Below are 144179 nucleotides of genomic sequence, written 5' to 3'. Positions count from 1 at the left end.
AGGAGAACAAAGATACAACATACCAGAATCTCTGGGACACATTTAAAGCAGTGTGTAGAGGGAAATTTATAGCACTAAATGCCCACAAGAGAAAGCAGGTAAGATCTAAAATTGACACTCTAACATCGCAATTAAAAGAACTAGAGAAGCAAGAGCAAACGCATTCAAAAGCTAGCAGAAGGCAAGAAATCACTTAGATCAGAGCAGAAATGAAGGAGATAGAGACACAAAAAACCCTCCAAAAAATCAATGAATCCAGGAGTTGGTTTTTTGAAAAGATCAACGAAATTGACAGACCACTAGCAAGACTAATAAAGAAGAAAAGAGAGAAGAATCAAATAGACGCAATAAAAAATGATAAAGGGGATATCACCACCGACCCCACAGAAATACAAACTACCATCAGAGAATACTATAAACACCTCTATGCAAATAAATTGGAAAATGTAGAAGAAATGGATAATTTCCTGGACACTTACACTCTTCCAAGACTAAACCAGGAAGAAGTTGAATCCCTGAATAGACCAATAGCAGGCTCTGAAATTGAGGCAATAATTAATAGCCTACCAACCAAAAAAAGTCCAGGACCAGATGGATTCACAGCTGAATTCTACCAGAGGTACAAGGAGGAGCTGGTACCATTCCTTCTGAAACTATTCCAATCAATAGAAAAAGAGGGAATCCTCCCTAACTCATTTTATGAAGCCCACATCATCCTGATACCAAAGCCTGGCAGAGGCACAACAAAAAAAGAGAATTTTAGACCAATATCCCTGATGAACATCGATGCAAAAATCCTCAATAAAATACTGGCAAACCGGATTCAGCAACACATCAAAAAGCTTATCCACCATGATCAAGTGAGCTTCATCCCTGGGATGCAAGGCTGGTTCAACATTCGCAAATCAATAAACATAATCCAGCATATAAACAGAACCAAAGACAAGAACCACATGATTATCTCAATAGATGCAGAAAAGGCTTTTGACAAAACTCAACAGCCCTTCATTCTAAAAACGCTCAATAAATTCGGTATTGATGGAACGTACCTCAAAATAATAAGAGCTATTTATGACAAACCCACAGCCAATATCATACTGAATGGGCAAAAACTGGAAAAATTCCCTTTGAAAACTGGCACAAGACAGGGATGCCCTCTGTCACCACTCCTATTCAACATAGTGTTGGAAGTTCTGGCTAGGGCAATCAGGCAAGAGAAAGAAATCAAGGGTATTCAGTTAGGAAAAGAAGAAGTCTAATTGTACCTGTTTGCAGATGACATGATTGTATATTTAGAAAACCCCATTGTCTCAGCCCAAAATCTCCTTAAGCTGATAAGAAACTTCAGCAAAGTCTCAGGATACAAAATTAATGTGCAAAAATCACAAGCATTCTTATACACCAGTAACAGACAAACAGAGAGCCAAATCAGGAATGAACTTCCATTCAAAATTGCTTCAAAGAGAATAAAATACCTAGGAATCCAACTTACAAGGGATGTAAAGGACCTCTTCAAGGAGAATTACAAACCACTGCTCAGTGAAATAAAAGAGGACACAAACAAATGGAAGAACATACCATGCTCATGGATAGGAAGAATCAATATTGTGAAAATGGCCATACTGCCCAAGGTAATTTATAGATTCAATGCCATACCCATCAAGCTACCAATGACTTTCTTCACAGAATTGGAAAAAACTGCTTTAAAGTTCATATGGAACCAAAAAAGAGCCCGCATCTCCAAGACAATCCTAAGTCAAAAGAACAAAGCTGGAGGCATCACGCTACCTGACTTCAAACTATACTACAAGGCTACAGTAACCAAAACAGCATGGTACTGGTACCAAAACAGAGATATAGACCAATGGAACAGAACAGAGTCCTCAGAAATGATACCACACATCTACAGCCATCTGATCTTTGACAAACCTGAGAGAAACAAGAAATGGGGAAAAGATTCCTTATTTAATAAATGGTGCTGGGAAAATTGGCTAGCCATAAGTAGAAAGCTGAAACTGGATCCTTTCCTTACTCCTTATACGAAAATTAATTCAAGATGGATTAGGGACTTAAATGTTAGACCTAATACCATAAAAATTCTAGAGGAAAACCTAGGTAGTACCATTCAGGACATAGGCATGGGCAAGGACTTCATGTCTAAAACACCAAAAGCAACGGCAGCAAAAGCCAAAATTGACAAATGGGATCTCATTAAACTAAAGAGCTTCTGCACAGCAAAAGAAACTACCATCAGAGTGAACAGGCAACCTACAGAATGGGAGAAAATTTTTGCAGTCTACTCATCTGGCAAAGGGCTAATATCCAGAACCTACAAAGAACTCAAACAAATTTACAAGAAAAAAACAAACAACCCCATCAAAATGTGGGCAAAGGATATGAACAGACATTTCTCAAAAGAAGACATTCATACAGCCAACAGGCACATGAAAAAATGCTCATCATCACTGGCCATCAGAGAAATGCAAATCAAAACCACAATGAGATACCATCTCACACCAGTTAGAATGGCGATCATTAAAAAGTCAGGAAACAATAGGTGCTGGAGAGGATGTGGAGAAATAGGAACATTTTTACACTGTTGGTGGGATTGTAAACTAGTTCAACCATTATGGAAAACAGTATGGCGATTCCTCAAGGATCTAGAACTAGATGTACAACATGACCCAGCCATGCCATTACTGGGTATATTCCCAAAGGATTATAAATCATGCTGCTGTAAAGACACATGCACACGTATGTTTATTGCAGCACTATTCACAATAGCAAAGACTTGGAATCAACCCAAATGTCCATCAGTGACAGACTGGATTAAGAAAATGTGGCACATATACACCATGAAATACTCATGCAGCCATCAAAAAGGATGAGTTTGTGTCCTTTGTAGGGACATGGATGCAGCTGGAAACCATCATTCTTAGCAAACTATCACAAGAACAGAAAACCAAACACTGCATGTTCTCACTCATAGGTGGGAACTGAACAATGAGATCACTTGGACTCGGGAAGGGGAACATCACACACCGGGGCCTATCATGGGGAGGGGGGAGGTGGGAGGGATTGCATTGGGAGTTATACCTGATGTAAATGACGAGTTGATGGGTGCTGATGAGTTGATGGTTGCAGCACAGCAACATGGCACAAGTATACATATGTAACAAACCTGCACGTTATGCACATGTACCCTAGAACTCAAAGTATAATAATAAAAAAAAAAAAGGAAAAAAAAATTCAGGCTCCCTCTTATTGTATAGTCACGAAGAAATAGAGACTGTTAGGAAGCAGCATGGTCTACCTACTCTCTATAAAACCCTCATAATCATTAATACAAAGGATTGAATTTCCTTTCTATCCACATGACCAACTTGTTACAGGTTATCATCCCCACACTACTCTGGCCAGATCTTCCCTTTCTTATTAATAGCTTTAAATGTGCTTATATGTCATCACACTTGGAGTTACATATGAAAAATACACAATCCAGTTTCCTGGTAACACAATCTTGATGACAGAAGCCTGTTTATCAAAGGAGCCATGCCCTTTTCTCCTTTTCTAAACATTTCTCAAAAAAATCTGTGCTGCTTTTGTGCTTCTTCTCTCTCGACGAGTACAGTACCATAAAGAGGTATAATAATGCGAATCTTCTGACTTACGTTGACCCCACTGTCCACTACTGGGATTCAGATAGTTAGGATAAAGGCCTTGTGGTTTTTCCAGTTTGTTCAGTACTGTTCGAATATTCATTACCTATAACAGAAAATAAAATGTTACTGTGAAAATCTGAAAAACAAAAACAAAAACAAAAACAAAAACAAAAAACAAAAAACAAAAAACAAACAAACAAACAAAAAAGAAATGCAGAAATCACCCACCTTTTGTGTTGGTCTCGCTGCGAGCTGCGCAACCCAGCTGTTCCTATTCAGCTGTCTTGGCCCCCAAGTCTCCGCTCTAATTTTATTTTATTTTATTTTTCTATCTTTGCATTTAGTTTGTTCCTTTTCTATCTCCTTGAGCTATAAGTTAGGCTTTTTATTTAATTTTTTTCTTAAAATGCGGGTGTTTGTTGCTATAAACTTTTACTAGTGCTTTTGCTGCATCCCATAAATGTTGGTATTATATGCTTTTATTTTAATTTGTCTTAAGCTATTTTCTCTTTCCAGAGGGGATTTCTTTCTTTGTCTAATGGTCGTTGGATGTGTATTGTTTAATTTCCATGTATTTGTAAATTTTCTAATTTTTTGTATTGTTATTTATTTCTAGTTTTATTTCATTGCGATTACAAAAAGTTTCTTGCAATAATTTCAATCTTTTCAAATTTAAGATATATTTTGTGATCTGATATGTAATCTATCATGGGAAATGGTCTGTGTATGCTTGAAAAGAATGTGTGTTCTGTTGCTATTGGGTGGAATGTTCTGCATATGTCTATCAGGTCCATTTGGTCTACAATGTTGTTAAAGCATGGTGTTAGGTTATTCACTTTCTGTCTGGATAATATGTTCATTGTTGAAAGTGGGGTATTAAAGTCTCCTATTATTATTTTATTGCCTATTTCTTCTTATGGACATGTCAATCTTTGCTTTATATAGCTAGGCACTTTGCTATTGGATGCATATATATTTATAATTTTTATATCACCTTGCTGAACTAATCCTATTTTCATTATGTAATGTCCTTCTTTCTCCCTTGTGAGTTTATGGCTTGAAGTCTATTATGTCTGACATACGTAGAGCCACCCCTGCTCTCTTTTAATTACCATTTGCAATCATACTTTATTCTACCTTTTCACTTTCAGCATACATGTGTCCTTAAATCAAAAATGAGTCTCTGGTAGACAGCATATAGCTTGATCTTGCTTTTTAATCTATTCACTTTATATAAACATTCTTCATTTTTATTTAAAGTAATTATTAAAATGTAAGAACTTCTTATTGCCATTTTACTAATTATTTTCTGTCTCTTTTGTAGTTCTTCTGTTTCTATCTTCCTCTCTTGCTATCTGCATTTGTGATTTTATTATTTTTGTAGTGATACACTTTGATTCTTTTCTTTTTATCTTTTTTGTATCTATTGTAGATTTTTCTTTGTAGTTACCATGAGGCTTGCATAAAACTTTTTATAGTTGTAAGAGTCTATTTTAAGCTGATAACAACTTAATTTCAATTGCATAAAAAACTCTGCAAATTTGCCTGCCACACACATTTTATGTTACTGATATCAAAATTAACTTTTTAAATCTTGTGTATCCATTAACAAATTTTTGTGATTATGTTTATTATTCATACTTGTGCCCTTTACTTCTATACATAGGTTTAAATTTATTTATACAGCATCAATACACTATTACTTTATTCTGTATATTGATTTATATCTTTATATCTTTTCTTTTTGTTGCTTAGTATCCTTTCATTTCTATTTGAAAAAAATTCCATGAGCAGTTCCTGTAATACACGTCTAGTGGTGATAAACTTTCTCATTTTTTGTTTTTCTTGGAAAGTCTTTATGTCTCCTTTATTTTGAAAGGATAGTTTTGTTGGGGATAGTATTGATTTGCCAGTTTTTGTTTTTTTTTTTCTGTAAGCACTTTTAATATTATATCTCAATCTCTTATTGTTGGGAATAGTATTGATTTGCCAGTTTTTTTTTTTTTTTTCTGTAAGCACTTTTAATATTATATCCCAATCTCTCCTTGCCTGGAATGTTTCTGCTAAGTACACTGATAGTCTGATAGGAGTCTCCTTTTATGTGATGGGTCAATTTCAGCTTGTTGTTTTCAAAATTATTTTTGTATTTGACTCTTGACAATTTAATTATACTGTGTCTTGTTGTAGGTATCTGTTCATTCCACCTATTTGGCTCCTTTGGGGTTAAGAAATCTTGATGTGCATTTACCTTTCCTGACTTGGGAATTTTTTTCTTTAAATAACATTTTTGTGCCTTACACTTTTTCCTCTTCTGGAATTCCCATTATATATGTATTGGCTTGTTTGATGGTCTCTTGCAATTTCTGTAGTCTTTCTTTAATCTTTTTAATTATTATTTTTTCTTCCTCTGACTAGATAATTTTAAATTACTTGTATTCTAGTTAACTGATTATTTGGCTTGATTGAGTCTGCTGCTGAAGATCTCTATTGAGTTTGTTCAGTTCAATTATTGTTTTCTTCAGTTCAAGAATTTTATGGTTTCTACATCTTTGTTGAACTTCTAATTTTATACATGTATTGTTTTACTGATTTTGTTTTGTTTCCTACCTGTGTTCTTTTGATCAACAGTTTTTTTTGGAATAGTTGCTAAAATATCTTTTGTTATTTTGATGATGTAATATTTCCTAGATCATTTGTGATCCTCTAGCCTTGTGTTAAGGTCTGCACATTTGAGGAAACAGTCATCTCTTTTATACTTTACAGGTTGTCTTCAGTTAGCCTGGCCAGAGATTCTGGGTAGTCCTTGTGCCAGAGTTTATAGGAAAGTGGGCCTGTTGTGGGTCATGTGCAAGCAGGCCTTATACCAGAGTCGGGAGGCAAATGGTCCTGAACTTAGAGTTTGCAGGCAGGCGCAGTGGCAGAGTCCACTGGCAGATAAAATGACAAGACCTGCTGCCAGGGTCTGTGAGTAAGTGATAATGGTATTGGGGTGCATGGGCAAGTGATCCTGATGCTGGGATTCATGGATGAGAAGGTATGGCTCTGGGTTGCACAGGTGAGTTAGTCTGGTTTCAGGATCTGAGTGTGAGGGGACCGAGTACTGAGTTCCTGTGCAGGCAGGCCTGGTGTCAGGGCCTGTGGATAAGTGGGCCTGGTGCGTGTGTTTGCTACAACTTTGTATGCTCACTTTGTTTCCTCTTTCCTCCCATGAGAAAATTCACAGGCCAAAGGGATCTCTTTTGGTGTTGCTTTGTGTGGTTTTGAGGGCAAAATAATGCAGGTAAAATAGAACCAATCTTTTTACCCTTTTCAATGCATCTTTTTTTTTTTTTTTTCATTTCTGTGCTCTATCTAAGTGTTGTAATCTCTTACTTGGACTGTGGAACCATTAAAAACTTATTTTGTTTTATGGATGGTTGTAAAAATCAGTGTTTCAGTGGTGAGATGACAGTAACCTTCAATTCTGCCATCTTGATGATGTCACTCTCCAGGGTTTTGTGTTTTTTTACTACCATGTTTTCCTTTAGATTCTACATAAGTAAAATGTGTGGTTTGAAAATATCTTCTCCCATCCTCTTTGCGCAGGCGCGGCCATTCCTGTGGGCAGAAGCCTCCTGGCGCTTGGCCCTCAGCCCCTACCCCGGCGCGCGGCCCCGCCCAGGACGAGGGGCGGCGGGCGCGCTGCACTGGGTCCAGTGGTGGGGAGAAGGCTAGGATTACTCCCTGGAGGCCTTGTCTGCGACTCAGCGGAGGCTCCAATGTCCAGCGGCCCTGTCGGGAAAGATCAGAGCCTCCTAAGAAATACCCAGAAGTCAAGCCATGGATCCACATGCATGTAAAGAAAAAACCAAAGTTAAAGAACCTGTCAGCGCAGATGAGAAGGGCAAACAGAAGTCAGTCCAGCAGGAGCTGAAGCAGAGACAAAGAGCAGAGGTCCCCAGATGATGTGACTGCATTGTGCTTTGGTGAACAATATAAGGGTTGCTATAAGAAACAGCCCTGAAGCAGGAGAACAGAAGCTACAGATAAGAAAACCATTGATCATTTCTGAGGACTCTGTTCTGTTCCATTGGTCTATACCACACATCTACAGCCATCTGATCTTTGACAAACCTGAGAGAAACAAGAAATGGGGAAAGGATTCCCTATTTAATAAATGGTGCTGGGAAAATTGGCTAGCCATAAGTAGAAAGCTGAAACTGGATCCTTTCCTTACTCCTTATATGAAAATTAATTCAAGATGGATTAGAGACTTAAATGTTAGACCTAATACCATAAAAATCCTAGAAGAAAACCTAGGTAATACCATTCAGGACATAGGCATGGGCAAAGACTTCATGTCTAAAACACCAAAAGCAACGGCAGCAAAAGCCAAAATTGACAAATGGGATCTCATTAAACTAAAGAACTTCTGCACAGCAAAAGAAACTACCATCAGAGTGAACAGGCAACCTACAGAATGGGAGAACATTTTTGCAATCTACTCATCTGACAAAGGACTAATATCCAGAACCTACAAAGAACTCAAACAAATTTATAAGAAAAAAACAAACAACCCCATCAAAAAGTGGGCAAAGGATATGAACAGACATTTCTCAAAAGAAGACATTCATACAGCCAACAGACACATGAAAAAATGCTCATCATCACTGGCCATCAGAGAAATGCAAATCAAAATCACAATGAGATACCATCTCACACCAGTTAGAATGGCGATCATTAAAAAGTCAGGAAACAACAGGTGCTGGAGAGGATGTGGAGAAATAGGAACACTTTTACACTGTTGGTGGGATTGTTAACTAGTTCAACCATTATGGAAAACAGTATGACGATTCCTCAAAGATCTAGAACTGGATGTACCATATGACCCAGCCATCCCATTACTGGGTATATACCCAAAGGATTATAAATCATGCTGCTATAAAGACACATGTACACGTAGGTTTATTGCAGCACTATTCCCAATAGCAAAGACTTGGAATCAACCCAAATGTCCATCAGTGACAGACTGGATTAAGAAAATGTGGCACATATACACCATGGAATACTATGCAGCCATCAAAAAGGATGAGTTTGTGTCCTTTGTAGGGACATGGATGCAGCTGGAAACCATCATTCTTAGCAAACTATCACAAGAACAGAAAACCAAACACTGCATGTTCTCACTCATAGGTGGGAACTGAACAATGAGATCACTTGGACTCGGGAAGGGGAACATCACACACCGGGGCCTATCATGGGGAGGGGGGAGGTGGGAGGGATTGCACTGGGAGTTATACCTGATGTAAATGACGGGTTGATGGGTGCTGACGAGTTGATGGTTGCAGCACAGCAACATGGCACAAGTATACATATGTAACAAACCTGCACGTTATGCACATGTACCCTAGAACTTAAAGTATAATAAAAAAAAAAAAAAAAGAAAAGAAAACCATTGATCGGAGAAACGGCGATATAGCCAAGGGAGCTCTCACTGGAGGAACAGAGCTATCTATACTTCTGTGTATGACAAATGCTCTGGGAAATGGAGACCCAGTTGCCAGCCCATATGTGGTTACCTCACACCAATCAAAAGTGACTGTGGAGAGCACCCCAATTTGGAAAACCAAATGAAAATGGAGTATCTGTTCAGAATGAAAATTTTGAAGAAATTATAAATTTACCCATTGGATTGAAACCATCCAGATTAGATGTCACCAACAGTAAGAACCCAGAAATTCCGTTGAATCCAATTTTGGCCTTTGATGATGAAAGGATGCTTGGGCTCCTGTATCAGGTAGATGGTGTTCAAACACAACAGACTGCAGAAGTTATATGAGTGTTTCTTCTGAAGAACCAAAGCCAAAATTTAATGAGGATTTCTGAAATTAATGGAATTCCTTTCATGCTATAAAACAGCATCCCCTCTTCTAGTTTTCTAAAGATTTCATGACCATCATTTTCAAAAGATTTATTAAAACTAGCTAAAGACAACAGACAAGATAGCTTTTCTAATAATTTTCTTCAGTAGAAAGAAAAATACTCCTCATTCTTCATTACTTTAAAATGACTTTTTCCAGTGTGCTCCTTCTTAGCAAATTAGTATTTTCTGCATTCTTTAAAAGACAAGAGCATTTGGTTATAAAATGATTGAGTAGGATTGACTAGGCATGATTTTTTTTTTTCACATAAATGGTTTGGTCTTAAAGCTTAACAGCTTAAAATTGACAAAAAAAAAATTTACCTTTTACCATGTAATACTTGAAAAGTAAGTACCTCCTTGATACAAGTAGAATGAATAGGGGAAAAGTTTAAGCCTGTTTTTTTGTTTTTTTTTTAAATATTGTTGTAAAGAGCTCTATTTGTAGAGGCAAATTATAGACAGATTACCAGGTTCTTATAAATACAAACTTGTGCATGGACATTCTGCAAACCCAGCTGTCACATTCTTGCAACTCCTTTTGCAAAAGCATACTAAAATGTTTTAAAATGTGAAGAAACATTATTTTTTCAGAGCAAGAAAATAATTTACTGTTGTCTTAAATAATGTATAAAGTTTTTCCAGATAAACTAATCAAATAAATTAGAACAATGTGACAACATTGAAAAATAAATAAATAAAAAGAAAATATCTTCTCCCAAGCCATAACATGAATTCTTATCCTCTCAACAGCATTTTCTACAGTGCAAAACTTTATTTTGATGACATCCAATTTATCACTGTTCTAAAGATAGCGGTTTTGGTATCATGTTTAAAATCTCCAGAGATATATATTGATCCCAGAGATTTTCTCTTATATTTTATTCTAAAATTTTATAGTTTTCCATTACATATTTAAATCCATGATCCATTTTGGACTTTTTTCTGTACAAGGTATAAGCTATCTTTTGTGATTCTTCTGTTTTTGCAAATGAATGTCCAATTTTCCAATTACATTTGTTGAACAGACTATTCTTCTTCCATTAAATTGCTTTTGCCACTTTGGTAGTAAATCAAGTGACTCTTTTTTAACGCTGGTCATTTATTTTGTTCTCTATTATGTTCCATTGATCTATGTATGTATTTCTCCCCTTATGTCACATTACTGAAGTGTTTTAGGTGCTAACATTGGGTGAAGTAATTCCTCTCAATTTGTTCTTTTTCAAATTTATTTGGGGTGCCCTATCCTGTTTTTCTATATAATTTTGAAATAAGTTTGTATAAATTTACAAACTAATCCTGCTGGGATTTTAACAGATTGGTTTAAATCTATTTGAGGAGCTGTGACGTCTTTACTATGTTGAGTACTTCAAGCAATTATCATGGTGTTTTTTCTTCATTGATTGAGGCCATTTATTCATTGACATTTTCATCAGTCTTTTGTTGGTTAATGCACAGTTTCTGTGCATGCTTCTTAAGATTTTTACCTGAATTTTTTTTAATTTCCAGATTGATTGAAAGTGGTATTGCTGTTTTATTCTAGTTTCAAAATATTTATTGGAAGTACATAGAAATACATTAATTTTTTGTCATCAATTTTGTATTTTACAACTTTTCTTAATTAATTCACTTATAAGTAATAGAAATGTTTGTTTTGATTCCTTAGGTTTCCTAGGTAAACAACCATGTCATTTGCAAAGAAAGACAGTTTTGCTTTTTTGTTTCAATACGCTTGCATTTTATTTTATTTTATTGCCTTATTGAGCTGACTAGAATTTACAGTACTATAATGAATAGCTGTAGTAAGAATAGACATTATGTTCTGTTCCCAGTATTACAGGAAAAGCATTCAACTTTTCACCATTAAGTATGATGTTGTATATAGGATGCTATAGATGCTTTTTACTGGGTTGAAAACATCTTTCTATTCATAATATACTGAGAATTTTAACCATAAAAGAATTTTTAATTCTGTTAGTTTTTTAATTAATTGGTAGTGTTGTGTAATATTTTTTGTTTATCCTGTTGATAAAGTAGGTTGCATTGCTGAGTTTTTAAATATTGAAACAACTTGCCTTCCTGAAATGCACTCTGCATTGTTTTGGTCTATAATTATTTTTATGTATTGATGAATTCAATTTACTGGAATTTTTTTGAAGCTATTCGATCTAAGTTCATGACAGTTGCTCTGTAGTTGTTTGTTTGTTTGTTGTTTACATTGGCTTTGCCGTGTTTTGATATTGGTAAATACTTTCTTCATAAACTAATCCTTCTATTTTTTTGGAATAGTTGGTATTGAATTAGCATTAATTCTTTTTTTTTTTTAGGTGGAGTCTCACTCTGTCACCCAGGCTGGAGTGCAGTGGTGCAATCCTGGCTCACTGCAACTTTCACCTCCCGGGTTCAAGCGATTCTCCTGCCTCAGCCTCCTGAATAGCTGGGATTACAGGCATGCACCACCACGCCTGGCTAATTTTTGTACTTTTAGTAGAGTAGGGGTTTCACCATGTTGGTCAGGCTTGTTTCGAACCCCTGAGCTTGTGATCTGCCCACCTCAACCTCCCAAAGTGCTGAAACTACAGGTGTGAGCCACCACACCCTGTCCAATAATTCATTTTTTAGTTCAGGGGTACATGTACAGGTTTCTTATGTAGGTAAACTTGTGTCATGGTGGTTTGCTGCATAGATTATTTCATCACCCAGCTATTAAGCCTAGTACCAATTAGTTATTTTTGCTGACCCACTCCCTCATCCCACCCTCCACCCTGCAATGGACCCAGTGTGTGTTGTTTCCCTCTATGTGTCCATGTGTTCTTATCATTTAGCCCCCACTTATCAGTGAAAATGTGGTATTTGGTTTTCCGATCCTGCATTCATTTGATAAGGATAATGGCCTCCAGCTCTATCCATGTTCCTGCAAAGAACATAACCTCATTCTTTTTTTATGACTGCATAGTATTCCATGGTGCATATGTACCATATTTTCTTTATCCAGTCTACCAATGATGGGCATTTATGTTCCTTTCATGTCTTTGTTATTGTGAATAGTGCTGGAAAGAACATATGTATGTATGTATCTTTATAATAGAATGATTTATATACCTTTGGATATATACCCAGTAATAAGATTGCTGGACTAAGTGGTATTTTTGCCTTTAGGTCTTTGAGGAATCACCATGCTGTTTTCCACAATGGTTGAACTAATTTACACTCCTACCAACAGTGTATAAGCATTCTTTTCTCTGCAACCTCTGCAGCATCTTTAATTTTTTGACTTTTTAATAATAGCCATTCTGACTGGTATAAGATGGTATCTCATTGTGGTTTTCATTTGCATTTCTCTAATAATCAGTGATGTTGGGATTTTTTCTATATGATCATTGGCCACATGCATGTCTTCTTTTGAAAAGTGTCGCTTCATGATTTTTGCCTATTTCAATGGAGTTGTTTGGCTCTGTTTTTTATTAAATTTGTTTAAGTTCCTGATAGATGCTGGATATTAGACCTTTGTCAAATACATAGTTTGCAAAAATTTTCTTCCATTCTATAAGTTGTCTGTTTACTCTGTTAATAATTTCCTTTCCTGCACAGAAGCTCTTTAGTTTAATTAAATCTCATTTGTGAATTTTTGCTTTTGTTGCAATGGCTTTTTGGTGCCTTCATAATGAAATCCTTGTTTGTTCCAATGTGCAGAATGGCACTGTGTAGGTTACCTTCCAGGGTTTTTATAGTTTTGGGTTTTACACCAGTTAGAATGGTGATCATTAAAAAGTCAGGAAACAACAGGTGCTGGAGAGGATGTGGAGAAATATGAACACTTTTACACTCTTGGTGGGATTGCAAACTAGTTCAACCATTATGGAAAACAGTATGGCGATTCCTCAAGGATCTAGAACTAGATGTACCATATGACCCAGCCATCCCATTACTGGATATATACCCAAAGGATTATAAATCATGCTGCTATAAAGACACATGCACACGTATGTTTATTGCAGCACTATTCACAATAGCAAAGACTTGGAATCAACCCAAATGTCCATCAGTGACAGACTGGATTAAGAAAATGTGGCACATATACACCATGGAATACTATGCAGCCATCAAAAAGGATGAGTTTGTGTCCTTTGTAGGGACATGGATGCAGCTGGAAACCATCATTCTTAGCAAACTATCACAAGAACAGAAAACCAAACACCGCATGTTCTCACTCATAGGTGGGAACTGAACAATGAGATCACTTGGACTCGGGAAGGGGAACATCACACACCGGGGCCTATCATTGCGAGGGAGGAGGGGGGAAGGGGGAGGGATTGCATTGGGAGTTATACCTGATGTAAATGACGAGTTGATGGGTGCTGACGAGTTGATGGTTGCAGCACAGCAACATGGCACAAGTATACATATGTAACAAACCTGCACATTATGCACATGTACCCTAGAACTCAAAGTATAATAATAAAAAAATAAAAAATAAAAATAAAAATAAAAGTTTTTATCCATGTTGAGTCAATTTTTGTATATGGTGTGAGGAAGGGCTCAGATTTAATCTTCTGCATATAGCTAGCCAGCTATCCCAGCACTATTTATTGAATAGGGGCTTCTTTTCCTATTCCTTGTTTTTGTCAAGATTGTTGAAGATCAAATAGTTGTAGGTGTGTGACCTTATTTCTGGGTATTGTATTTTTTCCATTTGTCTATGTGTCTGCTTTTGCATCAATACCATGTTTTGATTACTGTAGCCATATCATATGATTTCTTTTCTTTCTTTCTTTTTTTTTTGTTTTTTGTTTGTTTGTTTGTTTTAGACGGAGTCTCATTCTGTCGCCCAGGCTAGAGTGCAGTCATGTAATATAGTTTTAAATTGGGAAGCATGATGCTTTCAGCTTTTTTTCCTTTTGCTTAGGATTCCTTGGCTATTTAGGCTCTTTTTCAGTTCCATATGAATTTTAAAATAGTTTTTTCTAGTTCTGTGAAGAATGTGAATGTTAGTTTAATAGGAATAGCATTGAATCTGTAAATTGCTTTGGGCAGTATGGCCATTTTAACAATATTGATTCTTCCTCTCCATGAGCATGGATTTTTTTTCATTTATTTGTGTTATCTCTGATTTCTTTGAGCAGTGGTTTGTAGTTCTCCTTGTAGAGATCTTTAAGCTCCCTGGATAGCTGTATTTCTAGGTATTTTATTTTTTGTGGCAATTGTGAATCGAATTGCCTTTCTGATTTGACTCTCAATGAACTGTTGTTGGTGTATAAAAATATAAGTGATTTTGCACATTGATTTTATATTCTGAGCCTTTGCTTAAGTTGTTTATCAGCTTAAGAAGTGTTTGGGCTGAGACTATGGGGGTTTTCTGAATACAGGATCATGTTGTCTGTACACAGGGATAGTTTGACTTCTTCTCTTCTTATTTGAATATGTTTATTTTTTTCTCTTGCTTCATTGCCCTGGTCAGGACTTCCAATACTATGGTGAATAGGAGTGGTGAGAGAGGGCATCTTTGTCTTGTGATGATGTTGAAGGGGAGTGTTTTCAGCTTTTGCCCATTCAATATGACGCTGGCTGTGAGTTTGTCATAGGTAGATGGCTCTTATTATTTTGAAGTATGTTCCTTCAAAACCTACTACATTGAGAGATTTTAACATGCAGTAGTGTTGCTTTTTATTGAAAGTCTTTTCTGCATCTATTGAGATGATCTTTTGTCTTTAGTTCTGTTTATGTAATAAATTACATTTATTGATTTGTGTATGTTGAACAACCTTGCATCCCAGGGATAAAGCCTACTTGATCATGGTGGGTCAGGTTTTTTATGTGCTGCTGAATTCTGTTTGCAAGTATGTTGTTGAGAATTTTTGCTTCGATGTTCATGAAGGATATTTGCATGAAGTTTTTTATTTTTATTGTGTTTCTGACAGGTTTTGGTATCAGGGTGATGCTGATAGAAAGAGTTACTGAGGAGACTCTCTTCCTCAATTTTTTGGTATAGTTTCAACAGGAATGGTACCAGCTCTTCTTTGTACATCTAGTAGAATTCAGCTGTGAATCCAACTGGTTCTGGGGTTTATTTTGTTGGTAGGCTATTTATTACTGACCCAATGTCAGAGTTTGTTATTGGTCTGTTCAGGGATTCAAATTCTTTCTAGTTCATTCTTTGGAGGGTGTATGTGTCCAGGAATTTATCTGTTTTGTTTGTTTGTTTGTTTGTTTTATTTTATTTTATTTTATTTTATTTTATTTTATTTTTTAGATTTTCCAGTCTATGTGCACAGAGGTGTTCATAATGTTTGTAATGTTCTCTGATGTTTATTTGTATTTCTGTTGGGTCAATGGTAATATACCCCTTGTTTTTTCTGATTGTGCTTATTTTAATCTTCTCTCATTTCTTCTTTATTCTTCTAGCTAGTGTTCTACCTATTTTATAAGTTTTTTCAAAAAAAAAAAAAACAGCTCCTGGATTCATTGATGTTTTGAAAGGTTTTTATGTGTCTCTCTCTCCTTTAGTTCAGCTCTGATTTTGGTTATTTCTTGTCTTTTGCTAGCTTTGGGGTTGTTTTTCTTTTTGTTTTCTAGTTTTTTGGTTGTGGATGTTAGGTTGGTAACTTGAGATTTTTCTAACTTTTTGCTGTGTGCATGTAGTGCTATAAATTTCCCTTTTACCACTGCCATTGCTGTGTCCCAGAGATTCTGGTATGTTATATATTTGTTCTCTTTATTTTCTTTATTAGTCTCTTCTCATGCTGCTAATAAAGACATACCTGAGACTAGGTAATTTATAAAGAAAAGAGGTTTAATTGACTCACAGTTTCACATGGCTGGGAATGCTTCACAATCATGACAGAAGGCAAATGAGGATCAAAGTTACATCTTACATGGCATCAGGCAAGAGGGAACATGTGTAGGGGAACTTCCCTTTATAAAACCATCAGATCTCATAAGACTTATTCACTATCATGAGAACATCATGGGAGAGACCCACCCTCATGATTCAATTACCTCCCACCAGGTACCTCCCACAACATGGGGGAATTATGAGAACTACAATTTGAGATTTGGGTGGGGACATGGCCAAACCAGTCTCAAAGAACTTCTTAATTTTTGTCTTCATTTCTTTATTTACCCCAAAGTCATTCAGGAACAGGTTATTTAATTTCCATGTAATTGTATGGTTTTGAGTGAATTTCTTAGTCTTGATTTTGTGGTCTGAGAGACTGTTATCATTTCAGCTCTTTTGCATTTGCTGATGAGTGTTTTACTTCCAATTCTGTGGTCACTTTTAAAGTATGTTCCATATGACCATGAGAAAAAAATGTATATTTTGTCATTTTGCAGTGGAGAGTTCTGTAGATGTCTATCACGTCCATTTGATCCAGTGCAGAGTTCAGCTCCTGAATAGCTTTGTTAATTTTCTGTCTTGGTGATATGTTTAATATTGTCAGAGAGGTATTAAAATTTCCCACTTTTATTGCATGGGAGTCCAAGTCTCTTTGAAGGTCCTAAGAACTTGCTTCATGAATTTGGGTGCTCCTGTGTTGGGTGCATATATATTTATGATAGTTAGCTCTTCTTGTTAAATTGAAATCTTTACCATTATGAAATGCCCTTGTTTGTCTTTTCTGATCTTTTTTGATTTAAAATCTGTTTTGTCAGAATTTAGGATCACAACCCCTGCTTTTTTCTGTTTTCCATTTGCTTGATATATTTTTCTCCATTCCTTTATTTTGAGCATATGTGCATCATTGCATGTGAGATGAGTCTCTTGAAGACAGCATACCAATGGATCTTGGTTCTTTATTCAGCTTTCCAGTCTGTGTCTTTTAATTGGGGCATTTAGCCCACTTACATTCAAGGTTAGTATTGATATTTGTGATGATGTTTGCACATCACATTCTTTTTTTTTTTGAAACAGGGTATTGCTCTATCACCCTATTTGGAGTGCAGTAGTATGAGCTGAGTTCACTGCTGTCTCTGTCTCCCAGCTTCAAGTGATTCTCGTGCCTCAGCCTCCTGAGTAGCTGGGACCACAGGCATGTGCCAACACACCCAGCTAAGTTTTGTATTTTTAGTAGAATGGGGTTTCACCATGTTGCCCATGCCCTAGTATTGATATTTGTAAATTTGATCCTGTCATTATGTTAGCTGGTTATTTTGCAGACTTGTTGATGTGGTTGCTTTATAGTGTCTCTGGTCTCTGTGCTTCACTGTGTTTTTGTAGTAGCTGATAATGGACTTTCCTTGCTATATTTAGGGCTTTATAAGGCAGGTCTAATGGTGATGAATTCCCTCAGCATTTGCTCATCTGAAAAGGATTTAATTCTCCTTTGTTTGTGAAGCTTCTTTGGACTGAATAGGAAATTTTGGGTCGGAATTTCTTTTTCTTTAAGAATGTTGAATATTGGCCCTCAATCTGTTCTGGCTTTTAGAGTTTCTGCTTAGACGTCTGCTATTAGTCTGATGAGTTTCCCTTTGTAGGTGACCTTGGTTTTGTCTGTAGCTGCCTTTAACATTTTTTTCTTTAATTTCAACCTTGGAGAATCTGATAACTGTGCCTCATGGGTAATCTTGTGAAGTATCTTCCTGGGGTTCTCCACATTTCCTGAATTGGAATGTTGGCCTTTCTAGCTAGGCTGGGAAAGTACTCATGCATGATGTCCTGAAATGGATTTTCCAAGTTGGTTCCATTTTCCCTATGTCTTTTAGGGACACCACTGAGTCATAGATTCAGTCTTATTACAAAAATCCTATATTTCTCAGAGGTTTTGTTTGTTCCTTTTTATTCTTTTCTTCTCTATTCTTGGCTGTCTTGTTTCAGAAAGCAAGTCTTCAAGCTCTGTGATTCTTTTCTCTGCTTGGTGTATTCTGCTATTAATACTTGTGGTTGCATTATGCAATTTTTGTAGGGTGTTCTTCAACCCTATCAGGTTGGTTACATTCTTTTCTATACTGGCTATTTTGTCTGTTATTTTCTGCATTGTTTCATCATGATTTTTAGCTTCCTTGGATTGAGTTTTAATGTACCTCTGTAACTCAATGATCTTAACACCTATCTGCATTCTAAATTATATTTCTGTCATTTTAGCTTTCTCAGCCAGTTCAGAACCCTTGCTGGATAGGTGATGTGGCTGTTTGAAAAAAATAAGGCATTCTGGATTTTTTAGTTGTCTGGGTCCTTACACTTATTCTTTCTCTTCTTTGTGGGTTTAGTTTTCTTTAACCTTCGAAATTCCTTACCTTTGAATGGAATATTTTTCCTTTTTAAAAATTGTTATTATATTTTATTTCCATAGGTTTTGGGAGAACAGGTGATATTTGATTACATGAATAAGTTTTTTAGTGGTGATTTCTGAGATTTTTGTGCACCCATCACCCAAGCATATACACTATGCCCAATGAGTAATCTTTTTATCTTTCACTCTCATCCCATTCTCCTCTCTGGGTCCCCAAAGTCTATTGTACTATTCTTATGCCTTTGTATCCTCATAACTTAGCTCCTACTTTTAAGTGAAAGCATACCATGTTTGGTTTTCCATTCCTGAGTTACTTCCCTTAGAGTAGTGGTCTCCAATTCCATCCAGGTTGCTGCAAATGCCATTATTTAGTGCCTTTTAATGGCTGAGTAGCATTCCATAGTATATATATGTTAAAATTTCTTTATCCACTAGTTGATAGATGGGCATTTGGGTTGCAGTACCAAATTGGCAAATGTCAACAATTTTGCAATTTTGAATTGTGTCACTATAAACATATGTGTGCAAGTATCTTTTTCATATAATGACTTCTTTTCCTCTGAGTAGATACATGGTAGTAGGATTACTGGGTCGAGTGGTAGATAGAAATCTTTCATACACTGTTTTCCATAGTGGTTGTACTAGCTTACGTTCCCACCAGCAGTGTAAAAGTGTTCCTTTTTTTCTTTTCTTTTCTTTTTTTTTTTTTTTTTTTTGAGATGGTGTCTCACTCTGTCGCCCAGGTTGGAATGCAGTGGCATGATCTTGGCTCACTGCAAACTCCACCTCCTGGGATCAAGCAATTATCTGCCTCATCTTCCCAAGTAGCTGAGATTATAGGTGCCCACCACCACACCCAGCTAATTTTTGTATTTTTAGTAGAGAGGGGGTTTCATCATCTTGGCCAGGCTGATCTTGAACTCCTGACCTCATGATCCACCCACCTCAGCCTTCCAAAGTGCTGGGATTGCAGGCATGAGCCACCAGGCCTGGCCAAAGTGTTCCCTTTAAACAACAACCAGCCAACATCTATTATTTTACAATTTTTTGATTGTGGCCATTTTTGCAGGAGTAAGGTGGTGTTGCATTGTGGTTTTGGTTTGGATTTTCCTGATAATTAGTGATGTTGATCATTTTTTCATATGTTTGTTGGTCATTTGTGTGTGTGTATATATATATATATAGAGAGAGAGAGAGAGAGAGATCAAGAATTATCTATCCATGTCCTTAGCCCATTTTTTGATGGAATTGTTTGTTTTTTTCTTGCTGATATGTTTGAGCTTTTGTACATTCTGGATATTAGTTTTTTGCTGACTGTGAACATGATGAAGATTTTCTCTCTGGGTTGTGTTTACTCTGCTGATTATTTCTTTCACTGTGCAGTAACTTTTTAGCTTAATTAAGTCTCATCTATTTATATTTGTTTTTATAGCAGTTGCTTTTGCATCCTTGGTCATGAAGTCTTTGCCTAAGCCAATGTCTGGAAGGGTTTTTGTGATGTTATATTCCAGAATTTTTATGGTTTCAGGCCTTACATTTAAGTGTTTGATCAATTTTGAGTTGATTTTTGTATAAGGTGAGAAATGAGGATCCAGCTTTATTCTTCTACTTGTGGCTTGCCAATTATACCTAAACAAGGAGGTGAGAAACCTCTAAAAGGAAAACTACAAAACACTGATGAAAGAAATCATGGACGACACCAACAAATGGAAACACATCTCATACTCATGGAATGGTAGAATTAATATTGTGAAAATGGCCATACTGGCAAAAGCAATCTACAAATTCAATGCAATTCCCATCAAAATACCATCATCATTCTTCACAAAGCTAGAGAAAATAATTCTAAAACTCATATGGAACCAAACAAGAGCCTACATAGCCAAAGCAAGACCAATCAAAAAGAACAAATCTGGAGGCATCACATTACCTGACTTCGAACTATGCTATAAGGCCCTAGTCACCCAAACAGCATGGTACTGGTTTGAAAATAGGCACATAGACCAATGGAACAGAATAGAGAACTCAGAAATAAAGCCAAATACTCACAGCTAACTGATTTTCAACAAAGTCAAGAAAAACATAAAGTGAGTAAAGAACACCCTATTCAACAAATGGTGCTGGGATAATCGAATGGGTTTCTTTCCTTTATCTTATTTGGTGATTTTGAGAGTTTGATTGTGGTATAAGGTGGATTCAGCTGACTCACTTCATTTCTGCAAGATTTTAGGGTGCCAACACTCAGCTCCCAATTCCTGGACTGCACGTGCTAACTTTGAGGGACTTGTATGAGGCCCTAACTTTGTTATCTGGCTTACTGTGGTTAGGAATCTACTGAAATGGAAGGCCAAGGTATTCTCGAACTACTGGTCACTACCTTCTGATGGGTGGTGTCAGACAGAACATTTCATAGTGCAGTGACAGTGTGATCCATTCTCATGTACACATGCGAGCAACAGCAGTAGTGGCAGCTATGGCAGAGTTCTAGCAGGTCCTGGGGTGCCTGCCTCCCTGTTCACCACAGTGGAAGATGAGGGTCCCTTGCTGGTGATTGTGTGTGTGATCACGCTGGAGGTGGTGTTGGTTCAGGATTGAGGCACTGGCGGGTGCTGGTCTGGATTCCTTCTCTGTGCCCCAGAAGCAGGAATGGTAACTCAAGGTGGGGTAAGATCCGCGGTTCTCTACACAGTGTTAATGCAAGGGTGAGGTGCTGGCAAGGGTGGGGCTAGCTTTCTTTGTGCCTACCAAGTCTCCATCCAAAATGGCGGTTGACATGGGGCTGGGAGGTGGACTGTACTTCCACCTGCTGGCAGGACAAGGAAAGCAAAATTGCCCACACAGACATGCACGAGTAAAGTGATGTGAAGAGTTGTTGTGGTCCCAAGGGGAAGCTGCAGTATGTGGAGGGAGTGTGTGGCCATAGAGTTTGCCATGCTGGGACTTTCTGCCAGCCAGTCATGGTCTGACAGTGCAGATCCTGTGGTGTGTCTGTCCCCAGGGCACCTGAGGCTGTCCTGCAAAAAGGTGTGGCCATGCTACAATCCCGAGAGAGGCCAGCCACCCAACCAAGGGGTGCTCTGGTTGGATCAGCCCTGTCTGTTGTGGAGGACTGCCCTGCAGAGCTCATGACCAACAGTACCCTTAGGGCTAAAGTCTTCTAGGGGAGCAAGTCAAGCCTAGGAGGATAGTCATCTCTGGCTGTGCTTTGCTACAGATGTTCCTGCAACAAACCTGAGCTCCACATCTGCTGACTTGCTGCCTCTACCACTTTTCTAAGCAGCTTTCCTTGCCAACTCAATTGTCCATGATGTTTGAGGGGTCTCCTTCTTTTGGGGTTCCAGAGGCCTGTGGTGAGAATGGGTTGTTCCTTGTCAGTTCAACCCACCCATTTCCCCAAAGCTGTCGGGGGCCAGGAACAAGTCCAGGTGCACTGTTGCCCCTTGTAAAGTTCACAGATTTCTCCCCCTTCAGTCCAGCTTCCTTCTTCACTCTATCCACAGTTGGTACTTTTCCTCTGAAGATCTGTTAGGAGCATGGCAGTCATCTTGGTCTCTTGGTGGAAGCTGTTCCACCTGGCTTTCTAGTTAGTCATCTTGCCCTCCTTCCCTGCATTAATTCTTTAAATGCTTTTCAATCAAGACCTAGTGATTTTTAAAGTTATCGCTTATAGATAAAATTATTTGTAATTTATTTCAATAGTTTTGGGGGTACATGTGGTTTTTGGTTACATGGATGAGTTATTTAGTGGTGAATTCTGCGATTTTAGTGCACCTGTAACCCAAGCAATATACACTGTACCCAATATGTCATCTTTTTTCTATCATCCCTTTCCCAATCTCCCCCCATGAGTCCCCAAAGTCCATTATATCACTCTATATATTTTCGTGTCCTCATAGCTAAGCTCCCACTTCAAGTGAGAACATCCAGTATGTATATTCCTGAGATGCTTTTCTTAGAATAACGGCCTCCAGCCCCTTCCAAGTTTGTGGCAAAAAGCATCATTTTGTTTCTTTTTTATGACTGAGCAGTATTCCATGGTGTATATATAGCATATTTATTTTTATCCACTTGTTGGTTAATGGGCACTTAGGTTGGTTCTCTATCCTCACAACTGTGATTTTTGCTGCTATAAACACACATATGCATGTGTATTTTTCATATAATGACTTCTTTTCATTGGATTAAAGACCCACTGGGATTGCTGGATCAAATGATAGATCTACTTTTAGTTCTTAAAGGAATATCCATAGAGTTTTCCAGAGTGGTTGTACTAACTTGCATTCCTGCCAGGAGTGTTCCCTTTTTACCAGATCAACATCTATTGTCTTGAATTTTTAGTTATGGCTATTCTTGCAGGAGTGTCTCATTGTGGTTTTAATTTGCATTTCCCTGATGATTAGTGATGTTGAACATTTTTTCATATGTCTTGTGGTTGTTTGCGTATCTTCTATTGAGAAACACTTATTTATGGTTTTTTTTACCACTTTTTGTTGGGAATTTTTTTCTTGATAATTTGTTTGAGTTCCTTGTAGATTCTATATACTAGCCCTTTGTTGGATGCATAGTTTACAAATATTTTCTCCCACTCTGTGGGTTGTCTGCTTACTCTGCAAATTATTTCTTTTGCTGTGCAGAAGGTTTTTAGTTTAATTAGGTTTCACTTACTTACTTCTTTCTTTTGAAATTACTGCTGTGTCTTAGCTATGAATTCTTTGCCGAAGCCATATCTCCAGAAAAGTATTTCTAGTGTTATCTTCTAGAATTTCTACAGTTTCAGATCTTTCTTAGATTTAAGTCTTTGATCCATCACGAGTTGATTTTTGCATAAGATGAGGGATGGGGATGCAGTTTCATTCTTCTACATGTGGCTTGTCAGTTTTCCCAACACCATTTATTGAATAGGGTGTCCTTTCCCCAAGTTACAATTTTGAATGCTTTGTCAATGATCAGTTGGCTGTAAGTATTCAGCTTTATTTTTGGGTTCTCTATTCTGTTCCATTGCTCTAAGTGACTGAAAATTGTATGATTTTCTATTTTGGGTGAGATTGGGTAGTTTGAGCTTTTGGAAAATTGGCACATTTCTTCTGTGTTGCCTAATTTATGTGTGTAAAATTGTTCATGGTACTCTGTATTTATCATTTAAAGCAGGAGTTCCCAAACCCTGGGCTGCAGACCAGTACCAACCCATGGCCTGTTAGGAACCGGGCCACATAGCTGGAGGTGAGCGGCGATCGAGTGAGAATTACCACCTGCCTCCTGTCAGATCAGTGGCAGCTTTAGAGTCCCATAGGAGAGCAAACCCTATTGTGAACTGTCCATGCAAAGGCTCTAGGTTGTGCACTCCTTATGAGAATCTAACTAATGCCTGGTGATCTGAGGTGGAACAGTTTCTGCCTGAAACCACCCCCTCTCCAACTTTCCCCCAGTCCATGGAAAAATTGTCTTCCACAAAACTCGTCTCTGGTGCCAAAAAGGTTTTGGACCACTGATGTAAAATGCTTTAGGATCTTTAGTTATATGATCTGTTCCATTTATGATATTGCTATATTTTATCTTTTCTCTTTATATCTTTGTCAGTCTCATGAGAAGTTTATTAATCTGTCAATCTTTACAAAAGCCATCATTCTGTTACTTTGATTTTCTTTATTGTTTTTGGTTTTAGATGCATTAAGATATTTTTCTTATTCTTATTTGCTTTCTTTTGCTTGCATCAAATTTATTTTTTCTTCTTTTTGTAGTGTCTTGATATGAGAGCTTAAATTTTTAATTTGAGATCATTCCTATTTTCTAATGCAAGAAGACTGGACCTTTGAAAAAGACACAGTATATTCTTGCTACTAGAAAAAATTACTTATAATACAATTATGTAGATAGGCTGAAAGCAAAAGGAAAAAAACATGTATCACATGCAAACCCTAATTTGAAATAGAACAGGAGTGGCTATATTAATATCAGCTAAACTAGCATAAATGTACCTTCAATATTGCTTTAGCTTTATTGCATACAATTTGATGTGTTGTATTTTCTCTTTCGTTCAATTCTACATAATTTTTTGAGAATTCTTTTTTACCCATTAATTATTTAGAAGTGTGGTGTTTAATTTCAAAACCTTTGGAGATTATTCTTCTTTGTTTATGTTATTTATTTATAGATTGATTCTATTATAATCTGAGAACAGAATATGTATACATTCAATTCTTTTACATTTGTTTGTTTTTGTGGCCCAGAGTGTAGTCTATATAAGTGATTACTTCATGGAAGTTTGAATAGAATGTGATGTATATTCTGTTGTTGTTACATAGTGTTCTATTAATGTACACTTAGATTCTATTGGTTGATGATGATGTTAAGTTTTCTATATCATTGCATAATTTTCTTATTTCTGTCAATTGCTGAGAAATATTTCTCAATGTGTCCAATTATAAATATATTTTTTCCCTATAGTGCTCTTAGTATTTGCGTCATGTAATTTGAAGCTTTCTTGTTTTGTACAGAGACAGTTAAATAGCTACATTTTCTTCCTGAATTTATATTATAATGTAATGATGTTATTTGTTTCTAGTAATTTTCTTTGCTTTAAATTTTACTTTACCTGATATTAATATAGTCATTCCTGTTCTCTTTTAAAATTAGTGTTTATATGCTACATATATTTTTTCTTTTTGCTTTCAGCCTGTCTAAATAATTACATTTGAAGTGATTTTCTTGTAGTAATCATATACTTGGTCCTTTTAAAAAAAGAACAACCCTATCTGACAATACCCAATTGGTAAATTAGGTATAATACAGTTTCATTAATTATTGTTATGCTAGAGCTAAAATTTGATGTTGAATCTCATTGTTGATTCATGGGCATGAACATTTGGCTCTTTGTTAGGCAACACTGACATCAGAGGGGAAAACACGGGATTGATTAGCAGTGCATTTCACCAACTTGTTTCTTTCGTTGCTGCTTACTGGGGTTTATATCCTCACTTGTCCTTGTTGACCTTAGTGGAATCAAAGACTTAGTCCCTACTAGAACCACCTAATACCGCCTCCTTCTGCCTTGATGCTGCTATTTGAAAGTATAAGATCAGCTTCTTCCTGGCTCCACTAATATCAATGGAGGGGAAAGCAGAGTGCTGAACTACATCATTTTGCAGGCCTCACACCACGACCTTGTGGGATGATGATTTTGAATTGTATCTGGTCCCTATCAACACGAGGCTTGTGAAAAGGAAAGTGCTAAGTAGCACCAAATAACATCCCCTCATTTGTGCTAGGTGAGAGTGGAAGTGGAGCTTCCTACTAGGCCCTGTTGACACCACCCTTGCAAAACAGAGCTCCAACTAAACTGTTTGACTCTGCCCCATTGTTGCCTCTTTGACACCTCATTACATTAGGTCAGGATGAAAGATCTGCTCCACCTTGGGCTGTGCTGATATTTATGGGGAAAGTGGAGTGCCCAGTAATACCAGCTCACACCACCTATTGCTTCAGAATAGGAAGAAGTGCCTTCCACTATGCCATTGCTGAAAACAGTGTGCCCCTGTTGCTTTTGGAGAGGGTGTAAGTTCAGCTCCTTGCTGGGATCCACTGAAACCATCCTTCATAATAGAAAGGTTCTAACTCACACCACCTGTTCTTTTTGGGTGGAGGTGGCAGTTTAGCTCCTTAACGGTTCCTACTGACACCAGGGGTCGGAAGAGATGTGTTGTTCCTAGTAGTACCCCATTGCTGTCTCATGGAAGTGGAATCTCAACTTTCTGCTGGGACCTGCAGCACAACAGTGGGGAAAGCAAAGTGCTGACTAGCTTTGCCATTTACTGCTCATTCTGCTTTATTTTGCTGCTAGGTAGAAATGGAAGCCCAACTTCCTGCTTGGTTCCACTAACACCACACAAGTGAGGGAATTAAAATACCCTCTCCCAGGACCAAGCAGGGAGTGGAAGTTCAATTTCTTCATTGCGACCCCTTAACACAACTTTTTTTTTTTTCCTATGCCTGTTAGTAATTCTGAGTTGATTTCTCCAGTGCCCTGTCCAACATATGGAAGGCAGAAAGAAAACACACGGAACACATCAAGTTTCTAATATTTCAAGATCCCTAAGCAGACCACCCTCTTCTTTACATCCTTCTCATCCTTCAGAGTTGTTTTATGTTTTGTTATATCCATATTTTTTATTTGGGAGGAGAAGCCTAGAGAAGATAGAAACTATTCTATCCTGAAAGGAATCCAGCAGTATATTTTTAAATTTAGTTTTCTTCTTACTATTAGAATATGAAGACACAATTGGTTTTCTTTTAGGGGGAGATTTTAGTTTTTCACCCTTGTCATTAAGATGCATTGCCTCTCATCATCAACATTGAGCACTTACAATATACTAGACATTATAGAGCATATAGAAAATGTCCCTGCTCTTAAGAAGCTTGCATTCTAAAAAAAAATAATAAAACTTCAAAATAACATTGTTTTGTTTGCTGTTTTTTGAAAAGTGTTAAAGGGCTATCCTATAGCGTGAGCTTTGAGTATAACATAGCCGCAACGTTATTTTAAAAACAGAGGAAGAAAAAAAATAATAGACTTTTAAAAATTATTATTATACTTTAAGTTCTAGGGTACATGTGCAAAACATGCAGGTTTGTTACATATGGATACTTGTGCCATGTTGGTGTGCTGCACCCATCAAGTCGTCAGCACCCATCAACTCGTCATTTACATCAGGTATAACTCCCAATGCAATCCCTCCCCCCTCCTACATCCCCCCTCCCCATGATAGGCCCTGGTGTGTGATGTTTCCCTTCCGAGTCCAAGTGATCTCATTGTTCAGTTTCCACCTATGAGTGAGAACATGCGGTGTTTGGTTTTCTGTTCTTGCCATAGTTTGCTGAGAATGATGGTTTCCAGCTGCATCCATGTCCCTACAAAGGACACAAACTCATCCTTTTTTATGGCTGCATAGTATTCTATGGTGTATATGTGCCACATTTTCTTAATTTAATCTGTCACTGATGGACATTTGGGTTGATTCCAAGTCTTTGCTATTGTGAATAGTGCCGCAATAAACATACATGTGCATGTGTCTTTATAGCAGCATGATTTATAATCCTTTGGGCATATACCCAGTAATGGGACAGCTGGGTCATATGGTATTTCTAGTCTAGATCCTTGAAGAATCGCCATACTGTTTTCCATAATGGATGAACTAGTTTACAATCCCACCAACAGTATAAAAGTGTTCCTATTTCTCCACATCCTCTCCAGCACCTATTGTTTCCTGACTTTTTAATGATTGCCATTCTAACTGGTGTGAGATGGTATCTCATTGTGGTTTTGATTTGCATTTCTCTGATGGCCAGTGATGATGAGCATTTTTTCATGTGTCTGTTGGCTGTATGAATGTCTTCTTTTGAGAAATGTCTGTTCATATCCTTTGCCCACTTTTTGATGGGGTTGTTTGTTTTTTTCTTGTAAATTTGTTTGAGTTCTTTGTAGGTTCTGGATATTAGCCCTTTGTCAGATGAGTAGATTGCAAAAATTTTCTCCCATTCTGTAGGTTGCCTGTTCACTCTGATGGTAGTTTCTTTTGCTGTGCAGAAGCTCTTTAGTTTAATGAGATCCCATTTGTCAATTTTGGCTTTTGCTGCCGTTGCTTTTGGTGTTTTAGACATGAAGTCCTTGCCCATGCCTATGTCCTGAATGGTATTACCTAGATTTTCTTCTAGAGTTTTTATGGTATTAGGTCTAACATTTAAGTCTCAAATCCATCTTGAATTAATTTTTGTATAAGGAGTAAGGAAAGGATCTAGTTTCAGCTTTCTACTTCTGGTGAGCTAATTTTCCCAGCACCATTTATTAAATAGGGAATGCTTTCCCCATTTCTTGTTTTTGTCAGGTTTGTCAAAGATCAGATGGCTGTAGATGTGTGGTATTATTTCTGAGGACTCTGTTCTGTTCCATTGGTCTATATCTCTGTTTTGGTACCAGTACCATGCTGTTTTGGTTACTGTAGCCTTGTAGTATAGTTTGAAGTCAGGTAGCGTGATGCCTCCAGCTTTGTTCTTTTGACTTAGGATTGTCTTGGAGATGCGGGCTCTTTTTTGGTTCCATATGAACTTTAAAGCAGTTTTTTCCAATTCTGTGAAGAAACTCATTGGTAGCTTGATGGGGATGGCATTGAATCTATAAATAACCTTGGGCAGTATGGCCATTTTCACGATATTGATTCTTCCTATCCATGAGCATGGTATGTTCTTCCATTTGTTTGTGTCCTCTTTTATTTCACTGAGCAGTGGCTTGTAGTTCTCCTTGAAGAGGTCCTTTACATCCCTTGTAAGTTGGATTCCTAGGTATTTTATTCTCTTTGAAGCAATTGTGAATGGAAGTTCATTTATGATTTGGATCTCTGTTTGTCAGTTACTGGCGTATAAGAATGCTTGTGATTTTTGCACATGAATTTTGTATCCTGAGACTTTGCTGAAGTTTCTTATCAGCTTAAGGAGATTTTGGGCTGAGACAATGGGGTTTTCTAAATATATAATCATGTCATCTGCAAACAGGGACAATTTGACTTCATCTTTTCCTAACTGAATACCTTTGATTTCTTTCTCTTGCCTGATTGCCCTATCCAGAACTTCCAACACTATGTTGAATAGGAGTGGTAAGAGACGGCATCCCTGTCTTGTGCCAGTTTTCAAAAGGAATGCTTCCAGTTTTTGCCCATTCACTATGATATTTGCTGTGGATTTTTAATAAATAGTTCTTATTATTTTGAGATACGTTCCATCAATACCGAATTTATTAAGCATTTTTAGCATGAAGGGCTGTTGAATTTTGTCAAAGGCCTTTTCTGCATCTATTGAGATAATCATGTGGTTTTTGTCTTTGGTTCTGTTTATATGCTGGATTACGTTTATTGATTTGCATATGTTGAACCAGCCTTGCATCCCAGGGATGAAGCCCACTTGATCATGGTGGATAAGCTTTTTGATGTGCTCCTGGATCCGGTTTGCCAGTATTTTATTGAGGATTTTTGCATCGATATTCATCAAGGATATTGGTCTAAAATTCTCTTTTTTTGTTGTGTCTCTGCCAGGCTTTAGTATCAGGATGATGTTGGCCTCATCAAATGAGTTGAGGGGGATTCCCTCTTTTTCCATTAATTGCAATACTTTCAGAAGGAATAGTACCAGGTCCTCCTTGTACCTCTGGTAGAATTCAGCTGTGAATCCATCTGGTCCTGGACTTTTTTTGGTTGATAGGCTATTAATTATTGCCTCAATTTCAGAGCCTGCTATTGGTCTATTCAGGGATTCAACTTCTTCCTGGTTTAGTCTTGGAAGAGTGTAAGTGTCCAGGAAATTATCCATTTCTTCTAGATTTTCTAGTTTATTTGCGTAGAGGTGTTTATAGTATTCTCTGATGGTAGTTTGTATTTCTGTGGGGATGGTGGTGATATCCCCTTTATCATTTTTTATTGCGTCTATTTGATTCTTCTCTCTTTTCTTCTTTATTAGTCTTGCTAGCGGTCTGTTTTGTTGATCTTTTCAAAAAACCAACTCCTGGATTCATTGATTTTTTGGAGGGTTTTTGTGTGTCTATCTCCTTCAGTTCTGCTCTGATCTTAGTTATTTCTTGCCTTCTGCTAGCTTTTGAATGTGTTTGCTCTTGCTTCTCTAGTTCTTTTAATTGCGATGTTAGAGTGTCAATTTTAGATCTTTCCTGCTTTCTCTTGTGGGCATTTAGTGCTATAAATTTCCCTCTACACACTGCTTTAAATGTGTCCCAGAGATTCTGGTATGTTCTATCTTTGTTCTCATTGGTTTCAAAGAACATCTTTATTTCTGCCTTCATTTCGTTATGTGCCCAGTAGTCATTCAGGAGCAGGTTGTTCAGTTTCCATGTAGTTGAACGGTTTTGATTGAGTTTCTTAGTCCTGAGTTCTAGTTTGATTGCACTGTGGTCTGAGAGACAGTTTGTTATAATTTCTGTTCTTGTACATTTGCTGAGGAGTGCTTTACTTCCAATTATGTGGTCAATTTTGGAATAAGTGTGATGTGGTGCTGAGAAGAATGTATTCTGTTGAAAGAATAATAGATTTTAAAGGTAGACAATGACAGACCATTCAGGATAGGTAGAACTTAAACACAATCTCATTAACTAAAGAGAGATTTGCTGCAATAAATAGGATGAGGAAAATAGTTTGTGGAATGAAAGCAAGAGAAGCAGGGTATTTTAGACATTGACTGGAGCCAGAAACATTATGTGGTCTTTTTCCAAGTACCTGGCCACCAAGTAGGAATGGTTAGTGATAAGACAGAGGACTAAAAAAGGCAGGTAATCTTGTGCACCTGATACATAGAAAGAATAAAGGATCAAAATTGAAGGCAGACTGTAACAGTATGAAGAAATTCTTAAAAAATAAATGTGATTCAGAAGCACAAAACTTACAGTTAGTGCTACCCAGTGTCATGATGAGCCAAAAACATTGTGGCTTCCTAAGTTAAAAAATGCTATATACCAACATTTTAAATGGAACATATTACCCTTTTGAAAATCAATGTCTCCCTCCCTCCCAAAAAATAACTCATTTTTTCAGAGTGGGAGGAGGAGAAAAGAACATGGGAAATTATTGAAAACAGTATTTGTATTGATAATATTTTCCTTATGACAATCTTTGTGTTTAAACTTGGTAAAAGCCCATTAGCTGCCAAGAGAAAATAAGAAATAAATTTCTGAAAATATACAATTTCTTTTAGAGAAGTTTCAGAAACAAAAGACTAATTTACATGAAAAACTATAGAAACCATACTTGAAATGCCTACTCATAAAACTTTTATTCTACTTACACAAACAGTATATATGTTCTTAACAATTAAACTTGAATTGTTCATGAAAATTTTATAAGACACTAAACAGAGCTAGCTATCATCTCAAATACAAGATTTTTTTTTGTTTTACTGCTGTGCTATCTATCTATAAAGTATATATAGTATATATATAGTAATGTGTATATATATACACATTGAAGTGTGTGTGTGTGTGTGTATATATATATGTGTATATATATATAGTAATGGATATAAAACAATTTGCTTTTACTGCATCTTTAATTTTTCATTTGTTCTTAGGTTGCCTAAATCATTTAAATACAAATAAAATGAGTGTAACAAAAAATAACAAGCACAAGCAGGAGATAACTTTACAAATAATAGAATGTAAAACATTTCTGTCCTTATCCAGAGTAAATTGAGTCACAGCTTTGTTGAAAGGAACACTTCTGCAGCTGTAGTCAAAGGTATGCACATTGAGGTTGAGCATTCCACAGATATACATGGTTCAACATGTGGTATCCATAGTATACCTGTTTCTATTACAGCCTTGTAAGTGATTCAAACCTTAAAGTATTCACAATTGCTACTCCTGTGACTGGAACCAATTATCCCTTTGATTTCCCACCAGGACAAATCAATATGTAGGCAGTTTTCTTTGCTTAGACATGGAAACAGTTTTACACTGGCCCTTGTGAAGCCACAATGTACAAAAAGTACCATTCTAAACATACATAACTTGTGCAAAAATTTTACATCTGCATATTGTCTACCTCAAGATGAAAACAGATAACTCCCTAAAAATATTAACTGGCTCTAATCCCCTAACATTAAACATAAAAAACCACATGAGAAATATAGGAATTCAAATCAAAGTAACAGATTTTTATCAAATTAAAAACCTGTCATAAATGATAAAGAAGAAAACTACTTGTGGGGCAGCATGGAGAAAAAATGATCTACTGTGTAAATTTTAGAATGAGACTGATGAAAGTTGAAAGACTGGTTAATTTTCTCCTCCTTCTCTTACTTCAGTTTCATCTCCTTGGGTATCTGATGTCCACAATGTCAAGCCATTTCTCAGTAGTTACAAAACTAGTGTGCTGTCTTCGTATGGCTCTGCACTAAATGTGTCAAATTCAGCAATGGCTTTATCAAAAGCTGTCTTTGTAAGAGAGCAGGCTTTATCTGGGGAGTTCAGAATCTCATAATGGAATACAGAAAAATTAAGGGCCAGACCCAATCTGGTAGGATATGTTGGTTGCATTTCCTTTTTGCTGATTTCAAAAGCTTCTCTGTATGCTTACTGTGACTGATCCACAATCTATTTCTTCTCATCACCAGCAGAAACTTCAGCTACATAACAATAGTAGTATCCTTTTATTTTCAAATAGAAGACTTTGCTCTCTGTGAAGCATTGGGGATCAAGTACATTTGAAAAAAGAGATAGTACTTTATTGCAGATATGTCTTAGCTCAGTCTCAATTTTATCTCTGTACTCTTGAGCTAAATACTTTTTTTTTTTTAGCACCTTCCCTCATTTGTTTAATACTTAAAAGACCCTCCAAGATGACCTATGGGCTCCTTCAACAATTTTATAAGTAATTGAATGAAGATTCCTCTCCTCATTGGATAATCCAGCTCCTTGCTCAGTGATAGACTTCATGCAGGCTGCCATGTCATCATATTGCTCAGCTTGCTCCACTGGTTTGGCCTTCTGAACAAACTCATATTTATCCATGACCCAAGAATATTTGAATATTTATTCATGACTGGATGTTCTGTGTCTGGAGTGGGTGGTGGCAGATGAACTGGGGCTTAGCAGTCTCTGGGTAGCACTGGTGGCAGGAGCGAGGCTGAGATTCTCCAATTAATTGTCATTTTTTTGTTATGTATGTACATATTTATTTTTAAACATTTAAAAAATTTCCATAGCTTTTGAGGTACAAGTGGTTTTTGGTTACACATATGAATTGTATAGTGGTGAAGTCTAATATTTAAGTGCACCGTCAACAGAGCAGTGTACATTGTACTCAATATGTAGTTTATTCCTCACCCGCCTCTGAACCTCTGCCTTCTGAGTCTTCAAAGTACATTATACCACTCTTTATGTGTATACATACACATGGCTTAGCTCCCACTTATAAGTGAGAATATACAGTATTTTTTATCCATTCTTGAGTTACCTAACTTAAAATAATGGCCTCCACCTCCATCCAAGTTCCTGAAAAATACATATTTTATTATTTTTTATGGTTGGGTAGTATTCCATATTGTACATATACCACATTTTCTTTATACACTCATTGGTCAATGGGCACTTAAGTTGGTTCCATATCTCTGTGATTGTGAATTATGCTACAATAAACATGCGTGCAGTTGTCTTTTTGGTTATAATGGCGTGGTTTTTTTTCCTTTGAGTAGATACCCAGTAGCGGGATTCCTGGATTGAACAGTATATCTACTTTTAGTTCTTTGAGGAATCTCCACTGTCTTTCATAGAGGTTGTACTAGTTTACATTCCCACCAACAGTGTATAAGTGTTCCCTTTCCACCACATTCACACCAACATCTATTGTTTTTAAACTTTTTAATAATAGTCATTCTTGCAGGGGTAAGGTGGTATCTCACTGTGGTTTTAATTTGCATTTCCCTGATGATTAGTGATGTTGAGCATTCTTTCATATGTTCATTGGCCATTTGTATATCTTATTTTGAGAAATGTCTATTCATGTCATTTGCCTACTTTTTAATGGGATTCTTTATTGTTGATTTGTTTATGTTCCTTGTAGATTTTGAATATTAATCCTTTTTCAGATGTATACTTTGCAAATATTTTCTCCCACTCTGTGGATTGTCTGTCTACTCTGCTGATTGTTTCTTTTTCTGTGTAGAGGATTTTTAGTTTAATTAGGTCCTATTTATTTATTTATTTATTTATTTATTTATTTATTTATTATTTTGCACTTACTTTTGGGGTCTTAGTCATAAATTCCTTGCCTAGGCCAATGTCCAGAAGATTTTTTCCTAGATTTTCTTCTAGAAATTTTATTGTTTCATGTCTTAGATTTTAATCTTTGCTCCACCTTGAGTTGACTTTTTTTGTAAGATGAGAGATAGGGATCTGGATTCATTCTTCTCCATGTGAAAATCCAGTTTTCTCAGCACCATTTATTAAGTAAAGTGTCCTTTCCCCAATTTATGCTTTTGCATGCTTTGTCAAAGATCATGCTTGTAACTATTTGGTTTTATTTCTGGGTTACATATTCTGTTCCATTAGTCTATGTATTGACTTTTATACCAGTAACATGCTGTTTTCTTTTCTTTTCTTTTCTTTTCTTTTCTTTTCTTTTCTTTTCTTTCTTGGTTTCTCTTGCCTGATTGCTCTGGACAGGACTTCCAGTCCCATGTTGAATAGAAGAGCTGAGTATGGGCATCCTTGTCTTGTTCCAGTTCTCAGGGAGAACACTTTCAACTTTTTCCCATATGATGTTGACTGTGGGTTTTTCATATATGCCTTTATTATTTTGAGTTACATCCCTTCTATGCCTAGTTGGTTGAATTTGTTTTTCTTAAAAGAATGCTGGCTATTAAATGCTTTTTCTGCATCCATTGTGATAATCATATGCTTTTTGTTTATAATTCCATTTATGTAATTTATCATATTTATTGACTTGCATATGTTAAACCATCCCTGCATGCCTGGGATGAAATCCACTTGATTGTGGTATATTGTGTATTAACTTTTTGATGTGCTGCTGCATTCAGTTTGTTAGTGCTTTGTTGAGGATTTTTGCATCTATGGTCATCAAGGTCATCAGGGATATTGAGCTGTAGTTTCCTTTTTTGTTATGTTTTTTTCCGAGTTTTGGTATCAGAGTGATATTGCTTTATAGACTGAATTATGAATTATTTCCTCTTTCTCAATCTTTTGGAATAGTTTTAGAAGAATTGGTACCAATTCTTCTTTGAACGTCTGGTGGAATTCAGCTGTGGATCTATCTGGCCCTGGAACTTTTTTGTTGACAATCTTTTTATTACTAATTTAATTGCACTGATTGTTATTGGTATATTCATGGTTTCTTTTTCTTCCAGATTTAATCTGAGAGGGTTGTGTATTCCCAGGAATTTATTCATTTCCTCTACATTTTCTACTTTGTGTGCATAGAGTGTTCATAGAAGTCTTGAAAGATCTTTCATATTCTGTGGTATTGATTTTAATATCTTCATTTTCATTTGTAATTGAGTTTATTTGAATCTTTTCTCTTCTTGGTTAATCTAACTAATGGACTATCAATTTTGTTTATCTTTTCAAAGAGGTAATTTTTTGTTTCAGAGATGTTTTATATTTTTTGTTTCTGTTTCATTTAGTTGTACTCTGATCTTTGTTATTTCATTTGTTCTGCCACTTTTGTGTTTGATTTCTTTTTGTTTTTCTAGTTCCTTGAGGTGTGACATTAGGCTGTCAATTTGTGGTCTTTGAGACTTTTTGATGTAGCCATTTAGTGCTATACACTTTCCTCTTAACACTGCTTTTGCTGTATCTCAGAAGTTTTGATAACTTGCATGACTATTATCACTCATTTTAAAGAATTTTCAAATTTTCATCTTGATTTTATTGTTAACCCCAAAACCGTTCAGGAGTAGATTGTTTAATTTCCATATATTTGTATAATTTTGAGTGTTCCTTTTAGAGTTTATTTTTAGTTTTATTCCACTGTGGTCTGAGAAGACACTTTACATAATTTTGATTTTGAAAATTTGTGGAGGCTGTTTTGTAGCCTATCACATGGTCTATCTTGAAGACTGTTCCATGTTCTGATGAGAATGTATATTCTGCAACTTGTGGGTTGAATGTTCTGTAAATGTCTGTGAGGACTATTTGTTCTACAGTGCAACTTAAATTCACTGTTTCCTTGTTGACACTCTTCCTTGATGAGTCTAGTGCTGTCAGTGATGTGTTAAAGTCCCCCACTATTATTGTGTTGCTGCTTATCTCATTTCTTAGGTCTAATAGTAACTGTTTTATGAATCTGGGAGTCACAAAATTAGATGTTTACATATTTAGATTGTAATATCTTCTTGTTGGATTGATCCTTTTATCCTTATGAAATGACCTTATTTGTCTTGTTTTATTGTTGTTGCTTTAAAGTCTACTTTATCTGATACAAGAAAAACTACTGCTGCTTGCTTTCTGTTTCCATTTATGTGGAATATCCTTTTCCATCCCTTTATCTAACACTAACTTTTAACCTTGATTTTATATGAATCTCTAGATGTTAAGTGAGTCTTTTGAAGACAGCAGCTATTTGGTTTGTGATTTTTTAATCCATTCTGTCAATCTGCATCTTTTAAGTGAAACATTTAGGCCATTTACGTTCAACATTAATATTGAGATACGAGGTATTGTTCCAGTTGTTATGTCGATTTTTATCTTCACATGTTGCTTTTTTCATTGTGTTATAGTTTTTTAGAACTTAAGAGTTTTATGCTTTCAAGAGGTTGTATTCTGGTGCATATTAATCTTTTGTTTCAAGATTTAGCACTCCTTTTATCATTTCTTATAGGGCTGGTCTGGTAGTGACAAGTTGTCTCAGCATTTGTTTGTCTGAAAAATGCTTTATTTCTTCTTCATTTATAAAATTTAGTTTACTGGATACAAAAATCTTGACTGACAATTGTTGTGTTTAAAGAGGTTAAATACAGTACCCAAATATCTTCTGACTTGTAGCATTTCTGCTGAGAAGCCTACTGTTAGTCTGATAGGATTTCTTTTATAGGTTTCCTGATGCTTTTGTCTCACTGCTCTTAGAATTCCTTTCTACACTTTGATTTTAGATAGCCTGATGACTACATGACTTGGTGATGTTCTTTTTGTAAGGAATCTCTGAGATGTTCTTTAAATTTCTTATATTTGGATAGCTAAGCCTCTAGAAAGGCTAGGAAAGTTTTCCTCGATTATTCCATCGAATGAATTTTCCAAATGTTTTGCTTTCTCTTCTCCCTCAGTAACACCAATTATTCTTAGGTTTGACCATTTTACATAATCCTATATTTCTAGGATACTTTGTTCATTTCTTTTGATTCTTTTTTCTTTATTTTTATCTGATTAAGTCAATTCAAAAGTCTTGTCTTTGAGCTCTGAAATTCTTTCTCTTACTATATCTAGTCTAATGTTGAAACATTCCACTTCATTTTCTAATTTCCTAAATGCATTTTTCATTTCCAAAAGTTCTGATTGGTTTTTCTTTAAAATATCTATCCTTTTAGATTGTATTTACTCATATCCTGAATTCCTAAAAAGTATCTTTATGTTAGTTTTCACCTTTCTCGTGTATATTTTTGAATAACTTAATAATCAACATTTGGAATTGCTTATCTTGTATTTAAAGGATTTTATTTTGATTTGAATCCACTGATGGTGAGATAGCATGATCTTTTGCAAGTATTCTAGAACACTGTTTGGTAATATGACCAGAATTATTTTTCTGCTTCTCATTTGGGTAGAATATTTCTTCTAATTATTCTTGAATTTATTTTTGATTTGACCATGTGACTTTTTAAAATTTATTTTTCCCCCTTAATGATGTGACTTTAATGTTTATAGTTTATTGCAGCCTTGTTTGGCTCTTTTTGCTTTCAGGGGTGAAGGCTCTGCATGAGTTCCTTGGTTATAGAGAGTCCATGTATCATGGCTTTCTTAAATCCTGGTTGTAGTAGCAATTTGCTCAGTGTGCAAGAAAATTTACTGTCTCCTATGAAGTTGAAATGAAAGAGGTCTTTTGAAGTTTATCTTGTTCCCTCAGAGTGTGCATTTTTTTAAAAAATTATTTTTTCCCCAGTAGTTTGTTTCCAGGTTGAATAGTTCAGGCTTCAGAGGAGTGAGAGTGGTATCCCTGGTTAGAAACCAGTGGCGGTTAAAGCAGGTGGGTAAATGCAATACCCAATGGTGAGCAGAGGACCCAACCTGACAGAGGTGTCTGGGGGAGCTCTCAGTTAATCACACTGAGGTCCTTCCATAGGGAAGGGAGGGAACCACCTCAGCTCTCCTGACAGGCCAGTAGGAAAACAATCTGCCTCCCAGTTACACTCCTGACACAGTATTCCAGCTATTCAGATCAGACAGGCACCTCTTTTCATGTGCAAGAATGCTGTTGTTCAATGTAAAGAGGGATTGTGGCTGTACTCCTGGTGCATGTCTGAACATAGAGGGACATTCCTCCTTTGGGGATTTCATCACCCTGAAGTGTTCCAGAAAGGTTGTCTACAGGTTCACCCATGCCAAGCTCCCAAGGGAGAATCCCCAGCTATGTCCGCAGTGGTGGGCAAGTGGGAGAGAAAGTCCTCTCCTCCAACACCCTTCGCAAGCACCAGTGCTGTCAGACTGTTGAGGTAGAGCCACAAACTTTTCAGACTGACCCCAGCACTGCATCTGCACCTCTGCTGAAAGAACCTTCCCACACGCAGAAAGTTCCAACTTTGACAGAGGTGGCTGGGGGAGTTCTCAGTGAAACACACTGAGGTCTTATCAGGATGAAAGGAGGGAGCCACCTCAATGCCTCTGCCAAGTCAGCAGGAAAGTGGTCCACCTCCTAGTCACACTCTTGACCCAGTGTCCAGGCTATTCAAATCAGACAGGCACATCTTTTCATCTGCAATGAGGTTGGTGTTTCAAATAGATAGGTACTGTGACTCTACTTTTTATGCAAGCTTGAACCTGAAAGGCACTCCTCTTGTGGAAATGCAGTCACTCTGAAGTGCTCCAGAAAGGCTGTCTATAGGTGTACGCCTGCTGAGCTTACATGGGAGAAGCCCCAGCTCTGTCTGAAGTAGTGGACAAGGGGAACAAATATTCCCTTCTCCAAAAATCTTCATAAGCACCAGGGCTGCCTGAATGTTGGGGTAGAGCTACAGATTTTCCCTACTGAGCCCAGCACTGCACCTGTAATTCTGCTGAAAGAAACTTCCCACAAGCAGAAAGTTATGGGACTCAAGCCCTGTCATCTAAATTCTTTTGTCTCACAGGTATGTGGTGCACTCTCCCTTCCGCTAGGAGTAGGATTCCCTGAGAGCCAGCCTCCTGTAAATGTTGCTGTTCCCCTGGTTCTAGCTGCCCAGTGGAGCTGCCATACTCCAGGCTGGTGTTGGAGGATGTTGGCAAGGGATTCAGTGAAGTGACTTTTCCTCAAGTCTCTCAGCAGCAGGTACCAGCACCAGCTCCGATGGGTGTAATGGGAGACTGATGTGAAATTATTTGGTTATAAATAGCCTTAGTGTATTGGCTTTATCAAATGCTGGTTGTAGTAGTAGTAGACTCGTCATGTAGATACACTCCTGATTAACCATGATGCTGCAGGCAATGGTGATAGCTGAGGCTATGCTATCAGGGTTTCTCCTTCCTGGGTGCTGTAGTATTCTACCTGGAGATTCTGTAATGGACTGTGTCAGTTGGCCTCCAGCCAGGAGGTGGCACCTGCAAAAGAGTGCCAGCCACAGTGGTAGCAGTGAGACTTGTGCCTGCCTTGTGTAACTATGGGGAGGTACTCTGGTGTCTCAGGCAATGGGTGGGGCCATGGAACTCCCAAAAGTTTCTGTCCTTTGTGTCAAACTACCAGGTCAGATAAAGGAGCAAAGCCAAGTGGAAGCTGGGCCAGACAAATTGGTGCTCTGGCTCTCCAAGTGCAGGGCAAGCAGTGGCCCCAGTAAATATTGGTTGACAGTTTTCTGGAAATTTGGGTAACGTTCCAGGGAGAAGCAAAATGCTCTTTGCTGCACAGAAGAGTTCGTACATGGGGTGGTGAGTAGCAAGTGGCAGTAAGCCCCACTCAGCTCCCAGACACTTGGCAAGTCAGGTCTCACACCTACAGTATTCCACTAGCAGCAGCTAGCTAATCTCCAGGTAGTCTGCACTCAGAATCCAAAACTGCCCCAGGCCATAAGCCTTTCCACAGAGCAACCACAGCTTTCAGGCCACACTCCTCCTGGTCTGCCCATCTAGCCAGTGCATCCAGCTCCTGCACTTGCAGCTGCAACCCACTTCCCATTTGTCTCCCACTTCTGGCCAAAGGAGTTCATCCTCACTCAAAATTATATCATGAAACTCAGTTGAGGGCTTCCCTTAACCTGTGACCACCACTTGAGTTAGCTGGCAGAATTCTGCAGCGTCCCCTTTGAGGTAGAATCAGAAATGGCTCCTTTCATCTACACTAGAGACAGGGAATGGAAGCAAGTCTCTTCTCACTGCTCCTACTTCTATTTTCCCCACTGTTCCCTAAATCAATTCCAGTGCTGGGCAGGGTTCAAATCTTCCCCCATGGCCTGGATTGGCAGGATTTCTGGTGGGAATGTGTAGTATACAGGCAGTTTATCCCTCTCTCACACTCTGGGGACTTAAAGTTTTCTGCCTGGCTCACAGTGTAAGCTGCAGCCTGTTGCTTCTTTCAAAAGGTTTGTAGCTTCTTTCAGCTTTCCTGTAGAGTTCCTGCAATGCTTCTTGGAAAAAAATTCACAGTGTGAATCTCTATATACTGTTTTGCCTTTCCAAGTGGGGGAGGCATGCTAATAATGCCTCCAATCTGCTGTCTTGAAAAAAAAATAAAACTTCTACACTAATTTTTGTATACTAATTGTGGTTCAAGAATCGTACTAATTTGACATTAATTTGCATAATCTGTTCAGAGATTATTTTGGACTTTACATGTACACTATTTTGTCACTTGAATAATGTTTTCTTTTACAATCATTATACCTTTTATGACTTTTTATTTCTTATTGCACTGCTTAAGACCTTCATTGCACTAATGAATTAATGTGGTGAGTGTGGACAACCTTTTTGTGTTTTGAAACTGTGTATCAATTCATTTAATATTTTCACATGGAGTTTCTGTTATCTACAAAGGTTTCAAATATATTCTGCTCTTAATGGAGTTCCCTTTTGCCCCAAAGTTTTCAAAATTTTTTTTTTTTTTTTTTTTTTTTTTTTTTTGAGACGGAGTCTCGCTCTGCCGCCCAGGCTGGAGTGCAGTGGCCGGATCTCAGCTCACTGCAAGCTCCGCCTCCCGGGTTTACACCATTCTCCTGCCTCAGCCTCCCGAGTAGCTGGGACTACAGGCGCCCGCCACCTCGCCCGGCTAGTTTTTTGTATTTTTTAGTAGAGACGGGGTTTCACCGTGTTAGCCAGGATGGTCTCGATCTCCTGACCTCGTGATCCGCCGGTCTCGGCCTCCCAAAGTGCTGGGATTACAGGCTTGAGCCACCGCGCCCGGCCTCAAAATTTTTTAAAAACTATGCATATGATTGAGTTATATCAAATGCATTTTCTCTGTCTTTATTTCCTTATTATGTGAATTATGTTGATTATTGATTTTTTAAAGCAAGCTTACATTTCTGGACTAAACTTCACAGGGATATGAAATACAGTAATTTTTGTATATCTCTGTATACTACCAGCTTTTGTTTTGTTTAGAATTTTCTATCTATATTCATGATCTACATTGGTTTTAAATGATCTTCTCACATTGTAACAGTCCTATTTTCAGATCAAAGTTATGCTGGCTTTATAAAACAGTTTGAGAACTATATGATGTATATTCTCTGGAAAATTTTGTATAACATTGGTAATATTTATTATTTAAGTATTTGAAAAAATTTGCCAGCTAAGCCATCTTGATTTGAAATTATCTTTATAGGATAATGTATAACAAGGAATTCAATTTATTCAAAGACTATTCAGATTAGTATGTTTTCTTTTGTTATTTTTTTCAGCAAATTTACCAACTTAATCTTAGATATTGGATTTGTTTACATACAGCTATGTATAGTATTCTATTATATTTTTAAATGTAGAAACACTAAGGGTGATCACTTTTTTATTCACAGTTTTGATAATTTGCATTTTATTTAAATTTTACTTTATCAATTGTTTTAAATAAAATATTTGCTTATTTCCTGTATTATATGTTTGTTTCTATTTTATTTATTTTTATCTTTTTTAACTTTTATGTTCAGGGATACAAGTGCAGGTTTGTTACATAGGTAAGCTTGTGTCATGGGAGTTTGTTATACAGATTATTTCATCACCCAGGTATTAAACCTAGTATACATTCGTTGTTTTTCCTGATCTTCTTCCTCCTCCCACCCTCCACCCTCTAAAAGGCTCCAGTGTGTGTTGTTCTTCTGTATGTGTCCATATGTTCTCATCATTTAGCTCCCACTTATAAGTGAGAACATGCGATATTTGGTTTTCTATTCCTGCATTAATTTGCTAAGGATAATGGCCTCAAGCTCTATCCATGTTGCTGCAATGGACATAAAATTGTTTTTTATGGCTGCATGGTATTCCATGGTGTATATGAACCACATTTTCTTTATCCAGTCTATCACTGATGGGCATTTAGGTTGATTCCATCTCTTTGCTATTGAGAATAGTGCTACAAACCATATGTGTGTGTCTTTATAATGGAATAATTTACATTCCTTTGGGTATATACCCACTAATGGAATTGCTGTGTCAAATTGTATTTCTGATTATGTCTTTGAGAGATTGCACACTCTTCCACAATAGCTGAACTAATTTACGTTCCCACCAACAGTGTCCGAGTGTTCTTTTTTTCTCCACAACTTAGCCAGCATCTGTTATTTTTTGACTTTTTTTAAAAATTAATTTATTATTATTATACTTTAAGTTGTAGGGTACATGTGCATAACGTGCAGGTTTGTTACATATGTATACTTGTGCCATGTTGGTGTGCTGCACCCATCACCTCGTCATTTACATCAGGTATAACTCCCAATGCAATCCCTCCCCCCTCCCCCCTCCCCATGATAGGCCCCGGTGTGTGATGTTCCCCTTCCCGTGTCCAAGTGATCTCATTGTTCAGTTCCCACCTATGAGTGAGAACATGCGGTGTTTGGTTTTCTGTTCTTGTGATAGTTTGCTTAGAACGATGGTTTCCAGCTGCATCCATGTCCCTACAAAGGACACAAACTCATCCTTTTTGATGGCTGCATAGTATTCCATGGTGTATATGTGCCACATTTTCTTAATCCAGTCTGTCACTGATGGACATTTGGGTTGATTCCAAGTCTTTGCTATTGTGAATAGTGCTGCAATAAACGTACGTGTGCATGTGTCTTTATAGCAGCATAATTTATAATCCTTTGGGTATATACCCAGTAATGGGACGGCTGGGTCATATGGTACATCTAGTTCTAGATCTTTGAGGAATCGCCATACTGTTTTCCATAATGGTTGAACTAGTTTACAATCCCACCAACAGTGTAAAAGTGTTCCTATTTCTCCACATCCTCTCCAGCACCTGTTGTTTCCTGACTTTTTAATGATCGCCATTCTAACTGGTGTGAGATGGTGTCTCATTGTGGTTTTGATTTGCATTTCTCTGATGGCCAGTGATGATGAGCATTTTTTCATGTGTCTGTTGGCTGTATGCATGTCTTCTTTTGAGAAATGTCTGTTCATATCCTTTGCCCACTTTTTGATGGGGTTGTTTTTTTCTTGTAACTTTGTTTGAGTTCTTTGTAGGTTCTGGATATTAGCCCTTTGTCAGATGAGTAGATTGCAAAAATTTTCTCCCATTCTGTAGGTTGCCTGTTCACTCTGATGGTAGTTTCTTTTGCTGTGCAGAAGCTCTTTAGTTTAATGAGATGCCATTCGTCAATTTTGGCTTTTGCTGCCGTTGCTTTTGGTGTTTTAGACATGAAGTCTTTGCCCATGCCTATGTCCTGAATGGTACTACCTAGGTTTTCCTCTAGGATTTTTATGGTATTAGGTCTAACATTTAAGTCTCAAATCCATCTTGAATTAATTTTCGTATAAGGAGTAAGGAAAGGATCCAGTTTCAGCTTTCTACTTATGGCTAGCCAATTTTCCCAGCACCATTTATTAAATAGGGAATCCTTTCCCCATTTCTTGTTTTTCTGAGGTTTGTCAAAGATCAGATGGCTGTAGATGTGTGGTATTATTTCTGAGGACTCTGTTCTGTTCCATTGGTCTATATCTCTGTTTTGGTACCAGTACCATGCTGTTTTGGTTACTGTAGCCTTGTAGTATAGTTTGAAGTCAGGTAGCGTGATGCCTCCAGCTTTGTTCTTTTGACTTAGGATTGTCTTGGAGATGCGGGCTCTTTTTTGGTTCCATATGAACTTTAAAGCAGTTTTTTCCAATTCTGTGATGAAACTCATTGGCAGCTTGATGGGGATGGCATTGAATCTATAAATTACCTTGGGCAGTATGGCCATTTTCACAATATTGATTCTTCCTATCCATGAGCATGGTATGTTCTTCCATTTGTTTGTGTCCTCTTTGATTTCACTGAGCAGTGGTTTGTAGTTTTCCTTGAAGAGGTCCTTTACATCCCTTGTAAGTTGGATTCCTAGGTATTTGATTCTCTTTGAAGCAATTGTGAATGGAAGGTCATTCATGATTTGGCTCTGTGTTTGTCTGTTACTGGTGTATAAGAATGCTTGTGATTTTTGCACATTAATTTTGTATCCTGAGACTTTGCTGAAGTTGCTTATCAGCTTAAGGAGATTTTGGGCTGAGACAATGGGGTTTTCTAAATATACAATCATGTCATCTGTAAAGAGGGACAATTTGACTTCTTCTTTTCCTAACTGAATACCCTTGATTTCTTTCTCTTGCCTAATTGCCCTAGCCAGAACTTCCAACACTATGTTGAATAGGAGTGGTGAGAGAGGGCATCCCTGTCTTGTGCCAGTTTTCAAAGGAAATTTTTCCAATTTTTGCCCATTCAGTATGATATTGGCTGTGGGTTTGTCATAAATAGCTCTTATTATTTTGAGGTACGTTCCATCAATACCGAATTTATTGAGCATTTTTAGCATGAAGGGCTGTTGAATTTTGTCAAAAGCCTTTTCTGCATCAATTGAGATAATCATGTGGTTCTTGTCTTTGGTTCTGTTTATATGCTGGATTATGTTTATTGATTTGCGAATGTTGAAGCAGCCTTGCATCCCAGGGATGAAGCCCACTTGATCATGGTGGATAAGCTTTTTGATGTGCTGCTGAATCCGGTTTGCCAGTATTTTATTGAGGATTTTTGCATCGATGTTCATCAGGGATATTGGTCTAAAATTCTCTTTTTTTGTTGTGTCTCTGCCAGGCTTTGGTATCAGGATGATGGTGGCCTCATAAAATGAGTTAGGGAGGATTCCCTCTTTTTCTATTGATTGGAATAGTTTCAGAAGGAATGGTACCAACTCCTCCTTGTACCTCTGGTAGAATTCAGCTGTGAATCCATCTGGTCCTGGACTGTTTTTGGTTGGTAGGCTATTAATTATTGCCTCAATTTCAGAGCCTGCTATTGGTCTATTCAGGGATTCAACTTCTTCCTGGTTTAGTCTTGGAAGAGTGTAAGTGTCCAGGAAATTATCCATTTCTTCTAGATTTTCCAGTTTATTTGCATAGAGGTGTTTATAGTATTCTCTGATGGTATTTTGTATTTCTGTGGGGTCGGTGGTGATATCCCCTTTATCATTTTTAATTGTGTCGATTTGATTCTTCTCTCTTTTCTTCTTTATTAGTCTTGCTAGTGGTCTGTCAATTTTGTTGATCTTTTCAAAAAACCAACTCCTGGATTCGTTGATTTTTTGGAGGGTTTTTTGTGTCTCTATCTCCTTCAGTTGTGCAGAGAAACATTTAGGCTAAACTTGAAATATGTAAGGAATCAGCTTTAGGCTAAACTTGATTAAGCAATTCTCCCCTTTCGGTCATCTTCTCAATTTTGAGAGATTGACCAAAACTTTAGTCATTGATGACTGTTGTAAATATACTTATTTGTTCTTGAAATCCACTGGAAAATGACAGAACAGTGGATGTTGCAAGGTGGAAACAAGATCTTTGAGCTATTTAATTTTTTAGTAAGGGTTGGAGTAGTGGGTACCTCCCAATGCTGGAATGTCCTTTTTACAGGAGGCAAAAACAGAACTTCGCTTGTTCTAGGCTTTATGTGTTTCCTTAAAGTCTTAGTTTCATTATGTCACATTTAGCATGAGTGACACCATTTTGGTTTGGTCTCATCTGTTGGGGCCTAGTGCGTGAGCTCAGTCTAAAGCAATGGCTTTCCCTAATTTTGTTTAATAATTTTCCCCTTTAGTTCAGGTTCTCACCTAGGTGAGAGAGTGACAAAAACTTATGACCTTAGTGCCACTCTCAGTTATCATCATTCTGGGTTTCTGGTCTCAGCATGTCATTCATAGGTTTTGTTGTCCTCATGGTCACACATTTCTTTTAGCTCTTCTCATTCCAGTTGAAGAGAGATCAGTTGACATTCTAGTAAATGGCTGCATGCAAACATTTAAAATTTTTGAGAGAATACAGCACAACAAGGAGACTACTATTATGACTATTAGGAGGATAATACCAAGAGTTTGGAGTATGCTCCTTACCCAGGGCTCTCATAAACCAAATCACCTAAAATAGAACAGAACAACAAATGGAATAAAGAGTCTACTCATTTTAACTAAGCAGTCTTTTCATAAATCCCCTCCAACTGAATCTCAATAACACCCAATGTGATGTATTTCTCCATAGGCCACAAGTGTCAGCAGCTGCACAAATACTTCTCTGTTTAGCCAGTAAGCAATCTAGAGCTACTCTATTATTTAACATAACGTTCACAAGAGAATTTACAGTCTGTTTTGTAACCATAGCCTTTATAGTAGAATCTACTATAGAGCCTATCATGAGTGATACATTTCTAATCGTTGTCTCTTTTACTTCAAACCATGAAAAAAAGGACCTAGTAAGTGATGCCCTTCTAGGAGAGTGAAGATTTCCTGACAGTGTTCCCTTTAATCCATGATGTAGGTTAAAAGGTGTGAACCAATGTCCGTTTCTGATTATGGGGTAATGTATATACACCATTAAAATTTATCACTTACATTGAACCTTTATCTTTCATCTGTCAAGGTATAAGGTTAGCCATGTATAAGGCTGGCTGCAAAATCCTTTACTAATAAATGTATACCCCACGAGTACACAAAACAAACCCGTCTTTTCACTTCTACTGTGCATAGAGGCATAAACGGAAAAATTCAAAGATAAGAGTCTCATGATAGTAGAGAACTCTTGAACTGTGATCTAGAAGAAAAAGCTGTTCACATCAAGGATACCATCTTCTTCTGAGAAGAAGCTTCCTTGTTTAGCTTGACTTTAAGGGTTCCAATGGGTGTACAGTTCCAAGAGTTTGGAGGGACTCTTCTCAGTTCTGAGATTATGAACCCAAGGTTCAAGTTTCTGAAGTTTTGCTACAGTGTGGATGGCAAGGGCTGTCTTTCTCTAATGTTCTCAGAAGATCCAATGTTTGGGTTCTAGATTATGAAAAGGTTAATTGTTCTTGGTCAGAAAGCTTTGCTACAACAAGAAAACATGCATTGAAAAGACAATTGAATAAAATTCCTCTGTAAATGTTTAAGTAGCCCATTGGGTAGTGGAATGTACCAGAAGCTTTGATTTTCTTCCCAAGAATATGGATTTGACAAACTAAACATTGGTCATCAACTATTTTATCAATTTAAAAGTCACCACACCAATATATATTTAATTTGAATAATTTTATCTTTTCCATGGTGAGTCACAGAGTGCAGAGCTTTTAATAACAAAAGCTTTAAGGACTCAGGAAAGACAAGGCAGTCATGCTGGTTCTTCATGAGTCCATGCTTAACATTGGACGTATGTCCTCTTGAACACCAGTTGTTTCTCCAACTTAGGTGCATAGCACTAATAACTGATGGGTTATTATAGGTAATTTGACTTATAGTTGTTCTACTTGGGTTAGCAGTTTCATAAACCAGTCTTTTTATTAGAATTCCAGGAATTCTTGCCAAGTCTAAATGATATGATTCTAAAGTTATAAGAAACCTGTATTTGAAAGTGCTTTTCAGGATTCTTCTCATCTTTTCATGAACTTCCTAAAAGATACCATATTCTAGATTTTTCTTAATTGAGAAGTTTTCTGAAAGTGCATCAGAATGAAGCAGTTAACTGTGGAAAGGACTTTAAATAGTCATAGTTTAAAACACAATTGAAAAGAAAATTTGGTTATTTCTGTTGTCTAAAATAACATACTAAGCATAATTATGATTGATAGCATATACTCAACATATTGGAATTTTTTAAATTCCATACAATTTCTGAATATATATTTATAACATTCACTAAAATATAACCTGAAGAAGGTTAAACATCATTTCTTATTTTGACAATGCTTTCCATATAACTTAACATGTCAAATAATCCTGTTTAGCTCTGTAAAAGATAAAATAATTAATCAGAGCTCTTTCATTTATAAAAGAGCTTATAAACATGACACACAACACACATATAAATACACAGACAGAAAGAAATAAATCCAATAGTTGTGAGATTTTTCATCTGCCAGTTTTTAATTTATTAATTGGATTACTGGCTTCAAGATGGAGTCCTTCAAGGAAGAAGGCCCAGAAAACTTGCAGTTTCTGGACCCTAATAAGTAGGCACAACTGGAAGGCAAAACAGATTCCCAAACAGTGTCCCATTTTCATACTGGATCCTGTATTCCCAAGAGAGAAACTCTATGGAACATGACAGTGCAATAATTTTACTGTGTATTTTATTGCAAAGTAACCCAAAGCCAATTAGCCCACTTTGTGATCAGCCCATCCTCCCATGGAAGTCCTCTCTCAACAGACAGTGGGGACATTTCCATATTTTCTAGGTGGCAAAGTGCATGCTTCTCTAATCCAAATGTGCAAAGAGTTGAGTATTCCCCCATAATTGCCATTTGCTATCCTTAAAAGTATATTTAGCCCTAGAATTTGAGAGAAATGTATCTGCTTTTAATTCCTGGAGTTTCATGAGGAAAACAGTTTTTCCTAAAATGGGATCTGTGACACCTCTTTTATTTTTCCCAATGAGTCTCAGGCTGTTAGAAGTTATCTTAGGTCCTCTCATGTATGCATCAAGAGTGACAAGAATACAAAATGGAGAAAAACAATTCAGTTGACTGAAAAGAAAAAAAAAAACAAAACTGTTTTTGTCCCAGAAAAACAAGACCCAAGAAGAGAAAAAAGAACATAGAATGTCTTTTAACTATACCTATAGCTTGAATATCTACTTTTAATTAAGTTGAGTTTTAACCAGTGCTCTTAAAAATCATTTTAAATGTCTTATTACCTTACTTTAGCCAGGCCAAATAGCCAATATTTCTGGCTTTTGAACTTTATCAAAAGCAATCTTCCAGGTGAAACCAATAAGTCTAAACTAAGATTACAACTTAACCACGAGTGTATGATGTATTTTCAAACAGGTAGTCAGCAGTTTTTACAAAATCTAGAATCTCTAAAGGTGGCTCAGAGAAAGGAAAATTCAAGATGAGAAGTCAGAAGTTGTTTATGGAAGGAAAGAGAATCAACTAATGGCAAAAGTCATACAGATATTAAACCAGAAAGGACTCATTACCTGAGCCAGAAATTGAACCCAAGACACAATTGTAAAATGGCAAAGCCTTAGCCTTTAAGCTACAGCATTGGGCAGTTGCCATTGCTCTTCCCAAAAGAAGCCTACAGCAGCCAATTTTGAGCTTGCAAAGGCTTTTAACTGCTCAAGATAACTTTTAGAGCTATGACATGAACTCTAAAATTCCTGTGGAGACCAAGAGAATTTATCACCATGTGTTACAAGGTCAAACTTCCAAGGACATAAAACAAGACAATAGGGAAACCTCCTCTAGTTTTCTGTTTGTTTCAGGGAACTGCAGCAAAGATTGTAACTGACCAGTTTGCTGAACTGGCTTGAACAGTAAGTTTATTGGGGTCCTAGGCCTGCATTCTATCCTATGGTACCACTTTTTATGACAGATCCATGCAGAAAAACCAATTCATAGCACAAAGTACACCAGATTTGCTACAGTTTAAGACTAGCCTCACAAATACTTGTTCTCATTAATTAAAACTTGGCAGAGGAGACAGTGATTTTTACCATTCCTACAACCAGTTTGCACAGAGAGAGAGAGAGGCCAGAAATCTGAAAGGGAACCCAGCAGCCTGGCACACTGACAAAAAGATGCATGAAATAACCAAATTAACATTTTCCCCTTCTGGCCAGAGAAAAATATGTGTGATAAAACATAGACATTAGTCATTCCACTTAGCACCCAATATCAAACTGGCAAGGCTCAAACTTGCCCCAAGTTGGGTCCTGTCATCTTTGATCCATTCAAAGTGGGGTGGAATGATCTTCCCACCAGGAGTTTCAACATGGGGTCTTTGATGGGGGCAAGATGTGAGAGTGGACAGTTGCCCTGAGTAAAAGAAAAGATAGAAATAGGAAAGGAGAGAAAGAGAGAAAGAAAAGCATTGCCTGTGGCATGGTAGGGGAGGCAAAGCACTCAGGGAGGCCAGAGGAAGACCCACCCATTGCAGTGACACTGCACTAAAAGTTCAGGTGACTGTGGGCCATAAAGAGATATTTTCCAGCAGTCCCATCAACTGACAAGTATCCTTATTTCAGGAGAAAAAAGTTTCCCATGTCTTATGATCCAGTACATGCCTAATCCTGTCACGCACAGCCATCAGCCAAGAATTTTGAAATCTTTTTCAAAGCTTCTGCATATCAACAGGCATCCCTAGATGAAACTAATTTTGGAGCTCTCATTTTCAAATGCACTTCAGTGCAGTGCTGTTCATTTAGAATGTTTCACTGTAAGTTATCTTTAGTAAGATTTTGCCATTTTTGTAAGACTTTGTTGCTTCCTGGACCTAATATTTATGCATGTATAAGCCAGAAGCAACTCATTTCTTCAGAAATTGGGATCACATTTTTACCTCAAATATTGGCTTTGCTTTCAGTTTTCCTTGATCAACTTAGCCAATGATTTTTTTCCCTACCTAAGTGCACAAGAAAAATGAAACAAGGGGGTAGAACATACAAATCCCTGCAAACTTCCAAAAGCCAAATTTTACCCCACTCTGCAATATTGCCATTTACTACTGGTTTCTTTTTGACCCAGTCAGATGTAAGATGCCTCTTACTGGATCCAAGCCAGTTAATTACTGGATCCAATTTGATCCTGGACTCAGTTCAGTTTGTCATGACTTCCAAACCCAGTTTGGATCAGAAATTTGCTCAGAGAAATTCAGAGTGCTCAAAATACAAATCCGTGGAGCTTCGAAACCCAAAAGAGAACTTACCACCATCTCCAGTTGCTTTGAGAGGGCAATGGGCACGGTGGATCTCTAGCAGTTACCTCGCTTGATCACTCAGTGCTCCTGGAAGTCATTAGGTCTACTTCAAATCCCATTTCTGATGCCATCTGTTAAAAGAAAAACTTCAGCTGAATTACATTTAAAAGAGTTTAATTGAGAAATGAGCAACTCATGAATTGGGCAGCCTCCTGAGCAAAAATAGACTCAGAGACTTCAGTTCAGCCACCTGGTGGAAGAAGATTTATGGACAGAAAAAGGAAAGTGACATATGGAAGAAAAGGAGTGAGGTACAGAAACAGCTGGATTGGTTGTGAGACAGCCAGGTGGGAGAGGGTCCCTGGAAAGACTCCAACCAGCGTGTGCAGTTGGGTGAAGCAGGAAGTTTGCACCATTTGCAGTGGGGAGGAGCCTGGTCCCTCTTCTTCCTGTGTGATTCAAACAGCTGGGATTCAAACAGCTGAGCGGGAAACTGTGGGCAGGATTCTGGCCTAGCGAGAGTCCCTGTTTCCCCCTTTTCTTCCTTTTCACCAAATAAAACCCTGCTTTAGTCAACCTTCAAACCATCTGCGAGATGAAATTTTTGTGGCTGTGGGACAGAAAAGGACCCTAACTTTAGTTGAACTACAGAAAAGTCTGGCAACATTTTTGCCACCCAACTCAGGGCTCGAGAAGTGGTGAGTGAAATGGGGTCTCAAAACCTCTCACTGTTGCTCTTAAGTTTTTTATGCCCTCAGACTTCTGAGGGTGGTGGAAAGCATGTCATAACCTCCTGTCACTCCTGGGCCCTTTCATGGCCTTTTCCTTTCTTTTTCAGGATGGACCAGCATGAGCAGCAGCTCCCTGCTGCTCCCTCCTCCCTGCCAGAGCTGGGACACATGGCCCAAGGCACTGAGGGTGGCTGGCTGGCCTTTTCTGCCACCAGCCCATAGAGTCTTTGCCTCTCATGCCAGGGAGGCCAGCTCTGACCCACAGCAATTAAACTTGTCTCCCTGGTGGAGGAACAACTTGCATGACAATAAGAGGTTCTTCTGCAGGCATTTTTAAACCTTTATTCCTTCCCCTTCTGTACCCCATCAACCAGTTAAACTTTAAAGGTTTTTTTTCTTTCTAGAAAATGTTATACTAGGCCAGACCCCCAAACTATCACTGTGTGTATTCTCTGTAAAAGTTTAATTGTGAAAAAGGATTTGTGGGGCTAGTCTTGGGCTATGGTCAATCTGGTGTGCTTCCCATGTCTGTATGGTTCTTGCTGCAAGTCTCCATCTTCTTTTACATCCTGGAGGCATGGCCAGTAATTACTTGGCAAGGCTTTGTTTAGCAATCATGCCTTAGTGGATGAGTCCTCTCTGGTTCAATATCTGCATGTTTTCCTAGCCCTGTCTCTTAAAGGGCCCCAATCAACCGCTGGGTTTTATTCTACCTGTCAGTGTGTTACCGTGTGTAATGTCTGTAAAAAGAGCTCTAATTAATTTGACCTAACTAAAGACAAGCACTTGGGGCTAATATTTTTTAAAGAGAAGATAAAATTTGAGGTACCTTTCAGTTCATATGACTTTAATCTTTAAAATATAAACAGCCCTAAACACTATTGGTCAAATGCTGGTGTCTTTGAAATGCAAACAGGTGAACTAAACTATGTAGGTCAGATGCAAGACTTGCTAAGTGTTTTGAGGTTACAAACTGCTTTTTGGATTTTGAGAACTATTTGACTTGCTGGCTTCACAACTGGTAAGGCCTGGGGACATATGGAACTAACCAAACCCTTAATTAAGAAGGCAAACCTTGACTGCACTTAGCACACAATTAAAACTACTTACCAGGTTTTACCTTAATGGGGAACATTTCTGGGAGTTACCGTTATAAATTGTAATTGAGACTACTGAAAAGAGATTTACATGCAAGATGTGTAAAAGCAGTAAAATATGATTTTATAGTAAAAGGTTGTAAGAAGGTATGGAAATGTAAACTTTGACCTAGGGTTAAAGGACTGTTTTAAATTAGATAGGAAAAAACTGAGGATTCAAAGAAGCAGTGGAAGAATTGTGGAAATTAATCTTGCAGGAAAAGTTCTCTGTGTGAACATATTAACTAAATTCAAAAAGATATTATATGTTTTCTTCTGTAAATTAAGCATTTAAATGAAAACACAACGTGTTCTTAAAATACTAATATGCTCTTTGGCAAAATTTGTAAAAGGTTATAAAAGGTTTTTGCTTCTTTAAAATTTCTGAGTCATCATTTTGGCAAAATAAATAACTTATGGTGATATGAAATTCTATTTCATAATATCAACTGTTTTAAACATAATATATTTAACAACTTTCCCAAAATCAAACTTAAGTTTCAAAATTGTCTTTGCTGACACCTGGCTTTTCCAATACTTCAGAGAACCCAGGAAGTGTCCAGAAAAGAGAGGTAAACAGGATTATTTGACATGTTTAGGTACAGGGGACTGCCAAAATAATATTCAATTTTCTTTAGCTTATATTTTGGTAAATAATGCTAATGTATGTTCCCAAATTGTATGGGATTTCTAAAAGTCTAATGTCTAATGTGGGATATGATGAGGTTTCTCTTCAAATAATCTGATCGATCTTTTATTCTTTAATTCATAGTAACCCCCATCCCTTTTCTTCCTTCTTCTCCTTTTTCCTTTTTGCCTTTGTTAGATGCCCAGGCACACCTCAGGACCAAGCTTGTCAGTACCAGCTCACATTCCTCTCCTTATTTGGAAAGAGGACTAACTTTCCAGCTCATTACAGACACCCCTTCCCCTTCCTCACCACTTTCTTTTATGTGCCCACCCTATCTAAAAAAAAAAAAAAATCAAATGTTTAGTCAACTGGGATTAGTTTAGATTGTACAGCCAGACCCTGGCCAAGGGGGAAAGGGTACAGGGGCAGGACTTGCATCAGGAATAAAGGCTCTTGTGCCCCTTTGTTCAGGTGCGCTCTCAAGCAACTGGCCAAGGAGGCACCCCTCTGCCCAGAAGTAAAATTGCTTTGCTAAGAATCCTTTGTTCCAGTGTTCAATTTCCTTAGGATTTTGAGCCTTATTCCTAACAATTCTGATGCCCAACGTGGGGCTCGAATATTCTCCTTCGGGAAGGGTCCTTGGATCACCCCACCCAGGGGGGACATGTCCTGCTGTCTAGTTACGGTGGTCCTAGGGTGAGGGAGATCCGGGCCCACCCATTGTGACGAATAAATCTGGATTCTCAGCAAAACGGGCAGGAGAGGCTTGCAAGACCGCAGCAATAAGAGGACTAGGTAATTCTTGTGCATGGAATAAGGTAGGAGGCTTTGTGAAGGCAACAAAGTATTTCCTGGGTGGTCAGAATAAGTTGGAGGCTGAGAGTGTGTGAATGGGACTCAGTATTGTGGTTGTGGAATGAGTGTCTTCTCTGCAGTCTCATGCTGCCATTTATTGACTAGAGGCAGGAGCAAACAGAGTAGACAAAGAGGAAGGAGGAGGGTAGAAATCCCAGAAAAGGTGGGGTTAGGGCCCTTTTCCAAAGCCTCAGTAAGCCTCCAGGAAGAGGGAGGGTAGAAATCCCAGAAAAGGTAGGATTGGGGCCCTTTTCCCCAAAGCCTCAGTAAGCCTCAGGAAGGGGTAGGGTAGAAATCTCTAAAAGGAGAGGTTGCCCGCCCCGCCCCCCCCCCCCCCGGCTTAATGATCCCTAAGATGGGGAACGTTTCAAGTAAGATAGGAAAATTAAAGAGTCTAGAGAGTGATGAAATTCTTTCTGATAGCCCCTTGGGGCTTATGCTAACGTATTGAAAAGATGAGAGAACCAAGTGTAAACAAAAACAGCAGATGATAAAATATTGTTGTTTTACATGGGTTTGAGAACCCATCCTTAAACCCTCACTTTTCTGGCCAAAATTTGGATCTACTGAGGAGCGGATTTGTCAGCTCTTAATCGAACATGTTAACGGTAAGAGCCCTGTCTCCCAGGAAGAGATCGATTATGCCCTCTGCTGGTGTGAGAAACCAGTTCTCCTTTACCCTTTAGACTCCGGAGGGAGAAACTCAGAAGCCAACCCTTCTAAGAGGGAAGAAGTTCCCATTCCTAAACAGCCCACACTGCTAACACATGGGATCCTCTAAATCATCTTCCTTCGTTCAGCGCCCGGATTCCCGCCCCTCCGGCTCCCGTCTCAGGTCCCTCCCCTGTTTGCATCACTCTTGGACTGCCCCTAATCCCGCCCCTCCATCCCCGTCTCATGTCACGCCCCAGCCTGTGCTGTCCCTCTGGCTGCCGTTTCAGGTTACTCCCCAGCTGCTTCAGGTCAGGCACCAGCCTGTCTCATCCCCCTGGCTCCCGTTGCGGGTAACTTCCCAGCTGTTTCAAGCAGCGCTTCAGCCTGTTCTATTCTCCCAGCTGCTGCTGTGGATCCCTCTTTTGCTTGTGATACTTCTGCTCATATTTCACCCCCTCCCCTTATAATCCTGACTCTGCAGAATTACCGTCTTGTAAGCCTGCCTCATTCCAATCTATTAAATATCCCTCTTTAAAGAGGCTTCAATGTGAAATAGAGCAATGTAAAAAAGATATTCAAAACTTTACATTTCCCTCTACACCCAAAGAGCCAGATCCAACTTTCTTTTCTGTAAGAGAGGTACCACACGGTGGAGGGGCTATTGGCTTTTTAAACGCTCCCTTGACTAGTTCAGAGGTTCGGAATTTAAAAAAGGAACTTAAGCCATTACTGGATGACCCTTATGGAGTAGCAGATCCAATTGATCAATTTTTAGGGCCTCAAATATGCACTTGGGCCGAGTTGATGTCCATCATGGGCATCCTCTTTTCAAGGGAAGAAGGAAGTATGATTCGGAGGGCTGCTGTGGCGGTTTGGGAACGTGAGCACCCTCCAGGTCAAAATGTTCCTCCTGTGGACCATAAATTTCCCGCCCACTACCCTCAGTGGGACAATAACAATGTAAATCACCGGTAAAACATGCAGGATCTGAGGGAGATAATAACAAAAGGAATTCGAGTATCAGTACTCTGAACTCGAAATCTTTCTAAAACATTTGATATTCAACAGGAAAAAGATAAGGGACACGCTAGATTCTTAGATAGATTGAGGGAGCAAATGAGACAATATGCAGGCCTTGATCTGGAAAATCCCCTTGGACAGGGAATGTTAAAACTTCACTTTGTTACTAAAAGTTGGCCAGACATTTTGAGAAAATTTTAAAAATAGAAAATTGGGAGGACCGTCCCCTGAATGAACTGCTTAGGGAGGCTCTACCAGTATATGTCAGAAGAGATGAGGAAAAACAATATATATATTCATCCTGATGTCTGGTCAAAGGAAGGAAATAGAGGGAAGCTCCAAATCCCTCCAATACATATCAAACTAAAAATCCCTGGGGAAATAGTAAGGAGAAAGCAATACCCCATTCTTTTAGCTGGTAGAGTAGGGCTAAAGACTGTAATTGAGGGTCTCATTAAAGATGAGCTTCTTGAACACTGTATGTCTCCTTACAATACCCCAATCATGCCTGTCAAAAAATCAGATGAGTCATATCAATTGGTGCAAGACCTTAGAGCTATTAATCAAATAGTCCAGACCACTCACCCCATTGTTCCTAACTCTTACACCATTCTTAGCAAAGTTCCATACGATCATCAATAGTTTACAGTGATAGATTTGAAGGATACCTTCTACTCATGCCCCTTGGCTGAGGATAGCCGAGATATCTTTGCTTTTGAGTGAGAAGACTTATATTCGGGGCGGAGACAACAATATCGATGGACAGTCTTGCCCCAGGGGTTCGCAGACTCCCCCAACCTCTTTGGTCAGATCCTAGAACAAGTACTAGAGAAAATTACAGTCCCTAAATATGTCTCCTTCAGTGCGTGGATGATCTTCTTATATCTGGTAAAGACATAAAAGAAGTAGGTGACTTCTCTACACACATTCTCAGTCACTTGCAATGTGAGGGTTTGCGGGTCTCAAAGGGAAACTTCAGCATGTAGAACCTGAAGTTAAATACTTAGGTCACCTAATCAGTGCAGGTAAATGAAAATTAAAACCTGAAAGAGTGGAGGGAATTGTTTCCCTACCCTTGCCCCAAACTAAACAAGAACTCGGGAAATTTTTAGGACTAATTGGATATTGTTGTTTATGGATTGACTCATATGCATTAAAAAGTAAACTTGAGAAAAAGTATATGAGAAACTTGCCCAGTGGAAGTCTGATAATCTCTTGTGGACTTCCCAGGAAATCCAGCAGATTGAGGAATCAAAAGAGATGCTCATAACCACTCCTGTTCTAGCTCTACCTTCCCTAGAAAAGCCATTTCACCTTTTCATTAATGTAAATAACAGGGTAGCCCTAGGAGTGCTCACCCAAGAACATGGAGGCCAGCAACAGCCCATGGCCTTCTTGTCAAAGGTCTTAGACCCAGTCACTCGTGGGTGGCCCCAGTGTATCCAATCCATCGCAACTACAGCACTATTAGTTGAAGAAAATAGAAAGTTTACCTTGGAGGAAAGTTAACAGTAAGCACTCCCCACCAAGTTAGAACTATATTAAATCAGAAAGCAGCGAGGTGGATCGCTGACTCAAGAATTTTAAAATATGAGGCCATCTTACTGGAAAAAGGTGATTTAATATTAACTACTGATAATCCACTTAATCCAGCAGGCTTTTTAACAGGGGATCCAAACCTAAAACGGGAGCATGTATGTTTAGAATTGATTCACTACCATACAAAAGTTGGACCAGACTTAGGAGAAACTCCCTTCGAGACAGGGTGGCACTTGCTCATAGATGGGTCCTCTCGGGTGATTGAAAGAAAAAGACATAATGGATATTCAGTGATTGATGGAGAGATGCTTGAAGAAGTAGAATCAGGAAGGCTGCCTAGTGATTGGTCTGCCCAAACGTGTGAACTGTTTACACTCAGCCAAGCTGCCAAGCTTTAAGACATTTACAAAACCAAAAAAGAACTATATATACTGACTCTAAGTATGCTTTTGGGGTGGCACACGTATTTAGGAGAATTTGTATGGAGAGGGGTCTTATCAAAAGTAGAGGCCAAGATTTAGTTAATAGAGAGCTAATTGCTAGTGTCCTCAACAATTTCCAATTGCCAGAAGAGATAGCTGTTGTGCATGTCCCAGTACACCAAAGGGACTTGTGTTTCACAAGTCAGGGAAATAATCTTGCAGATCAGACAGCAAAACAAGTTGCCATTTCTTCCAAAATGCCTGTTTTTCATTTAACTTCATGCCTTCCTTCTCCTACTGCATCCCTCATTTTCTCTTCCATTGAAAAAGAGAGGTTAATAAAAATAGGAGCTAAAGAAAATATGGAATGGAAATGAATATTGTCGGATTAAGGGGAAATGTTGTCCAAACCTCTCAAAGGGAGATCTTGTCTCAACTACATCAGGGAACCCACTGGGGACCCCAAGCAATGTGCAATGCAATTCTCCAGGTTTATGGTTGTATAGGAATTTGCACCCTGGCCAAACAAGTTATAGATAGTTGCTTAACATGTTAAAAAAAAAAAAAACCTATACTACATGGCTACAGTAACCAAAACAGCATGGTACTGGTACCAAAACAGAGATATAGACCAATGGAACAGAACAGAGTCCTCAGAAATAATACCACACATCTACAGCCATCTGATCTTTGACAAACCTCAGAAAAACAAGAAATGGGGAAAGGATTCCCTATTTAATAAATGGTGCTGGGAAAATTGGCTAGCCATAAGTAGAAAGCTGAAACTGGATCCTTTCCTTACTCCTTATACGAAAATTAATTCAAGATGGATTAGAGACTTAAATGTTAGACCTAACACCATAAAAACCCTAGAAGAAAACCTAGGTCATACCATTCAGGACATGGGCATGGGCAAGGACTTCATGTCTAACACTCCAAAAGCAACGACAACAAAAGCCAAAATTGACAAATGGGATTTAATTAAACTAAAGAGCTTCTGCACAGCAAAAGAAACTACCATCAGAGTGAACAGGCAACCTACAGAATGGGAGAAATTTTTTTGCAATCTACTCATCTGACAAAGGGCTAATATCCAGAACCTACAAAGAACTCAAACAAATTTACAAGATAAAAACAAACAACCCCATCGAAAAGTGGGCAAAGGATATGAACAGACATTTCTCAAAAGAAGACATTCATACAGCCAACAGACACATGAAAAAATGCTCATCATCACTGGCCATCAGAGAAATGCAAATCAAAACCACAATGAGATACCATCTCACACCAGTTAGAATGGCGATCATTAAAAAGTCAGGAAACAACAGGTGCTGGAGAGGATGTGGAGAAATAGGAACACTTTTACACTGTTGGTGGGATTGTAAACTAGTTCAACCATTATGGAAAATAGTATGGCGATTCCTCAAGGATCTAGAACTAGAAGTATCATATGACCCAGCCATCCTATTACTGGGTATATACCCAAAGGATTATAAATCATGCTGCTATAAAGACACATGCACACTTATGTTTATTGTGGCACTATTCACAATAGCAAAGACTTGGAATCAACCCAAATGTCCATCAGTGACAGACTGGATTAAGAAAATGTGGCACATATACACCATGGAATACTATGCAGCCATAAAAAAAGGATGAGTTTGTGTCCTTTGTAGGGACATGGAGGCAGCTGGAAACTATCATTCTCAGCAAACTATCACAAGAACAGAAAACCAAACACCATATGTTCTCACTCATAGGTGGGAACTGAACAATGAGATCACTTGGACTCGGGAAGGGGAACATCACACACCGGGGCCTATCACGGGGAGGGGGGAAGGGGGGAGGGATTGCATTGGGAGTTATGCCTGATGTAAATGACGAGTTGATGGGTGCTGACGAGTTGATGGGTGCAGCACGCCAACATGGCACAAGTATACATATGTAACAGACCTGCACGTTATCCACATGTACCCTAGAACTAAACTATAATAATAATAAAAAAAAAGAATCTGGACTGCTCCTCAGAGATATATTTGTCCCTCTCCTTACGAAATGCTCTATGGATTGCCCTACTTATACTCCACTGCTGACATCCCTTCGTTTGAAACAAAAGATCAGTTTTTCAAAAATTATATACTTTGTCTATCCCCTACCTTCTCTTCCCTTAAGACTAAAGGCCTCCTAGCACAGGCACCACCCCTGGAATTTCCAGCACATCAGCATCAGCCCGGAAACCACGTTCTCATCAAAGGGTGGAAGGAAGGGAAGCTCAAACCAGCCTGGGAAGGACCCTACCTAGTGCTCCTAACTGCTGAGACTGCAGTCCAGACAGCAGAAAGAGGATGGACTCATCACACTCAAGTCAAGAAGGTGCCGCCACCTCCAGAATCATGGACTGTCACTCTAGGGCCCACTCCCACCAAAGTAACAATAAAAGGAGACTATAGTCACTTGTTTGTTATCTTTTTTCTTTTCAACAGAAGGTCATCTTGCCATCAATGTAACTCAGGCTAGTCATCCTTTAACCCTTCAGTTTGATGCCTGTTCAGCCATCCTGTGTGGAGATGAGCAAGCTTAAAGGAAGCTATCCCATGTTGATAAGTATCTATGTCCATACGGCAAAGAATCAAGCAAGTATAAGTATGGAGCCTTAAAAAGTCCCTGTGGTGACTGGGCAGATGTTTGGTAGACTACTAAGTACAAAGGGTGGACAGCCAATTCCTCAGCTTCAAATAGGTTATAGGGACTAAAACAAAAACTCCTATTAGTCCATGGTCCCACCCCACCAAATTGTAAGCCATTACACTGTAACCCCTTGTTGCTGATTATAAATAATCCCCAGACAATGGCCCAAGAGCCCTTTGTATTCGAACGGTATGGGTTAGGACCAGATGTTGAAGGACAGGACCCTATAGGAATCTTCTCCCTGAGGTTAGTTAAAACACTGGTTAACAATAATAAATGAGTTCAGACCCAAAGTCTGCAAGACACGTGGAACCCAACGCTCTCCCCAAGTATAGCAAGTCCAATATCCTCCTCCCATCTCCAAAATGACCCAATCAAGGTAACAGTTATGGAGGTAGAAAACTTAAGGCAAACTACAGCTCTAACAGGATATCAAGATGAAAATACCTTGTTGGAATGGATTAAATATTCCATCTGCACTTTAAACAAAAGTAATGTTATGCTTGTGTGCACAGTAGACCAGAGGCCCAGATTGTCCCCTTTCCACTTGGATGGTCTTCCAGCCAACCAGGCATGAGCTGCATGGTCTCTCTCTTCCAGACTGGGGTAACAAATAATGCCAAGATCTTTTTCTGCTGTTTCCTGAAGTTAAACACCCTGTGGGTCAGCCCCCGAGGGCCCTTCAGTGTCCATCTCCCAATGCCAATTTTACTTCGTGTCTCTCATGACAGGGAGAGAACTTCGCATTCCTGGGAGCCTTAAAGGGATGCAGTGAGCTTAAGCCCTTCCAAGAGCTTACCCTTCAGTCTGCCCTTAGCCATCCTTGAGCAGATGTGTGGTGGTGTTGTAGTGGACCGATACTGGACACTCTGCCAAGTAACTGGAGTGGAATTTGTGCTCTAATTCAATTGGCCATCCCTTTCACCCTGGCATTTCATCAACCAGAAAGGGTAGGAACCAAACATCATCAAACAAGAGAGGTTCCCCATGGGTCCTTCAATTCTCGTGTTTATATAGATGCCATTGGGGTCCCAAGAGGAGTGCCAAATGAATTTAAGGCCCGAAACCAAGTAGTTGCCAGATTTGAATCTACGTTCTTCTGTTGGTTAACTGTAAATGAAAATGTGGATTGGATAAATTACATTTATTACAATCAGCAACAATTTATTAATTATACTAGAGATGCTATTAAAGGAATAGCTGAACAATTAGGACCCGCCAGTCAAATGGCCTGGGAAAATAGGACAGCATTAGACATGATACTAGCAAAAGAAGGTGGAGTTTGTGTCATTATCAGCACCCAATGCTGTACTTATATCTCTAATAACACTGCTCCCGGGCGGACCATAACTAAAGCATTACAAGTTCTTACTGTTTTATCAAATGAACTAGCCAAAAATTCTGGACTAAAAGATCCCTTCACAAATTTAATGGGAAATTGGTTTGGTAGATGGAAGGGACTTATGTCCTCAATCCTCATCTCTCTAGCCATTGGATTAGGGTTGCTTATTCTCATAGGATGCTGCGTCATACCCTGTGCCCAAGGATTAATACAAAGACTTATTGAAACAGCTCTCACTAAAACCTCTTACGATCCTCCTCCCTCTAATTCAAATAGGCTTTTCCTTCTAGAAGACCACGTAGAACAACGGAGCCAAATTATGCTGGAAAGATTTGAAAAGAAAGAGTTATAACAAAAGGGAAAGTGGAAAGTTGTGGGTTATGAAGAGGTTTCTCTTCAAATAATCTGACCGATCTTTTATTCTTTCATTCATAGTAACCTCCACCCCTTTTTCTCTATTTTCCTTTTTGCCTTTGTTAGATGCCCAGGCATGCATGCCTCAGGGCCAAGCGTTATCAGTACCAGCTCACATTCCTTTCCTTATTTGGAAAGAGGACTAACTCTCTAGCTCATTACAGGCATCCCTTCCCCTTCCTCATCACTTTCTTTTACGTGCCCACCCTATCTAAAAAAAATAAAATAAAATAAAATAAATCAAATGTTTAGCCAACCGGGATTAGTTTAGATTGTACGACCCGACTCCGGCCAAGGGGGAAAGGGTACACAGGCAGGACTTGCGTCAGGATTAAAGGCTCTTGTGCCCCTTTGTTCAGGTGTGCTCTCATGGTAACTGGCCAAGGAGGCACCCTCTGCACAGAAGTAAAATTGCTTTGCTAAGAATCCTTTGTTTGAGTGTTCAATTTCCTTAGAATTTTGAGTCTTATTCCTAACATCTAAGTATATGCTACCAATCATAATTAAGGTTGTTATGTTAAGTTATTTGAAACCACGGAGATAACCAAACTTCTTTGTCAATTGTGTTTCTAACGGGACAGTTTACTATTAACAGACAATAGTTGCCTGGTTTTAATCCTTTTCAAAAGATGGTTTATAAGAAGCTATGAGACTCTGACAGGCGCTCTCAAATACAATTTCTGATTGTATTTGAGACAATAAGTCTTCTGATAATTTTGGAGATTGTGATTTTGGAATAAAAGAAAATGTACAGGACTCATGAAGAGCTGAAATGCTCACAAATATCAAGCAAAACAAGAGTTGACTGAAAGGAGTAAACTCAAGAAACTGAAACAAATCTTTTTGACTTTTCCTTGGAATATTGCTAATCTTTGTTTTGTTTTCCAGAGTCAAGGAAACTTATTTTGAAGTATTTATGGCCATAAGGTATACTCCTATGAAGAAAATTTGGAACTTTTTTTTCTCTACCTGTTTTCTGTAAAATTTGGAAACTATTTGTGAGTATTCTTATGGCAATATAATTGTTTGCATCAATGCAATAAGAATTTAACTTTTTATTTTTATTTTTTGCAACATGACACAATGGGAAAAGGTCATTGTTTTACCAAGGCTTTGACTGGAAGGGTGTGCTTCCCTTTAAGGAGTCAATCTCAACTTGCAGCCAATAAAAGCCCAATGGGAGACTGGCCTCATACCCTCATCTACACAGTTCCTGTACAGGGTTTCTAACCTGTGGTCAGTAAATAATTCCACCTTATAGCAGGCTTAGGAGCTCCAAGTTTATCTTGGGACCTTAAGAGGAGAGAATCACCCAACTCACAGGTGTTTGAGGATACAATCCCATGGTTGGGCTCAGATTTAAAAGTTCTTTTCTGAGATTCCTTGTAGAACAGAATTCCATCAAAGCCAATCCAAAAGGCCTATGTAGAAATAATTATTCTTGCTGCACTTTATGCAAATAATCAGGCCTAGTATAAAACTAAAGTCTATTTCACAAACCACTCAGTCCTATGATGATTTGGTTTTTTAACAAAAACGAGGACTGGAGAGAGACAGAAATTATGTTCCAAAACTTATACATTCATCATTAAATTCTAAACTCACTAGTTGTGTTTAAGTTTTCACGTACATTTTAGTCTAACCCTGCTTGCTCCTGTGAACCAACCAGCAATCCCTGGCTGCATCTCAGAAAGAACAAGAGGGATAAGTAACGTAGAAATCTGGATCAATATTCTAGTTCTGAGCAATTATCCTGCAAATTCTGCCAGGTGATGGAATAATTGGGGAATAAATAGGTTGCTGATCACCTAGAGATTCCCTTTTGGGGAAGCCAGACCAAGGGAGCTAACCAAAGCCAAGCACCATGCACACAAATTCTAGCATGCATAACTATAACCACCAGTTAGCTGGGTGTGTCATAAGACCTCCTTTGCTCTCCCTTTTTGGAGGAGGATGCAGTTCCACAGTTGCACCTTAGCATTTGGCTTATAATAAGGAGCTCATTCAACACCTCCCCAACAAAAGATACATTTTTGTCCTAGACTCAATTCCAAGCTTCAGGTCAAAGCTTAGGGAAAGAAAACTGGATCTAAGGGATGCAGAAGCAAATGATAACAGAAGTTAAAAGGCACAGCACAGGTGAGCGTGGCTGATTCCTGCCAATTAAGCCAAGCCCAAGCTTCCTGTTTCATGGATAAAGGCCACATTGATATCTATGGAATAAATGAGGTATAGGGAACTCCAAGGCTACTGACAGCAGGGGAGATCAGGTGTATGTGAGTAAGAGTAGATGATTCCATCCCCCTAGGCCCCCCTGCTTCATGGGTGCAAGCCACTTTGGTACCCATGGCAGCACTTGCCAAGGTCACTTGGGACTCGGGGATGCAAGGATGTAAGAGTAAAAGAGGATGCTCCTCCGTCTCTCCCTCACATACCCTGGGTATCTGATAGGAAGATAAGGAAACCAGGGATGCCTTCTCCCCTCTTTCTAGATGGGTAGTCATTCATTTTTGGTCTGTACTCATTTTGAATGCATCCTGAACCCTTGGGACTACTTTTTAAAAAGCTCTTTTTCCTTTTTCCTCCTTGGTCCTCTCTTCACTGATAGGTAATTGTGTCTCTGTACTATGGGACATTCCCCTCAGATGCAGCCTCCAAAGTGGAAAGAGTTAATTTCCCTAACCTTCAACTAGTTGGCCTAGGATTGAGCTTAGGGGAAGGAAGCTCAGAAGCCCAACATACCCACAAAAGGGTAAAGTATTTTTTTTTTTTTTGCTGTTTTTTTGTTTTTTTTTTTTTTTTTTTTTTAAACCAGTCGGGCTTTTGGCCTCCTTCCCCCTGTGTAAACTGGTAAAAGGTCTTAGAATTTTTTAGCTATCCTTACCCATCCCCTTGTTTTATTTTGATACATGTTTTCTAATAACCCGGTTTCTCTGTTCTTGCCTTCAGGCCATCAGACTCCAAACGGTTATGCATCCAAAACCTCTGACTATTGCCCCTTCTGCTGGAAACCCTTTAATAGGCCTCTGAGGAAGCTCTGACTGTCATTTCCTGGAAACAGTTCCTCCTGACAGCAGGAAGCAGTTTAGATGGGTCTTCATCCCTATCCTTAATCTAAGGACAGTTAGATGTACTTTTTTAGAGGGAGGAATAAGACAGCCAGGTGGGAGAGGGATCCCTGGAAAGACTCCAACCTGCCTGAACGCTGAGATGGAGCCTCAGGTAGTTTGCACCCTTTGCAGCAAGGAAGAGCCTGGCCCCTCCTCTTCCTGTGTGAAAACTAGGATTCAAAAGGCCGAGTAGGAAGCTGTGTGCGGGACTCTGACCTAGCAAGTGTCTCTGTTTCTCCCTTTTCTTCCTTTTCACCCAATAATACCCTGCTTTACTCCCCTTCAAACTGTCTGCAAGCCTAAATTTTCATGGCCGGAGATGCAGAAGGACTCCATCTTTAGCTGAACTAAGGAAAAGTCCGGCAACAGTTGCAGCTCGGCATTTGCCTTATTTGAACATGGTTCAAACAGTTGGCTATGTATGATTGGCTAAAACTCAATGACTGGCACAAGTGTAGGCTACAGTCAGTTTACACCTCTACTTTTTACAGTTCATTATGTACAGAGAAACGTTTAAGCCAAACTTAAAATAAGTAAGGGGTCAGCTTTAGACTAAACTTGATTTCCTAATTTGTAGCACTTTTATTTAGAACTATACTCATCCCACCTCCCTGCCCCCACCCCATCTCTGTGGCATGGTAGCAATGAAAAGTAGAAAGCCTTCTGGCCAACAGAGAAGACTGCTGTCCTTTGGGGCTCTATTAAAAACTCATACTCAAAGCATAGTCAATATTATATCTGAATAGGAGCTCTTTGGAAAATATCTTTTCCCAGGGCATTGTCACTATTTGGTCTGACTCACACTTACTCTCACCAGAAAAGATGTTTTATATACAAGGTACTATCAAAAACAATAGCAATCAGCTGGCAACATCACTGATCCATAGAGCTGTCATTTCAGTTGAGGCTGTAAACCAAAAGTAAAATTCTAAGCCCCCTAACTGACTGAGTGGACCCTCTTCTTGGCCAAGGGGACCCAAAGAAACCTGAAAATATAGTTCAGACCATAAAAGGAAGGAGGGTGTTGGACATGCATCATTATACTTTCCTCTCTTTGGAGTTCAAGCACAACTCATCAGCATTAACATCAAAATAGAGATAGAGCAGACTCTTTGTAACAGTAAGATGACAAATTTAAAACTGACTCTAGTATAGCATCACATGATGATAGCAAGCCCTAAAGGAAATCAAAGTAGTTTACCCCAAAATATATTACTTTGACATATTTTAAATGGCTCTGCAAAACTATCTCTTATGCAGGAAATTTTGCATTGTGTACAGAATCTCCTTCCCTTACTAGGTCTTTCCAGATAATCTGGCACCTTTTAAGCTATATGAAATACAACTGTTCTTTCTGAAGGTGGCTACCTGGAGTCTTCATCTATATGACAAGAACTTCAGCTTCCACAACTCCCTCTTACCTTAATTCAACCTGATTTCAACTCTTCAGGCAGGGATTCGCCCTTTCAACCAATTGTCAAATAGGAAACCTTTAAATCCACCTACAGTCTGGAAGTTCTCTCTTGGACATGTCTTACCTTCCAGGCCAAACCAATGTAAACCTTACATGAATTAGTTTGTGCTTTTGCCTGTAACTTCTGTCTTCCTAAAATGTATAAAATGAAGCTACAATTCAACTACCTTGGACATGTGTTCTAAGGATCTCCTGAGGATGTGTCACAGGTTATGATGCTTAACCTTGGCAAAATAGACCTCTAAATTAATTGAGACCTGTCTCAGATACGTTTTTATTTACAAGGCAAAGAATAGTTTGGAGGAAAGTTTTCGCGAAAGACCTAAAGAGTTAAACTACCATAGAGAACTTCAAAAAGCTCCGACATAATCTTGAAGATTTGAAAACCTGCACGCATGCACAGAGATGAGTGTATGCCTACAAAAAAACCTGTAAAAGGAGAGGGCTCAAGTAATTTATCTTGATTGACCTTGAAGCCCTGCATAAATAGGAAGTGAAAGCTCAGAATAACATGTAAACTGCCTGAAATTTGAAGACATCCCTTCAAATAAAGATAACTTTGGTAAAGAGTGGGAAATATATCATCCCAAGGAAATTCTTATTGACTAATTATTAGTCAATAACTAATATTAGACTAATTGACCACTAAATTACACTAAAATAGGGATGATACCTATAAATCCATTGTTTAAACTAGTTATTTAAAAATAGCTAACAGGGAACTCAGCGGCTATGCTCTGCAGAAATACAGGATCCACAGAATTAGTTCAGGAAAATCACTAAACAAATAAGTAGCATCAAGAAAACAACAAGAATAAAAATAAAACAACAACAATAAATCCTCTGGTAGAATGGATCCAATACCAAAGTTGTTAAAATATATGATCTCAATGTCCAGTTTTCAACAAAAAATTAAGAGACATGCATATAAAAGAAAAGTATGTCACATATACAGTAAAATATTCAGTCAACAGCAAACATTCCTAATGGAATCCAGATATTGAACATAGTCAAATATTTAAAATCAGCCATATAAATATGTTCAAAAAACTGAAGAAAATTATGTTTAAATAATTAAAAGAAAATAAGATGAATATGTCTTACAAAATATAAAATATTAAAATAAATATATAGATACTACTTTAAATTAATCGAAAATATTCTAGAATTAGAAATTTTTGCAACTGAAATTTAAAATTCCATTTTTTCTTCCAATATTACTGACTGGAAACATTTCCAGCATATCTCATCCACTTATAAGAACCAAAAGAATATGTAGACAATTACACTTTGAATATATTATCCAAAAAGGAATGTGAGAGTTCAACATACAAGTAAAAGGAAAGCCCAAATTTTGGGTGAAGAAGGAAAATGGGCAGCACCTGTGGCTAGGACTGGCTGAAAACTATGAGTAAATTTAAGATATGGAGAAGGTAACTGAGTTATTTTCTGTAGTTCACTTTCCCACTTGGGAATTGTACAATTCAGGCCACAGGAGAGTACACTGACCCTTATAATTTCTAAACCAGCTTAGAGAGTGGCCAGGAGATTGTGAGAATAAACTGCTCCATGTAGTGTTCCACACACTTCTTCAGACCAAGGCCAACTACTGAAAGATGTCATTCTTGACCCCAGCTCGTAACAAGCTGTTCATGGTCCAGGAATCTAGTGATGGCACTAGTCTTTGGCATTTGAGACTTGGGCTTGGGATTAGAGAATTAGGGCTTGAGTAGTGAAGGGGATAGATTCCACAATCAGAACTGAGAAATAAATATAGTGTGAACTCCAGACACTGGCAAAGGAACTGGGTTTCCCCCCTTGGGACCTGAGCAGGAAGACAGTTGCCAGAGAGGCTTGGTATTAAGCCGGGCAGTGTCTCTGTTGGCCTGGGTCTGTGTTACAGACTAAATGCAGTTGGCCATGAGTATCCCAATTGGCTGTCACAGTTGAGTTGGGTAAGAGAACCCTGTGAGGATTAGAGCATGAGAGAGAAGCAAATACCACTCTCATCAGCCAAAGCTGTGGTTGATGTGTATATTTATGAGGTACATGAGATATTTTGGTACAGGAATACAATGTGTAATAATCACATCATGTAAAGTTGAGCATCTAAAACCTCAAATATTTATCCTGTGTTACAAACAAACCAATTATACTATTTTAGTTATTTTAAAAAGGACAATTAAATTATTGCTGACTAAAATCATCCTGTTGTGCTATAAAATACTATGTCTTATTTATTCTTTCTTACTATTTTATTTTGTGGCCATTAACTATTACCACCTATCCCTGCCCTCCCACCACCCTTCCCAGCCTCTGGTAACCATACCTTTATTTTCTATCTCCATGAGTTAAATTTATTTGATTATTAGCTCCTACAGATAGGTGAAAACATGTATTTGTCTTTCTGTTCCTGGTTAATTTTACTTAGCATAATGCATCCCAGTACTGTCCATGTTGTTGCAAATGATGGGACATCATTCTTTTTTTTTTTTTTTTTTTTCTCACAACAGCTCTGGATCACATTTATTTTAGGCACATTTTAAAGATGAGGAGATTGACATGTGAGAGGTTGCATAATTCACACAGTAAGTTACACTGCCAAATTCACACAGTAAGTTGCACTGCCGGTAGTTGGACACAGGTATCATTTCTCCACCAAGCAAGTTCAGTTCATGCTCTGCCTACTGAGCCTCTCATTGTTCCATCCCATGGGAAAGAGTAACAATGGCCACCGCTCCTGACATCATGAGGATTTATCCAGGCTACTCTGCAGGAAGACAGCCAGTCTCTTAAATGGCTGTTGGTTCTGGGCACTCATCCAGAGTGCCACAGATACCTCTTTATGCATGAAGGAAGTACACGGTAAGCCTCTTTATTACTAGAGGAGAGTGGATGCAGACGTTGCCAGTTTTCCATTCACCCATTTGTTCTGCTCCTTATTTCTTCTGTTTACTTTTAACCATTTTCCTACTTACATTAGCATCTTGTATGTTGCTGTAACTCTTCCAGCAACATACACCTTAAGGCTAAAGAGAAAATTGAAATCATGTACTTCCGTAACAATGTGTGATAGGACTTGGCCAGTAAGAAATGACAATAAAGAAAACACCACTACTCTCACCAGGAAGGAAATTGTATCTATTAAAAAAAACTCAGTTTTAAAGTTATCTGAATTTTATCAATCCCTGATCTTGCTTCTCTCATCAGCTCAATTTGGAGCCTTTTGATAAGTACATAGGCAGTTGATAAGGTCAATCCCTATACAAGAAGGGATTAAAAAAAAACAAAGCCCCATAATTTACATGGAAAATTAATATTGCTGGCTCTCATTAACTCTAGCATTCAGTACCATCATCTATAAAAGAAATCCAATTCAGTAAGTATTAAGAGATTACCATGGGAAACAAACACAGGATTGTAGACATAATGGGATTATACGTAAGAAATGTTTATTATTTACACAATAAATGAGATATTCCAGAGTATGAAAGGCCTACAGTTAGAGCAGATACCCACATAAGTAATGGTAACTCTGGCTTGACTGTAAGTGAGCCGCAGGAGAAACCCACAGGTGTTAGACATCCAGGAATTAGAGTACTTGCCACCGTCACCCTGATCACCAAGGTCATTAGGATGTGATTATAGTACCTATGGAAGGGCTCTGTAAAGAACTATAAAATTAAGGGATTTTTAAATCACCATTTTTATTACCCAGCACAGCAACTAAGAGTGTGCCCTCTGTACTCAACCTGCCCAGGCTGGTTTCCCTACTTTACAACTTACTCACTATGGAACCTCAGGTAAATTGCTTAAACTCAAAGCTTAAGTTTCTCAGCTATAAAAAGGGGGTAATAGGATCAACCTCATATAGATGTGTGATAATTTAATAAGTCAATATATGTAAAGGGATTTGCACATTAACCAGCACAAGACTGTAAAAGTATTATTGGTGGTTAATATTATTAGTAATCCATGCTTACCAGCCTCATCAGCTCAGAGGCAATGCAAAATATAAAGATTACCACCACTTGGCCCTTTGTAAGACTTTCTATAAAAGGCTTAAAATCACTTTATCCAAGTGAATAATTTCTCCACCAATATTCTTTGAGCGGCTGGGACATCATTCTTTTTATGACTTAATAGTGCTCCATTTTGTATAAGTGTGATATTTTCTTTATCCATTCACCTGTTGACAGACACTTAAGTTGTTTTCAAACCTTGGCTATTGTGAATAATGCTGCAATAAACATGAGAGTGCAGATATCTCTTTGAAATGTTGATTTTCTTATTTCAGGATATATACTTAGGAGTGGGAGTTCTAGATTATATCCTAGTTTTATTTTTAGTACTTGAGGAATGTCCAAACTGTTTTTCATAGTGGTTATGCTAACTTACATTCCTAGCAACAGGTAAATAAGGTAGTGTATACAGGTTTCCTTTTCTCCACATCCTCACTAGCATTTGTTATTCCCTGTCTTTTGGATAAAAGCCATTTTAACTGGGGTGAGATGAGATCTCATTGTAGTTTTGATTTACATTTCTCTGATGATCAATGAAGTTGAACACCTTCTTATATGCCTGTTTTTCATTTGTTTGTCTTTCTTCAAGAAGTGTCTATGCAAATATTTTGCCCATTTTTAATCAGATGATTTTCCTATAGAGTTGTTGAGCTCTTTCTATATTCTGCTTATTAATCCCTTGTCAGATGGGTAGTTTGCAAATATTTTCTCCCATTCTGTGGATTGCCCCTTCACTTTGTTGATTTTTTCCTTTGCTGTGTCCATTTAACTTGATATAATTTAACTTGATGTCCATTTAACTTGATGTAATTCCATTTGTCTATTTTTGCTTTGGTTGCCTGTGCTTATAGAGTATTACTCAATAAATTGTCACCCAGATCAATGTCCTGGAGAGTTTCCCCAAAGTTTTCTTGTAGTTGTTTCAAAGTTGGAAGTTTTATATTTGATTTTTGTATATAGCAAAACACAGGAGTCTAGTTTTATTATTCCACGTATAAATATCTAGTTTTCCCAGCACCACTTATTGAGGAAACTGTTCTTTCCCCAATGTGTGTTCGTGGAATCTTTGTCAAAAATGTGTTCACTGTAGATGTATGGATTGACTTCTGGATTCTCTATTTTGGTGCACTGGTTTGTGTGTTTCTTTTTATGCCAGTACTGTATTAGTCCATTTTCATGCTGATAAAGACATACCTGAGACTGGGCAATTTACAAAAATAAAGAGGTTTAATGGACTCATAGTTCCACGTGACTAGGTAGGCCTCACAATCATCATGGAAAGTGGAAGTCATGTCTCACATGGCAGCAGACAAGAGAAGAGAATTTGTACAGAGAAACTTCCCTTTATAAAACCATGACATCTCATGAGACTTATTCACTATCACAAGAATAGCTTGGGAAAGATTCACCCCCATGATTCAATTGGGATCTCTCCCAAACATTTGGAAACTGTGGAAGCTACAATTTGTGATGAGATTTGTTTGGGGATACAGCCAAATCATATCACTCTGCCCATGGCCTTTCCAAAATCTCATGTCCTCAAAATTCAAAACAAATCATGCCTTCCCAGCAGTCCCCCAAAGTCTTAACTCATTTTAGCGTTAACTCAAAAGTCCACAGCCCAAAGTCTCATCTGAGATAAGGCAAGTCCCTTCTGCCTATGTGCCAATAAAATCAAAAGAAAGTTAGTTACTTCCTAGATACAATGAGGGTAGAGGCATTGGATAAATACACCCATTTCAAATGGAAATTCCAATGAGAAATTGGCCGAAACAAAGGGCCTAACGGCCCCATGCAAGTCCAAAATCCAGTGGGGCAGTCAAATCTTAAAGCTCCAAAGTGATCTCCTTTGACTCCATCTCTCACATCCAGATGCAAGAGGTGGGTTCCCATGGTCTTAGGCAGTCCTGCCTCTGTGGCTTTGCAGGGTACAACCTCCCTCCCAGTGGCTTTCACAGGCTGATGTTGAGTGTCTGTGGCTTTTCAGGGCACACAGTGCAAGCTGTTGGTGGATCTACCATTCTGGGGTATGGAGAATGGTGGCCCTCTTATCACAGATCCACTTAGCAATGCCCCGGTGGGGACTCTGTGTGGGAGTGCCCATACCACATTTCCCTTCTGCACTGCCCTAGCAGAGGTTCTACATGAGCACTCCACCCCTACAGCAAACTTCTACCTGAACATCCAGGCATGTCCATAATCCTCTGAAATCTAGGCAGAGGTTTCCAAACTTCAGTTGTTGACTTCTGTGCACCCATGAGTCTCAACACTATGTGAAAGTTGAAGGCTTGGGACTTGCACCTTCTGAATCCATGGCCTGAGATGTAGGTTGGCCCCTTTTAGTCATGACTGGAGCAGCTGGGGTGCAGGACACAAAGGCCCTAGGGTTCAAACAGCAGAGCAACTCTTGGTCTGGCAGACAAAACCATTTTTTTTCTTGTAGGCCTCCAGGTCTGTAATGGGAGGGGATGCTGCAAAGGTCTCTGGCATGAGCTGGAGACATTTTCCCCATTGTCTTGGTGATTAGCATTTGGCTTCTCATTATTTATGCAAATTTCTACAGCTGGCTTGAATTTCACCTCAGAAAATGGGATTTTCTTTTCTATCACATTGTCAGGCTGCAAATTTTCCGAACTATTATGCTCTGTTTCCCTTTTAAAACTGAATGCCTTTAATAGTACCCAGGTCACCTCTTCATTGCTTTGCTGCTTAGAAATTTATTCTGCCAGATACCCTAAATCATCTCTCTCAAGTTCAAAGTTTCACAAATCTCTAGGACAGAAGGAAAATGCTGCCAGTCTCTTTGTTAAAACATAACAGTCACCTTTGCTTCAGTTCCCACAAGTTTCTCATCTCCATCTGAGAACACCTTAGCCTGGATTTCATTGTCCATATCATTATCAGCATTTTGGTCAAAGCCATTGACAAGTCTCTAGGGAGTTCCAAACTTTTCCACATTTTCTTTTCTTCTTCTGAGCCCTCCAAATTGTTCTAGCCTCTCCATTACCCAGTATCAAAGTCGCTTCCACATTTTCAGGTATCTTTTCAGCAGTGCCTCACTCCTGGTATGAATTTACTGTATTAGTCCATTTTCACACTGCTGACACAGACATACCTAAGACTGGGCAATTTACAAAGAAAGAGGTTTAATGGACTCATAGTTTCACATGGCTGGGTAGGCCTCACAATCATGGCACAAGGTGAAAGGCATGTCTCACATGGCAGGAAACAAGAGGAGAGAACTTGTGCAGGGAAACTTTCCTTTATAAAACCATCACATCTCATGAGACTTATTGACTATCATGAGAATAGCAGGGGAAAGAACCATACCCCATGATTCAATGACCTCCCACCGGGTCCCTCCCAAACATGTGGGAATTGTGGGAGTTACAATTCAAGATGTGATTTTCATGGGACACAGCCAAACCATATCAAGTACCATGCCATTATGATTACTAAACTGCTTTAGTATAATCTGAAGTAAGATAATGCAATTCCTCAAGTTTCATACTTTTTGCTTAGTATAGCTTTGGCTATTCTGGGTCTTTGTGGTTTGATATGAATTTTAGGATTGCTTTGTCTATTTTTGTGAAAAATGTCATAAGTATTTTGACAGGTATTGCATTAAGTCTGTAGATTTAATGCTTTGGGTTGTATGAACATTTTAAAATATTGATTCTTCCAATCCATGAGCATAAAATATCTTTCCACTTTTTAGTGTCCTCTTCGATTTCTTTCATCTGTGCTTTATAGATTTTGTTCCAGAGATCTCTTACTTCTTTGGGTAAGTTGATTCCTGTATACTTTATTTTTTTGTAACTATTGCTAATGGGATTGCTTTCTTGATTTCTTTTTCAGATTTTTTAATGTTGGTATATACAAGTGCTACTGATTTTTGTATTATTTTGCATCTTGCAACTTTACTGAACGTGTTCATTCATTCTAAGAGTTTCTTGGTGGAGTATTTAGATTTCTTTGAATATAAGGTTGCATCATCTACAAACAAAGATAATTTGACTTCTTCCTTTTCAATTTGGATTTCAGTTTTTCTGCATTCATTATGATACTAACTATGGATTTGCGCATGTGGCTTTTATTATGTTGAGGTATGTTCCTTCTATGCCCAGTTTTTCAGAGTTTTTATCAAGAAGGGATATTGAATTTTATTAAATGCTTTCTCGACATCTATTGAAATAATCACAGGATTTTTGTCCTTCATTCTGTTTATATAATGTATCACATTTATTGATTCACATATGTGGAAAAATCCTTGCATTCCTGGAATAAATCCCATTTGGTAATGATGAATGAACTTTTTAAAGTGTTGTTGAATTTGGTTTGCTAATATTTTATTGAGGATTTTTGCATCAATATTTATCAGAAATATTGGCTGGCCTGTAGTTTTGTTTCCTGGATGTGTTATTGTCTGGCCTTGGTATCAGGGTAATACTTGCCTTAGAGAATGAGTTTGAAAGTATTCCTCCCTTCTCTATTTCTCAGAATAGTTTGAGTAAGATTGGTATTAGTTCTTTAAATGTTTGGTAGAATTCAGCAGTTAAGTCATCAGGTCCCAAGCTCTTCTTTGCAGGTGGGCTTTACACAACATGCTAAATCTAGTTGCACATTTTTTGTCTGTTCAGGTTTTAGATTTCTCTATTGTTCAATCTTGATAAGTTGCATGTGTGTAGGAATTTGTACATTTCTTCTAGATTTTTCAACTTATTGGTATATATTTGCACATCATAGTCATTAAAGATCCTCTGAATTTCTACAGTATCAGATATAATGTCTCCATTTTTATCTCTGATTTTATTTATTTGAATCTTATCTCTTCTTAGTCTCATTAAAGTTTTGTCATTTTTTTAAAATTTTTAGAAAGCCAACATTTTGTTACATTGATTTTTTGTATTTTTAATTTCAAATATATTTATTTCTGCTCTAATATTTATTATTTCTTTTCTTCTACTAATGATGGGTTTGGTTTGTGCTTGCTTCTCTAGTTCTTTAAGATGCATCATCACGTTTTTTATTTGAAGTTTCTCTTCTTTTTGATGTAGGCATGTATTGATATACATTTTCCTCTTCATCCTGTTTTGGCTGTATTTCATAGGTTTTGGTATGTTGTGTTTCCATTATCATTTGTGTCAAGAAAATTTTCAAGTTTATTCTTAATTTTTTCGTTGACCCACGGGTCATTCAGAAGCATATTGTTTCATTTCCACGTGTTTGTACAGTTTCCAAAATTTCTCCTGTTATTGATTTCTAGTTTTCATTGTGGTCAGAGAAGATGTTTGATATTATTTCAAATTTTTCAATGTTCTAAGTCTCATTTTGTAACCTAATATATGATCTATCTTTCAGAATAATCCACATGCTGTGGAAAAAAATGTGTATTCTGCAGCCATTGAATGAAACTTTCTGCAAATATCTATCAGATCACTTTGGTCTAAAGTGCATATTGTTTGATGTTTCTTTGATGACTTTCATCTGAAATATCTGTTCGATGCTGAAATTGGTTGTTAAACTCTTTGGCTATTATTGTATTAGAGTCTATCTTCTCTTTATCTCTAATATTTGCTTCATATATCTGGTTGCTCGAGTGTTGGGTGCATATATATTTAAAATTGTTATGTCCTCTTGCTAAATTGATGCATTTATCATTATGTGGTGACTACTTTGTCTCTTCTTACAGTTTCTGTCTTAATTTTTTTTTCTCTCATGTAACTACTCCTCCCCTTTTTTGTTTTCCATTGACATAGAAGATCATTTTCTATCCCTTTATTTTCAGTCTATGTGTGTCTTTATAGGTATAGGGTGTTTTTGTTGACAATAGATCACTGGGTCTTGCTTTTTTATCCAATCAGCTACCCTTTGTCTTTTGCTTTAAAAATTTAGTCAATTTATAGTCAATGTTATTACTGGTAAGTAAAGACTTACTCCTACTATTTTGCTATTTGTTTTCTGGTTGTTTTTTGGTCTTCTCTTCCTTCTTTTCTTCCTTTCTTTCTTTATTAAAAGTAATTTCTTCTAGTAATATGACTTAATTTTTTGTGTTTTAATTTTATTTTATATATGATATTACCATGAGGCTTGCAAATATTATTTTGTTTTCCATTATTTTAAGCTGATAATAACATGTTGGTATAAGGAAACCAACAAACAAGCAAAACAAAAACATAAACATTTTACCTTTTTATTTCATTTCCTAGCTTTTTAATTTTTTATATGTTATTGTACTGTCTATGTTGTGAAAAGTTGTATTTATTATTTTTATTCATTTATCATTTAGTCTTTCTACTTAAGAGTTGTTTAGACACCACAGTTATGGTGTTATAATATTATTTGTGTTTCTGTGCACTCGCTATTATCTGTGAGTTTTGTACAATCAGATTATTTCTTACTGTTTATTCATGTCCTTTTTTTCTCATTGAAGTACTTCTTTTAGCATTTTTTATAGAATGGGTCTGGTGTTGATAAAATTCCTCAGCTTTTGTTTGTCTGGAGAAGTCCTTATTTCTCTTTCATGTTTGAAGGATATTTTTGCTAACTATACTATTCTAGGGTAAGAGGGTGTTTTTTTGTTTTGTTTTGCTTTGTTTTTGGCACTTCAAATATACCATGCCATTTTCTCCTTGCCTGTAAAGTTTCCATTGAAAAGTCTGCTATCAAATGTATTGGAGCTCCATTGTATGTTATTGGCTTGTTTTCTTTTGCTGCTTTTGGTATCCTTTCTTTATCCTTGACTTTTGGGAGTTTGATTATTAAATGCCTTGAGGTAGTCTTCTTTGGCTTAAATCTGCTTGGTGTTCTATAACCTTCCTGAACTTGGATATTGATACCTTTCCCTAGCCTTTAAAGTTCTCTGATATTATTACTTGGAATACGCTTTCTATCCCTATCTCTTTCTCTATCTCCTTTTTAAGGCAAGTAACTCTTAGATTTGCTATCCTGAGGCTATTTTCTAGATTCTATAGGCATGGTTCATTTTTAAAATTCCTTTTTCTTTTGTCTCCTCTGGCTGTGTATTTTCCAATAGCCTTCTTCAGGCTCATTAGCTCTTTCTTCTCCTTCATCCATTGAGCTATTAAAGGACTCTAATGCATTCTTCAGTGTAGCAATTGCATTTTCACTCCCAGAATTTCTGTCTAATTCTTATTAATTATTTTGATCACTTTGTTAAATTTATCTGATAGAATTCTGAATTTCTTCTCTGTGTTATCTTAAATTTCTTTGAGCTTCCTCAACACAACTATTTCATATTCTCTGTCTAAAAGGTCACATATCGCTGTTTCTCTAGAATTGGTCCCTGGTACTGTATTTATTTCATTTGGTGCTGCCATGTTTTTCTCAATGGTCTTGATACTTGTAGACATTTGTCTGCACAGGTCATTGAAGAGTTAGGTGTTTATTTTAGTGTTCACACTCTGAGCTTTTTTGTGCCTGTCCTTTTGTTGAAGGCCTTCCAGATATCTGAAAAAAACTTAAATGTTACGATCTAAGCTGTATCTGCATTAGGGTGCACCCTAAGTTCAGTGACACTGTGGGTCTTGATGGTCTTAGACAAGGTCTAGGAGAATTCTCTGGATTACCAAACAAAGACTTATGTTATCTTCCCTTAATTTCCCCAAACAAATGGAATCTCTGTCTCTCTGTCCTGTGGCCACAACTACTAGGATTATGCTGGGTCAGACTTGATGCCAGCACACCACTGGGTCTCACTCAAGGCCTGTTTTAACTCTTCCCCATGTTCACTCAAAGCCCTGTGGCTCTGCAATCAGCAGGTTATAAAGCCAGCCAGACTTGTGTCTTTTCCTTCAGGGTGTCCTCTTTAGGCTAGTCCCTGAGTTGGCCCAGCAGTGTCATTTAGGAGTCAGCGACAAGAGTCAAAATGTTTAGAAGGCTCTCTGGCTTACTGTGGCTGAGCTGGGACTCGATCCACAAAGTACAGTCCTTCTCACTCTTCCTTTCTTTTTCTAGAGTCAGTGGAGCCTCACTCTGTGGCCACCACTACAGGCCCACAGGGATTACTGCCAGACTATTGCTAATGTTCACTTAAGTCCTAAGGGCACTTCAGTCAGTGTGTGGTGAATGCTGCCTGGCCTAGAACTCACTCTTCAAAGCACTGGGCTCCCCTCTGATCCAGGGCAGGTTCAAAAATGCCATCCAAGATCCAAGGACTGGCATTGTGGACCCCAAGATGCTGTTTGGTGCTCTATACCCGGTGGCCAAGTTGGTACATAAGTTGCAAGACAAAGACTCTTTCACTTTTCCCTCTACTTTTCTCGAACAGAGGGGCCCTCTTCCCATCACCATCACAGGTGGGAATGTGCTGAATTTTACCTAATACCAACAAGTTTAAGGGTCTTACCCAAGTCCCATGAGTTACCCTTTGCATATCACTGCTGGTTATTCAAGGCCCAAGAGCTCTTTAGTTAGCCAGTGATTAGTCCTGCCAGAATTTGGTCCTTCCTTTTAAGGCAACACGTTTTCTTCTGGCCTACAGTGTGTCTAGAAATGCTATCCAGGAGCTAGGACTTTGTATGGGGTTCTCATGACTCTGACTCTTGCCCTACCCTGTTGTGGCTGAGCTGGTATCTTATATACAAGGCAAAATCTTCCCCACTCATTCTTCTTCGCCCATCAAGCAGAATGAAGGGTTCTCTTTTGGAGTCATGAGTTTTGCATGCTAGGTTTAGAAGAGATGTAGCATCAGCATTCCCTAGCTGTCTTGGCTGGTGTCTCAGTAGGCTGCATTCCCCTCAAGTTTCCTGGCTCTGCGCTCAGTTCAACCCTAGTACACACCTAGGATTTATATTCCTTGTGGCCTAGACTGCTTTTTACATTTATTTAGGGACCCAGACTACTTTACCCTGCAGTGGTGAGGCTTGTGGAAACTCAAGCTCCAACCACTAGAGATGTTTTAAATGCTCTCTTCATTGAGCAGGTGTCAGCTGAATTAGTTCTGTTTTTGCTTTCTGCTATAACAGAGCAGCACCGAGTTCAATGCAATGTCTAAGAATTGCTGCACTCTCCCTCTTCCAACAGCTCAGATTCTTTCTCTGTGCCACATCACCACTGCTGGAGGATGGGAGAGGGGTGGTGTTGGTGATGCAGGTCTGCTTTTTCTACGTCTTCAGAGCCTCTTTCAGCAATATAAAGTTAAATCCAGTTACTGCAAGTATCTAATTTTTTTGCTCTTATGAAGGTCTTGTTTTGTGTAGATAGTTGTTGAATTCATGTCTTTGCATTGGGGGACAATTAGGGGAGCCTTCTACTCTGCTATCTTACTCTGCCTCCTCAGATGATATGTTTTTTATGTAGAAAACAAAGATTTTAAAAAGAAAAACCTGTTAGAACTAGTAGGGCAATTCAATAAACAGGCAGGCTACAATATCAACAAAAAAATTCAATTACATTTCTATACACTAGCAACGAAAGATTCTGAAAGAAAATTTTTAAAAATATATTTTATTCACAATAACATCAAGTAGAATAAAATAGTTAGAAGTTAACTTAACCAGGAAGGCAAAAGAAATGTACAATGGAAACTATAAAACATTGTCAAAAGAAATGTAAAAAGACTTAAACAAATGAAAAGATATTGTATATTCATGCATTGTAAGACTTAATATTAAGATGACAGTACTAGTCAAAGTAGTCTACAAACTTAATGCAATCCTATCAAAAATTCCAATAATGTTTTTTTCATAAATAGAAAAGAATTAAAATTTATATGGAACCACAAAAGACCACAAAATATTTTGGCTGCATATAACCGAAGCAATTTTGAGCAAGAATAAAGCTGGAAGCATCATACCTCTGGATTTTAATATATGTTATAAAGGTACAATAATCCAAACAGTATAATGCTAATGTAAAAATAAAAACACAGATGAATGGAACAAACTAGAGAACCCAGAAATAAACCCACAAAAACATGATCAACTGATGCCAAGAATACACAATGGAGAAATGATAGTCTCTTCAATAAAAGATGTTGAAACAACTGGATATCCATATGCAAAAGAATGAACTTGGACCATTATCCCACACCACATACAAAAATAAATTCAAAAGTAATAAAAAACTTAAATGTAAGGCTTGGAACTGTAAAACTCCTAGAAACAAGATAGAGAAAAAACTTCTGGGCATTGGTCTTGGCAATGATGTCTTGAATAATGCATCAAAAGCACGCACAACAAAAACAAAAATAGACAAGTAGGAATATGTCAGTCTAAAAAACTTCTGCAAAACAAGCAACCAACAAAATGAAAAGGCAATCTACAAATGAGAAAAGTTATTTGTAAACAATATATTATCTGATAAAGAGTTAATATCCAAAATAAAAGAGAAACTTCCAAGTCAAGCACACATACACACAAAAATATTCTATTAAAAAGTGGGCAAAGGAAATGAAGATACATTGCTCCAAATAAGATATACCAATAGCCAAGAGATACATGAAAAGATATTCAACAACCCTAATCTTCAGAGAAATGAAAATCAAAATCACAATGAGATGTTACCTCACATCTCTTAGGATGGCCTTTATCCAAAAATAAAAGATAAAAAATGTTGGCAAAGATGTGAAAACTATCACAAGAACAGAAAACCAAACACCGCATGTCTCACTCATAGGTGGGAACTGAACAATGAGATCACTTGGACTCGGGAAGGGGGACATCACACACCGGGGCCTATCATGGGGAGGGGAGAGGGGGGAGGGATTGCATTGGGAGTTATACCTGATGTAAATGACGAGTTGATGGGTGCTGACGAGTTGATGGGTGCAGCACACCAACATGGCACAAGTATACATATGTAACAAACCTGCACGTTATGCACATGTACCCTAGAACTTAAAGTATAATAATAATAAATAAATAAATAAAGTTATATAATAAAAAAAGAAAATAAATATCTATCTGATGGCTGAATAATAAAGAATTTTTTAAACACAAAACCATAATGTAAAGACTAGTAATTAAAACTTTGTTCAGCAAATGATGCCACAAACATAATAAAACAATATTCAATGAAAAAAAAAAAAAGCAAACTCTTGTACAATGTTGGTGGGAATACAATTGGTGAAGACACCATGGGAAACAGAATGGAAATTTATCAAAAAAGTAAAACCAAAACTACCACATGGTCCAGGAACCCCACTTCTGAATATATATCCAAAGCCATTGTAAACAGGATACCTCTTGCCCCTCCTTCACCTCCTCCACCTGACACTTTGGCTGCAGGTCCTCTGGGGGCAGTTTCTGTTGACTCAGCTAGGGATCTGAGGGGACACCAACATGACTGACTGACCACCAGCTGTTGCCAGCAGCTGCCACTTCTAGCCCAGCCTACCTGGAGGGACTGAATTTACTCACTGCATGCTTGGCCCCCAGCCTTGCCCCTGGCCCCTTGCCCTTATTCCTTGATCTTTTGCCCCTTCCCCTGCAGGTGAGCCTTGTTACAAGCTGACACTTCGATGGTCCCATCTCAATCACAGCCTATGTCCAGTGTCATAGAGTGAAATTACTTTCAGAGTTAAAAGGTTATTGAAAAACAAGATGGGAGACAGATCCCAGAGTCCTCATTAATAAAGCAAGGTAATGGAAAGATGTCTCGTCTCAGTAATTTTCTAATCCAGAATGTGCACATGATAAAGCCTTACTTTATAATTTTTAATAACCATGGTGCCTTAATCATTTCTATGTTGATGAACTATTTGTGGTTTTGTTAAAAAATTGTAAACATAGCAATAATATAAACTTGGAGAACAAATTATATTTTCCTTTAATACTCAGTGTCTATTTACAAATCATAAATGCATACCCTAAGGGAAAAAATGAACCTCCAACTTTGTATTAGGACTAGTTATTTGCAGAAATTAATTAATTGGGAAAATATGGATACCTATTTCATAATGCCCAGAACCTAGTTTAAGTATAAACTTAATATTCTACCAGAAGACTTCAGAAAAAGAAAAGAAACAAGATAGAAACTTCTGGTTCTGGAAGGAAAACATCAATGAAAGCCTGATTTTCTGCAGAAGATGAAGCTTTGAGTAACATGCCAAAAAGGCAGAGGCAAGGCTGACAGTAAAATGAGTTGCCTGGGCAAAAGCAAGAGATATACACATGAGCAAACTGGAACAATGAAAAGAGTTGGATGAAAAATCTGACAAACAGTGTGCTAAAAATTATGCAAGGCCTTTATCTTGAAATTCTGCTCTGCAACAAACACCCTAGGTGGAAATTGATCCAGATAAGGAAGTGGGAACACCAGCAGCTTAATAGGTCCGGATACCTAACTGAGTGACTTGTCTTTGTCTAAAGTGAAAGAGAAATGTAAGAAAACCATGGTTTCCAGGGCATAGTTATACAACAAGAACAATTTAGCCCACCAGATAGATACCCTCAAGCTTTTTATTGAAGAACAGGAGGAACAGATGATGGAATTTTATAGAGATAATGAAGAATGATCAAAGAAGATAGAAAGACAGAAACATATGTGTAGTGCACTGCAGCATACAATGGATAAACTTAAGCTTTTTGACAAAGGGATGAACTTATTGTAAACATGGCTTAGTTATAATCCCCAATGGCACTTGCAGTGGTAATGTCAATCACGAATCAGTGGTTGAAGCCATCACTGTTGTGTCTCAGGAAACTTCTCAGGTCTTGGGGTCAGCAGGAAAGGGGCCACATAAAGCTACAAAAACCTGCTGGAGAAAAGGAAGAGCTACCATCACAGTTTAGGAAACTGAAGTTGCAGTAAGAGAAAGAATAGCAGGAGTCCTCCAGGGATGATGGTACAGCAGGTGACCTGGTGGAGCTGCAGAAAGACTCAGACTTGCAGTTCATCAAAATACAGAGAGATGCCAATAAGCAAATTAGTGAAAGTTGAAGATGAACTCAAAGTAGGAAAGGGGAAAGTACAATGAGAGTTTATAAACAGCACTGGACAAGATTGAGGAGATGGAGATGACCCACAGCTACCGGAACAAGGGTCTAGAGAAGGTGAAGGTCAATAGGAAGGCACTTGTGGCCCAGCAACAGGAAAACCATCCTTCAACCTGGGTGGTTCTCTTTGACGCCCTGCCCGGAGGTACTGACTCTTTTTGTCCATTGACACAAACTTTTTTCAGTACTGTTTGAAGTTTGTCTTAAAAACTGGAACCTTTTATATTACAGTTTAAGAGAGAATAAAGCAGGTTTAAGTCTTCAAAAATAAACACAGATGTTTTTGTAGTTTGATTCTAGACTAAAAACTAATTCATGCTGTTTTTATTTTTTATTTCCACAATTTTAGAATCAAGTTTACTCAACATTTTCCCCCAGCTGCTTCAGTGATTGTACACTTGGAGGTGTTAAATTAAAAGTTCACAAGATCAGGCTGACACCGTGGCTCACGCCCATAATCTCAGCAATTTAGGAGGCCGAGGTGGGAGGATCATGAGGTCAGGAGATCGACACCAACCTAGCTAACATGGTGAAACCCCGTCTCTACTAAAAATACAAAATATTAGCTGGGTGTGGTGGCACGCACATGTAGTTCCAGCTACTTGGGAGGCTGGGGCAAGAGAATCGTTTGAACTTGGGAGGCAGAGGTTGCAGTGAGCTAAGATTGCACCACTGCACTCCAGCCTGGGCAAGAGGGAGAGAGTCTTCATGTAAAAAAAAGAAAAAGGAAAGAAAGAAAGAAAGAAAGAAAGAAAGAAAGAAAGAAAGAAAGAAAGAAAGAAAGAAAGAAAGAAAGAAAGAAAGAAAGAAAAAACCGTAAGATCTATAAATTTAGAAACAGAGACTTATAAAGGATTGCAATCTGCAAGGTGGCCATCCAGCAGGCTGGAAAGCACAGCCTCTGGCAAAGACCAAAGACAGACACTTTGAAGGAGGAAGGGTTTAGGGAGGAGCTTTACACTGAATGGGTTGGCTAAACGTACATATTTAACAGGTAAAGGTGTATCTACTAATATTCAGGAAGGTGGTCCTAATGTATGCATATTTAACAAGCATGCATATAACACATGACCTACATTCACTATGAGGTGGAGACTTAACATTTAAGTGTATTACAGTTAGGCCTTAAACATCTAAGAGTCATTTCAGGACACAAAAGCACTCAAGTACGCAGCTTCTGTAAAATGGCCACAACCAGTCCATGGTCAGTGGTTTTCTTAATCATTTCTATATATTGAGAAACATATAGAAATATATTCTATATATTTCTATATTGAGAAATATAGAAATGATTAAGTGGAAATATAGAAATGACTAAGTGGTCATTTCTATATTTCCTTCATTCTGAAATGTATAATTAAGGCAAAGATTGTCTTAGCAATGCGGGCTCTTCTTTGGTTACATATGAATTTTAGAGTGGTTTTTTTCCAATTCTGTGAAGAAAGTCATTGGCAGCTTGTTGGGAATGGCACTGAATTTATAAATTACCTTGGGAAGTATGGCCATTTTCACAATATTGATTCTTCATATCCATGAGCATGGAATGTTCTTCCGTTTATTTGTGTCCTCTTTTATTTTGTTGAGCAGTGTTTTGTAGTTCTCCTTGAAGAGGTCCTTCACATCCCTTGTAAGTTGGATTCCTAGGTATTTTATTCTCTTTGAAGCAATTGTGAATGGGAGTTCACTCATGATTTGGCTCTCTGTTTGTCTGTTATTGGTGTATAAGAATGCTTGTGATTTTTGCACATTGATTTTATATCCTGAGACTTTGCTGAAGTTGCTTATCAGCTTAAGGACATATTGGGCTGAGATGATGGGGTTTTCTAAATATACAATCATGTAATCTGAAAACAGTGACAATTTGATTTCCTCCTAATTGAATACCCTTTATTTCTTTCTCTTGCCTGATTACCCTGGTCAAAACTTCCAACACTCTGTTGAATAGGAGTGGTGAGAGAAGGCATCCCTGTCTTGTGCCAGTTTTCAAAGGCAATGCTTCCAGTTTTTGCCCATTCAATATGATATTGGCTGTGGGTTTGTCATAAATAGCTCTTATTATTTTGAGATACATTCCATCAATACCTAGTTTATTGAGAGTTTTTAGCATGAAGTGCTGTTGAATTTTGTCAAAGGCCTTTTCTGCATCTATTGAGATAATCATGTGGTTTTTTTCATTGGTTCTGTTTATGTGATGGATTGTGTTTATTGATTTGCATATGTTGAACCAGCCTTGCATCCCAGGGATAAAGCCCACTTGATTGTGGTGGATAAGCTTTTTGATGTGCTGCTGGATTTGGTTTGCCAGTATTTTACTGAGGATTTCATGTCGATGTTCATCAGGGATATTGGTCTAAAATTCTCTTTTCTTTGTTGTGTCTCTGCCAGGCTTTGGTATCAGGATGATCTGGCCTCATAAAATGAGTTAGGGAGGATTCCCTTTTTTTCTATTGATTGGAATAGTTTCAGAAGGAATGGTACCAGCTCCTCTTTGTACCTCTGATAGAATTCATCTGTGAATCCATCTGGTCCTGGACTTTTTTTGTTGGTAGGCTGTTAATTATTGCCTCAATTTAAGAGCCTGCTACTGGTCTATTCAGAGATTCAACTTCTTCCTGGTTTAGTCTTGGCAGGGTGTATGTGTCCAGGAATTTACCCAGTTCTTCTAGATTTTCTAGTTTATTTGCGTAGAGTTGTTTGTAGTATTCTCTGATGGTAGTTTGTATTTCTGTGGGATCAGTGGTGATATCGCCTTTATCACTTTTTATTACGTCTATCTGATTCTTCTCTCTTTTCTTCTTATTAGTATTGCTAGCGGTCTATCAATTTTGTCGATCTTTTCAAAAAAGCAGATCCTGGATTCATTGATTTTTTGAAGGCTTTTTCATGTTTCTGTGTACTTCAGTTCTGCCCTGATCTTAGTTATTTCATGTCTTCTGATAGCTTTTGAATTTGTTTGTGCTTGCTTCTCTAGTTATTTTAATTGGGATGTTAGGTTGTCATTTTTAGATCTTTCCTGCTTTCTCTTGTGGGCATTTAGTGCTATAAATTTCCCTCTACACACTGCTTTAAATGTGTCCCAGAGATTCTGGTACATTGTGTCTTTGTTCTCATTGGTTTCCATGAACATCTTTATTTCTGCCTTCATTTTGTTATTTACCCAGTAGTCATTCAGGAGCAGGTTGTTTGGTTTCCATGTAGTTGAGCAGTTTTGAATGAGTTTCGGAATCCTGAGTTCTAATTTGTTTGCACTGTGGTCTGAGAGACAGTTTGATGTGATTTCTCTTCTTTTCCATTTGCTGACGAGTGCTTTACTTCCAACTATCTGGTCAATTTTGGAATAAGTGTGATTTTGTGCTGAGAAGAATGTATATTCCATTGGTTTGGGGTGGAGAGTTCTGTAGATAGCTATTAGGTCTGCTTGGTCCAGAGCTGAGTTCAAGTCCTGGATATTCTTGTTAACCTTCTGTCTCGTTGATCTATCTAATATTGACAGAGGTTAAAGTCTCCCATTATTATTGTGCGGGAGTCTAAGTCTCTTTGTAGGTCTCTAAGGACTTGCTTTATGAATCTGGGTGCTCCTGTATTGGGTGCATATATATTTAGGATAGTTAGCTCTTCTTGTTGAATTGATCCCTTTACCATTATGTAATGGCCTTCTTTGTCTCTTTTGACCTTTGTTGGTTTAAAGTCTGTTTTATCAGAGACTAGGATTGCCACCCCTGCTTTTTTTTTTTTTTTTTTTTTTTTTTTTTTTTTTTTTTTTGCTTTTCATTTTCTTGGTAGATCTTCCTCCATCTATTTATTTTGAGCTTATGTGTGTCTCTGCATGTGAGATGGTTCTCCTGAATATAGCACAGTGATGGGTCTTGACTCTTTTTTTTTTTTTCCTTTTTTTATTGTTTCTCAATACACACATTTATTTGTACTGAAAATTGTAAAAATAGCACAAAGTTTCTTTTCATTACAATCCAAATTTTTGAAAGCCAGAAAATCCAATTATTATGCTCTAGCCAAACTACCCAGTGTTTTCTTTCTCTATTATTATTATACTTTAAGTTCTAGGGTACATGTGCACAACGTGCAGGTTTGTTACATATGTATACATGTGCCATGTTGGTGTGCTGCACCCATTAACTTGTCATTTACATTAGGTATATCTCCTAATGCTATCCCTCCCCCCTCCCCCCTCCCCACAATAGGACCTGGTGTGTGATGTTCCCCTTCCCGTGTCCAAGTGATCTCATTGTTCAATTCCCACCTATGAGTGAGAACATGCAGTGTTTGGTTTTCTGTTCTTGTGATAGTTTGCTGAGAATGATGGTTTCCAGCTGCATCCATGTCCCTGCAGGGGTCTTGACTCTTTATGCAATTTGCCAGTCTGCATCTTTTAATTGGAACATTTATACCATTTACATTTAAGGTAAATATTGTTATGTGTGAATTTGATCCTGTCATTATGATGTTAGCTGGTTATTTTGCCCATTAGTTGATGCAGTTTATTCCTAGCATTGACGATCTTTACAATTTGGCATGTTTTTGCAGTGGTTGGTACTGGTTGTTCCTTTCCATATTTAGGGCTTTCTTCAGGAGCTCTTGTAAGGCAGGCCTGGTGGTGACAAAATACAATTATGTGTCTTGGGGTTGCTCTTCTTGAGGAGTATCTTTGTGGTGTTCTCTCTATTTCCTGAATTTGAATGTTGGCCTGCCTTGCTAGGTTGGGGAACTTCTCCTGGATAATATCCTGAAGAGTGTTTTCCACATTGGTTCCTTTCTCCCTGCCACTTTCAGGTACACCAAACAAATGTAGATTTGGTCTTTTCACATAGTCCTGTATTTCTTGGAGGCTTTGTTTGTTTCTTTTTACTCTTTTTTCCCTAAACTTCTCTTCTCGCTTTATTTCATTAATTTGATCTTCATTCACTGATACCCTTTCTTCCATTTGATTGAAACAGCTACTGAAGCTTGTGCATGTGTCGCATAGTTCTCATGCCATGGTTTTCAGATCCATCAGGTCATTTAATGTCTTCTCTGCACTTTTTATTCTAGTTACTCATTCATGTAATCGTTTTTCAAGGTTTTTAGCTTCCTTTCGATGGGTTTGAACATCCTCCTTTAGCTCAGAGAAGTTCGTTATTACTGACCTTCTGAAGCCTACTTCTGTCAGCTCATCAAATTCATTCTCTGTCCAGCTTTGTTCCATTGCTGGTGTGGAGCTGCAATCCTTTGGAAGAGAAGAGGTGCTCTGGCTTTTAGATTTTTCAGCTTTTCTGCTCTGGTTTCTCGCCATTTTTGTGGTTTTACCTAACTTTGGTCTTTAATGTTGGTGACCTACAGATAGGGTATTGGTGTGAATGTCCTTTTTGTTGATGTTGATGCTATTCCTTTCTCTTTGTTAGTTTTCATTCTAAGAGTTAGGTCCCTCAGCTGCAGGTCTGTTGGAGTTTGCTGGAGGTCCGCTCCAGACCCTGTTTGCCTGGATTTCACCAGCGGAGGCTGCAGAACAGCAAATATTGCTGTCGGATCCTTCCTCTGGAAGTTTGTCCCAGAGGGGCACCCATCTGTATGAGGTTTCAGTTAGCCCCTTCTAGGAGGTGTCTCCCAGTTAGGCTACACAGGGGTCAGGGACCCACTTGAGGAGGCAGTCTGTCCATCCTTCGAGCTCAAACACCATGCTGGGAGGACCACTGCTCTCTTAAGAGATGTCAGACAGCAATCTTTATGTCTACAGAAGTTTCTGCTGCCTTTTGTTCAGCTATGCCCTGCCCCCAGAGGTGGGGTCTACAGAGGCAGCCGGCCTTGCTGAACTGAGCTGGGCTCCACCCAGTTCAAGCTTCCTGGTCACTTTGTTTACTTACTGAAGTCTCGGCTCTGGTGGACACCCCTCCCCCTGCCAGGCTGCTGCCTCACAGGTTGATCTCACCTTGTTGCACTAGCAGTGAGCAAGGCTCCGTGGTCATGAGACCCACCAAGCCAGGCGTGGGATGTAATCTCCTGATGTGCCATTTGCTAAGACCATTGGAAAGTGCAGTATTTGGGTGGGAGTGTCCCATTTTTCCAGGTACCATCTTTGGTGAAGGCATGGCTTCCCTTGGCTAGGAAAGGGAAATTCCCTGACCCCTTGAACTTCCTGGGTAAGGCAATGCCCCAACCTACATCGGCTCACCCTACATGGGCTTCACCCACTGTCCAACCCATCCCAATGAGATAAACCAGGTATCTCAGCTGAAAATGCAGAAATCACCCATCTTCTGCATTGATCACACTGGGAACTGCAGACTGGAGCTGTTCCTATTCAGCTGTCTTGACATTTACTCTTAATATTGGATAGCATTTATACTTTAGTGAAGAAACAAGTTCGCAGGTTGGATATCTGTTTCACTCAAATTTACGTTTGGAGGAAAACAACTTGATTGTAAAATATTTAGATTTATATAAGAAAACATTACAAATAAGTCACAAGAAGATATATAAAACTTGCTTTATTGCATGGGTCAGCGGAATTCCAATGCTTAATACTTTTAAAATGAGAGTAGACTACTTATTATTCAATATCAATTGTGCTGTATCTTTTAAGGTATTTAATCTGTTATTTATATGTGGAATGAAAGCTCGAATAAGCCTGAAGGGAAAGGAAGAGGTGGTGTAGAAAGGTGGGAAATCAGTCTGAATATTCTATTAAACACATCCCTTTGCAAAACAAACAAACAAACAAAAAATAGAAAGCAGGATCTTAAAGAGGTATCTGCACACTCATGTTCATTGCAGTATTAGCCAAGACATGGAAGCAACCTAAATGTTCATCTGTAAGTGAATGGAAAAAGATGTGATACATATACACAATGGAATATTATTCAGCCATAGAAAAGAATGAAATTCTGTCATTTGCAGCAACAAGAATGGAACTGTAGGACATTACAGTAAGTGAAATAAGCCTTTGAGAAATTAAAGAAAAATGAATGAAAATAATTTGTTTATGCATTGGAAGACTTGATACTGTTAAAATGCCAATTCTCCCCAAATTGATCTAGTGATTCAACGTATTCTCTTTTAAAATTCAAAGAGGTATTTTCTTTGCAGAAATTGACAATCTTATTATAAAATTTGTATAGAAATTCAAGAGACTCAGAGTAGCCAAAACTATTTTGAAAAAAGAAGAAGAAAAATGATGGAGGGCTTTCACTTTCCAATTTTTTAAAAGAAACTATCAATCTATGGTAGTCAAGATGGTATGGTATTTTCATAAGGTTAGACATTATAGATTAATGAAACTGAGTTCAAATTCTAGAAATAAATTCTTTTATTTATAGTTGTGGTAAGTTTGAAGATGTTGGGTCTGACCAAGGAAAACACAAAACAACATGGTATCATTGTACAACAAACTTTATTAAATGGTGCTTGAAGAGGGTTGTATGAAAGAGTAAATCCCTCACCACAGCATCCATGAAAAGCATCATGAGGTCTCAATTAAGAAGGTGAAGTGGGTGAAGAAATTTCCAGGAGACAGGTGATTCAGAGAGGTAGTTTATGCCTTTAAGCAGCATTGTTCAGCTGCAAAGTGAGAAGTCACTGGGTCAGAAAGCTCCAAAAGGCAGCAGGGATTTGGGATCTTTTACAGTTACAGTGTTTGTGTTATCTAAGGCTAACAGAAGTGGGGTGTACTTTTGTGGAGTGAAAGGCAGGAGGTAAAAGAGACAATAATATGCTTATTCAGGCTCCATTTAGAACATTTTGGATGTGTAATAATTTGAATTTGGTGCAGACAGGCTTTAAGCTAACAACCTGCTGTGAAGGAGTAAACAACAAGGGGGCCAATATAGAGGGGCCATCCTTGGCCCATTTTTACAACAGTCAAGTGATGTTATGATAAGGGTACCAATACAATTCATTGAGGAAAGGATAACCTTTTTAACAAGCTGTTTGGGGGCAAAGGGATATCCACATGCAGAAAGCTAAGCCAAGACTCGTAACTCTCACAATACACAAAAAAATTAACTCAAAATACATTATAGACCTAATATAAGTTTTTTTTTAGAAGGGTCTTGCTGTGTTGCCCAGGTTGGAGTGCAGAGACACAATCATAGCTCACTGAAGCCTCAATTTCCTGGGTTCAAGTAATCCTCTGGCCTCAGCCTTCCAAGTAGCTGGGACTACAGGCACACACCACCACACGTGCTTATTTTTTTTATTACTTTTGGTAGATATGAGGCCTTACTATGTTGCCCAGGCTCCTAAATATAGGATTTAAAACTCTAACACATTTATCTATAGGAGAAAATATTTAATGTCTTGGTTAGGCAGCTATTTCTTAGTTATGACATAAAAACACAGTCCATTGAAAAAAAAAAAGATAAAATGGATCCCATCAAAATTCAAAACTTCAGCACTGAAATACAGTTTCTCATTAGGCATAAAAAGACATTGCACCTTATGGTGAAAAATATTGCAAAATGTGTATCTGAAAAGGACTTATATCCACTATATGCATAGAACTCTTACACCTCAATAATAAAGGCAAACCAATTAAAAATAGGCAAAAGATTTGAAGACATTATACCAAAATATATATGAATTGCTAATAAAAATGTGAAGAGATGGTTATAAGTGAAATACAAATTAAACCACAATGTGATAGCATTTCATACATAATAGAATGATTAACATTAAAAAAGACTTGCACACAAATGTTTATTCCAACGTAATTCATAGTAGCCAAAGTTAGAAATAGCCTGCATGTACATCAACTGGTGAAAAAATAAACATAATGCGATATATCCATATAATTCAATACTATCCAGCATAAAAGAAATTACTGTGGATACATGCTACAGCAAAGATAAATCTCAAAATCTTTATTTTCAATGAACAAAGTCATACACACGAGAGAAAATGTTTTTCTGTTTGTTTGTTTGTTTGTTTTTTCAATTCTGTGGAGAAAATCAGTGGTAGCTTGATGGGGATAGCATTGAATCTATAAATTACCTTGGGCAATATAGCCGTTTTCGGATATTCATTCTTCCTATCCATGAGCATGAAATGTTCCTCCATTTGTTTGTGTCCTCTTTTATTTCATTGAGCAGTGGTTTGTAGTTCTCCTTGAGGAGGTCCTTCACATTCCTTGTAAGTTGAATTCCTAGGTATTTTATTCTCTTTATAGTAATTGGAAATGGAAGTTCACTCATGATTTGGCTCTCCGTTTGTCTGTTATTAGTGTATAGGAACGCTTGTGATTTTTGCTCATTGATTTTGTATCCTGAGATTTTGCTGAAGTTGCTTATCAGCTTAAGGAAATTTGGGGCTGAGATGATGCGGTTTTCTAAATATACAATCAAGTCATCTGCAGACAGAGACAATTTGACTTCCTCTATTCCTAATAGAATACCCTGTATTTCTTTCTCTTACCTTCATTTTGTTAATTACCTAGTAGTCATTCAGGAGCAGGTTGCTCAGTTTCCATGTAGTTGTGAGGTTTTGAGTGAGTTTCTTAATCCTGAGTTCTAATTTGATTGCACTGTGGTCTGAGAGACAGTTTGTTGTGATTTCTGTTCTTTTACATTTGCTGAGAAGTGTTTTACTTCCAATTATGTGGTCAATTTTGGAATAAGTGCGATTTGGTGCTGAGAAGAATGTATATTTTGCTGATTTGGGGTGGAGAGTTCTGTAGATGGCGATTAGGTCTGCTTGGTCCAGAGCTGAGTTCAAGTCCTGGATATCCTTGTTAACCTTCTGTCTCATTGATGTGTCTAATATTGACAGTGGAGTGTTAAATTCTCCCATTATTATTGTGTGGGAGTCTAAGTCTCTTTTTAGGTTTCTAAGGACTTGCTTTATGAATCTGGGTGCTCCCGTATTGGGTGCATGTATATTTAGGATAGTTAGCTCTTCTTGTTGAATTGATCCCTTTACCATTATGTAATGGCCTTCTTTGTCTCTTTTGCTCTTTGTTGGTTTAAAGTCTGTTTTATCAGAGACTAGGATTGCCACCCTTGCTTTCTTTTTCTCTCTCTTTCCATTTTCTTGGAAGATCTTCCTCCATCCATTTATTTTGAGCCTATGTGTGTCTCTGCATGTGAAATGGGTCTCCTGAATACAGAACACCAATGGATCTTGACTCTTTATCCAATTTGCCAGTCTGTGTCTTTTCATTGGAGCATACAGTCCGTTTAAAGTTCATATGGAACCAAAAAAATAACCCACATAGCCAAGACAATCCTAAGCAAAAAGAACAAAGCTGGAGGCATCACGCTACCTGACTTCAAACTGTACTACAAGGCTACAGTAACCAGAACTGCATGGTACTGGTACCAAAACAAATATATAGACCAATCGAACAGAACAGAAGCCTCAGAAATAACATCACACATCTACAACCATCTGATCTTTGACAAACCTGACAAAAACAAGCAATGGGGAATGAATTCCCTATTTAATAAATGGTGCTGGGAAAACTGGCTAGCCATATGTTGAAAGCTGAAACTGGATCCCTTCCTTACTCCTTATACAAAAATTAATTCAAGATGGATTAAACACTTAAATGTTAAGACCTAAAATGATAAAAATGCTAGAAGAAAACCCAGGAAGTATCATTCAGGACATAGGCATGGGCAACGACTTCATGACTAAAACACCAAAAGCAATGGCAACATAAGCCAAAATCAACAAATGGGATCTAATTAATTCAAAGAGCTTCTGCACAGCAAAAGAAACTATCATCAGAGTGAACAGGCAGCCTATAGAATGGGAGAAAATGATTGCAATCTACCCATCTGACAAAGGGCTAATATCCAGAATCTACAAAGAACTTAAACAAACTTACAAGAAAAAACAAACAACCCCATCAAAAAGTGGGCAAAGGATATGAACAGACACTTCTCAAAAGAAGACATTTATGCAACCAACAAACGTATGAAAAAATGCTCATCATCACTGGCTGTTAGAGAAATGCAAATCAAAACCACAATGAGATACCATCTCACACCAGTTAGAATGGCGATCACTAAAATGTCAGGAAACAATAGATGCTGGAGAGGATGTGGAGAAATAGGAACACTTTTACTCTGTTCGTGGGAGTGTAAATTAGAAGACAGTGTGACAATTCCTCAAGGATCTGTAACTGGAAATACCATTTGACCCAGTGATCCCATTACTGGGTATACACCCAAAGGTTTATAAATCATGCTACTATAAAGACACATGCACAAGTATGTTTATTGCGGCACTATTCCCAATAGTAATGTCTTGGATCCAACAAAAATTTCCATCAATGAAAGACTGGATTAAGAAATTGTGGCACATATACACTACGGAATACTATGCAGCTATAAAAAAGGGTGGGTTCATGTCTTTTGCAGGGACATGGATGAAGGTGGAAATCATCATTCTCTGTGAACTATCACAAGGACAGAAAACCAAACACCGGATGTTCTCACTCATAAGTAGGAGTTGAACAATGCGAACACATGGACACAGGGCAGAGAATATCACACCTCAGGGCCTGTGGGGGGTTGGGGGGCTGTGGGAGAGATAGCATTTGGAGAAATACCTAATGTAAATGACAAGTTGATGGGTGCAGCAAGCCAACATGGCACATGTATACCTATATGACAAATCTGCACATTCTGCACATGTACCATAGAAATTAAAGTATAATTTTTAAAAAAGTAAAGATGAAAAAGAGTCCCAGATTAGTCAGTGAAAAAAAAAGATAACATGTTGTATAATTTTATTTATAAGAAATACCCACAAAGGCAAAGCTATAAGACAAAAAGTGAATTAGTGGTACCTATAGCATGAGTAAGAAGTGTAACAGTAATTATTTATGAAAGATAATATTGAGATGATGAAAGTGTTCTAAAACTGATTCATGGTTTTAATTGTACAACTTGGTAAATTTAATTTAGTATCAGTTTTAGTCATTTCTGCTCTGATTTTTATTTTTTCTTCTACAAATTTTGAGTTTGGTTTGTTCTTGCTTTTCTAGTTCTTTAAGATGCATTATTAGGCTATCTGTTAGTATTGCTTTTATTGTATTCCATAGGTTTTTGTGTGTTGCATTTCCATTGCCATTTGTATCAATAAAATTTAAATTTTTCTTCTTAATTTCTTTATTGACCTATTGGTCATTCAGGAGCATGTTGTTTAATTTCCATGTATTTGTATAGTTTCCAAAGCTCCACTTGTTATTGAGTTCTAGTTTTATTTCCTTGTAATCAGAAAAATATACTTGATATGATTTGGACTTTTTAAAAATTTGATGGGACAATTTTTGTGGCCTAACATATGGTACATCCTGGAGGTTGTTTCATGTGCTGTTAAAAAGAATGTGAATTCTGCAGCTATTGAATGTAATATTCTGTAAATATCTATTACATTCACTTGGTCTATAATGCAGATTAAGTCCAATGTTTGTTGATTATCTGTCTGGATGATAGGTCCATTACTGAAACTGAAGTTTTGAAGTGTCCTGCTATTATCATATTGCAATATATCTCTCCCTTTAGATATATTAATATTTGCTTATATGTTTGGGTGCTACAATATTCGTCACATGTATGTTTACAATTGTTATATCCTCTTGCTGAATTGACCTCTTTATCATTATATAATATAATGAGTTTCTTTTTCTCTTTTTACAGTTTTTGACTTAAAATCTGTTTTATCTGATATAAATACAGCTATTCTTGTTCTTTTATGGTTTATATTTGCATAAAGTATCTTTTTCTATCCCTTCATTTTAAGTCTATGTTTGTCTTTATAGATTAAGTAAAATGAGTTTCTTGCAGACAGCATACAGTTGAGTCTGGATTGTTATCCATTCAGAAACTATGTTTTTTATTTGAAAAATTTTAAATTTCAATGTTTAATGTTATTGTTGATAAGTAAAGACTTACTATTGTCATTACTTGTCTGGAGGTGGGAGAGAGGTGATGCAGGCACTCCCTTGGTTGCCACCGCTTGTGTCATGCTGGGTCACATCCCAAGTCTACAGCCTCCAAGACCAGTGCAGAACCACACTTAGGCTTGCCCAAGGATCTCAGTCACTAGTTACCTGGTTGCCACTGAAATTTATTTGAGGCCTAAGGCCACTGTAGTTAGCCAGTCATAAAGTGGGCCAGGACTTTAACTCCTCCCACCAGGGCAGTAGATTCACCTCTGGGCCAGAACTGGTTTAAATACTCTCTCCAGGAGAACCTGTGGAAATCTGTCTGGTGTTGTGTTCCACTGTGACACTATGAGATAGGGCAGCACTGAGTTCCACTGCAAAGTCCCACACTCACTTTTCTTTCCCTCCCTAGGGTGTACAGCTTCTCTCTCTGGGCTGCACTGCCTGGGATTGGGATGGGGGTGTAAGCAACGCAAGACTGTTCTTCTTTCCCTCTTCAATGCATCTTTTCTTTTTATTATGCTAAAACCAGAAACTCTGATATCTCATTTGATTTTTTACTTCTTATGAAGGTATTTTATGCATGGAAAGGTATTCAGTTTAATGTTCCCATGGGAGAAATGATTGCTAGAGAGTTCTATTTAGCCATCTTGCTCTGCCTCCAATTAGTAAATATAATTTTAAAAATCATTCATTCATGCACTTGAAATGGGTGCATTACGTGATACACAAAATAAGCCCAAGTAGAATTATTTTAAAAACAAATAAAACTGACATGAACATTATTGTACAAGCCTTTTTGTGTATTTACATAAGCAGGTCATTGCTGCATCCTAGGGGAGGCATGTGTTTAGATTTAGTAGATACGGGCAAACAATTTTTAAAGTTTTTATATCAGTGTACACTCCCATTAGCAATATCTAAGAGTCCAAATTGCTCTACATCTTTGCCAAAATTTTGAATTGTTAGACATTTTAATTTTAGCCATTGACAATTTTCTTTATATATTAATGATTTATTAGTTTTGTATCTATATATGTGTTTGAGGTATCTATATTTCACCCATTTTTCTTAGGTCTCATTTTACTTAAGATGTTATTTATGTTTTTTGCTTCTTGGTTTGGGTTTTTAAAATTTATTTACTCATTTGCTAAAAATTTATTGAACATCTATTTTTTGCCAAGCATATACTGATGGGACCTTTTTATTTTTTTGAGACAGGTCTCGCTGTCACTCAGGCTGGAGTGCAGTGGCACAATCGTGGCTCACTGCAGTCTTGGCATCCTGGGCTCAAACAATCTTCCTACCTAAGCCTTCACTGTAGCTGGGACCGCAGGTGTGTACCAACATGCCTGGCTATTTTTTATTTTTTACTTTTTTGTATAGATGGAGGTCTCACTATGTTTCCCAGGCCGACTTCAAACTCCTGGGCTCAAGTGCCCCTCTCACATTGGCCCACCATAGTGTTGGAATCATGGGTGTGAGCCACTGCATCTGGCCAGGGTTTCTTCTTAAAAAATTTTTTTTGTTGATTCATAATAATTGTAAATATCTATGGGATACATGTAATATTTTGATACATGCACAAAATGTGTATTGGTCAAATCAGGATAATTAGGACATCCATCATCTGATAAATAATAAGTATTTATCATTTCTTTGTGTTGGGAACATTCAAAATCTTCTTTTATAGCAATATTGAAATATACAACAAATTACTAGTAGTAGTCACCCTACTGTGTGGTTGAACACTAGAACTAATTCCTTCTATCTAACTGTATTTTGGTACCCATTAATTAACATTTCCCTGCACTCTACCCTTCCCAGCCTGATAATCACTATTCTATTCACTACATGCATGAGATGAGTTTTTTAGTTCCCACATATTAGTGAGAACATGTGATACTCATCTTACTGTGCCTGGCTTATTTCACTTAATGTAATGTTCTGCAGTTCCTTCCCTGTTGTTGCAAATAACAGAATTTCATTCTTTTTATAGCTGAATTATATTCCTTTGTGTGCATGTGTCATATTTTCTTTATCTTTTATTGATGGACATGGGTTGATTCCATATCTTGGGTCTCGTTAATAGTGCTACAATAAACATGAGAATGCAGAGATCTTTTCAATATACAGATATTCTTTCTTTTGGACATGTACCCAGCAGTAGGATTGCTGGACCATATGGTAGTTCTATTTTAAGCTTTTTGAGAAATGTTCATACTGTTTTCCATAGTGGCTGTACTAATTTACATTCCCTTCAACAGGGTATATGAGTTTCCTTTTCTTTGCATCCTTGCCAGCATTTGCTATTTATGTATTTTTTTATAATAGTTATTTTAACTGGGATGAGATTATATCTCATTGTGGTTTTGATTTGCATTTCCCTGATGACTAGAAATATTGAGCATTTTTTTTCATATACCCTGGCCATTCATTCATGTATCTTCTTTTGAGAAATGTGTATTCTTATTTTTTGCTATTTTTTAATCAAATTATGTGGTTTTTTTTCTATTGAGTTGCTTGAGTTTCTTATATATTCTGTTATTACTCCCTTGTCAGATGGATATTTTGAAAATATTTTTCCCATTGTGTAAGTTGTCTCTTTACCCTATTGTTTGTTTTCTTTCCTGTGAAGAAGCTTTTTAGCTTAATGTGTTCCCATTTGTCTACTTTTGCTTTTGTTGCCTGTGTTTTTGAGGGCTTAAAAATAAAATCTTTGCTCAGACCAATGTCCTAAAGCCTCTTCCCACTTTTGTCTAGTAGTTTCATAGTTTCAGGTCTTACATTTAAGTCTTTAGTTCCTTTTTATTTGATTTCTGTATATGATGAGAGATAGGGGTCCAGTTTTATTCTTTCTCATACAAATATCCAGCTTTCCCAGCATCATTTATTGAAGAGTCTGTCCTTTCCCTAATGTATGTTTTTGGTGCCTTTATTGCAAATGAGTTGGCTGTAAAAGTGTGGATTTATTTCTGGGTTCTCTATTCGGTTCCATTGGTTTGTTGTGTCTATATTTATGACAGTACCATGCAGCTTTGTAGTACATTTTGTCATCAGGTAGTGTGATGCCTCCAGCTTTGTTCTTTTTGCTCAGGATCATTTTGGCTATTTGGGATCTTTTGTAGTTTCATAAAAGTTTTAGGATACTGTTTTCTGTTTCTGTGAAGAATGTCATTGGTATTTTGATAGAGATTGCATTGAATATGTAGATTTCTTTGGGTCGTATAAACATTTTAACAATATTGATTCTTCTAATCCATAAGCATGGAATATCTTTCCATTTTGGGGTTCTCTTCATCTCTTTCATTAGTGTTTTTATAGTTTTTATTGCACAGATCTTTCACTTCTTTGGTTAAATTTATTCCTAGATGTTGTATTATTTTCTTGTAGCTATTGTAAATGGGATTGTTGTCTTGATTTTTTAAAATTGCCTGCTGCTGGTGTACAGAAATGCTACTAATTTATGTATGTTGATTTTGCTTCATGCAACTTTGCTTAATTTGTTTGTTAGTTCTAACAGTTTTTTGTGGAGTCTTTAGGTTCTTCTAAATGTAAGATAATGTCTTCTGTGAACAAAGATATAAATTAGCAACTTTTTTTTCCAATATGTACGTCCTTTATTTCTTTCTCTTGCAGAATTGCTCTGGGTAGGACTTCCAGTACTATGTTGAATATGGTTTTTAAAAATAATTTTCTCTACACTTTATATTATGATAAAACATACATAACATAATATTTACTATTTTACCTATTTTTAAGTCTGCAGTTCAGCAGCATTAAGTACAATTACACTGTTGTGAACCATCATCACCATATATCTCCAGAATATTTTCTTTTTCTTGAACTGAAACTCCATACACATTAAACAATAACTTCCTTTCCTCCCTACCCCAAGTCTCTGAAAACCATGTTTCTGCTTTCTGTCTTTGTGAATGTGACTGCTCTAGATACCTAATTTAAGTAGAATCATACAATATTTGTTCTTTTTTATCTGGTATTTTCACTTAATGTTTTCAAGGTTCAACCTTGTTGTATGTGTCAAAATTGCATTCCTTTTAAAGCTTAAAAATTCCTTTCATTATATATATATTTATATAATACACATTATATATATGTTATGCATATATGTTATACATATTATATATAATGAAAAATGTTATATATATACACATATATATTACATTTTATTATCCATTCATCCATCAATGGGCTTTTGGGCTGTTTCTAACTTTTGCTTATTGTGAATAATGCTGCTATGAACAAGGGTATACAAATACTTGTTTGAGACCCTACCTTCAACTTTTTGGGTATATACCCAGAAGTGGAATTGCTGAATTATATGGTAATTCTACGTTTAATGTTTTGAGGAACTGCCATACTGTTTTCCATTATGGCTGTACCATTTTACAATTCTCAGCAATGCACAAGAGTTTCGATTTTCCATGTCTTCATCAACACTTATTTTCTATGTGTGTGTGTATGTTTTCTAATGATAGCTATCCTAATGAATGTAGTATGTAACTGTGGTTTTGAATTGCATTTCCCTAATTAGTGATGTTGAGCATATTTTGACATCATTACTGGCCACTTGTTTCTCTTCTTTGTAGAAATCTTTATTCCAGTCCTTTGGCCATTTTTGAATTGGTGTGTTTTCCTTTTCTTGGTTATTGATTTGTAGAAGTCTTTTATATATTTTAGATATTAATCTCTTATTATCATATATATGATTTGCAAATATTTTCTCCAAAAAAAATTGTCTCTTAAAGCTGTTGATAGTATTTTTTGATGCATGAAAACTTCTAATTTTGAAAAAGTCCAATTTGTCTGTTTTCTTTTGTTGTCTATGCCTTTGCAGTCATATCTTTTTTGTTTTATGTAACAAAACAGAGCATTTCCCTTGTGGTTTCTGTGAATGCCTGTATGACTCTGAGGACTCTTCATTCTTAAAAGTAGATAAAAATACATAGTTTAACTGCATAATATATTTAAATAACAATACATTTTATTTTAAATAATGTATCGCATTTTGGAGAGTGCTTAAAAATATTGCAATATACTAACAAGAGGGAAAAGTTTGTAAAACCGTTTATTCCAGTTTTATTTTTCTAAACCTCCAGACTAAACACAAACATATATATATATAACCAAATTAGAAAGAAAAGGACCAAAATGTCCACGTTGGTGCTCTATGGATTGTGAGGCTTCTAGTGATTTCTGTGGTACTCTAAAAATTATCTCATTTTCCAAATTTTCTAAAATGAGCATAAATAGTATTTATTATCTGAAAACTACAAGGAATATTGCAACTACAGAAATAGAAAAGGGAAACTTAGAATGGATGGGACTCATAACTATGGAATCACCAGACTGAGATATGAGTCTCAAAATTTAATTTTGTAAATACTGTAATGATATGTAGTACACAGGAATAAAATAAGTAAAAGGAAAAATTTATCTACAAACTGACAGAATCTAGAAATAAATACAACAGTATGTAAACAGTTTTAATATCTGTGATAGTAACAAATTATTCTTTAAATCTGAAAAATAATAGTCACTTAAAATTTTTAAAAATTGTTCAATTAATAAATGATCCAAATTAGAAATATGAACAAAATAAACCTCGTCAATGATTACTATAGAGAGGAAATTTTAATTACTGCAAAGCATTCCACCCAATGAATGCCTTATCAAATAGTTTAACCATTTCTTTAATGCTGAGATTTAGATTATTTCCAATTAACTCAAAAGCATCAAGCAAATGTTATGATTTCTAAGAATAAACATAACTTTCCATTTTGACTTTTATATATATGTATATTTCTAAAGGCTATTAAAGCCAGCATTAAGGAGAAGCAGAAAGTCAGTATTGGAACTGGGGTTATTTATAAGCCAGGCAGCTGGTTAATTGAGGTGAATTGTCTGGTGTGTTTACTTGCCACGTAGTTGTATACACCATACTGGTTTTTCATAACAGGCCCTCATTCGCCCCCACTGCCATCGGACTTCCTCCTCCTCTCCTCACAGGAAATGTTTCGAGAATTTTTCAATCTAAAATCGTATAGGTTGTGAAAAATACAGACAAACATAATATAGAATATTTAAATAACTGACACACCACCTAAAGACCATCAATGCTAATTCCTGGTGTTTTTAATCTTTGAAGCGTTTGTTTATCAGCTCTTCCACCATCCATCTCTCCCCTTCCCAGATCCCCGATCTAAAATCAAAAAGATTGATTTAGGATGGGTGGGTGCCTTGTCCTCTCTCATTGTTCAATATTTTAGTTACATTTTCTCTGAGCTCTCTGGAAAGCATAAATGTATAATATCGGTTAAAAGTTGGATGAAATGAACTAATAAACGCAATGGGATTCCAGAAAACTCCACGGGAGATGGGTTAGAGGACGAGGAGGAGGTGGATGAATCAGCCATATTAGAGAGTCTGGGAAGGTGAGCAGAGTTGAAAACTTGATAGATCTAATAATTTACTGGCTCTGGGTTTGTCAGTCACTACACTGCAGCAAATGAGATTAGAGCAGAGTTGTGGGAGGGAAGGAGGTGACGCAGCAATCTGTTTGCACCAAGAAATTTTAGGCAAGTGACAACTGCGTAATCATATTGCGGCACCGTTTTTTTCTTGCAGCAGTAGCTGCTTGCGGAGGAGGTCTGCCCACTGCGGCTCTCTGCAGTCTCTGGCTCTCTCCTGCAGGATCGGTCAGCGCAGCCGTCGCCGCCCTCTGCACCCAGCCCAGGCCGCCACTGCTTCAATCCGGTTCTCAAAGCCTCAGCACCACCTTTTATCCCCGAGGCAGCCTTGATCGTCGTTCCCTCAGTCCGGACGCCACTGCTAGGTCCGACCACCGCCGCTTCTGATATTTCGGTGAGTCTTTTCCTGCAGAGGTTTGGTCTCCCGATCTCTGTGGTAGCCACCTTAGGCGTGTACGGTCCTTTGAAAAAATGGCCGAGTCAGCGAACCACAAGGAGCTGTCAGAATCCAGTCAGCAAGAGACTGGTAATCAGATAATGGTGGAAGGGCCCGGGGAACATCCGGAGCGCGGTGAAGATGCCGCTGCTGGGCTTGGAGATGATGGGAAGTGCGGTGAAGAAGCCGCAGCTGGGCTCGGGGAAGAAGGGGAAAATGGTGAAGATACTGCGGCTGGGTCCGGGGAAGATGGGAAAAAAGGTGAAGATACTGATAAGGACTCAGACCCAGACCGTCCAAAAGGACTTATCGGTTATGTTTTAGATACAGACTTTGTTGAAAGTCTACCTGTGAAAGTTAAGTACCGTGTGTTAGCCCTTAAAAAGCTTCAAACTAGAGCGGCCAATTTAGAATCCAAATTCCTGAGGGAATTTCATGACATTGAAAGAAAGTTTGCTGAAATGTACCAACCCTTACTGGAAAAAAGACGTCAGATCATCAATGCAATCTATGAACCTACAGAAGAGGAATGTGAATATAAATCAGACTCTGAGGACTATGATGATGAGGAAATGTGTGATGAAGAGATGTATGGTAATGAGGAGGGTATGGTACATGAGTATGTGGATGAGGATGATGGTTATGAGGACTATTATTATGATTATGCTGTTGAGGAGGAGGAGGAGGAGGATGAGGAGGAGGATGACATTGAGGCTACTGGAGAAGAGAATAAAGAAGAGGAGGATCCTAAGGGAATTCCTGATTTTTGGCTGACTGTTTTAAAAAACGTTGATACACTCACTCCTTTGATTAAGAAATATGATGAGCCTATTCTGAAGCTCCTGACAGATATTAAAGTTAAGCTTTCAGATCCTGGCGAGCCCCTCAGTTTCACACTAGAATTTCACTTCAAACCCAATGAATATTTCAAAAATGAGTTGTTGACAAAGACCTATGTACTGAAGTCAAAGCTAGCATATTATGATCCCCATCCCTATAGGGGAACTGCGATTGAGTATTCCACAGGCTGTGAGATAGATTGGAATGAAGGAAAGAATGTCACTTTGAAAACCATCAAGAAGAAACAGAAACATCGAATCTGGGGAACGATCCGAACTGTAACTGAAGATTTTCCCAAGGATTCATTTTTCAATTTTTTCTCTCCTCATGGAATCACCTCAAATGGAAGGGATGGAAATGATGATTTTTTACTTGGTCACAATTTACGTACTTACATAATTCCAAGATCAGTATTATTTTTCTCAGGTGATGCACTTGAATCTCAGCAGGAGGGGGTAGTTAGAGAAGTTAATGATGCAATTTATGACAAAATTATTTATGATAATTGGATGGCTGCAATTGAGGAAGTTAAAGCTTGTTGCAAAAACCTTGAGGCATTAGTTGAAGACATTGATCGTTAGAGCAGAGTACATATGGCCCTGAAATTAACTGCCCTAGATATAGTTACTCAAGGTATAAGAAGTCTTGTATTCTGTACTTTTCTTGTAGTGTCAGTTAAAACATACGTTTCAAAAATATAAGAAAAGTTCAAAAACTAATTAATTTGCATTTTAGTAGTAGAATGTTTTAAAGAAACGTACACTGTGGTAAATGATTTAAAACACTAGTATAGTGTTGTGTAGCTTCATCCTTCTGAAGTCTTTTTGTCATGTAGCTATTCATCTGTGGCTATGAAACTATCAGAAATGCTAAGTGAGATCAATATTTGTTTGGAAAAAATCTTGGGAAGCAACCCAAGGGTTTTTGCTGTTGTTTTTCTTTTTCTATTTTTGTTTACTTAGTTCTTTAGCTAGTGGATTTAATTTTGTTGTGCCTGCTTCATTTTGCAATAACAATGCAGTAGAATTTAAAACTCAAATGCTTAAGAGGCCTGCATATAGATAAGAATTTCAGGCAAAACTACATTTATTGTTAATAACGGCTTGTTCATACGCTCTTGTATTTTATGTATCTGTGATAAATAATGAAACTTAGTTATATTGAGGTTACTGTTTATCAGTGAAGTGTTAGTCATAGTATTTTCAAAAGTTTGCACATATTGTTCTGTGTAATTGTGTAAGCCATAATTACAGTGTATAATTCTCTTTTCCTATTAAATCATTCATTGAAAGTGATCACTTTACCATTTTGAAAAGATATTTCATGTTCTTTCACTGCAAAATAAAATGAATAAAAGTTTCAGAGTGTCTCATGTTTAAAAATTGATTTATTTCTTGTTGCAAAAGTAATATGTTCATTGGGGGACATTTGGGCAATACTGAAAAAATTCATTAATTAAACACAAAATCCATATACCACCCACCTACCCCAAAATAAGCACTGTTAATATTTTGATTTATTTTCTACAATTATGTTTGCATATGTTTATACACTCATGCAGATTTACTAAGACTATACTAAAATGTGCAAAGAAAGTATATCTTTCTTAGTGTTTGTAATTATGCTGTTCATAATCTCGAGTCTACCTTCACTACACAAGGTTGCAGGGAAACAAAATTCTCAATTCTAATCAATCCAGTAATCTCAGTGCTATTTAATAATTTAAGCACCATTTAGAAATAACAGGCTCCTGTGTGTGTTAGATTGTATTTCATATTTCTTACCTATCCTTCTACAATGTCATCTGGGTATATATGGGATTACATTATTAATTGTGGCTGGGGTGGGAGTGGAGTGCCCTGATTCAGGATAATGGGATGTGATTGATCAGACCCTCGTCCCAGAGCTGACTTTGCCTTTGTTGCATGTAGAAACAGAGGCTGTGCTTCTCCCTCTGGCAGACTCTGAAAAGGTCACATTCATACCTCTAGTACAAGAGAGAACTTCTTGGTCCCCTCCATGCCACGTGGGAACTGAGAGTAACTAGAAAATGCTAACTCTGTCTCGTTATTGCTGCCTACCCACTCTTCCATCCCAGGTGGTTGGATGGATGTGATCTTGCACAAGTATAAACCAAAAGTGGACAGAAGTTCTGTCTGTGACTTATTCTTCCACTATTAAACAAAAGATCTTGGCCCAGAGAGGTAAGTTTATAGCAGTGCCAACTTTTCATATTTCTGTTTCATACCCCTCTACAATCAACTAATGAGGGAATTATGAGCTTTTTCTTTCCTTTTCCTGTCTGGACAGGACTCTCCTCTAATGCTAAATCTTCCTCCCAGAGATGGGGTAGATGTTCCCTGTTTTTCTCTGCAGTTGCAATAGTTGACAGGATATGGGGAAACAGACAACTTACTATTATAAGGAAACTTAAATCAGGAGATACTTTCAATGTATGCCTGGTAAGTATAGACTTATTTTAACACTTTTCAACACCATTAATCTTGACCTCTGTGAAATTATTGACTCTCCCCAGTGCCCTGTCACACACAGAGATTGGGCCACTTTTAATTGTGCCTACTGTTGTGCATTAAAAAGTCAAGGACATGGGTGTATCACGCCTGGTATTTCACAGAGGAGGCTCAGACATTTTGCAGTTTCTCCTATACCTTTCTTTTACCTTCATTAGATAGAATAGTAAAGATGCTTCTGGGTTTGCTCTGAGGGCAAGCCAGACCCCTTTGCTCTAACTGTCATGTCAGAGGCCTCTAGTCAAAGGCAAGGATATACCTATAGGTGAAGAAGTTGGGTTTATTCTTCACTGCAGTGAGAGAGAACATACTTCAGGGAACCATGGAATGTATCAGTAAGTGGGTGTTAGAAAAAACACTGGGTTGTAAGATTTGGTGGTGGGTCCAAGGAAAATAAGGTTTACTCTAGATCGGATGCTGACAGAAAATGCGGGCAATTTTATGGTTGGTAGCTCAATAAATCTTATCCATAGGGAGGGGAGACTAGAACAAGGATAGCCTGGACAGGGTTGGGGAGGTGTTGGTATATCGTGGGTGACACATTGACCTTGTTTTTGTCTCTGCTTAGACAAAATTAAGTGGTCTTGCTTTGTCTCATTTTATTACAGTTCCAGAGTTACCCTATGGTTTGTATTCTATGAAATAGTTTATGTCCAATAGGAGAATAGCCTGGCCTAGCTGTGAGTGCCAGGCTAGCTTCCTGAGATCAGAAACTGTTCTTTATTTTTCTTTCTCTTTGGCCTTTTCTTAGGGTTACAATTTGAGGCTCTCATCCCTCCCACAGCTTGTTGTGGGAGGGAGGTTCATTCAATTGGTTTTAGACAAGTGTAGACAATTTAGGCTTTGAGGATAGGCCACCAGCTTCAGTCCACATACCATACAGTTCTGTACTAGGGTTAAGAACCTATGTGTGACAAAAAAAATCAAGTTTTACCTTAGTTCACTTCATCTTCAAAAAAAAAGATCACTATATTGGCCTGGAGAAGTCATAGAGGTGGCTGTTGGGCCTTGTTAGAATTTTGGTCTTCCTAGGGAATACACTGAAATACAAATATACAATAAAATTCCATTTTGGGATACTTGATAACTTATAGTTCACAATGATTAGTCTTTGAAGCCAGGTTGCCTGGATTCAAATCCCAATTCTGCAACCTGTTAGTTGGGTGACTTTGTGCAAGTTACTTTATGTATCTCTGTTTTCATATCTGTCAAAATGTAATAATTGTGCATCTACCTCATAAAATTATTAGGAAGAATTAACTAGTTTATGTGCTTAGAAATATGCTTGGCACATAAATGCTATACAGATGTATGTATTTTGTTATTTTTATAACTAAGTTTGTATCTATGAAATACTCAAAATTCTTTTCTGGGAGGGGGACACTGGAGTGCAGTGGTGTGATCATGGCTCACTACAGCCTCGACCTTCCAAGCCCAAGCAATCCTTGCACCTCAGCCTCCTGAGTAGCTGGGACCACAGGCACACACCATTTGGAAGTCAGATATGTATAAATACATGTCTGTACATGTACACAAGACGTGGAGCACATAAAGTGAATATTACTGGTTCTGACACCTACTGAGCAATTTCATGTCACTACTAGTGTAGGTTTATTTGGAAGAAAAAGTAGATAATGTGATTATCTAACAGTAGTTCACTGCCTCTGTAAAATAGAGAACCTGTTAATTTAAACCTTATACAAAAGGTTCTGTACCCCAATTTGAATGTATCACTTGGCCATGAGAAAAAAGCTATCCTACCAGTTTTATTTGATTAGTGCTGAAATAAAAATTTCACAAAGCAACTTGACGAAAATGGTAAAGGTAACCGTACATTTCTATTAAATGTTATATTCCACTCTTAACTTACTAGTAGGCCCTTTTTTTTTTTTTTTTTTTTTTTTTTTGTGGAGTTTCACTCTTGTTGCCCAGGCTGGAGTGCAAATGGTGCAATCTCAGCTCACTGCAACCTCCGCCTCCCGGATTTAAGTGATTCTCCTGCCTCAACCTACTGAGTAGCTGGAATTACAGGCATGCACCACCATGCCCTGCTAATTTTTGTATTTTTAGTAGAGATGGGGTTTCACCATGTTGGCCAGGCTGGTCTTGAACGCCTGAACTCAGGTGATCTGCCCTCCTCAGCCTCCAAGGTGCTTGGATTACAGGTGTAAGCTACCACGCCTGGCCGGCTCTCTCTCTCTCACACACACATACACTCACGCACAAACACACGCATGCACACACAAACACACAGGACAATATGATCCGAGTCAGAGAAGTTTGTAGAGAGTTTCCTAACAGGTGGAATCAATATCAGTGGTGCTTTGTCACTTAATATTTCTCCATCAGTTTTCAAGGTGAAAAGAGGTAATAAAAAGTGATATTCTGTATGCGTATGCATGCTCGCATCTGTGCACGTATGTCCATATTTCACTGAAGAATGTACTGGCAGTAAGTGGAAATAATATTTAGATAATAATCTTTGTTGTCCAAAATATCACCTAGAATTTGTCAGCAATCTTATGAATAAGGGAAGACTGAATGATTTGTAATGAGTTCTCTTCTCCACTATGATGATGCAATTTTTATTTTATAGCTTAGAGGAATGGAAAAACTTTTCCTTGCCAAGACTTATGTTATCCAATCCAAAGCATTTATGTTTCATGTTCAAGCATTAAAATTGCATACTCTTACTATAACATGATGTTTGTAGAACATTTCAGCATTACGTTCTCAGTAGAGTGAGTTTGGACAGGAATGCTTATCTCCATTCTTCAGATGAGAAATCTGAGATGTAGGCGTTGTAACTTGCCAGTATCATCCAACTAGTAAAGGAGAACTCAGCTCTGATCTTACTGCTTGTGCTCTTTTCACCATACTATGCTGCCTTCTGTGAAACTGAATGATGCTACTAGTTTGCTTAATATTTAAAACTCCCTCTATGCTTATTAAAACTGTGCAAGGCCAGGCGTGGTGGTTCATGCCTGTAATCCCAGCACTTTGGGAGGCCGAGGTGAGTGGATCATCTGAGGTCGGGAGTTCGAGACCAGCTTGACCAACATGAAGAAACTCCATCTCTACTAAAAATACAAAAATTAGCCAGGCGTGGTGGTGCATGCCTGTAATCCTAGCTACTCGGGAGGCTGAGGCAGAAGAATCACTTGAAACCAGGAGGTGGAAGTTGCAGTGAGCCGAGATTGTGCCATTGCACTCCTCCCTGGGCAACAAGAGTGAAACTCCATCTCAAAAAAAGAAAAAAAAAAAAAAACTGCTTAAAACTAGCACATGAATGGATATTAACTTATACTCCTTTGTCAGGTTTATTATCTCATAGACTTAGAACTTTTAACAGCCTAGCTGATGCTTTTTAAGAAAACATCCCAATACAGCTTTAAAATGTGAAAACCTTACAGGAATTGATTAAATCTCATTTTGTCTAAGATATTCTACAGCATAGACTTTGCTAATGTGGCCTATTTTTTCTCACATAATCACAGATTTAATTTAAATTGCTTGCCTTTTTAAAATGTTAATTTTTTTTTCTGGATGATTGTCTCTTTGTGAAATGTGTATATTATGTGACCTGGAACAAACTAATAAATCCCATTTTTCAGCAGTTTCCTCATCTGTACAAGGGAGATAATTAGTAGTGCCTATATATATATGTTATATGATTGTTTTGATGATTTGTTGTAATAATGACTGTCAAGCACAATGCCTGGTACTTAGTAATCCCTAAAACATTAAGTGATTATGACTGTAATTACCATAATCAATTCTTAGGATTGTTATGAGGATAAAATTATAATATGATGTGATACATAGTAGGAATTTAATAAATTATAGCTACTCTTTTATAGGTTTATACCTCTGAAGTGATCACAAACAGAAAGGAATATGAGATGATTGTCACTTCATGTTTTGTAATTTTTTATTTGAAATAATTATAGACTCAGCAGGAGATGAGAAAATAGGACATAGAATCCCATTAGCTTTGTAGATTTATGCTTTCTGACAAATTTTGAAAATTTTCAGCCTTTTTTTCATTGAATTATATTTGCTATTCAACTTTCTTTTTGGAACTCTGATGACATAAATGTTAGATCTTTTGTTATTGTCACAGCTGTTATGATTCTTTTCGTTCTTTCAGTCTATTTTCCTTTGTTGTTCAATTAGGACAATCTATTTATCTGTTTTCAAGTTCACGGATTCTGTCCCGCCATATACATTTTCCTGTGGAACCAATCCAGTGAGATTTTTGTGTTAGTTATTTTATCTTTTTCAGTTTTGTAATTTTCATTTTGTTTATTTTTACAACTTCTATTTCTTTGCTGAGATGTTATATTATTCATATGTTTCAAGAGTGTTCATAATCGCTTGTTGAAGCATCTAATGATGTCTGCTTTAAAATCCTTGTCAGATAATTCCAACAGCTGAGTCATCTTGGTGTTGGCATCTGTTGATTGTCTTTGCTCATTCAAGATGTGGTTTTCTGATATTTCGTATGATGAGTTATATTCATTATATCCTGGACATTTTGAGTATTGTTATGAGACACTGGATCCCATTTAAATTTTATATTTTAGCAAGAAGTCACCCAGTTTAGGCTTAGTGTCTCTGTATTGGTTTACTTGTTTTTGACGACCTTGATGATTTTAAAGAGAAGTAGTCAGGCCCTTTGTAGAATGTCCTTCAATTCAGATTTGTCTAACGCTTGTCTCATAGAGCAGGTTTGCGTGTTTTTGGAAGATTACAGAGATGACATGTCTTTTACATCATGTCATATTGAGGGAAAATCCTGTCAATATGACATAACTGATTATGTTAACTTTGATCACCTAATTGAGGTCGTGTTTGCCAATTCTCTCCACTGTAAAGTTACATTCATCCCCACCTCCACTTTCCATAATGTTACTCTTTAGGAGCCTGTTACCAAATGTAGTCTATACTTAAGGGGTAAGGATTTGTGCTACATCTCCTAGAAGGGTGTCCACATAAATTAGTTGAAATTATAATTTACAGAAAATTGTCTCTTTTTCACTGTTTACTTATCTAAGCATTTTTTTTAAATATCAGGATGGACACATGGGTATGTATTTTGTGATTTGAGTTATTTCTTTTTTACACAAAGTATTTCAGCTTTGGCCATTGGTGGGAGCTCTTTTAGTTTTTTCCTTGCATCCTTAGGTATATCCTTATTTGTGTGTGTGTGTGTGTGTGTGTGTGTGTCTGTGTGTGTGTATGTGTTACCCATGTTTTCACTTTCTGGCAGTACAAGATGCTTCAGGCTCATCTTGTATATTCTCTATCCCAGTCCTAGAATCAGCCATTTGCCCAAGAAGCCCTTGTTCCTTTTATTGGAGAATGGTATCAGAAACCAACTACTATTTATTATTCTTATACAATAATTATAAAATGTATAATAATATTTAATTATTTAAGGCTGAGTAATAGTTAATTATACAAACTATAATTTGCTTATCTATTAATCAATAGATGGACATTTGGGTTTTCTCCCTACCTTTTACCTATTGTGAATAATGCTGCTACAACCATGGGTGTACAACCATCTGAGCTCTGCTTTGAAATTTTGAGGCATATATCCAGCAGTGGAATTGCTGAATCATATAATAAATCTTTTTAACTTTTTGTGGAACTGCTGTACTGTTTTCTACTGAGGCTGCACCATTTCACATTTCCATCAGTAAATTACAAGGCTTCCAATTTCTTTATATCCTTGACAACACATATCATTTTCTGCTTTTAATGGCCATTGTAATGATTATAAAGTTGTTTTTCACTGTAATTTTTGTTCAATTTTTCAGACTTATTAGTAACGCTGAGAATGTTTTCATGTGCTTCTTGCTAATTTGTGTATCATCTTTGGAGAAGTGTCTATTCAAGTCCTTTGCCTCTTTCTATTTTAGAAATTTTTCCTTGTTGATGATGAATTGTAGAAATTCTTTTTATGTTCTGAATACTAATTCCTTATCACATATATGATTTCAAATACACCCATACCTGGAAGATATTTTGGGTTCAGTTTCAGACCACTGCAGTAAAGCAAGTCATACAATTTATTTTTTGGTTTCCCAGTGAATATGAACTATCTTTACAATACACTATAATCTATTAAATGTGCAATAACATATGTCTAAAAAGCAATGTACATACCTCAATTAAAAATACTTTATTGCTTAAAAAAAAAATGCTAACTATCACCTGAGCCTTCAGCGAGTTATAATCTTTTGATGGTGAAGGGTGTTACCTTGATGTTGATGGCTGCTGACTGATCAAGGTGGTGATTTCCAAAGTTTGGTGTGCCTGTCACAATATCTTAAAATAAGAAAATGGTGAAGTTTGCTCCATCAGTTGACATTTCCTTTCATGAAAGATTTCTCCATAGTATGTCATGATATTTGATAGCATTTTACCCTCAGAACTTCTTTCAAAATTACAATTCTCTTCAACCCTGCTGCTGCTTCATCAACTAAATTTATGTAACATTCTAAATCCTTTGTTGTCATTTCCACAATTTTCATAGTGTCTTCACCAGGAGTAGATTCCATCTCAGAAACCACATTTTTTGTTCACCCATCAGAAGCCACTTCTCATTCAAGTATTTATCTCGCAATTTCAGCAATTCAGACACATCTTCGGGTTCCACTTCTAATTCAAGATCTCTTGTGACTTTCACCACATCTGCAGTGACTTTCTCCTTTAAAACCTTGAAACCCTCAAAGTCATTCATGAGGACTGGAATCACTTTCTTCCAAACTCCTGTTAATGTTGATATTTTGACCTCCTCCCATGAATCACAAATTTTCTTAATGGTAAATCCTTTTCAAATGGCATCTAGAGTGATGAATCCTTTCCAGAAGGTTTTCAGTGTACTTCTCCCAGATACATTAGCAAAATCACTATCTGATATGTTTGGCTGTGTAACCACCCAAATCTCATTTTGAATTGTAGCTCCCATAATTCCCACATGCTGTGGGAAGGGCCCAGGGGGAGATAATTGAATCATAGGGGCATTTTCCCATATGCTGTTCTCATGGTAATAAATAAGTCTCACAAGATCTGATGGTTTTATAAGGGGTTTTCCTTTTCACTTGATTCTCATTCTCTCTCTTGCCTGCCACCATGTAAGAGGTGCCTTTCACTTTCTCCCATGATCATGCCGCCTCCCCAGCCACATGGAACTGCAAGTCCATTAAACCTCTTTTTCTTTATACCAGTATCAGGTATGTCTTTATCAGCAGTGTGAAAATAGACTAATACAGTAAATTATTACTGGCAGAGTGGGGTGCTGCTGGAAAGATACCCAAAAATGTGGAAGTGACTTTGGAACTGGGTAATAGGCAGAGATTGGAACAGTTTGGAGAGCTCAGAAGAAGACAGAAAGATGTGAGAAAGTCTAAAACTTCCTAGATACTTGTTGAATGGCTTTAACCAAAATGCTGATAATGATATGAACAATGAAATCCAGGCTAAGGTGGTCTCAGATGGAGATGAGGAACTTGTTGAGAACTGGAGTAAAGGTGACTCTTGCTCTGTTTTAGCAAAGAGACTGCCAGCATTTTGCACCTGCTCTAGAGGTTTGTGGAACTTTGAACTCGAGGGAGATGATTTAGGGTATCTGGCAGAAAAAAATTTCTAAGCAGCAAAGCATTCAAGAGGTGACTTGGGTGCCATTAAAAGCATTCAGTTTTAAAAGGGAAATGGAACATAAAAGTTCAGAAAATTTGCAGCCTGACAATGTGATAGAAAAGAAAATCCCATTTTTCTGAGGAGAAATTCATGCTGGCTGCAAAAATTTACATACATAACAAGGACCCAAATGTTAATCACCAAAACAATGGGGGAAATGTCTCCAGAGCATGTCAGAGACCTTTGTGGCAGCCCCTTCCATCACAGGCCTGGAGGCATAAGAGGAAAGAATGGCTTCTTGGGATGGGCCCAGGGACCCCTGCTCTTTACAGCCTAGGGACTTGGTGCCCTGTGTCCCAGCTGTTCTAGCCATGACTAAAAGGGGCCAAGGTGCAGCTCAGGCCACAGCTTCACAGGGTGCAAGCCCCAAGTCTTATCAACTTCCATGTGGTATTGAGCCTGTGGGTGCATAGAAGTCAAGAATTGAGGTTTGGGAACCTCCACCTTGATTTCACAGGATGTATGGAAATGCCTGGATGTCCCAGCAGAGGTGCTTTAGGGGCAGAGCCCTCATAGAGAACCTCTGCTAGGGCAATGCAGAAGGGAAATGGGTGAAAGCCCCAACACAGAGTCTCCACTGGGGCACTGCCTAGTGGAGCTCTGAGAAGAAGGCCCCCATCCTCCAGACCCCAGAATGGTAGATCTACCATCAGTTTTCACCATGCACTTGGAAAAGCCACAGACACTTAATGCCAGCCCATGAAAGCAGCTTGGAGGGGGACCATACCCTGCAAAGTCACAGGGGTGGAGCTGCTCAAGACCATGGGAACCCAACTCTTGCATTGGCATGACCTGGATGTGAAACATGGAGTCAAAGGAGACCATTTTGGAACTTTAATATTGAATTACTGCCCTATTGGAAATCAGACTTGAATGGGGCATGTAGCCCTTTTGTTTTGGACAATTTCTCCCATTTGGAACAGGTGCATTTATATAATGCTTGTATCCCGATTGTATCTAGGAAGTACCTAACTTGCTTTGGTTTTACGGGCTCATAGGTGGAAGGGACTTGTCTTATCTCAGATGAGACTTTGGACTGTGGACTTTTGAGTTAATCTTGAAATGAGTTAAGACTTTAGAAGACTGTTGGGAAGACGTAATTGGTTTTGAAATGTGAGGACATGAAATTCAGACAGGGCCAGGGGTGAAATGATATGGTTTGGCTGTGTCCCCATTCAAATCTCATCTTGAATTGTATCTCCCATAATTCCCCCATGTTGTATTAGGGACATTGTGGGAGATAATTGAATTATGGCGGCATTTTCCCCCATTCTGTTCCCATGGTAATGAATAAGTCTCATGGGATATGATGATTTCATAGGGGGTTTTCATTTTCACTTGGTTCACATTCTCTCTTTTGACTGCCACCGTGTAAAGCATGCCTTTCACCTTCCACCATGATTGTGAGAACACAAGGAACTGTGAGTCCATTAAATCTCTTTTACTTTATAAATTATTTAGTCTTGGGTTTGTCCTTATAAACAGTGTGAAAATGGACTAATACACTATGGTAGTTTTGTCTTATAAAATGTATTTCTTAAATAATAAGACTTGAAAGTCAAAATTACTTCTTGATCCATGGGCTGTAGAATGGTGTTGTGTTCGCAGGCTTGAAAACATCACTCTCCTGGTATATGCCAATCGGAGTTCTTGAGTCACCAGGTACTTTGTCAGTGAGTAATAATAGTTTGAAAGTAATCTTTTTCTCTGAGAAGTAGGGCTCTACAATGGGCTTCAAATATTCAGTATACCATGTTGTAAACAAATGTGCTGTCATCCAGTCTTTGTTGTTGCATTTAGAGAGCACAGGTGGATTAGATTTATTATAATTCTTAAAGGTCCTAGGATTTTCAGGATGGTAAATGAGCACTGATTTCAACCTAAAGCCAACAGCTGCATTAGCTCTTAACAAGAGGGTGAACCTGTTTTTTTGAAGCTTTGAAGCCAGGCATTGACTTCTTCCTATCTATGAAAGTCCTAGATGGCATCTTCTTCCAATATAAGGCTGTTTTATCTACATAGAAAATCTGTAGCTTAGTTAGCCACCTTCATCAGTATCTTAGCTAGATCTTCTGGGTAACATGCTGCAGCTTCTACATCAGCACTTGCTACTTCACTTTGCACTTCATGTTGTTTCTTTCCTTAAACCTCATGAACCAAGCTCTGCCAGTTTCCAACTTTTCTTCTGTAGCTTTCTTACCTCTGTCAGCTTCATAGAATTGAAGAGAGTTAGGGCCTTGCTCTGGATGAGCCTTTGGGTTAAGGGAATGTTATGACTCATTTTATCTTCCATCCAGATTACTAAGCTTTCTCCATATTAACAATAATAATGTTTATTATTATTATTATTAATGTTAGCTTGTGTGAAGTTCACTGAAGTAGCACTTTTAATTTCCTTCAAGAACTTTGTCTTTGCATTCACAACTCGACTGTTTGGCACAAGAGGCTGAGCTTTGTCCTCTCTCAGGTTTAGAGATGCCCTTCTCACTAAGCTTAATCATTTCTAGCTATTGATTTAAGTGAGAGATGTACCACTTTCTTTCACCTGTACAGTTAGAGGCCATTTTAGGGTTATTAACTGACCTAATTTCAATATTATCATGTCACCTGAGATAGGCAGGCCTTAGGAAAGGGAGAAAAATGAAGGAATAGCCAGTTGGTGGAGCAGTCAGAGCACACACAATATTTATTGATTAAGTTTGTGGTGCTCAAAACAATTACAACAGTAACATAAAAGAGCACTGATTGCAGCTTATCATAACAGATATAATGGTAATTATATTACTATTATATTAATCGAATTACTGAAAATGTTTGAAATGTTATGAGAATTACTGAAATGTGCCACAAAGACACAAAATGATCACATTCTACTGGAAATATAGAATCAATTGACTTTCTTGATGCAGGGTTACTACAAACTTTTAATCAGTAAAAATCTCAATATCTGCAGAACTCAATAAAGCAAAATAAAATAAAACAAGGTATGTTTATATTTTCTCCCATTCTGTAGATTTCCTTCTAGGTGTTGAACTACCATAATCTTGAGCTACATAAAACATAAGCAGGTTGTTAAAACCATTTAAACTAAGGAATTTAGAGACTTTGTTGTGCTGCAATGTTTTTTGTTTTTTGTTTTGTTTTTTTTTTTTTTTTTTTTGCAGTTTTTTAAAGTAAATTGTCCTAAGGTGGCTAATTTTAAAAAAGTATACATTTATCTGCATAAATTTCATAGCTGGGAACACTATACCCCGGAGGCTTTATGACTAGGTACTTGGATATCTTCTTGGTAAGTTTATTTTAATTCTATGGGAAGCAGAAAATTTTTCTAGTTGAGATGGATGGAAAGGGGCCAGGGGCAAGGTCCTTTGAATGGATGGTAATGACCCAGGGGGTAAAGCTCCTTATTTTTCCAGCTTTTTAGGAATTTGTTCACCCATCCTTGATTTGGAGGATCTGAATTAATTCTATCTCCCAAAATCTGTCATTATAATCTCACATATCCACCTCTTCTGTGATAGTCCCTGGACCTAGTGAGAAAGGTGATTATATAGTTTAGGCACCAGGGGTTTAGCAACTAAAATAGCTTGGGCTTGGTGGGATTTGAAGTAATTTTTAAATTTTGAACCTATCAGATACAGATGTGGTTATTTCCACTCTTCCCTCCACTTTCCAAAGGCAGAGATGCCTCTTCCCATGGCCACCACGACCACAGGTCCATGGGGTGTACTGACAGACTACCACCAATATTTCCTTAAGGCTAAAATCCTCTTCAGTTAGTTTGCATGAATGCTACCTGTTGCCTTTCAGGGCAGCAGGTGCCCCTCTGGCACAAAGCAGATCCAGAAATGCCATCCAAGAGCCAATTCCAGGAATTAGAGACTCCAAGAGGCTACTTGGTCCTCTACCCCCTTGTAGTCACAACTTGAGTTCCTGCAAACTTTGCCATTATGGGCTACATGCTCTGGGGCCTCTAAGGTGCTCTTGTACCTTAGGTGGTGCCAAAGGTGCAAGACAAAGTTCCCTTTCCCTTTCCTTCTGCTTTTCTCATGTGGAAGGAGTCTTGTTCCATAGCCACCACAGCTGGAAATGTGCTGATTATCACCAGAAACCAGTAAGTCCCAAGGCTCACCAAGGCTCTCACTGTAATACCTGGGTATTGCTTCTGATTATTCAGGGCTCAAGAGCTCTTCAGTTAGCAAGTGGTGAATCCTGCCGAGACTGGGTCCTTCCCTTCAAAGCAGCAAGTATCCTTCTTACCCGGGGTATGTCTAGAAATATTGTCCAGGAGCTAGGGCTTGGAAAGGTGGCCCTATGACTCTGATTGGTACCCTTTTCTACTGTGGCTGAGCAGGTGTCCAAGATGCAAGACAAAGTTCTTCCCACTCTTCTATCTCCTCAAGCAGAGGGAAGGGGTCTCTTTTGTAGCCATGTAACCCCAGTTCTACACCCTGGGGTTAGGGAGGGGTGATGCCAGCACTCCTTTATTGCCCCAGCTGGTGTTATAGTAGGTCATGTGTATCCCAAGTCTCCTGGCTCTGTGCCCAATTCAGCACTAGTACTCATCTAGTGGTCACAGCTCTTGTGGCCTAAACTGCCTTTTAAGTTTATTTGGGGCCCCAGAGAACTGTACCCCATAATGGCAAAGTTTGCAGGAACTCAAATTCTGACCACTGGGATGGGCAATTCACGTCTGCCTAGAGCTGGTTTAAATGCTCCCTCCATGACCGGGTGTCAGCTGAGTTTGGTTCAGTTTTGTTTTCTGTTATAATAGAGAATTACTGAGTTCAATGCCTCACAAATTCTGGATTCTCTCCCCAGCCTACAGAAATGTTTACACACCATGCCACTGCTGCCAGGTATGGAGGAGGCATGGCATCTGTGACTCAAGATTCTTTTTCCTACCTCCTCAGTGCCTCTTTCAGTGATATGATGTTAAAACCAGGTACTATATGTGCTCAACTGATTTTTGGTTCTTATGAAGGAGTTTGTGTGTGTGTGTGTGTGTAGATATTTGTTAAACTGGTGTCATTGTGGGTCAGACAATTGGTGGAGCCTTCTATTCTGACTCCATGCTCCGCCCTTTCCCAGGGTTCCTCTTACTATCATATTTTAGCTGGGACAAATAGATGATATTTTAAAGGTAGTACAAATACCAAACCAGACAGGATTTGATTTGGGAGCCATACACAGGCTGTCATTGTAAAAAGGATAAAGTCTTAGCTAGTGAACTACAGCAGGAGACAGTTGCCATTGCTCTTTCTAGAAGAAAAACTAGAGGCAGTTTAGTCTTGGCTAGCAAAAGGTGGCTTTTTATGTAGATGAAACACCTGAAGTAGTCAAAAATACTTAATTTTTGCTGGCCTTTTAAAATTTTCATTTTTCATTTTGCAGCTGCTGAAGTTTAACCAGTTCACAGGTCTTGTTATTCATAATTTGGAATTCTCCTTTGGATTTAACCAAATAGGATAGAGTTGGTCAAACCCAATGTGAAAAAGAAAACAACAATGACAAGAAAATACAAATAATGAAATCAGAAACAAATGAATAAACACAAAATAGTTAAGCAAAACAAATTATTATACTGTTTATACTATAAATGAGCACTCTAATGATAAGGAGAAATTAAGATCAGCTTATTGTAAATAATAACTTTTAGTTATTAAGGAGAATTTTTAATACAAAACTCCAGCTCAGGTACTTACTTAGGAATGGGGCCCAGGCTGAAAACTGCTCTCTACCATCTTAAAAGCTGGAAAAACAAGTCTTCCCTTTTGGAAGTGAGTAAACTCCAGAAAAAGACTTGTACAGCAAAATAAACATTAGTTATTACCCAAATTTGGGGAGATTGGTGATCCTCTGGGAGGGGGAAGCTTCCAGATGTCAGCAAATTTTCCTATTGGTTTGAATAGTCAAAATAGCCAAAGCCTAAGCAATGTTTGATTTGTATGTATATATAAGCTATACCAAGCATCAATCAGGGAATGTGTGGCAGGTTAGGGCCACCTTCACATGGAGTCCTGTCTGTTGGTCACTAATTTGTAAGCCAAAAAGTATCTGAGATAGGTCTCAACAAATTTAGAGTATATTTTTCATTCTTATGAAGGAGCTTTTCTGTTGGCTCTTGACACAGCCTCAGGAGGTTCTGAAAACTTGTGCTTGATTTTACAGCTGGATTTTATACATTTTAGGGAGACAGAAATTACAGGCAATATATGTAACTTATATATTGATCAGCCCAGAAAGCAGGACACCTCAAAATGGTGGCTCCCAGATGATACGTATATTCAAAGATTTTCTGATTGGCAATTGGTTGTAAGAATTAAGCTTTGTCTGAAGAGTTGAAGTCAAATTGGGTTAAGGTAAGGGGGTGTTGTGGAAGCCAAGGTTCTTATCATGTATATGAACCCCAGAGAGAGCAGGCTTCAGAGTGAATAGTTGTGAATGTCTCTTATGAGACCTTAAAGTGTGTCAGACTCTCATGAAAAGACGTAGTAAGAGATGGAGATTCTCTACAGAATATAAATTTCCCACATAAGAGGTAACTTTTCAGGGCCATTTCAAAATATGTCAAGGAAATACATTTTAGGGCGAAATACTTTGATTTCCCTCAGGGCCTGCTATTTGTCATGTGATGTTATAGCAGAGTTAGGTTGGAATTTGGTGTTATATTGTAACAAAGCGTCTATTTTGTCAGTCTTAAGATCTCTGTTTTAACGTTAATTCTCGTCAGTTGTGTCTAAACTCTAAAAGGAGGAGGGTATAATAAGATATGTCTGATCCTCCCTTCCCATCATGGCCTGAACTAGCTTTTCAGGCTTTTGGGGGATCACCTTGGCTGAGAAAAGGGTCCGTTCTGTTGGTTGGTAGGCTTAGAATTTCATTTTTTGGTTTACACTATCCATTATTAAAAATAAAGTTTCAAGATTTCAGTATTATTGTACAGTTGTCTGGTTCTCCCTTCAATTCCATCAATGTTTGCTTCATACGTATATATAGGCTGTGATATTTGGTGCACATATTTTTATAATAGTTTTTTTCTTTTTGTTGAAATGATTATTTTATCAATATATAAAATCCTTCTTTTCTTGTGAAACAATTTTTGACTTCTAATTTATTGTATCTGATATTACTATAACCACCCTGATCTCCATTGTTTACTATTTGTGTGTAACATCTTTTTACATTTTTAAAAAATTTCAACCTAAGTTTGTCTTTATATGTGGAAAATCTTTTGTAGTCTGCATATAATAGGGTAACTTTTTCAATTGATTCTACCAATCTGTGCTTTATTATTAGGGAGTTTCACCTATTTACATGAGGCGATTACTTGCTGCAAAGAACTATTTCTAATTTTCTATATCCTATAGTGCTTTTATCCCTCATTTTTTCCCTACAGTCTTCCTCTGTGCCTAGTTGATTTTTTGAAAATATATATTTAAAACATTTTTTTGTGTGTGCATTCTATACATTTTTTCTATGGTTACTCATGGGAGTCACATATAATAAACTAATAACAATCAATTTTGAATTGATATAAACTTAACTTTAATCACATGCAAAGACAACTCCTTTACAGCTCTATCCCTATCACCACCCTCCACACCTTATTATATTGATGTCACAAATTACATATTTATATATTGTATACCTATTAATATAGATTTATAATTACTTTTATACATTTTTAAATCAAGTAGAATAATTAAAAGTATAGTTATTAACCAAAATTACAATACTTTTCTGGTGTGTGTTTTTTTCCAATTAACCCACCAATCCCATCATTGGGTATATATCCAAATGAGCATAAATCATTCTATTATAAAGACACATGCACATGCATGTTAATTGCAGCACTATTCACAATAGCAAAGACATGGAATTAACCTAAATGTCCATCAACAGTAGACTGGCTAAAGAAAATATGGTACATATACACCATGGAATAGTACCCAGCCATATAAAAGAGTGTGATAATGTCCTATGCATCAACATAGATATCCTAAGCATCAACATAGTTGCAACTGGAGGCCATTATTTTTGTTTCCTTCAGGGTCTCTTGTAAGGCAGGCCTGGTGGTGACAAAATCTCTAAGCATTTGCTTGTCTAAAGGATTTTATTTCTCCTTCACTTATGAAACTTAGTTTGGCTGGATATGAAATTCTGGCTTGAAAATTCTTTTCTTGAAGAATGTTGAATATTGGCCCCCACTCTCTTCTGGCTTGGAGAGTTTCTGCCAAGAGATCTGCTGTTAGTCTGATGGGCTTCCCTTTGTGGGTAACCCGACCTTTCTCTCTGGCTGCCCTTAAGATTTTTTCCTTCATTTCAACTTTGGTGAATCTGGCAATTGTGTGTCTTGGAGTTGCTCTTCTCGAGGAGTATCTTTGTGGCATTCTCTGTATTTCCTGAATTTGAATGTTGGCCTGCCCTACTAGGTTGGGGAAGTTCTCCTGGATGATATCCTGAAGAGCGTTTTCCAACTTGGTTCCATTTTCCCCCTCACTTTCAGGCACCCCAATCAGACGTAGATTTGGTCTTTTTACATAATCCCATACTTTTTGCAGGCTTTGTTCATTTCTTTTTCTTCTTTTTTCTTTAGATTTCTCTTCTCACTTCATTTCATTCATTTGATCCTCAATCGCTGATACTCTTTCTTCCAGTTGATCCAGTCGGTTACTGAAGCTTGTGCATTTGTCACATATTTCTCATGTCATGGTTTTCATCTCTGTCCATTCGTTTATGGCCTTCTCTGCATTAATTATACTAGTTATCAATTCTTCCACTCTTTTCAAGATTTTTAGTTTCTTTGCACTAGGTACGTAATTCCTCCTTTAGCTCTGAGAAGTTTGATGGACTGAAGCCTTCTTCTCTCATCTAGTCAAAGTCATTCTCTGTCCGGCTTTGATCTGTTGCTGGCGATGAGCTGCGTGCCTTTGCAGGGGGAGATGTGCTCTTATGTTTTGAATTTCCAGCTTTTCTGCCCTGCTTTTTCCCCATCTTTGTGGTTTTATCTGCCTCTGGTCTTTGGTGATGGTGACGTACTGATGGGGTTTTGGTGTAGGTGTCCTTCCTGTTAGTTAGTTTTCCTTCTAACAGTCAGGACCCTCAGCTGTAGGTCTGTTGGAGATTGCTTGAGGTCCACTCCAGACCCTGTTTGCCTGGGTATCAGCAGCAGAGGCTCCAGAAGATAGAATATTGCTGAACAGCGAGTGTACCTGTCTGATTCTTGCTTTGGAGGCTTCCTCTCAGGAGTGTACTCCACCGTGTGAGGTGTGGGGTGTCGGTCTGCCCCTAGTGGGGGATGTCTCCCAGTTAGGCTACTCAAGGGTCGGGGACCCACTTGAGCAGGCAGTCTGTCCGTTCTCAGATCTCAACCTCCATGTTGGGAGATCCACTGCTCTCTTCAAAGCTGTCAGACAGAGTTGTTTGTATCTGCAGAGGTTTCTGCTGCTTTTGTTGTTGTTGTTCTTGTTGTTTAGCTGTGCCCTGTCCCCAGAGGTGGAGTCTACAGAGAGACTGGCAGGCCTCCTTGATCTGCTGTGAGCTCCACCCAGTTCGAGCTTCCCAGTGGCTTTGTTTACCTACTTAAGCCTCAGCAATGGTGGGCGCCCCTCCCCCAGCCTCGCTGCTGCTTTGCAGTTAGATCGCAGACTGCTGTGCTAGCAATGAGGGAGGCTCCCTGGGCATGGGACCCTCCCGGCCAGGTGTGGGATATAGTCTCCTGGTGTGCCCGTTTGCTAAGACCCTTGGTAAAGCGCAGTGTTGGGGTGGGAGTTACCCGATTTTCCAGATGTTGTGTGTCTCAGTTCCCCTGGTTAGGAAAAGGGATTCCCTTCCCCCTTGCACTTCCCATGTGAGGCGATGCCTCGCCCTGCTTCAGCTCTTGCTGGTCGGGCTGCAGCAGCTGACCAGCACCAATTGTCCCGCACTCCCTAGTGAGATGAACCCAGTACCTCAGTTGAAAATGCAGAAATCACCTGTCTTTTGTGTCGCTCATGCTGGGAGCTGGAGACTGGAGCTGTTCCTATTTGGCCATCTTGCTCTGCCCTGGAGGCCATTATTTTAAACAAAGCAGGAACAGCAATCCAAATACACTATGTTCTCACTTATAAGTGGGAGCTAAGTATTAAGTACATATGAACACAAAGAAGGGAGCAATTGACACAAGGGCCTATTTGAGGATAGAGAGTGGGAAGAGGGTGAGGATTAAAAAACTACCTATTTGTTATTATGCTTATTACCTGGGTGACAATCTGTATAGCAAACCCTCATGAAACATAATTTACCTATACAAAAAAATCCCCACATGTACCCCTGAACCTAAAATAGAAGTTTTAATAACTCAATAATACTGCTTTCATATATTTGCTCCTGTATTTACCTTTATCAGATATTTTTATATCTTCATATGGCTTCAAGTTACTGTTTAGCATCCCTTTATTTCACCTTAAATAACTGACATGCTTTTCCATTTCTTGTAGGCCAGGATGAATCATAATAAACTCTCAGCTTTTGTTTATTTGGAAATGTCATAATTTTGCTGTCATTTGGAAAGACAATTTAGCAAGATATAGACTCCTCAGTTCACATTTTTTTTCATTCATCACTTCAAGCATATCATCTGTAAACCAAAAGTAAAATTCTTAGAGTCACAACCAAAAAAAGCACCCAGCTCTCAACTAAGGGGATCCAAAGAAACCTGAAAAACTAGTTTAGACCATGATAAGATGATGGGGAAGGGGGATCAGACATGCCTCATTAAGCCCTTTCTCTTTTGAAGCTTAGACACAACTGACTATAATTAACATTAAGAGGGAGATCAGAAGACTCTTTGGAGCAATAAGATACCAACTCCAACCTAAGTTTTGTATAACATCATATGACAGATAATAGCCACTAAAAGAAATCAAAGTATTTTACCCCACAATGCATTTCTTTGACATGGTTCTGCAAAGACTTCTCTTGCAGGCAAAATTTACATTCTACAGAGAATCCTCTCCCCTTTCCAGGTCTTTTCCTTATCCAGTAGAGATTTAATTGAGAGTCAGACACCTTCTAATGTCGGATAATAGACATTCACATCTGTCTCTCTGAAGTCTGCTATCTGGAACCTACATCTATACAAAAAGAACCTTTGCTTCCACAACACACCCCTTACCTTACTCAAGGTGATGTCAACTCTTCATATAGAGCTTAACTCAACCAATTGCCAATCAATAAATCTTTGAATTCACTTATAACCTGGAAGACCCACTTAAAGATGTCCCACCTTTCTGAGCCAAAACAATGTATACTTTACAGGTATAGACTTATGTTTCTGCCTTTAATTGCTATATTCATAAAATGTATAAAATCAAGCTGTAACCAAAACACCTTGTGTACATGTTCTTAGGATCTCCTGAGGCTGTGTCATGGGTCTGTGTCCTCACGTTTGGCTCAGAGAAAACCTTTTGAAATATTTTACAGAATTTGGCTTTTATTTTTGTAAACACATCCCAATGCCTGATAGCTTCCATGATTTCTACTGATAAATCTTTTGAAAATCTTATTGAGATTCCCTTGTATGTGACAAGTTGCTGTTGTTTTGCTACTTTAAAGATACTCTCTTTGTCTTTGAATTTTGACAGTTTTATTATAATGTGTTTCTGTGTGGGTCTCTTTGGGTTTATACTACTTGAAATTTGTTGACTTCCTTTTATTTTTATTTAAATATTTTCTCAAATTTGAGAAACGTTTAGCCAATTATTTATTCAAATAAGCCTTCTGTCCCATTCTCTCACTCTTCTCTTTCTGGAAATTCTATAATATGTATATTGGTCCTTATGATAGTGTCTTGTGTTCCTTAGGTTTTGTCCACTTTTCTTCATTTTTTTCTCCTCATACTCAATAATTTTAATTGTTCTGTTTTTGAATTCAATGATTCTTTTTTCTGTGTGCTTAAGTCATTTGTTGAAGTTCTCTAATGAATTTTTAAATCAGTTATTGAATTTTTAAGCTCCCAAATTTGGTCTCATTTTATAAATTCTCTTTGTAAACATTCTATTTTTTCTTTTTAGAGATGGATTCTCACTCTGTTGCCCAGGCTGGAGTGCAGTGGCATGATCTCAACTCACTGCAACCTCCATCTCCCAGGTTCAGGCAATTCTGCTGCCACAGGTTCTCCAGTAGCTGGGACTACAGGTGCATACTGCCACACTCAGCTAATTTTTTTTGTATTTTGGTAGAGACGGGGTTTCACCATTTTGCCCAGGCTGGTCTCAAACTTCTGAGCTCAGACAATCCATCCACCTCGGCCTCCCAAAGTGCTGGGATTACAGGCATCAGCCACTGCAATCTGCCTAATATTCTAATTTTTATATAAAATTTCTCTGATATCCTTTAGTTTTTTGTCTGTATATTTTGACAATTTGAGCACATTTAAGTCTGTTGTTTTAATTACTTTGTCTAGTTATGCTGATGCCTGTGTTTCTTTTTCTTTTCTTTACTTTTTTTTTTTTTTTTTTTTTTTTTTGAGACAGAGTCTAACTCTGTTGGCCAGGCTGCAGTGCAGTGGCATGATCTCAGCTCACTGCAGCCTCCGCCTCCCAGGTTCAAGTGATTCTCCTGCTTCAGGCTTCCCAAGTAGCTGGGACTACAGGTACTTGTCACCACACCCAGCTAATTTTTGTAATTTTAGTAGAGACCAGTTTCATTATGTTGGGCAGGTTGGTGTTGAAATCCTGGTCTCAAGTGATTCACCCACCTCAGCCTCCCAAAGTACTGGAATTACAGGCATGAGCCACCACACCCAGCCTGCCTGTGTTTTCTGAGTGTTGATTTTCACTACTTTAATTTATTTATTTCAATGGGCCATGTTTTCCTGTTTCTATGAATGCCTTGTGAGTTTTTGTTGTTGTTTTTGCAGTTGTTATTGAAAATTGCACATTTGGAAAAAAGCCACCTCTTCTAATCTTTGCAGACTGCTTGTGCATGGGAAGTCCTTCACTAATTAGCAGGGCATGTTCTGACCCTAGGGATCAGTCTGAGTAGAAAGATTAATATCTCTCCACTTCTTTTCTGAGCATACATATTGCCTGGGCTTATATGTTGGTTTTTCAATTCTCTCACATACATGACTGTTGCAGAAAGTCAGGGACCCCAAATGGAGGGACTGGTTGGAGCTGTGGCAGAGGAACATAAATTGTGAAGATTTCATGGACATTTATCACTTGCCTAATAATACTCTTATAATTTCTTACAGCCGTCTTTACTTCAATCTCTGAACATAAATTGTGAAGATTTCATGGACGTTTATCAGTTCCCCAAACTAATACTTTTATAATTTCTTATGCCTGTCTTACTTTAATCTCTTAATGTTGTTATCTTCATAAGCTGAGGATGTACGTCACCTCAGGACCACTATAATTTTATCTAACTTTACAAATTGATTGTAAAACGTGTGTGTTTGAATAATATGAAATCAGTGCACCTTGAAAAAGAACAGAATAACAGCGATTTTAGGGAACAAGAGAAGACAATCACAAGGTCTGACTGCCTGTGGTGTTGGGAAAAATAGAACCATATTTTTCTTCTTGCAGAGAGCCTATAAATGGACGTGCAAATAGGAGAGATATCACTAAATTCTTCTCCTAGCAAGGAATATTAAATATTATACCCTAGGAAAAGAATTGCATTCCTGAGAGGAGGTCTATAAATGGCTGCTCTGGGAGTGTCTGTCTTATGTGGTTGAGATAAGGACTGAAATATGCCCTGGTCTCCTGCAGTACCCTCAGGCTTATTAGTGTGGGGAAAAAAACCCACCTTGGTGAATTTGAGGTCAGACCAGTTATCTGCTCTCGAACCCTGTTTTCTGTTGTTTAAGATGTTTGTCAAGGCAATATGTGCACAGTTGAACATAGACCCTCAGTAATTCTAATTTTGCCTTTGCCTTGTGATCTTGCTTTTCCCTTTGCCTTGTGATCTTTATTGGCCTCAGAAGCATGTGATCTTTGTGACATACTCGTTGTTCGTACACCCCCTCCCCTTTTGAAATCCTTAATAAAAACTTGCTGGTTTTGCAGCTCAGGGGACATTAGGGAACTACCAATATGTGATGTTACCCCTGGAGGCCCAGCTGTAAAATTCCTCTCTTTGTACTCTTTCTCTTTATTTCTCAGATCGGCTGACATTTAGGGAAAATAGAAAGAACCCATGCTGAAATTTTGGGGGTTGGTTCCCCTGATACATGGCTGCTTTAAATATTTTAATTTTCCAAACACTCTCACCTCAGCTTTTCCTCAGGGCCTTCAATGGTTGAGTGTACATCTCCACTTGTGACATCTTGGCCCAGACATCTGTGGATCCTTTTATTAGTCGGGGTTCTCTAGAGGGACAGAACTAATAGGATATATGAATATACAATAAGGAGTTTAATAAGAATAATTGACTCACACAAATGCAACTTGAAGTCCCACAATAGGCCATCTGCAAGTTGAGGGCAAGAAAACTAGTGGTGGCTTAGTCCAAGTCCCAAAACCTCAAAAGTAAGGAACCCAATAGTGCAACATTTGGTCTGTGGCCAAAGGCCCAGGAGCCCCTGGAAAGACACTGATGTGAGTCCAAGAGTACAAAAAGCTGAAGAACTTGTAGTCTGATATTCAAGTGCAGGAAGCATCCAGCATGGGAGAAAGATGAAGGTGAGAAGACTCAGCAAGTCAGCTTCTTCCATCTTCTTCTGCCTGCTTTTTCTAGCTATGCTGGCAGCTAGTTGGATGTTGCCCTTTGAGTTTGCCTGAGGGTGGGTCTTCCTCTCCCAGTCCACTGACTTAAATGTTAATCTCTTCTGGCAACACCCAGAAACACCCAGATACACCCAGAAACAATACTTTACATCCTTTAATACAATCAAGTTGACACTTAATATTAACCATCACAATCCTAGTCCTACAGATTTTATACACCATATTTGCTGCTTTCTGCTGCTTTTTCTGACATGAGCTCTAAGAGAGATACAACAGAGACTTGTTCTTCAGGCAGCTCTCAGTTTAGGACATGCAAATATTGTCCTCTTTTCTTCCTCCAGTTGGAAGGTGGAAGTTAAGAACTGGGCTACTGCCCCCTCCAGAGCAAGATTATGTCACTCTGGAGAAGGTAGGTCGAGTGAGAAAAACCAAAAAATGTTTTACTATTTGGTATGTGTTTTTTTTTTCTTTTTTGTCCTTTCACTTAGTTGTTGACTCTTTTTCAGGGTTCCCAGAAGATTACTTTAGCCAAATTTTGGTTGCTTTTCAATATTTCCTTGGGGGAACAATGTATTGGACCTTCCTAGTCCACAATTCTACTAACATCACTCATACATAGCTGCATTCACATGTCTTAATTTTCAAAAGAGTCTCACTCCAGCTTCTCCTCAGAGTGTTAGATGGCCTATTGTGTATCTCATGTATAATCTTTTTTCATTATTATACTTTAAGTTCTGGGATACATGTGCAGAATGCACAGGTTTGTTACATAGTTATAAATGTGTCATGGTGGTTTGCTGCACCCATCAACCAGTAATCTACATTAGGTATTTCTCCTAATGATATCCCTCCCCTACCCCCCATCCCCCCAACAGGCCCCAGTGTGTGATATTCCCCTCCCTGTGTCCATCTGTTCTCATTGTTCAACTCCCAATTATCAGTGAGAACATGCAGTGTTGGTTTTCTGTTCCTGTGGTAGGTTGCTGAGAATGATGGTCTCCAGCTTCCTCCATGTCACTGCAAAGGACATCAACTCATCCCTTTTTATGGCTTCCTGGTATTCAACGGTACATATGTGCCACATTTGCTTTATCTGGTCTATCATTGATGGACATTTGGGTTGGTTCCAAGTCTTTGCTATTGTAAATAGTGCTGCAGTAAACATACATGTGAATGTGTCTTTATAGTAGAATAATTTATAATACTTCAGGTATATACCTAGTAATGGGATTGCTGGCTCAAATGGTATTGCTGGTTCTAGATCCTTGAGGAATCATCATACTGTCTTCCACAATGATCGAACTAATTTACACTCCCACCAATGGTGTAAAAGCATTCCATTTCTCCACATCCACTCCAGCATCTGTTGTTTCCTGACTTTTTAAGGATCGCCATTCTAACTGGTGTGAGATGGTATCTCATTGTGATTTTGATTTGCATTTCTCTAATGACCAGTGATGATGAGCTTCCTTTCATATGTTTGTTGGCTGTACAAATGTCTTCTTTTGAGAAGTGTCTGTTCATATCCTTCATTTACTTATTAATAGGATTGTTTGTTTTCTTCTTGTAAATTTGTTTAAGTTCCTTGTAGATTCTGGGTATTAGCCCTTTGTCAGATGGATAGATTGCAAAAACTTGCTCCCATTCTGTAAGTTGCCTGTTCACTCTGATGATAGTTTATTTTTCTGTGCAGAAGCTCTTTAGTTTAATTAGATCCCATTTGTCAATTTTGGCTTTTGTTGCCGTTGCTTTTTTGTTTTAGTCATGAAGTCTTTGCCCACGCCTATGTCCTGAATGGTATTGCCTAGGTTTTCTTCTAGGGTTTTTTATGGTTTTAGATTTTCAGTTTAAGTCTTTAATCCATCTTGAGTTAATTTTTGCATAACGTGTAAGGAAGGGGTCCAGCTTCAGTTTTCTGCATATGCTTAGCCAGTTTTTCCAATACCATTTATTAAATAGGGAATCTTTCCCCATTGCTTGTTTCTGTCAGGTTTGTCAAAGATCAGATGGTTGTAGATGTGTGGCATTATTTCTGAGGCCTCTGTTTTGTTCCATTGGTCTATATATCTGTTTTGGTACCAGTACCATGCTGTTTTCACTACTGTAGCCTTGTAGTATACTTTGAAGTCAGGTAACGTGATGCCTCCAGCTTTGTTATTTTTGCTTAGGATTGTCTTGGCTATACGGGACTGTTTTTGGTTCTGTATAAAATTTAAAGTAATTTTTTCTAATTCTGTGAAGAAACTCAATGGTAGCTTGATGGGAACAGCATTGATTTCGTAAATTACTTTGGGCAATATGGACATTTTCGTGATATTGATTCTTCCTATTCATGAGCATGCAATGTTCTTCCATTTGTCTATGTCCTCCCTTATTTCTTTGAGCAGTGGTTTGTAGTTCTCCTTGAAGAGGTCCTTCACATCCCCTGTGAGTTGTATTTTTAAGTATTTTATTCTCTTTGTAGCAATTGTGAATAGGAGTTTAGTCATGATTTGGCTGTCTGCTATTCTATTATTGGTGTATAAGAATGCTTGTGATTTTTGCATATTGATTTTATACCCTGAGACTTTGCTTAAGTTGCTTATCAATTTAAGGAGATTTTGGGTTGAGATAATTGGGTTTTCTAAATGTACAATAATGTCATCTGCAAACAGACACAATTTTACTTCCTCTCTTCCTATTTGAATACCCTTTATTTCCTTTTCTTGCCTGTTTGCCCTAGCCAGAACTTCCAATATGATGTTGAATAGGAGTGGTGAGAGAGTGCATCCTTGTCTTGTGCTGGCTTTCAAAGGGAATGCTTCCAGCTTTTGCCATATTCAGTATGATATTGGTTGTAGGTCTGTCATAAATAGCTCTTATTATTTTGAGATACTTTCCATTAATTCCTAGTTTATTGAGATTTTTTAGCATGGAGGGGTTTGAATTTTATCAAAGACCTTTTCTGCATCTATTGAGATAATCATGTGTTTTTGCCATTGGTGCTGTTTATGTGATGGATTACATTTCTTTGTTGCATATGTTGAACCAGCCTTACATCCCAGGGGTGAAGCTGACTTGATTGTAGTGGATAATTTTTTTGATGTGCTGCTGGATTTGGTTTGCCAGTTTCTTGAGGATTTTCACATTGATGTTCATCAGGGATATAGGTCTGAAATTTTTTGTTGTTGTTGTTGTGTCTCTGCCAAGTTTTGGTATCAGGATGATGCTGGCCTCACAAAATGAGTTATGGAGGATTCCCTTTTTTTTCTATTGTTTGGAATCATTTCAGAAGGAATGGTACCAGCTCCTCTTTGTACCTCTGGTAGAATTCAAGTGTGAATTCGTCTGGTCCTGGGCTTTTTTGGTTGGTAGGCGATTAATTACTGCCTTAATTTCAGAACGTATTATTGGTCTACTTAAGGATTCGATTTCTTTCTGGTTTAGTCTTGGGAGAGTGTTTGTGTCCAGGAATTTATCCACTTCTTCTAGATTTTCTAATTAATTTGCATAGAGGTATTTATAGTATTCTCTAATAGTAGTTTGTATTTCTGTAGGATCAGTGGTGATATTCCTTTTATCACTTTTTTGTGTCTATTCGATTCTTCTCTCCTTTCTTCTTTATTAGTCTGGACAGCATTCTATTTTTTAATCTTTTCAAAAAAACCAGCTCCTGGATTCATTGATTTTTTGAAGGGTTTTTCATGTCTCTATCTCCTTCAGTTCTGCTCTGATCTTAGTTACTTTTTGTCTTCTGCTAACTTTTGAATTTGTTTGCTCTTGCATCTCTAGTTCTTTTAATTGTGATGTTAGGGTGTCAATTTTTTTATCTTTTCTGCTTTCTCCTGTGGGCATTTAGTGCTGTAAATTTCCCTCTAAACACTGCTTTAGCTGTGTCCCAGAGATTCTGGTACGTTGTGTCTTTGTTCTCATTGGTTTCAAAGAACTTATTTATTTCTGCTTTTTGTTATTTACCCAGTAGCCATTTAGAAGCAGGTTGTTCAGTTTTCATGTACTTGTGAGGTTTTGAGTGAGTTTCTTAATCCTGATTTCTAATTTGATTGCACTGTGGTCTGGGAAAGTGTTTGTTACAATTTCCATTCTTTTGCATTTCCTGAGGAGTGTTTTACTTTCATTATGAGTTAATTTTAGTATATGTGTGATGTGTTGCTGAGAAGAATGTATACGCTGTCGATCTGTAGTGGGGAGTTCTGTAGCTGTCATTAGGTCAGCGCGGTCCAGAGCTGAGTTCGATTACTGAATATCCTTGTTAATTTTCTGTCTCGTTGATGTGTCTAATATTGATGGTGGGGTGTTAAAGTCTCTCATTATGATAGTTTAGGAGTCTAAGTCTCTTTGTAAGTCTCTAAGAACTTACTTTATGAGTCTGGGTGCTCCTGTATTGAGTGCATATATATTTAGAATAGTTAGCTCTTCTTGTTGTGTTGATCCCTTTACCCTTCTGTAATGCCCTTCTTTGTCTTTTTAGATCTTTGTTGGTTTAAAGTCTGTTTTATCAAAGAGTAGGGTTGCAACCCCTGCTTTTTTTGTTATTATTGTTTGTTTGTTTTGCTTGGTAAGCATTCCTCCTTCCCTTTATTTTCAGCCTATGTGTGTCTTTGCATGTGGCATGGGTCTCCTGAATACAGCACACTGATGGGTCTTGATTCTTTATCCAATTTGCCAGTCTATGTCTTTTAATTGGGGCGTCTAGCCCGTTTACTTTTCAGGTTAATATTATTGTGTGTGAATTTGATCCTGTCATTATGACGCTAGCTGGTTATTTTGCCTGTTAGTTGATGTAGTTTCTTCATACTATTGATGGCCTTTACAATTTGGTATGTTTTTGCAGTGGCTTGCACCAGTTTTTCTTTTTGATATTTAGTGATTTTTTGAGGAACTCTTGTAAGGCATGATGGGTGGTGACAAAATCTCTCAGCATTTGCCTGTCTGTAAAGGATTGTATTTCTCCTTTGCTTATGAAGCTTAGTTTGGCTGGATATAAAATTGTGGATTGAAAATTATTTTCTTTAAGAATGTTAAATATGGGCTGGGTGCAGTGTCACATGCCTGTAATCCCAGCACTTTCAAAGGCTGAGGAGGGTGGATCACCTCAGGTCAGGAGTTCCACACCAGCCTGACCAACATGGTGAAACCCTGTCTCTACTAAATACAAAAAATTAGCCAGGTGTGGTGGCACATGCCTGTAATCCCAGGTACTAGGGTGGCTGAAGCAGAAGAATCACTTGAACCCAGGAGGCATAGTTCGCAGTGAGCTGAGATCATGCTATTGCACTCCAGCCTGAGCAACAAGAGTGAAACTCCATCTAAAAAAAGAGAATTTGAATATTGGCCCCTACTGTCTTCTGGCTTGCAGTGTTTCTGCAAAGAGACCTGCTGTTAGTCTGAGGGGCTTCTCTTTGTGAGGAACCTGACCTTTCTCTCTGGGTGCCCATAACAATTTTTCCTTCATTTCAGTCTTGGTGAATCTGACAATTATGTGTCTTGTGGTTGCTCTTCTCGAGGAGTATCTTTGTGGTGTTCTCTGTATTTCCTGAATTTTTATGTTGGCCTGTCTTGCTAGGTTGGGGAAGTTCTCCTGGATTGTATCTTGAAGAGTATTTTCCAACTTGGTTTCATTCTCCCTGTCATTTTCAGGTACACCAATCAAACATAGGTTTGGTCTTTTCATATAGTCCCATATTTCTTGGAGTCTTTGTTCATTCCTTTTCATTATTTTTTCTCTAATCTTGTCTTCATGCTTTATTTCATTAAGTTGATCTTCAATGTATGATATCTTTTCTTCCACTTGATTGATTCGGCTATTGATAATTGTGTATGTGTTACGAAGTTCTCATGTTGTGTTTTACAGCTCCATCAGGTCATTCATGTTCTTCTCTATACTGGTTATTCTAGTTAGCAATTCATCTAACCTTTTTTCAAAGGTCTTAGCTTCCTTGCATTGGGTTAGAACATATTCCTTTAGCTTGGAGGAGTGGGTTAATACCCACCTTCTGAAGCCTACTTCTGTCAATTTGTCAAACTCATTCTCCACTCAGTTTTGTTCCATTGCTGGCGAGGAACTGTGATCCTTTGGATGAGAAAAGGCATTCTGGTTTTGAAATTTTTCCATCTTTTTGCACTGGTTTTTCCTCATGTTTGTGGATTTATCTACCTTTGGGTCTCTGATGTTGATTAGCTTTGGATGAGGTTTTTGTGTGAATGTACATTTTGCTGCTGTTGCTGCTATTCCTTTCTGTTTGTTAGTTTTCCTTCTAACAGTCAAAGCCCTGCAGGTTTGCTGGAGTTTGCTGGAGGTCCACCCCTGAACCTGTTTGCCTGGATATCACCAGTAGAGGCTACAGAACAGCAAATGATTGCTTCCTCTGGAAGCTTCATCCCAGAGGGGCACCCGTCAGATGCCAGCTGGAGCTGTCCTGTATGTGGTGTCCATCATCCCCTGCTGGGAGGTGTCTCCTAGTCAGGTGGCATGGGGGTCAGGGACCCACTTGAGGAGGCAGTCTGTCCCTTAGCAGAGCTCAAGCACTGTGCTGTGAAATCCGCTGCTCTCTTCAGGGCTGGCAGGTAGGAACGTTTAAGTCTGCTGAAGCTGTGCCCACAGCTGCCACTTTTCCCACGTTTTCTGTCCCAGGGCAACGGGAGTTTTATCTATAAGCCCCTGACTGGGGCTGCTGCCTTTCTTTCAGAGATGTCCTGCCAAGAGAGGAGGAATCTAGAGAGGCAGTCTGGCTACAGCGGGTTTGCCAGGCTGCAGAGGGCTTTGCCCAATTTGAACTTCCCATCAGCTTTGTTTTACACTGTGAGGGGAAAACCGCCTACCCAAGCTTCAGTAATGGTGGACTCCCCTCCCCCCACCAAGCTTGGGCATCCCAGGTCAACTTCAGAGTGGTGTCCTGTCAGTGAGCATTTCAAACCAGTGAATCATAGCTTGTTGGGCTCCATGGGGGTGGGATCTGCTGAGCTAGACCACTTGGCTCCCTGGCTTAAGCCTCATTTCCAGGGAAGCGAATGGCTCTGTCTCGCTGGTGTTCCAGGCACCACTGGGGTATGAAAACAAACCCCTGCAGCTAGCTTGGTGTCTGCCCAAATGGCCACCCAGTTTTGTGCTTGAAACCCAGGGCTCTGGTGGTGTTGGTACCTGAGGGAATATCCTGGATTGCGGATTGTGAAGACCATGGGAAAAGTGTAGTATGTGGTCTGGAATGCACCCTTCCTCATGGCACAGTCCCTCACGGCTTCCCTTAGTTAGGGGAGGAAGTTCCCCAACCCCTGTGCTTCCTGGGTGAGGCAACTCCCCACCCTGCTTTGGCTCACTCTTCATGGACTGCACCCACTCTCTAACCAGTTTCAATGAGATGAACTGTGTGCCTCAGTTGAAAATGCAGAAATCACCTGCCTTCTGTGTTGATCTCACTGGGAGCTGCAGGCTGGAGCTGTTCCTGTTCGTCCATCTTGACAGCCATTCTCACCTATAATCTTGGCGGTCAGGTGTGTGCAGCTCAATAGACACCCAGCAGCTTTTAAAAGCAGGGTCGCAGCTTTTAAAAGCAGTACCACTGCTTTCTGCTGAACTTATTCTGAGTTATGCCGCTTTTCCTTGACTGATATCAGAGTTAAGCAGAACAGAAACTAGTCCTTTATGTAGGATTAGATGGATTAGAACATTGCAGGTACAATCTGTTTTGCTCCCTTGAATTTGAGGGAGTGAATTTGGAACTGGGTTGCCACCTCTTCCAGGATCAAACTAAATACTGTGCCAGGGAAAGGGTTGGGTCAGGGCTTGTAAAAATGCAATAAAATCTCCTGTCAGTTTGAATATGACTTTATACTGATGGGACATTTGCTTGGTTGCTGTAGACTTTTGAATGTTTTCCAAAGCTTAATTTAGCCATTTTTGGCGGTGATTGCTGTGTGTGTGTGTGTGTGTGTGTGTGTGTGTGTGCGCGCGTGCGTGTGTGTGTATGTGTGTGTGTGTGTCACCTGGGGAAAGGTTTTGGAGCTTATTAGATATTTTTCTGTCCTCTATTATTAACATCTTACATTGGCATGGTGCATCTGTTACAATTTATGAACAGTGTTAATATATTATGATCAACTAAAGTCCATTGTTTACTCAGAGTTCCTTTATTTTTACCTAAAGTCCTTTTTCTATTTCAGAATCTCTTCCAATGTACTATATTACATTTAGTTGTTATGTCTACTTAGGATGTTTTGGCCATGACTGTTTTTCTTGATTTTGATGTCCTTGAAAGTTCTGAGGAGGACTCATTAGTTATGCCCAGCCACTAGAATTTTTTAATTTTTTTTTTTTCAAATTATACTGGGACTTTGGGTTTTTGGAAGCAAGATCACAGAGGTAAAATCACATTGATATAATGTGATACAGAGGTAAAATGTATCACATTATATCAAGGACACATACTGTCCATATGATTTATATCTATTGATGTCAATCTTGATCAGCTGATAGAAGTAGTTTGTTAGGCTTCTTCATTGTAAAATTTTATGTTTCTTCCCTATATTCATATCGTATCCTTTCAAAGCAGGTTAGTATGTGCAGTACGCATTTAAGGAGTGGGTATTTCTGCTCCCCTCTTTTAGGGTGTAGTAGCTACATAATTTATTTGGAATTCTTCCACACAAGAGACTTTTCCCCTCATTTTTAATTTATTCAATCATTTATTTCTATCACTATGGATTCATGAATATCTATTTTACTTTTTGGGTTATAATTCAATACTATTTTATTTATTTATCTTGTTGCACAAAATTTTTCAGCTTATGCTATGGCTCGATCTTTCAGATAGCTTTCATCCTTTTGACATACCCACTCAATATGATGTTTTGTTTAAGTATTTCCTTACTTTTGGCAATATAACCTCTAGGATGATTTTCTATGTTTCCTGCCTCAGTCCTAGAGGAAGCTGTTTCTCCAAGAAGCCCTAGTTCCTTATTGGAGAATAATATTGGAGATTAAGATCTGAGGGTTAAGTGTGGTTGTTGCTACAGGAATGTAATTTCTTTAAGCACTCTTAGTTGGCAGAACAAACCAATATTTGTGTGCACACCAGCCTGTGTATGTGCATATGCATACACACACACACACACACACACACACACACATATATATATCCATCTGCATTTGTATTGATTTAACATGAGATCCTACTGAAGTCTTCAATTCTAATCCATTGCTATGTGGATTATTCCAGCCTTCTCCCTTGCTAATTTGTAAATGTCCATTCCAATTGTGAAAAAAAAAAAAAAAACCTGGCTCCCTCAATTTGCTGTCCATTTACTTAATTAATTTCAGTATACATGCATAGCAGTATAAGGATTGTTCCCCATACCCCCATGGGAAAAACTTTATTTAGTAGAGTATATTACTTGTGTACAGTTTATTTTGTCTTTAAACTGGCATATTGTATACATTTGAAGTTACTTAGGTGGGAAATTTTTCCCCACTCCCTTTAGTGAGTTATTTCGTACATTTATAATACAGTTTGGTTTTTTTGTTGCAGTATAAATGTATTCCTAATATCATGCAATCAACTAAATGATTTATTAAAATCTGCATATATTAAGTTTTACATTGTATCATAAAGTTCTGGATGTCTTGATACGTGCATAATTTCATATATCCACCCATGCAGCATGATACAAAATAGTCTTGCCAGTCTGAAAATTTCCTGTACTTCACCATTCATCCTAATTCTTTCCCCACTCCTTCTATACACACCTACCCTCTGGCATCCACTGAAATTTTTACAGTTGCTATAGTTTGGTCTTTTCCCAAATGTATATAACATGAATCACAAAATGTTTAGCCTTATCAGACTGATTCCTTTCCTCACCATATACACTTAAGGGCCATCTATAACTTTTCATGACTTCATGGCTAATTATTCATTTATTTATTTTCTCATTCATTTATTTTGGTGAATAAAATTTTATCATATTGATGTGCTACCATTTGTGTGTCCATTTATGAAAACTCTTGATTTCTTCCAGTTAGGGGACATAATGAATAAAGTGGCTATAAACTTTCATGGACAATTTTTGTGTCAATATAAATTGTCGACTCAACCGGATAAATACTTGAGACCATGATAGTTGGATTGTATAGTAAGACTATGTTTAGTTTGCAAAGAATCTGCCAAACTTTCTTCCAAAGTGGCTGTAACATTTTGCATTCTCATCAGCAAAAAAATGAGAGCTCCTGTTAATCCTTGCCTATGTCTGATATTGTCAAGATTTTTTCTTATTTTAGCCATTTTAATAGGTATGTAGTGGTATCTCATTTCTACTTTAGTTTGCAATTCTATCAGAATATATAATAATAAGCATTTTTTCACATGCTCACTTGCAATATGTATGTCCTTTCAGTAGATTGTATGTTGAGATTTTTTGGTCCACGTTTTTATTGAGTTGTCTATTTTCTTGTGGTTAAGTGTTAAGTGTCCTTTGTGTGTTTAGGATACAATTTATCAAATATGTGTTTTATAAATATTTTCTCCAAGTTTGTGACTTGTCTTTTTATTCTCTTAATGTGTCTTGCAGAGCAGAAGTTTTATGTGATAATAAAATCTAACATGTTTTTCATGGATTGTGCTTAGAGCATGTAAAGTGTTGTATCCGACTTCTCATGATCAAATTCAAGGTAACCTAGATTCTATCTAATTATCTTCTAGAGGTTTCACAGTTTTCTGTCTTACATTTAGGTCTATGATTCATTTGGAGTTAATTTTTGTGAAAGATATAAAGTCTGTGTCTATATTGTTTTTACACATGAACATCCAATTGTACTAGCACCATTTATTGCAACAATAATGGTTCTTCAACTTTGTCTTTCTTTAATATTTTGGTGACTATTTTTCCATTCCATATCAACATTAGAATAATTTTGTCAATATCTACAAATAGTTTGCAAGGATTCTGATTGAAATTACTTTTACCATACAGATCAACATACAAAGAATTGACATCTTAAAAATATTGAGTATTCTAATTCATGAACTAGACTATTTCACTGTTTATTTAGATTATTAATAATTTTATTGTGATTTTGCACATAAAGATTCTGTACATGTTTTGTTACACTTATACCTAATTATTTTATTTTCTTGATGTCAAATGGTGTTATGAATTTGAAATTAATTTCAAATTTTCATTTTTACTCACTGTTATAAAGGAAAAAATGGATTTTGTACTTTACTCTTGTATCCTGTGACCTTACAATAGTAGCACATTGCATCTAGGAGTTTTTGTTGTTGTTGATTCTTTGTCATTTTCTACATAGATACTTATGTTATCTGTGCACAATGATAGTTATATTTTTCCTTTCCAATCTGCATATATTGTATTTCTCTTTCTTGTCTTACTGCATTAGCTAGAACTTCCAGTATGCTATTGAACAGAAATGGTGAGAGGGAACATCTTTACCTTGCTGTCATCTTAAGAGAAAACATACAGTTATTCATCATTAAGTGATATTAGCCATAGGGTTTTTAAAGAAAATTTTTGTCGAGTTGAGGCATTTGCTCTCCATTTCTAGTTCACTGAGAGTTTTTATCACTACTGGGTATTTAGATTTGGTCAAACACTTTTTCTGCATTAATGATTATAAGCATTTGGTGTTTTTTCTTCCACAAGTTGATGTGGTGGATTAAATTATTTGAATTTCAAAAATCGAACCAACATACGTGGAATAAACCCCACTTAGTAGTATTGTAAAAAAGGGGGAAATGGTGGATAGGAGGCAGGACTAACTTGCAACTCCCAGTTAGTCAGACAGAGCAGCATATAGAGACCCACATCATGAACTTTTGCTCCAAAAACTACTACAGGAACATACCAGGAAAACCAAGAGAATCCACAGACCCTTTGAAGGAGGTGGATTGCCACTGCAGTCTTCATACAACAGCCAAGGAACTATGAATTTGCTTGTTTTCTTAGCTGGGCGGCTTGTAGCCTGGGGCAAGTTCTCTGCCCTGCTGACTGACTGGGTGAATTAAACAGTGCTATTGTGAAGGGCATGGTGAGAGTGAGACTGGGCCTTCAGTCTGTGGGCTGCATGGGAGCTGGGTGAGGCAGGTGGCTGCTGGATTCCCCCATTTCCCTGGCAACCTGTGTGACACAGCAGAAGCAGCCACAATCCCCCTGGGAACACAACTCCATTTGGCTGGGAACCACACTCCCATCTCCCACAACAGGCACAGGAAACCCCGTCCAAGGAGAGTCTGAGCTCAGACAGGTCTAACCCCACCCCCACTTGGTGGTCTTTCTCTACCTGCCCTGGTAGCGAAAGACAAAGGACATAATCTCTTGGGAGCTCTACGGCCCTGCCCACCGCCAGATCCTTCCTATGCTACCGCAGCGTATGCACTCTTGAAAACGCCACCTCCTGGCTAGAGGCCAACCATCACAAAACCATAGCACTTAAGAAAAACACAATCGGGAAGGGGGACATCACACACTGGGGCCTATTATGGGGAGGGGGGACGGGGGAGGGATTGCATTGGGAGTTATACCTGATGTAAATGACGAGTAGTTGGGTGCTGACGACTTGATGGGTGCAGCACAGCAACATGGCACAAGTATACATATGTAACAAACCTGCACATTATGCACATGTACCCTAGAACTTAAAGTATAATAATAATAAAAAAAAAAAGAAAAACACAACCAAGGACCCTCACAGAGTCTACTTTGCTCCTACTACCTCCACCAGAGCAGGTGCTGGTATGCATGGCCGAGACCTGAATATGAATCACATCACAGGACTCTGAAGACACTCCCCAGTACCAGCCCAGAACCTGGTAGTTCTGGCTAAATCCAGAGGAGAAGAAAATCACTGCAGTTCAGCTCTCAGGAAGCCCTAACCCTAGGGGAAGGGGAAAGCACCACATCAAGGGATTGCCCCATGGGACAAAAGAACCAGAACAGAAGCCCTTGAGTCCCAGATCTTCCCTCTGATGTAAGTTACCCAATGACAAGGAATCAGATAAACAATTCTGGTAATATGACAAAACAACGTTCTTTAACACTCCCAAAATATCACACTAACTCATCAGGAATAGACCCAAACCAAGAAGAAATGTCTGAATTGCCAGAAACAGGACTCACTGATCAAGGATGCACCACAGAAAAGTGAAGTCCCAACCTAAATAAATTTAAAAATATATAAGATATAAATGGAAAAATGTCCAGTGAAATAGCATAAATAAAAAACAATCGCAACTTCTGGAAATGAAGGACATAGAGAATTGCAAATGCACTGGAAAATCTCAGCAACAGAATCAAACAAGTAGAAGAAAGAATGGCAGAGCTCAAAGACAAGGCTTTTGAGTTAACCCAATCCAACAAAGAAAAAAAAAGAATTTTAAAAAAATGAGCAAAACCTCCAAGAAGTTTGGGATTATGTTAAACAAAAAAACCTAAAAATAATTGGCATTGTTGAGGAAGAAGAGTAATCTGAAAGTTTGGAAATTATATTTGAGGGAATAATCAAGAAAAACTTCCGTGGCCTTGCTAGAGATCTAGGCATCCAAATGCAAGAAGCTCAAAGAACACCAGGGAAATTCATTGCAAAAGATCATCACCTAGGTGCATAATCATCAGGTTATCCAAAGTCAAGATGAAGGAAATAATCTTAAGGGTTGTAAGGCAAAATCATCAGGTAACCAGGTAACCTACACAGGAAACCCTATCAGATTAAAGAGCAGATTCCTCAGCAGAAACTCTATAGGCTAGAAGGGATTGGGGTCCTATTTTT

The 144179-nt window shown here is 37.9% G+C and overlaps 1 protein-coding gene and 2 pseudogenes across 1 annotated transcript; 2 read left to right on the top strand and 1 right to left on the bottom strand.

Annotated features, from left to right (window-relative positions):
- Nucleotides 1–32607: 32607 nt before the first annotated feature.
- On the bottom strand, nucleotides 32608–33342 carry LOC102137485 (14-3-3 protein zeta/delta pseudogene; annotated as a pseudogene).
- Nucleotides 33343–55752: 22410 nt separating this feature from the next.
- Nucleotides 55753–104555, top strand: LOC141409402 (leucine-rich repeat flightless-interacting protein 2-like; annotated as a pseudogene).
- On the top strand, nucleotides 104368–106826 carry LOC102137100 (nucleosome assembly protein 1-like 2). The gene has a single exon (XM_005593960.4). The coding sequence runs from the start codon at nucleotides 104640–104642 to the stop codon at nucleotides 106023–106025; it is 1386 nt and encodes a 461-aa protein (XP_005594017.2). The 5' UTR covers nucleotides 104368–104639; the 3' UTR covers nucleotides 106026–106826.
- The last annotated feature ends 37353 nt before the right edge of the window (nucleotides 106827–144179 follow it).

This window comes from Macaca fascicularis, chromosome X (assembly GCF_037993035.2).
Source record: "Macaca fascicularis isolate 582-1 chromosome X, T2T-MFA8v1.1".
NCBI lineage: Eukaryota > Metazoa > Chordata > Mammalia > Primates > Cercopithecidae > Macaca > Macaca fascicularis.
This window is presented reverse-complemented; position numbering and strand designations above follow the sequence as displayed.

What these genes read in the sequence shown, in the direction of transcription:
- LOC102137100 (XM_005593960.4), top strand. Translation starts at nt 104,640, where the DNA reads ATGGCCGAGTCAGCGAACCACAAGGAGCTGTCAGAATCCAGTCAGCAA.